General features: G+C 41.9%; 1 protein-coding gene across 6 annotated transcripts; it reads left to right on the forward strand.

The window, feature by feature from the left end:
• The first annotated feature begins 634 nt into the window (after positions 1-634).
• Positions 635-96,328, forward strand: mef2aa (myocyte enhancer factor 2aa). 6 transcript variants are annotated; one of them, XM_082957230.1, is made up of 12 exons: positions 3,954-4,139; positions 6,748-6,887; positions 35,302-35,444; positions 40,062-40,259; positions 51,752-51,955; positions 72,237-72,371; positions 74,356-74,581; positions 83,481-83,665; positions 87,245-87,268; positions 90,777-90,900; positions 91,060-91,183; positions 91,384-96,328. In XM_082957230.1, the coding sequence occupies exons 4-12, from the start codon at positions 40,206-40,208 to the stop codon at positions 91,730-91,732; spliced, it is 1,425 nt and encodes a 474-aa protein (XP_082813356.1). In that variant the 5' UTR covers positions 3,954-4,139; positions 6,748-6,887; positions 35,302-35,444; positions 40,062-40,205; the 3' UTR covers positions 91,733-96,328. The 6 variants fall into 6 exon arrangements, with proteins under 6 accessions (XP_013979586.1, XP_082813356.1, XP_013979587.1 ...); XM_014124111.3 differs by lacking the exons at positions 3,954-4,139; positions 35,302-35,444 and adding an exon at positions 635-873; XM_014124112.3 differs by lacking the exons at positions 35,302-35,444; positions 72,237-72,371 and adding an exon at positions 72,035-72,169.
• The last annotated feature ends 15,409 nt before the right edge of the window (positions 96,329-111,737 follow it).

Here is a 111,737-nt window from a genome sequence, read left to right on the forward strand (position 1 = left end):
GACTAGAAGGTGTCAAAGGCGTTCCACAGGGATGCTGGCCCATGTTTACTCAAATGCTTCCCACAGTTGTGTCGAGTTGGCTGGATGTCCTATGGGTGGTGGTCCATTATTGATACACACGGGAAAGCGTTGAGGGTGAAAAATCCAGCAGGGTTGCAGGTCTTTACACACACAAACTGGTGTGCCTGCACGTACTACTGTACCATACCCAGTTCAAAGGCACTTAAATCATTTGTCTTGCCCATTCACCCTCTGAATGGCACATACACAATCCATGTCTCAACTGTCTCAAGTCTTAAAGATCCTTCTTTATCCTGTCTCCTCCCCTTCATCTACACTGATTGAAGTGGATTTAACAGGTGACATCAATAAGGGATCATAGCTTTCACCTGGATTCACCTGGCCAGTCTATGCCATTTAAAGAGCAATATTTTGTACACTCAGTGTATATGAATCACAATAACACAATAAGGAAAACCTCCTAACACCTTCAGTGCCCATGACTGACAGCTGCGGCTGGTCCAGAGAGCCCCTGAGCCAATCCCTGTCACACAACGCATGCCTGGCATGTCTGCGTCCATCTGGGGTCCTACCCTTCAAACTGCTGTTGCCCCACTCCCTCCCGGCAGAAAGACCAAGGGACAGGAGGAGGCAGAGGGTGTGAAGTCAGGCCTCTCAGGGGCAAGAAGGAAAGCATCCAAAGCCAGCTGGTCTGGCTTTGAAGTACAAGAGAGAGAACGAGTGATTCAAAGAAGAGAGACCGAAAGATAAAGAGAGGAAACAAGAGATATAGAAAGTGAATCCTTGCAGGAAAAAACCTGAAGACCCTTTACAGCAGGTTCTGTGAAGGCATTTGTGCAACAACTCAAACAGGTGAGACACACAGTGACATAGGCCTTTGTGTTACACAAAGGGTGTGGGGTGTCATGAGTGGCATCTCGGTCTTGACTTATGGAAGAGGAAGGTTGGATATGAGAAGTGTTACCCAGCAAGGAGCATTGATGTGGACGCAACAGTACTATTTCGTAGGTGATGAAAGCAATGATGGGTGAGCAACAGCTCTTTCTACTGAGAGGTCCTTCCCCTGAAACTCTTTAACTCACAAACAAACATGGTGATCATAAGATAGTTATATTTATTGTTATGCCTCAATCATGTGTTGAAATGCTGAACTGTGACTTCACACAATGATGTAAATCTTAGTTGATGTGTTAAGGATTTATAACCTGGTTGATGATATTTATAGAATCAAAGAAAAAACTATTTGAAATTGGTGATATGCGTAGTTAAATCAATTGTTATAACATGTTATTGCATGAACACACTGTGAAAGTCTATAGCATGTTATAGCATTAACACACTCTTATAGAGTACATACAAAAATATACAAATTCACTTACACAAACTTCGTTTTCTAATAACTTTGAGGTCAACAAAACTTTTAGTAAATTATGCTGAACAAAAATATGAACACAACATGCAACACTTTCAACGATTGTACAGAGTTACAGTTCATATAATGAAATCAGTCAATTGAAATAAATTAATCAGGCCCTAATCTATGGATTTCACATTACTGGGCAGGGGCGCAGGCATGGGTGGGCCTGGGAGGCCATAGGCCCACCCACTTGGAAGCCATGCCCACCCACTGGAAGCCAGGCCCAGCCAATCAGAATTTGTTTTTCTCCACTAAAAGGCTTTATTACAGACAGAAATACTCCTCAGTTTCATCAGCTGTCTGGGTGGCTGGTCTCAGACAATTCCACAGATGAAGAAGATGGATGTGGAGGTCCTGGGCTGGTCCTGGTCTGCGGTTGTGAGGCTGGTTGGAAGTACTGCCAAATTCTCGAAAATGACGTTGGAGGCGGCTTATGGTAGAGAAATGAACAAAAATGATCTGCCAACTGTTCTATATGCTTTCTTATCAAGCTGGGGCCGTGGAGGAATACACTTTTTCTCCATTAATATCACCAGTAACTGTGTATATGGTGAGGTTTTCAGGGGTACATGGGAAGATTTTCAGGGGTACATGGGGATGTTGACAGGGGTACATGGGAAGGTTGACAGGGTACATGGGAAAATTTTCAGGGGTACATGGGGAGGTTGACAGGGGTATATAGGTAGGTTTTCAGGGGTACCGTATATGGGGAGGTTTTCTGGTATGGGGAGATTTTCATGGTTATATGGGATGGTTGTCAGGGGTACATGGGGAGGTTTTCAGGATTATAAGGGAAGGTTGTCAAGGGTACATGGGGAGGTTTTCAGGGGAACATGGTGAGGTTTTCAGTGGACTGGGGCTAACAAGTGTTTGTGAAACAGATCTACAGAATATGCCTCGCCTTGGCAGGACTATTTTTGCAGATGACTTGTGCTTTGTCAGGACCAAAGAGGAGCTACGGAAAGGGATTAATAAACCCACTAAAATCAATGATAGTACAGCCATAGGAACAATCTAATGCGGGATTAAGGAGAGCTTAATTTGAAGGATTCATTACTGTGACACAGTTGCTGGATTTTGGAGATCGAACATGCCTGGGATGTAACTCTGTGTCTGTAAAGGCAGGTCTACTGTGTAGTGTACACACCCTGTTTCCATGCAGTCACTTGGTGCTGCTCACTTGTGCTCCTAACACACACACTAGTCTGACAGAAGGCCAGTATTTTCCTGATTCCTGTATACAGTCATTTTATAGAAAAGCAAGAATTTTATACCCCAAATACATTGAGGGTTGTTCATCTAATGAGTGATGGCAATGGACATCCAAATGTTATTATTTATTTATTTTTTAACCTCATGGGTTAAACTTTATAACATTCATGAATAGTCTTCAATAAACTATACTAAATCTATAAACTATGAATAACCTAACTTACTAATAAATAAGAACTTAATTATTTGTAACATGTAATCGTGTATAAAGGTTTTATAAACATTGAATAATTCATAATGGCTTATGAAACTGAGGATAGTGTTAACCAGCTCATAACAGTGTGTGCAGACTGTGCAAATAGAAATAGTGCCAGATCATTTATTTATTTTATAGGTGTTTCCTAAACCCATTCTGGTAAGGTGCAAATTCAAAATCTCATCAAAAATGGTCAAATTACAGAAGTGTTACTTTATTTCCACATGCACCTGTTCCTTTAAATCCTGGTAAAAACAATGTGAGCCACGCACCACTCCTCTTCCTCAGATCCTGCACTTACACGTGACTTTGCCACATGCCAGCTATTCAGAGCCCACCTCCCTTCTGTAATTGGTTACTGACCAGCCGCTGAGTATTTCAATTGGATCAGCAACATGTCCTTTCAAAATCAATGTTCCTGAGTTGCTGTTGTCTTTGAGAGATATGACGTCAATCGTAGGGAGTGAAGTGAATCAAGCCAACAATCATAATTAGCAGAAAAAAGTATTTTTATTTTATTGCTGAGATTTCAATTTATATCGTCATTTGAATGAATTTGAGTGTAGTTGCTGCCACATTTACACTATGTCAATCACTTACAATGTAAGATAGCCTACATTGTTGTATTACACTTCCTATGTCTCGCTAACTTACTTGCCTGTTGCTCAGACACAGATGTAGCAGAGTTAAAACTTGACAATGGAATACAAGGGCAGGGGTGCTATGTTGACACCAAGACTTCCAAGCATCATGTAGCAAGAATGCAATTACTATGTTATTATCATTGTAAATTGGATACAAACCATATAAAGTTTACCAAACTGTAAATAGCATACATAGGCTCGGCCTATACGAGTAACGTAGAGCACAAACATGTCATCAGGTAGCCTATATCATGCCTTCGCCCACTGTCATTTTGACATTCTATTTCATTGTAAAAGTCACATTTATCGAGGTATATAGGTAGCCTACGATGAAAGTTAAACAAGTTTGGGTATAGTTTTTGGAAGATAGACATGAGCGGGAGGAGGCGATTTCTAACTCGTCTGGTGTTCGTCAGATAAGGGGAGGAGTCTCGCTGACAAGAAACGAGCTCTACTGAGTTTGGCTGCTCCCTAAAATAGCAGTTGTGTGTAAATGTGACTGAAATTACGTTAATGTCACACGCACACGGTATCCATTGGAGGCTCTGATATAGAGTATCTATATACAGCGAGGGACTTGAGAGACAAGGTGAGTAATAAAAATAGCAACAATATTGCACTCGTGTGAGAGAGAAAGCGCAAGAGGGAGACGTAGAGTGAAAAGCCATCCCATACTGTAGCGCTATTATATTATGTCAGTTTCTGTGTCTATGCTGGATAAAAACATTTTTATTTGTATGCCTATGAAAAGGCTACAGTTATTTAATATTCATATTGATCGTATGAACGTGCGTCTTTGTGCTTATTGACCCAATAGACTAAGTGAAGAGTTCCGCTATCTTTATCTTCTTTAATTTGATAGTTTACGGTTAATTTCATAAACTTTTTCGGAGTCTGTCATTTTAAGGATATTTCTTAGAATAATAGCTTTTATCAATCGTCTTGAATTACTAATGGCTATGACTTTACTGGAACTTATTTACAGTGGCTACAATAAGCTATCATAGAGCGGCGCAATATCAGTTGACAGTGTCGGGGACTTCTCAGACAACGGGAGGCATACCTTTGCTAATACAATTTAACTTTGTTTTGTATTACCGACATTAAACATTTATTTTACATTCACATAAATGCCATCACATCATCACCATAGTCTACATGCAATCAAATGACTGTTTGGCTTTTGAATACATGGATTGCTCTGAAATCCATTCTAAATTTCTGTGCATTCTATAATTGCATGACGTACACTATAATGGCCAGTTGATTTAGATGTCTCAACCACTAAAGATTGTGCGATTAGAAGTAGGGATATTGCCTATACTGTAAACTCGAATGCATTTTCTTGGTTGTGGACCTGTAGATTTTCTTATTTTAATAGGTGACACAATACCAACTAGTAGCCTAAGCATGCAATGACATTGTTATAATCAAAGAGTATCATCCTACGTTGCAAGTGTCAGTTTGTTAGTAATATGCTTTGTATTGAAGTCCTGAAAGGGTTCTGGTCAGCTAATGGTTACTCTGCATTTACACCTCTGCTGTGGAGAAATGTGTGTTTTCCACCATTGTCTCTCTACTCTCCTGATATTGATTGCACAATTAAGGTGAAAATCTATGTTGTGTAGGACAGGCCTATACACGTAATCTGAATGTAGGTTTTGTCTCTCACTCCTGGCTGAATTAAGCTTCCTCTGAGTGAAGAATCAACTAAATTATACAGCAACACTCCACAATGGAATAAGTCCCTGCACCTGTTTGTAGGTTTTCATATCTAATTACAAGCTTGATGGGAGGCAGTCAGGTCATGGTGAATAGTTAGGAGAAGGACCTCAACATGTGTGTCTGCTCTACTGACAGATTTATAGCAGGTAGGAAGGAGGCATTTATTTGTCTTGATAATTTATCTGCCATTGAAAATGACCATAAATAGTTACCAGTAAGTGAACGTTCAACATTATAATAAATTACACTCTGCTCATTTAACATATTTGTTAAGTCCACACGCCATATTGTACCTGTCAGTGTAAATTGAGATTTCTTTGTTTTTACGAATTGTACATTTTGAACTTGTTAATGAAACATAGTGTTTTGTAAACTCACAAACTGAGAAAGTAAAATAATAAACCTGTCCTTGGTATAGTAGATAATTAACTGTCTCAGTCAGTTTAAGGACAAACGTTTATGGCGTCTTCACTTAACCCCATTGTTTATAAATCCAGATGAAGGTAAAGAGTGTGTTTGGCTGAGACTGACTGATAAATGTCTAACGTTCTCTATGGTTTCCCCAACCATGAGCTATTCCTGGCTTGGCACTAAATGAAAATAGCAAAGTTTTTCAGGGACAGCCGTCTTGGCAGCAATATAAAGGCATATCTGTGTGTATTTTTATTGAGTATCTATTTTGGTCCCCTCTGGAGGAGTCCCCCCCATTGCATTTACATTACTTCCCCAGCAGACCGATAGTGACTATTAATGCAGAGCAAAGTACCCTCCAATCCGCCAACGTTAGGTTCTGAGACGCCCAAGGCTTAACCAATAATGAGGCCCTGTTGCTCCTGATGCACTTCATGTGACCTCTTATGTCTAGGGTGTGGATGAGTTGCATATAGCAAGTCAGACAGCTTCGCCCTATCTTACAGAAAAGTGTTGTGTTGAAGTAGAGTAAACTTATTTAAGAACATGCAATATGCTACTGCAATCACTCATAGGATATACTTGTCTGTAATCGTCTACTGCAACATAAGCTGCATTTTTACGCTCTAGTGTTATATCAGGGTGCAGTAGAGCAAGTTATCAAATGAATTTGACCTTTATCAGGTCAAATGAATTGTACTTTTACCATATTATATCATGGGTGTGTTTAGGCCTAAATGTCTCTCTATAAATCGATAGATGTGTAAATACAGTCTTTGGTTTGAGTGGAGAAAGTTGACCCAGGTAAAAGGGATAAGTTCTGAGGTGGTGATTAGTGCGAGAAGTGTGGGTCTGGAGGGTCTCCCACAACACTCCTCTTCATAGCACTAGAATATCACAGTCTGGTCTCAGCTCCTTCCAGGAGACACACAGGAGAAATGTGGAGTGTGTGGGCGAGTCTGATCTGCAATTAACGCTGGTTGTCAGAAAAAGAATGCTGCCGTTTACACCATGCCTCTGAATCACTGAGCGAAACACTTTCTCTCCTCTCCCCCTCCCAGGACATTTTTCCCAAGGAGGAGAAATCTGCAGGAAGCTTAACGCGAGTGAGGGAAGCATTGAAGGCTAAAAGAAGAGACAGACAGACAGGAGCTGGATATTCTTGGTCCGATAAAGAGGTTATCACTGCTTTGATAGTTGGGTGAGCCACATGTTCTATTCCCCCTCTTTCTTGTTTACCTGTTTATTTACTCTGCTGTTTATTTATGTTTGATATACTTACTTTTGATTGTAATTGCCATGTATCTCCATTCATGTTTTATGTTTTATTTGGTCCTTTTGGTTAATCTCTTTATATAAATTGGGGGGAAATCATTAAGACCATCTGGTTACATGAGAGTTTTAGCTGTACATGGATTTTGTAGTGTTCACCATGTTACATCAGTGCACTGTAGGCACAGCACTTCCCCTACAGTACACTGGAGAGTTGAACTGTGTCAACTGCAGCTGGCTCACAGGCACAGATTTATAGCAAATGGCATGGCCTTTGTTTGAGAGTTCTACAAGACAAACTAATTGTTTGTTAAAAAGAACCAGTGGCTAACATGATGAACTATTTTCATCTTCTTTAGATAGATTGATAAAATAACAAAGAAGACAAGCAAAGAAGAAAGGTTGTGTATTACACAACCTCGAGACAAAAAAAAAAGTATCTGCAAAGGTCATGATATAAACTTTTTTCATCAAAGTATGTGTGTATATTAGTAGTTGTTTCACTGTTTCTCTCATTATTCCCTAGAGTGATTTTGACCTTATGTAGCAAGTCCTCTCTTCTTCTCAATGTTAGGTGTGAGGGCACTTTGGCTATTACGTTAAAGATATTTCTCAGTTCAACAACAGGGAGAAACTACGCTTGTTCTCTATGTCCACTTTGCTTCGTTGTTTTTGTTACAAAGCTCTTTGCGCATGCTCTCTGCAACATGATTCATTGTTTTTTGGAGCTCCATCATCGAACTGGAGATTCCAGCATTCTCCCGTGAGACCTGGAGGCAGGATGCAGAATCTTGAGCCCTGCAGATAATGTTTTAGGCCATATTTTGCTTGTGTACTCACTAGACTCTCAGTTCTAAAGGAACGCTTCCTAAGTACCTTTAATAAATAAAAGGGTATAAATGAAGTTCTTCTATCCCAGAATGACCAAACCATGAATAGCTGTGTAACCCAGAGGAATGCACAGTGTCCTAGCGGGGTTACCCAACCCCACAATCCGACCCAACAGAGAGCTGAGCTCCAAACCCAGAAACCCCTGGCTGCCTCCTGTCTCACCACCAGGCCACAGAGCCTCACCTTTGATGCTAAATGCGTTAGTTACCCCAGGATACCAGCCAGTGACATGTTTGACAAACACACAAAATCATCATTTAAAATGTGTATCAAAATATTTGCTCCTTGTTAGTTTTTTTCTCTCCTTCAATCTCACAAAACTGAGTCTGTGTTATTGTGCAAATATGTTTCTGTGGAGTGTGCCAAATCAAACCGTCTATCATGTTTTAATGCAGCACAGTTGTAACTTTATTAGGCAGGCCCTTAACGTGCTATAATGATGACTTCCAAACCTTTAGCCTGGGGATCAGGGACCAGCCCTGGCACAGGCTAGTATACCACATGTACACTTCTTAAATACGGCTTACTTTCCTACATGGCAGTGTGGTTTCCAAGTTAATGTAATTATAATATTTATCAAATCATATTCAAACACTTATTATGCAGAATTCATATATTTTTAAAGAAAAGGCTCATATATATATATATATATATATATATATATATATATATATATATATATATATATATACACACACACACACACACACACACACACACACACACACAGTACCAGTCAAACGTTTGGACACACCTACTCATTCAAGGGTTTTTCTTTATTTTTGCTAATTTTCTACATTGTAGAATAATAGTGAAGACATCAAAACATTAAGGAATACCTGGGATAGGATAAAGTAATCCTTCTAACCCACCCCCCAAAAAAGATGTTCTATTGTAAAATGGTTGTTCCACTGGATATCATAAGGTGAATGCACCAATTTGTAAGTCGCTCTGGATAAGAGCGTCTGCAAAATGACGTAAATAGGATAAAGTAATCCTTCTAACCCACCCCCCAAAAAAGATGTTCTATTGTAAAATGGTTGTTCCACTGGATATCATAAGGTGAATGCACCAATTTGTAAGTCGCTCTGGATAAGAGCGTCTGCAAAATGACTAAATGTAAATGTAAATGTATGAAATAACACATATGCAATCATGTAGTAACCAAAAAAGTGTTAAACAAATCAAAATATATTTGATATTCTTCAAAGTAGCCACCCTTTGCCTTGATGACAGCTTTGCACACTCTTGGAATTCTCTCAACCAACTTCACCTGAAATGCTTTTCCAACAGTCTTGAAGGAGGTCCCACATATGCTGAGCACTTGTTGGCTGCTTTTCCTTCACTCTGCGGTCCAACTCATCCCAAACCATCTCAATTGGGTTGAGGTCGGGTGATTGTGGAGGCCAGGTCATCTGATGCATCACTCCATCACTCTTCTTCTTTACCTGGCCTCCACAATCACCCGACCTGAACCCAATTGAGATGTTTTTTGTTGTTGTCTGGTACTGTATATATACTCATATATAAATATATAAATATACAGTTGAAGTCGGAAGTTTAAATACACTTAGGTTTGAGTCATTAAAACTCGTTTTTCAACCACTCCACAAATTTCTTGTTTAACAAACTATAGTTTTGGCAAGTCGGTTAGGACATCTACTCTGTGCATGACACAAGTAATTTTTCCAACAATTGTTTACAGACAGATTATTTCACTTATAATTCACTGTATCACAATTCTAGTGGGTCAGAAGTTTACATACACTGTTGACTGTGCCTTTAAACAGCTTGGAAAATTCCATAAAATGATATCCTGGCTTTAGAAGCTTCTGATAGGCTAATTGACATCTTTGAGTCAATTGGAGGTGTACCTATGGATGTATTTCAAGGCCTACCTTCCAACTCAGTGCCTCTTTGCTTGACATCATGGGAAAATCAAAAGATATCAGCCAAGACCTCAGAAAAAGAATTGTAGACCTCCACAAGTCTGGTTCATCCTTGGGAGCAATTTCCAAACACCTGAAGGTACCACGTTCATCTGTACAAACAATAGTATGCAAGTATAAACACCATGGGACCACGCAGCCGTCATACCGCTCAGGAAGGACACATGTTCTGTCTCCTAGAGATGAACGTACTTTGGTGCGAAAAGTGCAAATCAATCCCAGAACAACAGCAAAGGACCTTGTGAAGATGCTGGAGGAAACAGTACAAAAGCATCTATATCCACAGTAAAACAAGTCCTATATCGACATAACCTGAAAGGCCGCTCAGCAAGGAAGAAGCCACTGCTCCAAAACCGGCATAAAAAAAGCCAGACTACGGTTTGCAACTGCACATGGGGACAAAGATCGTACTTTTTGGAGAAATGTCCCCAGGTCTGATGAAACAAATATAGAACTGTTTGGTCATAATGACCATCGTTATGTTTGGAGGAGAACGGGGGAGGCTTGCAAGTTGAAGAACACCATCCCAACCGTGAAGCAGTGGCAGCATCATGTTGTGGAGGTGCTTTGCTGCAGGAGGGACTGGTGCACTTCACAAAATAGATGGCATCATGAGGCAGGAAAATTATGTGGATATATTGAAGCAACATCTGATGACATCAGTCAGGAATTTAAAGCTTGGTCGCAAATGGGTCTTCCAAATGGACAATGACCCCAAGCATACTTCCAAAGTTGTGGCAAAATGGCTTAAGGACAACAAAGTCAAGGTATTGGAGTGGCCATCACAAAGCCCTGACCTCAATCCTGTAGAACATTTGTGTGCAGAACTGAAAAAGCGTGTGCGAGCAAGGAGGCCTACAAACCTGACTCAGTTACACCAGCTTTGTCAGGAGGAATGGGCCAAAATTCACCCAACTTATTGTGGGAAGCTTGTGGAAAGCTACCCGAAATGTTTGACCCAAGTTCAACAATTGAAAGGCAATGCTGCCAAATACTAATTGAGTGTATGTAAACTTCTGACCCCCTGGGAATGTGATGAAAGAAATAAAAGCTGAAGTAAATCATTCTCTCTACTATTATTCTGACATTTCACATTCTTAAAATAAAGTGGTGATCCTAACTGACCTAAGACAGGGAATTGTTACTCGGATTAAATGTCAGGAATTGTGAAAAACTGAGTTTAAATGTATTTGGCTAAGTTGTATGTAAACTTCGGACTTCAACTGTATATACTAATAATGTACAGTGGTGCGACCCAGGATTAATGTATACTTGGAAAAGCAAACGGAAAAAACACCATTATTTCCTATAGGCCTATATTTTATTATCACATCTGCCTGTTATGTCACTGTAGTATATCAGCAAAGCAACTCTGTTGACAATTAGCCCCCTATCATTCTGACCTAGATATCAATATCCTGAACTAAAGTGCCTTATAAACCTCTGATGGCCTGAAACGCTGTTTCTAACACAGAAGCACTAATGAACCATTCACTAACGCACTGTTTGTCTAAGGGAGCAGCTAACAGTGACCTTTCAACTGTCCTGCCCTTGGCTGTGACCTCTGGTAGTAAGCAGCCCCATACGGCCCACTCAGCACATGTGCTGTTGAGCAGGGCAGAGCGGCTTAAGGATCGACAGCCTCTTCCTGTCTTCTTTGCCCTTCCCCTGCGAGCCCTCAGTCAGACGGAGGTGTCCTTACCCCCTCAGCTTTCTCTGGCCATACTGGAGAATCAGCAGTAAGATCCTAAACCAAAGTGGCAGCCTCAATCTGCAGTTAATCCTCTTTCACAACTATCCTCCCTGTCTCTTTCTCCCAATCCCCTGTCTAAGTGGCCCACACAGGGTTAAGAGTGCAAGTCAACTTTGAATGTATATTTGTATTTTTTAAGTAAACACTAGAGAAAGTTTGCATAGTGTAAGTTGAGTTAAGGATTTATAATAACCTTACCCTTTTAAAGCTATTAATCATAACAATGATATATTTTAGAGTTGTAAGTACATTCTGATCCATGTGTCTCTCTATAATGTATATATTTGGACTGTTGCCATTTGAGGTCTCCTGTAGGCTGGTTTTTCAAAGAATTCTATTCTGATGACAGAAAACCCCACCTCTGATAAGACCGCTCATATTAGCTTAATTTCATAATTTTCCATCAGTTTGCCCTTTTAAAGTCTTAGCAGTAGCAGAAATAACTTCTTCTCCAAAGCCAAATTGACACAGGCCCTATTTTGATTCACCATGTACAGTAAAGCTACGAGCTTCGCTTCTACAAAGCATTGTGTTGGAATGGCTTATGTGAAATGGCCTATGTGAAATTGACTAGAGCTGTTTTCGTGTTGAGTCATGTTGGATCAACAGTGCACTCCTATCTTTAGACGTATTTATTTATGAGTGGTTTTTTTGACAGGCTCTCTAAAGATGAATAGAAAGCCAATGCAGTGCCACTGTGGTACACATGATAAACAAACCAGAGGGCTAAACTGACATTGTGTCATAGCAAGAAATGACTGGCCATGTATCATGTGACACACTTAACTTTCAGGTGTACTACTATTACATTTACGTCATTTAGCAGACGCTCTTATCCAGAGCGACTTACAAATTGGTGCATTCACCTTATGATATCCAGTGGAACAACCACTTTACAATAGTACATATTTTTGGGGGGGGTGGGTTAGAAGGATTACTTTATCCTATCCCAGGTATTCCTTAAAGAGGTGGGGTTTCAGGTGTCTCCGGAAGGTGGTAACTATGTTACTTAATTGGAGTAGGACAAGAACCACACAAGAACCACACAATTAAGTTTAATCTATTCACCACTCCCAAGTCAAGTGAAGTGACTTGAGTTATACTGAGGACTGACAGCAGATGTAAAGTGAAAAGACAGAAGTTGCAGATGCATGCTACTCCAGCTCCAGTGTGGCTTCTGAGATGAATCTGCGAAAGCTTCTGCTATGTGGTGGAGTAGAGATGATGGCTTTGACCAGAGTCACACTGCACCTGTGAGACGTCTGGTCTCTCATTCTATAATATTTGTGTCACTATTGATATGTTATCAAAACTTAGGGTTATTTGCGTAACCCAAGTTAAATTAGAACAGTGGTTCCCAAACGTTTTATTGTCCTGTACCCCTTCAAACATTCAACCTCCAGCTGCGTACCCCCTCTAGCACCAGGGTCAGTGCACTTTCAAATTATGTTTTTTGCCATCATTTTAAGCCTGCCACACACACACAATACGATACATTTATTAAACATAAGAATGAGTGTCAGTTTTTGTCACAACCCGGCTCATGAAATTATGTCATAGCTTTAGAAGCTTCTGATAGGCTAATTGACATCATTTGAGTCAATTGGAGGTGTACCTGTGGATGTATTTCAAGGCCTACCTTCAAACTCAGTGCCTCTTTGCTTGACATCATGGGAAAATCAAAAGATATCAGCCAAGACCTCTGAAAAAAATTGTAGACCTCCACATGTCTAGTTCATCATTGGGAGCAATTTCCTAACGCCTGAAGGTACCACATTCATCTGTACAAACAATAGTATGCAAGTTTAAACAACCATGGGATCACGCAGCCTTCATACCGCTCAGGAAGGCGACGTGTTCTGTCTCCTAGAGATGAACGTGCAAATCAATCCCAAATCAATCCCAGAACAACAGCAAAGGACCTTGTGAAGATGCTGGAGGAAACAGGTACAAAAGCATCTATATCCACAGTAAAATGAGTCCTATATTGACATAACCTGAAAGGCCACTCAGGAAGGAAGGAGCCACTGCTCCAAAACCGCCATAAAAAAGCCAGACTACGGTTTGCAACTGCATGTGGGGACAAAGATCGTACTTTTTGGAGAAATGTCCTCTGGTCTGATGAAACAAAAATAGAACTGTTAGGCCATAATGACCAATGTTATGTTTGGAGGAGAAAGGGGGAGGCTTGCAAGTCGAAGAACACCATCCCAACCGTGAAGCACGGGGGTGGCAGCATCATGTTGTGGGGGTGCTTTGCTGCAGGAGGGACTGGTGCACTTCACAAAATAGATGGCATCATGAGGAGGGAATATTATGTGGATATATTGAAGCAACATCTCAAGACATCAGTCAGGAAGTTAAAGCTTGGTCGCAAATGGGTCTTCCAAATGGACAATGACCCCAAACATACTTCCAAAGTTGTGACAAAATGGCTTAAGGACAACCAAGTCAAGGTATTGGAGTGGCCATCACAAAGCTTGAATAAATCATTCTCTCTACTATTATTCTGACATTTCACATTCCTAAAATAAAGTGGTGATCCTAACTGACCTAAGACAGGGATTTTTTACTCAGATTAGATGTCAGGAATTGTGAAAAACTGAGTTTAAATGTATTTGGCTAAGGTGTATGTAAACTTCCAACTTCAACTGTAGGTGCGTGGTTGCAAAGGGCGTCAGTGTCTTAACAGCGCGATTTGCAAAGGCAGGATACTCTGAGCACAGCCCAATCCAGAACTCTGTCAGTGGCTTCTGATTTAATTCAATTTTCACAGAACCGCTTCTTGCAATTTCGATGAGGCTCTCTTGTCCAGATATCGGTAAGTGGACTGGAGGCAGGGCATGAAAGGGATAACGAATCCAGTTGTTTGTGTCATCTGTTTCGGGAAAGTACCTGCGTAATTGCGCACCCAGCTCACTCAGGTGCTTCGCTATATCACATTTGTCATTGTCCGTAAGCATGAGTTCTTTTGCACACAAAAAAATCATACAATGATGGAAAGACCTGTGTGTTGTCCTTGTTAATGCAGACAGAGAAGAGCTCCAACATCTTAATCATAGCCTCAATTTTATCCCGCACATTGAATATAGTTGCGGAGAGTCCCTGTAATCCTAGATTCAGAAAACGTCACCCAGATAGGCCAGTCGTGTGAGAAACTCGTCATGCAAGCGGTCAGACAAGTGAAAATTATTGTCAGTAAAGAAAACTTTAAGCTCGTTTCTCAATTTAAAAAACGTGTCAATACTTATGCCCCTTGATAACCAGCGCACTTCTGCATGTTTTAAAAGCGTTATATGGCCGCTGCCCATATCATTGCATATTGCAGAAAATACACGAGAGTTCAGGGGCACGGCAAGCGGTACCGGAGCGCCAAGTCTAGGGCCAAAAGGCTCCTCAACAGCTTCTACCCCCAAGCCATAAGACTGCTGAACAATTAATAAAATTGCCACCGGACTAATTACATTGACCCCCCCCCCCCCCCCTCCATTTTTTTCACTGCTGCTCCTCGCTGTTTAGTATCTATGCATAGTCACTTCACCCCACCTACATATACAAATTACCTCAACTAACCTGTACCCCCGCACACTGACTTGGTACCGGTACCCCTGTATATAGCCTTGTTATTGTTATTGTTATTTACTTTTTATCATAATTTTTTTACTTTAGTTTATTTGGTAAATATTTTCTTAACTCTTTTTGATCTGCACTGTTGGTTAAGGGCTTGTAAATAAGCATTTCACGGTAAGGTATACACTTGTTGTATTCGGCGCATGTGACTAATAAAGTTTGATTTGATGAAGCTGGTCGAGAGAATGCCAAGAGTGTGCAAAGCTGTCATCAAGGCAAAGGGTGGCTACTTTGAAGAATCTCAAATATAAAATATATTTTGATTTAACACTTTTTTGGTTACTACAGTACATGATTCCATATGTGTTATTTCACAGTTTTGATGTCTCCAAAAAATAAAGAAAAACCCTTTAATGAGAAGGTGTGTCCAAACTTTCTACTGGTACTGTATGTGTAACTGATAGATGCACACACACGCACTACATGTTAATGTTTTTATATTTATGTACATTATAAAATCTCAGGATCTCTGTATTTCTGTACATTGAAATTGCCATTGATAAAATGCAATTGTGTTCATTGTCCGTAGCTTATGCCTGCCCATACCATAACTCCACCGCCAAGCTGGGGCACTCTGTTCACAACGTTGACATCAGCAAACCACCCGCCCACACAATTCACAGTTACATATAACTAACTATCACTGGCTAACATATATTAACAATGATGGACATTATGTTTCTGTGGTTTTATTTATATTTGTCAGTATGGGATTTTGTTAAGGGGCTTGAAGTATCCACCAAGACTTGGTTAACCAATGCTGCAAGGCTTTAGCTAACTAGGTTAGCCAACGCTTCAAGGCTTTAGCAAATTTGGCTAGCTAGCTGGAAAGCAAGCTAACTACACCAGCATTACACAGTTCAAAAATATGAGCGCAACATGTAAAGTGTTGGTCCCACGTTTCATGAGCTGAAATAAAAGATCCCAGAAATGTTCCATACGCACAAAAAGCTTATTTCTCTCAAATGTTGTGCACAATTTTTTTACATCCCTGTTAGTGAGCATTTATCCTTTGCCAAGATAATCCATCCACCTGACAGGTATGGCATTTCAAGAAGCTGATTAAACAGCATGATCATTACGCAGGTGCACCTTGTGCTTGGGACAATAAAAGGCCACTTTAAAATGTGCAGTTTTGTCACACAACACAATGCCACAGATGTCTCAAGTTTTGTAGGAGCGTGCAATTGGCATGCTGACTGCAGGAATGTCCACTAAAGCTGTTGCCATAGAAATGAATGTTATTTTCTCTACCATAAGCCGCCTCCAACGTCGTTTTAGAGAATTTGGCAGTACTTCCAACCGGCCTCACAACCGCAGACCACGTGTAACCACAGCATCCCAGGACCTCCACATCCGGCTTCTTCACCTGCGGGATCGTCTGAGACCAGCCACCCAGACAGCTGATGAAACTGGGGATTTGCATAACCTAAGAATTTCTGCACAAACTGTCAGAAACCGTCTCAGGGAAGCTCATCTGCGTGCTCATTGTCCTCACCAGGGTTTTAACCTGACTGCAGTTTGGCTTCCTAACTGAATTCAGTGGGCAAATGCTTACCTTCGATTGCCACTGGCATGCTGGAGAAGTGTGCTCTTCACCGATGAATCCCGATTTCAAATGTACCAGGCAGATGGCAGACAGAGTGTATGACGTTGTGTGGGCGAGCGGTTTGCTGATGTCAACGTTGGGAACAGAGTGCCCCATGGTGGCGGTGGGGTTATGGTATGGGCAGGTGTAAGCTACGGAATGCACAGATATACCGTGACAAGATCCTGAGGCCCATTATTGTGCCATTCATCTGCAACCATCACCTCATGTTACAGCATGATAATCCATGGCCCCATGTCGCAAGGATCTGTACGCAATTCCTGGAAGCAGAAAATGTCCCAGTTCTTCTATGGCCTGCATACTCACGAGACATGTCACCCATTGAGCATGTTTGGGATGCTCTGGATTGACGTGTACGACAGCGTGTTCCAGTCCTCACCAATATCCAGAAACTTCGCACAGCTATTGAAGAGGAGTGGGATAACATGCCACAGGCCACAATCAACAGCCTGATCAACTCTATGCAAAGGAGATGTGTTGGCTGCATGAGGCAGATGGTGGTCACATCAGATACTAACTGGTTTTCTGATCCACGCCCGTACCTTTTTTTGGAGGTGTCTCATGTGAAATCCATAGATTAGGGCCTCATACATTTATTTCAATTGACTGATTTCCTTATATGAACTGTAAGTCAGTAACATCTTTGACATTTGTGCATGTTGTGTTTGTATCTTTGTTCAGTGGTTGACATAGGTAAAGTTTTCAGAGCAAAGACGTTTAGGGACCGGGGAGAAAAAAAACGGGAAAGATTATCTATGCAAAATTTCTAAATCAGTTTTACCAGTTTGAAGGTAATAGAAAGCTGTGAAAACGACCCAAAATGTTTCTGATAAGATTTCAGTTTGGCTTGGATGTGAATGTGACTCGTTTCAGGAAACCTGGCATATGTTGCGGGCCACTACTTCACAGGAGAGCCATTTGAACGTAAACCTTTTTTTATTTTTATCAAATGCGTTTTTTGGAAGAAATGCCTTCTGGAACATGTGAACTTTCATGTGCCTTAACAACAAATGTGTATGGCATCTGTAAATACGAATACAATTGTTAAATTAAGCACCTAGTTGATTTAGCCACAGAAAAAGACAGCAATCTTCCCGCTGGCCATGATTGGCTGACATAATGAGTGGGCTGGACATGCCGAGAGATGAGTTCGGATTGGTCTGCCACGTAGAACGCTTCTGTCTATTTGAGCTGGTCAGTATGTGTAGGGAATCCTGTCTTAACACAGCTTTTGTAAAATATATATTGTGTATTAGAACTACATAAGTGTTGCTCTCTACTTTCTGGAGGACCGAGTTTTGAAATCAGTGGAATTAGAGTAGGATAGCTAAGGAGATGGAGAAAACACCTGTCTCCAGATTACGTCTTCAATCAAACTGAGGGCAAACATGGCATCCGTGAAAGGGAGAAGCGTCCATCCATGATCTAGCTAGCTACATTTTCAGATATCACACGTCTCTAATTTTGACAGAAAGTCGTTGTCATTTCAAGTTAAAGTGTACTGTTCGCTAGCTTGCTAAAGTTAGCTAGCTAACATTACGTGTATGATCTGTTTAGTAATATTATTTGTATCTCAGAGCCATTTGCTTTGCTAGTTATAGGCTAATGTTAGCTAGCTAACATTGAATCTGTTTGGTTAGCTACCTGCAGATTCATGCAGGGTAGTAACGTCATGAGTTGGAATTATGGTTCATTGTTTACCTAGCTAGCTACATGTTAACAAAATACTCCACTATGCAAGTAACCATTTCAATAGAATGTCACTGTGACAACTGTTGATAGACGTAGCTGTTAAATTCACTCTGACTATATACTCAGAGCACTCTCGTCTGAGTGTGCCAGAGCGCAAAATAACTGATGAATTTACGAACGCTCAACACCTGTTGAATATGGCTGGTGTCAGTAAACGTTGGCAAAAAAGCGTAAATTGTTGCCAGCAGCACAGTTGCATTCATCAACGCTCTGGATAACATAAAAACAGCCTAACCAGCTCTGCTAGGGTGAGTAAACTGGTCAGTGAGCTGTTATCTCATTTGTGTCTGAAAGTAGCTAGCAAGCTAGCCAATGTTAGCCAGTTAGCTCAGGTGCTTGACTGCTGTTGTCAGGACAGAACGCTCAGATCAACCTTTAAAGAGATGGTGGGGCTAAAGCTTAAGAGCGTATGAACAATGCTGAATAGGTGTAGACAAAGAAGAGCTCTCCCGTAGGTACCAAAACATTCAAAGGCCATTTTCTCAAAAGTGAGGTTTCAAGTTTATCAAATTTCAAAGCAGAATTATTTCCCCATTGTTCCTCATCTGTAGTGTATGATCTACCATTTTCTAGCTCTGAGTCTACTTTTATCCAATGTAAAAAACACAATTTCAAATTTTGCTACATAAGACTGAATCTTGCCGGTCGGTCACCTATTTTATGTGGTTGAAATAGCCTACTATCAGCTTTTATGATGCTGATAAAGATAGCACTTAGAGGTTATATAACTGCACATTCACATTCTCTCAAGATGCTGAAATAAATCATATTTCTCCACTCCACATGTTTCTGATAAATTGTTTTACCTCCATTTGGTATATCATTTTACTGCAAGAAATGCTTACGTTAATTCTGCATGAGTTAACATTAAGGCTATGAGAGGTTATAGAACTACAGTCAGTGTCCAGATTTCAGTTTCCATTTAACCCATCTGAACAGTAGGCTACAGTTCCCTTGACGTGCCTTAGGCCTATTTGACGTCTGTCTTGTGATTGTTGAATTGCTATAGCTGTAATGAATACTCAGTGAGAAAAAGGTGTAGATTCACACGCAGAGTGCAGCAGATGTTTATTACGCCTTCACCGAAGGCAGGAATCGTGGTTGCAGGCAATGGTCAAACACAGGTAGGCAGTCAAAACAATACCTCACAACCATACAAACAGAAAGAACTGAACTAAATAGGGAGCTGATGAGAAACGAACACAGGCGAAATCAATGAACAAAAATGAAAGACAGGGCTATGTTCCAGAACACAAAGAAACATGGCTACGTTCAAGAACACAAGAAAAGAAAAAGAACACAAGTTTGACTAAGAAAAGAAAAGCAGAACCAATCAATAGCGCCTCACAATCATCACACATAGCATAACCGGCATTGCTATCATCCTCTTTTACCACTTCTCCAAATCTTTCCCAAACATTACATTTCACGCCCTCCATTCTTTTTATTTTAAACTCCATTTAGCAGCTTTTCTCTTTTTGAATTAAACGCCGACGCTGTCCTTTTTGCCTCCATGTGTCACGTTCGTTGTAGGAAGGAGACAAAGGCGCAGCGTGCGTATCGTTCCACGTCTTTATTAATTTGTGAAACTAAGCAAGACAGACAATAAACAAAACAACAAACCGTGACGACAGAGGTGCAACATGCACTAACTCAAAATAATCACCCACAAACACAGGTGGGGAAAACAACTACTTAAATATGATCCCCAATTAGAGACAACGATGACCAGCTGCCTCTAATTGGGGATCATCCAAAAACCCAACATAGAAAAACAGAAACTAGAACCAAACAACATAGAAAGAAAGAAACTAGATAACCCCCCCCCCCCCCCCCCCAGTCACGCCCTGACCTACTCTACCATAGAAATAAGAGGTCTCTATGGTCAGGACGTGACACCATGGATAGACATGAACTTTTTCTGTCCCTTCCCAAAAGCATTTTGCGATTGGCTTGTAGGCTATTTGGCGTGTGTACAGTTAGGCCCTAAAGCTTAGGCTTACGCACTAATGCCAGATAGCCTAAAATAATGAAAGAAAAACTTAAATGTTGCCTATCGATTATAAATTGCACAAGAAGGTTACTACTACTACATTTATGGATTTTTTTAGGTATTGTTTTCGATTTATTTAACCTGCCCGCCACCCACCTGCCATTCATCCACACAATATTTCATTACCCTTAACCCGCACTCCCTGCGGATATAATCGTGGGTACTGCGGGTTATGAGTCAAACTGCGCTTGCAAACTGCGAGTCAAATCACTTGCCCACAAACACATAATATGCGCACACATGCATACTTACGCCACACACACACTCTTTTTTATCTTTATCTTTAACTCTGCATTGTTGGAAATGGACCCGTAAGTAAGCATTTCACTGTTAGTCTACACCTGTTGTTTACAAAGCACGTGACAAATAGAATTTGATTTGAATACCTACAGTATCATAGATCAAAATTGTTGTATACATTTTCTCTTGAAGTACATCACTTTGCTGAGTTGCACTTTGACTGAATTTCAATGAGACTTTGAAAAAGCATATACACTATCAAAGGAATACATTATAATCTAATTTGCCAGATCAAAAGATTTGTTGTGATCGCTAATATGCTCCCCTGTATCACATTTAAGACGCAACCGCTTAATCTTAACATAAAACGTCTGGAGTCCCCATGGCGACCTGATTTTTCTTGCTGGGTTTATGTATTTTGAGAATACTATATATTTACAGTATGCATAGACAAGCAGCTTATAAAGCCTAAAACATTTCCCTCAATCTGAATAGTATCCTGTCTTGCACTTTAAGCTCCAGGCATGTTATACAGGCAATACAAAAGCAAGGCTACTCTGTGTGTGAACATTTTGTTTCTAATCACTGTCATTGATAAACATAGTGTATGCTGCTTCTGTTGAGAAGGCCATCTGATAATGAGTTCCACAGCTGCACCACTGAGAGCATCTTGACTGGCTGCATCACCGCTTGGTATGACAACTGCTTGGCATCCGACCGCAAGGCGCTACAGAGGGTAGTGCGTAAGGCCCAGTGCATCACTGGGGCCAAGCTCCCTGCCATTTAGGACCTCTATACCAGGTGTTGTCAGAGGAAGGCCCTACAAATTGTCAAAGCCTCCAGCCACCCAAGTCATAAACTGTTCTCTCTGCTACTGCACGGCAAGCGGTACCGATGCACAAAGTCTGGAACCAACAGGACCCTGAACAGCTTCTACCCCAAGCCATAAGACTACTAAATAATTAGTTAAATAGTTAACCAAATAGATATCCGGACTGCGTAGACCCTTTTTGCACAAACTTTTTTGACTCATCACATATGCTGATGCTACTGTTTAGTATCTATCCTGTTGCCTAGTCACTTTATTCCTAGTTATATGTACATATCTACCTCAATTACATTGTACCCCTGCACATCGACTCGGTACTGGTACCCTGTCTATATAGCCATGTTATCATTACTCATTGTGTATTTATTATTACTTGTATTATTATTATATTTATATTATTTCTATATTGTCTGTCTTTCTGCATTGTTGGGAAGGGCCAGTAAGTAAGCATTTCCCTGTTAGTCTACACCTGTGGTTTACGAAAGTATGTGACAAATAGAAATGTGATGTTAGAAGATCACCAGGATCATACGGTGGAATCTATGGGCTATTCTTATAGGCACTAGCCATGGTCACTGGGTTGTGTAAGATATCCCAAAGCATTTGGTAGAAAACTATGGTATTTGCTCAGACAAAAATAATATACAACAATATAGAATTGAATCCCACCAGGGGTCTTCTGAATAATAAACAGATTTGCAGGTGTTTGGGTTATGTTTGGGGATCTGGAAGTCATAGTCCCTAGTGTGACCCCGTGCAGTCAGTAAGTACAGTAGCTGGTGGTGGGAACAGTCAGGCCTCCTGCAGCTGGAGCGATTCAGGCAATGTGGGCTGGAGGAAGAGCCTGGGGCCTGACTGTATCCTTGTTTTTCTCCCTGTCTGTGAAGCCCTCTGAACCTGGACAGCTGGAGGGATGTTGTAATTCCCATTATCCTGCAGCACACAACATGTCTATTACCAGTGAAGGGAAGTGACTTAATACACTCTTCTGGTCTGAAAGTGGGTCGGGTCCACCTAAGGACTCAGACTAGAGTTCAAGTCCCACCATCTCTCTGCTGTGAGGGCAGTGTTTGAGCAGGATGTCTTTACTCACCTTTGCTTTGACACTGTGAAATTATCTAAGCTAGGGTTGGGCGGTATACTGTATGCACCGTATACCGGGGTATTTGGAAATACCCACGGGATGGTTTTCATATACCGTCAATATCGTTGAAACTATTTATTTGAAGTATTTGTAGCTACTTGTTAAGTACTCAGAACAAAAATATAAACGCAACATGCAACAATTTTAAAGATTTTACTGAGTTACAGTTCATATAAGGAAATCAGTCAATTGAAATAAATTCATTAGGTCCTAATCTATGGATTTCACATGACTGGGAATACAGACATGCATCTGTTGGTCACAGATGCCTTAAAAAAACACAGTCAGTATCTGGTGTGACCACCATTTGCCTCATGCAGTGCAACACGCTCCTTCGCATGGAGTTGATCAGGCTAATCATTGTGACCTGTGGAATGTTGTCCCACTCCTTTTCGATGGCTGTGCGAAGTTGCTGGATATTGGCGAGAACTGGAACACGCTGTCGTACACATCGATCCAGAGCTTCCCAAACATGCTCAATGGGTGACATGGCTGGTGAGTATGCAGGCCATGGAAGAACTGGGACATTTTCAGCTTCCAGGAATTGTGTACAGATCCTTGCGACATGGGGCCGTGCATTATCATGCTGAAACACGAGGTGATGGCGGTGGATGAATGGCACCACAATGGGTCTCAGGATCTCATCACAGTATCTCTGTGCATTCCATAGCTCATGCCTTTACCATAAACCCACCGCCACCATGGGGCAATCTGTTCACAACATTGACATCAGCAAACTGCTCGTCCACACGACGCCATACATGCTGTCTGCCATCTGCCTGGTACATTTGAAACCGGGATTCATCACTGAAAAGCACACTTATCTAGTATGCCAGTGGCCATCGAAGATGAGCATTTGCCACTGAAGTCAGTTACGACGCCAAATTGCAGTCAGGTCAAGACCCTGGTGAGGACAACGAGCACGCAGATGAGCTTCCCTGTGACCGTTTCTGGCAGTTTGCACCGAAATTCTCAGATGATCCCGCAGGTGAAGAAGCCAGATGTGGAGGTCCTGGGCTGGCATGGTTGCACGTGGTCTGCAGTTGTGAGGTCGGGACATACTGCCAAATTATCTAAAACGACGTTGGAGGCGGCTTATGGTAGAGAAATTCAAATTAAATTCTCTGGCAACAGCTTTGGTGGACATTCCAGCAGTCAGTATGGATATTGCACACTCCTTCATAACTTGAGACATCTGTGGCATTGTGTCGTGAAACAACACAATGCACATTTTAGAGTGGTCTTTTATTGTCCCAAGCACAAGGTGCACCTGTGTAAAGATCATGCTGTTTAATCAGCTTTTTGATATTTCACATCTGTCAGGTGGATGAATTTTCTTGGTAAAGGAGAAATGCTCACTAACAGGGATGTAAACACGTGTGCACAACATTTGAGAGAAATAAGCTTTTTGTGCATATGGAACATTTCTGGGATCTTTTTTTTCAGCTCATGAAACATGGGACCAACACTTTACATGTTGTGTTTTTATTCTTCAGTATAAATACCAGCAGTCAACTTGTGCAATAAGATAAAGCAGATCGCATTCTTTGTTTCGCTTGTCACATTATATTTAATTAAGAAGTCTACCGTAGTTCCCCTGAACATCAGCCAGTCACATGTTTGTTGTAAAGAGCACAACAGGAGAAAGCGGGACCTGATATGTCCATAGTGTTCTATTGGTGAGTCTCTCTCTGTTGTACGGATGACATGAGGTCATGAAGTTACATGGGTATGCTATCCGAGCACACCAAAACAGTTGTGATGAGGGCACGACTAAACCTATTCCCCCTCAGGAGATTGAAAAGATTTGGCATGGGTCCTCAGATCCTCAAAAGCTTTTACAGTTGCACCATCGAGAGCATCCTGCTGGGTTGCATCACTGCCTGATTGTGACAGTGGAGCCCAGCTTGCACTGCAGGGTCCAGAAATGGCATCGGTGAAGCTGGAAGACTGCACTCAAACACTGGAGCTGAATGTCAACATTAAAGATGAAGAAGAGGAGGAGAAGATTGGGAAATCTGTTAATTGACCGCAAGGTACTACAGGGGGTACTGCGTACGGCCCAGTACATCACCGAAGCTGGATTTGTCTTTACAATTACTTTGTTGGTTTGTGCTTGTTAGCATTCAGGTAAAAGTTTCCTTCCTTTTGTGCAATTTTTTTAAGCATTCTGGTAAATAGATGCCCAATGCGCTTTTTTAAAAGTTTTTAATGCCCCCTTGTGTGCTATGCCAGTAATACTGTGAATCCTGGGAAGGACAGTATGACGGTACGAAAAACTGGATACCACCCAAGCCTAATCTAAGCAGTAGGTACAGCCAATATTTCTCCCCATCAATTTCCCCTACGATGTTCCTACGCTAGTGTAAGGAAAGAGACTTGACCCCTGCCTTATTAGGAGAAGTGGAAGCTGGGACGGGGACGTATCACTTTTACTGGGCTGGGCATGACATCATCCCTCTGCCTTTACAGCCCTGGCAGCATCCAACCAGGGAAAACATTACACCACTCCTGTATGAAAACATGTAGTCGCACAATCTCACTGGGAGCAGTAATACAGTACAGGTTATAGCCTGGAATGTAAAACCAAAGTTTTATATTAAGGCACTCATTTTCTTTCTTCATCCCAAAAATATATATTTAATTCCTGTCCTGGCTGCAGTAGTTGTACCCTAATTTCAGTCTCCAGAGCCTGGCTCTCTTAAGCCTCTGTGTGAGAGTTTGTTGAGTCTGCCAGCTGTCTCTGCCCTCCCTCTCTCCTTCTCTCTCCCAGTCCAGTCTGTCTCTGCCTGGGACCAGACTGTGTGCCATGTGTGGCGCATGTGCGCTGCTGATCCAGGTGAAATAGTAGACTGACTGATCCCACTGGTGTATCAGCTGTTCTCTGGATGTACTCGGCCAGTGTCACACACTCTGCTCCCCAGCTTGTTCCTAGTTCCCTCCCTCCCCTCGGCCCCCCTGTCACTGACCAAGCTGCCAACAGTGTTCAGACCATGCATGGGGGTAGAGGCATCCGTCACCAGCAACTGGGACTCAGTCAGGGCCACAGGCTATCACAAAACAGTCGGGTTGGAAAGATTCCTGGAGAGGCAGGCAGCAGGGCCAGTGGGTTTCTCTGTGTGTGTGTGTGTGTGTGTGTGTAGCACACTATGTATGTATGGATGGGAGGATATGTTTGTATAATGATCTGTCAAACAACTTCATTTTGTGTTTGATCCATCTGTCCTATTGACTTTGAAAAGAATGGGTTTCATTTAGTATAATATCGACTCAGAGGACATTTAGGAAATTCCAAAAGGCAGAGCTGTGCTTAAATCCCAAAGTACAAAACAAAACATGCAAATTGTGGTAAAGATAGATTGTATCAGCTTTACATTCTCACCCATACATAATTCCTTGTTGTTCTCTAGCACTGCTTCTTTATGGAGTTACTGAAACATTATGCAAACTAAGCCAATTCTTTCTGGAATGCCTGGAAATATTCATAATATCGTTTATTTGATGTTGAGCCCGTGGCATAAAAAATACATTCCTGGATAATTTACAATACATTATTCTTGATCTTGGGACATATTTGCTCGAGGAAAGTTCTTATGTTTGGTTCAGATGTGGTGTTCTGAGCAACAAACAAAAAGTATTGATAGAGTAGATACTTTAGAATGACACATTTTCTGTTCTTTTTGTCCTGTACAAGCATAACGTTTCCAAGGATATGCCCCCATTCAAACGCTGGTTGCATAAGCGCCAGTCATCCACCAGGCAGACAACGTTTATATAAGAGCACATCTATATTTCAAAGTTAAAGTTGTTACTCAGCTTTGGCTTGGTATTGAAGTAAAGCAGTTTTGCATCCACTGGGCATTCTCTCTGGTGCCTATATGATGTGGTTGTTTAATGTTATCGCTACCGTACATCTTTCCTCTTTTCCCTGTCGTTCTTGACAAGCACTCATTTACAATAAACGGAAGAGTTTTATCAGCCCAAAAAACACTAAACAAGAAATTGAAACCAGTGAACAGAAAAATGAATTGTCGAAAATCAGGGCTTATGTTGCAATGGAAATAAGTGGTTTCACCTTGCCAAAGTGACATGGATTTATTGGCTGTATATTGATTACAATTCTGTTATTTAGCATTATATAATCTTCCAACCGCTGTACCCTTTCCTTATGGGATTAGTGTTATATGTTGTGATTTCCACGATCATCTATGTAGGTATGTGTTGAGTCATCCATTTTCTTTGTTAAAAAATCAAATCAATGTTGAACCTTTCACAGTTTTCATGAGTCATAATGGTCCATGCTGCTTGGGTTGCATAAACCTTTTATGTAATGGAACACTGAGAAACAGAGGGATGGAGAGCAAGAGAAAAATGGAAAGAGAAAATCTAATATTTATTCTAAGCCATTTTTTGAAGAACAAAAAAATCCATTAAAAGAAGCACCAGTGCTCTGTTGGACAAGACAGGAATGAACACACTAACAACCAACATAAACGGTGTGTACATGATGTGTAACACAACATGGTAAACTCCGAGTAGTTTCATTTGTTTATATAGTTAAATCTGCCTGCTGTTGATCAAACAACATATTTGAAGAAGAATGACATATCTAAACTGTATCAGAATGTTTCATCTGGATATTCAGTACATTTAGTGGGGATGAGAGCTGGTAAATGTAGTGCTGCCGAGACACATTAATGCAATGCGTCCCTAATATCCTTACACAGCATATTCCCCCAGGAAGAAGATCTTGATTCATCTGTGCTGTTTACCATTTTGGATTTGCGGTCTGTGGAACATCAAAAGGCTGCCATGCCGCTTAACACAGTTTGTAGGGTGCCTTGGGGGCTGAGGGTAGGGGGGTGTCACACCCCTCTGTGTTGGTGTGATTATCCCTCCCTGGTGAGAAGTCCCTGAGATGATGGACAACCATGCAAATGGACACATACCACCAAATCACACAGTCAACAGGTCCACAGTCCAACAAGGCTGACATGCTAACATTTAGGATGCAGGAATTTGGGTGTGGGTGCATGTATGTTTACAGGAGACTCTGAAATTGGGCTTTTCCTGATATCCCTGAAAAATGTAGATTATGAAGGATGAAGAAAGTGTACAGAAATGTTAGGAAAACTTTCAGGAATGTTCAGCTTGTGCATTTCTTTTAGACCTGTGTCATCTGTGAGTCTATCAGATTGATTTAGAAAAGGAGAACTTGGGTGCGCTGTGACACTTGAAGTGCTCATCCATAGAGAATGTCAGATTCTGATGCTGATTCGTGTCAGGAAATTCACTGGTAAAATTGACATACTGTCATAAGGGATGTTGGTGATTAAATGTTTTTGGAGAGAGGTTTTGGCTCAGAGACAGTGATGTTGAGTGACTGTGTTTGGCCGTTACTCCTAATTTGATGTGAGTGCTTAGACACTTAGTCAGTTTCATTTTGGCAGTAGAATATGACATTTTGGTTGATTAGAAGTGATTTGTGACTGTCACATAACACGGTAATACGTTTTGGGATTCATCCAAAAAACAGCAAGATGCTCAAATTAAAATAGTTGCATATCATTTGCATTTAGCTTGTGGGTTGTTCACCATTGCAAATCGGAGCAGGTTTCTTTTTTTTCAGATCTGAATAACCGGCAGTATAATTCCTCAACCAGACCTTTTTAATGAAGAAAAAATCATTACTCAAAGCTTGCATCCTTTTCATGCTAAAGCGCTGTACTACAATTAGCATCAGGAGACGAACCTTGAGAAGGAGAGTGGCCTCTGTACATGAAATGGATACACCAGTTAGGATAGGGTCATCTCTTTATCCTTGAGAAACTGAGAATCCATTCATCGGCTCGACTCGAAAACCTGACGGACGCAAATGGATCATTGGGAATAGAGGCGCCCCAGCAGTAATTATGTTACAACGCTGCGTCTACCGCACACGGCAAGAAAGCTGGGGCTGGGGATGGGGGTGGGGGAAACTCTTCCATCTCAAGGTTTTATTCCTGTTTCCTCTCTATTCCCTTTTAAGTTCACACACAAACACACGTGCGCTCACATACTCACAGTCATACACCAGCTCCAGCACAACAACATCTGTTTGGACTATGACGTTTATCAAGCTCTGTTGTCTGAACTTCAATGCAGTGTTCCACGCCTGTAGAAGATACATGAGCAGTCAGTGTAACTGACTGTCTGCTAGGCCAGTTAGGGTGTACATGTTGGCAGTGATTACAGTACACTGTGTCTCCTGCTTGTTGCAGGTGACTTACTGGCCTCAGATTCTTCTTACTGTGCCTTCAGGCCAAAGGGAATATGTGTTAATTCCCTCTTAGTGTCATCATACAAGCTTTTAGGATTTAGGATGGTGATAAGTGAGAAAAATATGCCACAGTCAAGTCAATGGCTTTCTGTCATGGACCCCAGGCATTTAGTCAAAGTCACCTTGCATAGTCCTCTCATCCCCTGACATTACTGTGTGACTGAGAGTGAGGGTGTCTGTCTGCTAGCGCTCAGTTTCACTGTCAGCATCTCATGTTGTGTTTTTCTGTCCTTCTGGATATGTAGCCTATTATCCAGACCTTACCATACCTTGAAACTTGCTGATTTCAGCCTGCAATAGGAATACATTCAAAAGTAACAATAATATACCTGTCTTGATTGGCAAGGCTGTAAAGGTGTATGTTCTGTTATTGACCTCTCTCCTAAAGAGATTCGTTTTTTGCAGTCATCTATTTCTCCCAGGTTATTGATGGATGTTATATGATGTGGTGGTCTAAAACTATTTTCACCAAGAGAAGTACCACTTAGTCCGCTGGGGTTTTCCTGATGATGTCATTGTGGAGGTGATAAGTAGCTTAGTCCCTGTCTGCAACTCCATCTTCCCAGCCAGAGTTAGGTGCTAGCAGGATGGATGATTGTTTGAACTTGCATTGATCCAACGTGGGATTACAGCTGGGTCAGTGGAGAGTTGGAGTGAGGTAGCAGTCATCATTGGGAGAGATGAACCACTCACAGCCTGGCCTGCTCTGGTCTGCCTCCTCAACACAACCACTCTGTAGTCTGTGAATACTGCATCATTGTCCCCTACACTTCATACTCTCATACATGTCAATGGGAGAAAAAAAAAGATAAACTTGAGCAAGGTAGGTCAACAACTTCAGTCTTCAACTTTCGGTCCGATTAAGATGCGCGCTAAAATAGTTATACAAGTGATGAAGCTTTGTCATGTCCCAGTAGCCGTAAACTCAATTAACCATTATTATTTACTATGCACGCTATGCAGAACATGCTTTGGAATGTTTATGTGAGTCACTGTCTAACCCTTGTTGTACTCTAACTTGAATTGCCAATGTACTTCAGGGCCGGATCCACTCAAATCATATCAATGTACGTCAGGGCCCGATCCACTCAAATCATATCAATGTACGTCAGGGCCCGATCCACTCAAATCATATCAATGTACGTCAGGGCCCGATCCACTCAAATCATATCAATGTACTTCAGGGCCCGATCCACTCAAATCATATCAATGTACTTCAGGGCCGGATCCACTCAAATCATATCAATGTACGTCAGGGCCCGATCCACTCAAATCATATCAATGTACGTCAGGGCCGGATCCACTCAAATCATATCAATGTACGTCAGGGCCCGATCCACTCAAATCATATCAATGTACGTCTGTGCTGGATCCACTCAAATCATATCAATGTACGTCAGGGCCGGATCCACTCAAATCATATCAATGTACGTCAGGGCTGGATCCACTCAAATCATATCAATGTACGTCAGGGCTCGATCCACTCAAATCATATCAATGTACGTCAGGGCCGGATCCACTCAAATCATATCAATGTACGTCAGGGCCGGATCCACTCAAATCATATCAATGTACGTCAGGGCCCGATCCACTCAAATCATATCAATGTACGTCAGGGCTCGATCCACTCAAATCAAGGTGTATGTCACGTGTGCTCCCTCTCCGGCCTCTAGGTCACCCGGCTCCTCGTTAAGGCGCACACCTGTCACCATTGTTACACGCTTCTGCACGTCGTCAGACTCACCTGGACTCCATCACTTCCTTTATTACGTGCCCTATATATGTCACTCCTTTTGGTTCCTTCCCCAGGCGTCATTGTTTCTGTTTCATGTCTGTGCGTTGTTTGAGGTTCTTGTTTTGTATTATGTTTATTTTATTAAAACACTCCTTGAACTTGCTTCCTGACTCTCAGCGCACATCGTTACAGCATACTTGAGTATAACTACTGTATTATGTGAAATAAAGGAGGAAGACACTTTCTGTTGTAATCTCAATATCATAAAAAAAACTAATTTAACATCCCTTCTATCAATAACATAAAGCACTTACTCAATGTAAAATGTTCATTATGAGATTTTTCACTTGGCTTGTAGTGGTTCAAAGTACCCCAGCTATTTCTAAGGGTGTGGTTTATCATGGTGCTAATATAGTAATCGTCTTAACTTCTCATAAATGTTTTTGAAGTCATTGTCTAGGAAGATAATGTCACCCCAAGCAATGATCTACAAAGAAAGTTAACAAGCTGTAGAAAGTCCAATATGCACACACATTTAAAGGGGTTTCTTTAGCTCACTAGGCAAGCAGCTCTCTCTCTTTCTCAAGGCTTCTTTCTCACTCATTTCTGTTCACACACCCCTTTGGTAGATCTTATTAATTATATCTCATTAGTTGCCTTGGAAACAGAGGTGAGGGAATGTACAGAGTGAGAGTGAGAGAGAAAGAGAGAGACTGAGGGGTAGGAGGGAGAGGTGGAGGGAGAGAGGGAGAAAGAGAGGAATGGAGAAAGAGAGAGATGGAAAGCGGGAGAGAGGAATGGAGGAAGTGGTTGTTGCAGGATCAGCCGTGTGTCAGATTAGCATCAGGAGACATTAACACTAGTGATGCTGCTTCTGGGGCCACAATCCTACCTCTCCCTGCTGGAGTGGGAGATAAGGGTGCTCTCACAAAGGGAAGTGTAGGAGCGGGAGAGAGAGAGGCTGGCTCTCCTCCACTCCCCCCCAGGCCAACAGCCCCATTTCCAGGTACAGCAGAGCCTGATGATAGGAAGAACAAAGAGTTGGGGTGTTCATTTCTTAATGCACTTATGTCAGGGTCTCATTGAAACGAAGCAGCAGAACCATGAGGGTTTACTTTGCTCCATGTCCCCACACCGCTTAAAGCCTAACAAACTGGAACTGAGCCATTTCCTTCCACTTTCAAGTTTTGGGATTATATTGCTACCATTTTGCGCTGCTGTTTTCTTGTTAAGTATGAACTCTGTTTAATCAGTATTTTACTGCTCATTAGTTTAGTGTGTGATGGCGTAGTTATTCATCATTATGTAACTCAGGAAATGTTTCAAGTCATTATCCGTCCTGACCAAAACAAGGAAAGGCCTGACATCTAACTGAATAGAAAGTGGTGGAGTGCTTGGTGTGGCAGCATGTGCCTGTCCAGCCTGTCTAATGGCCCTGTACTGTAAACATAATAAACACACAGAGAGAATGAACAGGAGGTGGAGTCCTGTTGTTGTTTAGTCTCAGATTTACAGTCAGGAAGGCAACACGTGGAGGAGATCAGAGAGTAAGGGTGTCCCCAAGGCACACTCCCTCCCTTTTTTCTATCCCTCCCCTGCAGTGGGCATTTAGAAGTGGTCCTGAAAAACAGGAAGTGGAGAGGCAGGAAGTTGAGTCTTGTCTGCCCACTCCGTGGCCTGGCCCTGTGGTAGGATAGTCAAACTGAGCTCTTCACACACAGGAAGCACAACTGTCATGGCTATGCTCAGGACTTTGGCTCCTGTCCATGACAGTCAGAGTAATAAGGGAAATGGGTTAGGCTTTCCTCACATTAAACACTCACTTAGACAGTACAGTACACACATTTGAATGTATAGAGTCTTTGAAGCAAGTAAGAGCTGAACATTCAAAGCATTCAATGTTTTTCTTGGCTTTAAGATATATCATTCTAACCACATCATGCTCTGAATGTAGTATGGCCAATAACAGGGTCAATAATAGATGATCTGGTCTCATCCTTTAAATGAAATGAACCATATAGGATGTCGTCTTTTGTGTTGGACAGCAGTGTAAGATGTAATATGAGGTTAAGTAATACTAGGCCTACAGCTCTGTGACTACGTGCAGAGCTTATTCAGGCTTACTGACTGAGAGGGAGTGAGGGAGTGAGGCGGATGTGCTGTGTTCAGTAATTACATGGGAGTGGAGCATGTTTTATTGAGTGTGAAAGGGCCGACCCCGTCACCAACCCTCCCCATCTCCCAGAGGCCTGTCTCACGGGAGGGAGGAAGGGACAGAGAGCGGCTGCTACTGGGCCTGTCTCCGTGGCCAGACATCACTCTTTATTAGATTCATTCCAAGAATCAAAGAGGACTTTTTAAGCTAAACAACAATGCTCAAAACGTCCCACTGTATTTACACTCTTGGTTCGTATGGTTGTAAATGAGGCTTGGTTTCGTCTACACATTCTGTGTGTCATGTAGCTGGTATTGATTTTGATGTCAGCCTGATGTAGTCTCTCCTATAGAGACATATTCACTGTGCATTGATCTCTATGGTGCAAATGTTTGGTAAGCACCTTTAAGAAGTGCTGGACTGGTTTAAATGAAAGACTAAGTGGTGCAGGTGTACATTATCAAGGTCTTCTAAAGAGTACATGGTGAGATGTATACATTTTCATTCTTACAAGCAAGGTGAAATGGACAGAATAATCCTATCAAGCGTGATTAACATAGAGTAAAGCTTTAAATGCATAGTTCAGCTAACTTCATCTTTAAAACACCATAGTTGTATGGACCTGGAGAGTCAGTGGCAGTTTAATCATCATTTCATAGAAACTCTTATCCAGAGCAATTAGGGTTAAGTGCCTTACTCAAGGGCCCATTTGACAGATTTTTCATCTAGTCGACTTGGGGATTCGAACCAGTGACAATTCAGTTCACGGCCCAACCCTCTGAACCACTAGGCTACCTGCCGGCCAATTGACTTCAGTTATGTTACTTAGCTGCAGTTTAGCATTGGCATCATTGAGCGCTAAACAATGGGAGTGGTATGACTCATGGTAGCATGCTCTAGTTAGCGAGCCTTGTGGAGGGTTACGTTCATCCACCTGTACAGAGGCGTGCCGTGCCGAGGCTGTGAGTGGTGACACACTGCAGTGCTGGCCCGTCTCCACGTGCTGCAGTAATCCACCAGGATTTAGTGTAACTCTGCATCCCCTCTGCTGCCCCGGCCCTGCCCTGCTCTGCTCTGTCACCCAACGAGATTAGGACACAACTCACAGCCAGGATTACAACTCTGCTCTCTACCTACAGTACATACAGTGGAAGTCGTAAGTTTCCATTCAGCTTAGCCAAATACATTTAAACTCAGTTTTTCACAATTCCTGACATTTAATCCTAGTAAAAATTCCCTGTCTTAGGTCAGTTAAGATCACCACTTTATTTAAAAAATGTGAAATGTCAGAATAATAGTAGAGAGAATTATTTATTTCAGCTTTTATTTATTTCATCACATTCCCAGTGGGTCAGAAGTTTACATACACTCAATTAGTACTTGGTAGCATTGCCTTTAAATTGTTGAACTTGGGTCAAACGTTATCGGGTAGCCTTCCACAAGCTTCCCACAATAAATTGGGTGAATTTTGGCCCACTCCTCCTGACAGAGCTGGTGTAATTGAGTCAGGTTTGTAGGCCTCCTTGCTCGCACACGCTTTTTCAGTTCTGCCCACAAATTTTCTACAGGATTGAGGTCAGTGCTTTGTGATGGCCACTCCAATACCTTGACTTTGTTGTCCTTAAGCTATTTTGCCACAACTTTGGAAGTATGCTTGGGGTCATTGTCCATTTGGAAGACCCATTTGCGACCAAGCTTTAACTTCCTGACTGATGTCGTGAGATGTTGCTTCAATATATCCACATCTTTTTCCTGCCTCATGATGCCATCTATTTTGTGAAGTGCACCAGTCCCTCCTGCAGCAAAGCACCCCCACACCATGATGCTGCCACCCCCGTGCTTCACGGTTGGGATGGTGTTCTTCGGCTTGCAAGCCTCCCCTTTCTCCTCCAAACATAACAATGGTCACTATGGCCAAACAGTTCTATTTTTGTTTCATCAGACCAGAGGACATTTCTCCAAAAAGTACAATCTTTGTCCCCATGTGCAGTTGCAAACCGTAGTCTGGTTTTTTTATGGCGGTTTTGGAGCAGTGGCTTCTTCCTTGCTGAGTGGCCTTTCAGGTTATGTCAATATAGGACTCGTTTTACTGTGGATATAGATGCTTTTGTACCTGTTTCCTCCAGCATCTTCACAAGGTCCTTTGCTGTTGTTCTGGGATTGATTTGCACTTTTCACACCAAAGTACGTTCATCTCTAGGAGCCAGAACGCGTCTCCTTCCTGAGCGTTATGACGGCTGCGTGGTCCCATGGTGTTTATACTTGCGTACTATTGTTTCTACAGATGAACGTGGTACCTTCAGGCATTCGGAAATTGCTCCCAAGGATGAACCAGACTTGTGGAGGTCTACAATTTTTTTTCTGAGGTCTTGGCTGATTTCTTTCGATTTTCCCATGATGTCAAGCAAAGAGGCACTGAGTTTGAAGGTAGGCCTTGAAATACATCCACAGGTACACCTCCAATTGACTGAAATGAAGTCAATTAGCCTATCAGAAGCTTCTAAAGCCATGACATAATTTTCTGGAATTTTCCAAGCTGTTTAAAGGCACAGTCAACTTAGTGTATGTAAACTTCTGACCCACTGGAATTGTGATACAGTGAATTATAAGTGAAATAATCTGTCTGGAAAAATTACTTGTGTCATGCACAAAGTAGATGTCCTAACCGACTTGCCAAAACTATAGTTTGTTTACAAGAAATTTGTGGAGTGGTTGAAAAATGAGTTTTAATGACTCCAACCTAAGTGTATGTAAACTTCTGACTTCACCTGTAACTCTTACACCTGTGAACAAGTTGACTTCACATTCATCAAGCAGTTAACCCACAAGCATTTATTTTAGTTCAGTTATGGATTACTTTTTACTTAGACTTTTTTTTATGTTTAGGCAGCTATGTGAAAAGGTTTAGTAATCGACACATGCTACAGATGTACTGATACATAATGCATCAGTGAAGAAGAAAATAAAAACAGTACAGGTGTTGATTGTCTGTCTCCCATCTGGTGTCTCTTTTGAGAACTGTGCTTTAACATTCACCAGTTGTTATGCATTGATTTATAACACCTTTTATTATGCTAAAACTGATCTGAATTTTTGTAATGGCAAACAAACTTTTACTGTGTTAAATATTATTCCTCCCCAGCAACAATGATCGAAGTACACCCTGTATATAGCCTGTATATAGCCTCATTATAGTTATTTTATTGTGTTTAGAGAAATATATAATAATTGATTTAGTAAATATTTTCTTAACTCTCATTTTTCTTAAAACTGCATTTTTGGATAAGGGCTTATAAGTAAGCATTTCACGATAAGGTCTACCCGTTGTATTCGGCACATGTGACAAATTGTAACGGGTGTCGTAATGATCAGACCAAAACGCAGCGGGAACGTGTATACTCATCTTCTTTTTAATGTGAAGAAGAAAAAACAAACAAAATCACGTATACAAAAACAAAACGACTCTAACAGTCCTATCAGGTGCTCAGACACTAAACAGGAGACAACTACCCACAAATACCATAGAACAAACACCCCTCTTAAATAAGACCTTCAATTAGAAGCAACGAGGAGCAGCTGCTTCCAATTGAAGGTCAACCCCATTAACTAAACATAGACATAGAACGACTAGAACTAACATAGAAATAAACTAACAAGAACATAGCCCAAAAACCCCGGAACACTCTAAACAAACACCCCTCTTACAAAATAACATAACCCAACAAACACCAAACCACATAAAACAAACACCCCCTGCCACATCCTGACCAAACTACAATAACAAATAACCCCTTTACTGGTCAGAACGTGACACAAATAAAATGTGATTTTTTATTTGATTTACAGATAGAATAAGGAAATCTATTTCTGTGTTTTCTTCAGATAGTAGCTGTACCAAGCAGAGTGCAGTAGCAAACCTGGTGTCTGAGGGACCTCAGCTTGTCATCTCATATTTACGTAACAGAAATGTCATGACACAAGGCATTATGCCACAAGAACCTGCACTAGAGTAGACTGCTATGACAGATCCTCTCACAGTTCAGAGACGAGGTGGAATGTGTGTGTTTCACTGTATTCAAATGTAGATCTACGATTGTACAGTAGTGTCAAGAGAAGCAAGTCAACTGCTCTTCAAAGCGAGAGAGACGGACAGAAATACACACTCATACAGACACACCAGTAGAAAAAGTGTCAGTAGGAGTATTTGGAAACAGTGAATGAAAAAGAACACTGTCGTTCTCACTGACTTGTTGTGATGTGGTTTAGGGAAATTCTTCATGGGGCTTTGCGTAGTTAGTTTCCTTACTGTGGACAGCCGTGCGTGGGTTGGGGATTGTTGGCTAGGTGATCTCATGTTGAGTTTGCCTAACAGTGGTTAGATTCAGACAGCCAGACACTATAATGCCAGTGTCTCAAAGCCTAAAATTACTGTGTGCCGCTGGAACTGGCCATTTCTGGTCCCATGATGTTAGTCAGCTCTCACTGCTTTTTGGTCTATGGTAACCACACAATAGTCTATAGTGCTAACTGTATCTCTGCTGGACCGAGGCTGTATACTACAATGTTAGCCTTGCCCAGAGGTTCTGTTCTAAGGGAAATATAAGCATTTTTCCATTTGCTTGTAAATTATGTCCATGTGTCAATGATGAATGCTCATTCAGGGAGAGATCTATCTCTCATTGAGCAGAGATCAAAGTTCACCGGGCCTGCTGGAGTCTGAACCAGTGACCAGGTTGGCAGGTTACAGAGTACCTCACGTGGGAACTACCTCATCCACCTCAGAGGATTTAAACTTGACTGGGTGTACTCTTAATCATCTGAAGAGCAAAGCTGGCAGCGGCCTGGATCAGATGAGGAATTTAAAAAAATATGTTTTATTTATTTAACCTTTATTTAACTAGGCAAGTCAGTTAAGAACACATTCTTATTTACAACGACTGCCTACCAAAAGGCAAAAGGCCTCCTGCGGGGACAGGGGCTGGGATTAAAAATAAATAAAATAAAAATATAGGACAAAACACATCACGACAAGAGAGACAACACAACACTACATAAATAGATACCTAAGACAACAACATAGCATGGCAGCAACACATGACAACACATGGTACAAACATGATTGGGCACAGACAACAGTACAAAGGGCAAGAAGGTAGAGACAAAAATACATCACGCAAAGCAGCCACAACAGTCAGTAAGAGTTTCCATGATTGAGTTTTTGAATGAAGAGATTGAGATAAAACTGTCCAGTTTGAGTGTTTGTTGCAGCTCGTTCCAGTTGCTAGCTACAGCAAATTGAAAATACGAGTGACTTAGGGATGTGTGTGCTTTGGGGACCTTTAACAGAATGTGACTGGCAGAACGTGTGTTGTATGTGGAGGATGAGGGCTGCAGTATATATCTCAGATAGGTGGGAGTGAGGCCTAAGGGTTTTCTAAATAAGCATCAACCAATGGGTCTTGCGACGGGTATACAGAGATGACCAATTTACAGAGGAGTATAGAGTGCAGTAATGTGGCCTATAAGGAGCATTGGTGGCAAATCTGATGGCTGAATGGTAAAGAACATCTAGCCGTTAGAGAGCACCCTTACCTGCCGACCTATAAATTACGTCTCCGTAATCTAACATGGGTAGGATGGTCATCTGAATTAGGGTTAGTTTGGCAGCTGGGGTGAAAGTGGAGTGATTACGATAGAGGAAACCAAGTCTTGATTTAACTTTAGCCTGCAGCTTTGATATGTGCTGAGAGAAGGACAGTGTACCGTCTAGCCATACTCCCAAGTACTTGTATGAGGTGACTACTTCAAGCTCTAAACCCTCAGAGGTAGTAATCACACCTGTGGGAAGAGGGGCATTCTTCTTACCAAACCACATGACCTTTGTTTTGGAGGTGTTCAGAACAAGGTTAAGGGCAGAGAAAGCTTGTTGGACACTAAGAAAGCGTTGATGTAGAACGTTTAACACAAAATCCAGAGAGGGGCCAGCTGAATATAAGACTGTATCATCTGCATATAAATGGATGAGAGAGCTTTCTACTGCCTGAGCTATGTTCTTGATGTAAATTGAGAAGAGCGTGGGGCCTAGGATCGAGCCTTGGGGTACACCCTTGGGGAAAGGCAGTGTCTGAGACAGCAGATGTTCTGACTTTAAACACTGCACTCTGAGAGAGGTAGTTAGCAAACCAAGCCAAAGACCCCTCAGAGACACCAATACTCCTTAGCCGGCCTACAAGAATGGAATGGTCTACCGTGTCAAAAGCTTTGGCCAAGGAAGAGTGAAGCTCTGTGCTCGGTCTTCACAGGCATCTTAGGAATACTTTTGACTGACTACTGGTGTATATATGAGAGTAAGACAGACACAGAGAGGGAGAGAGAATAGGATACATTTTTTGTTGTTAAAGCTCTGTGATTCTGTCATCCTGCTACTGGTTGTTAAGCTTAAAGATCAAAGCCAGATATACCCAGTAGACATTGACTTGGTTGGGAGTCAACACCAGCTCCACATGGCAACTTGTACTTCAGTAAGAGCTTAATGCAGTCATTTCTCACATAAAATGGAAAAGATAATTTCACACTTATGTATGAAAAGCTCTTGAAAGGCACTTTTATCATTGGTTCTGAATCAGGCCTATTCAACACTAAAGAGCAGATGAACTTATAAATTGCATTTAGCATTTTCCGAACGGTTTCTCCTTTAAGTCTGAAGTGTTCTGACAGTGGCTCCAGCTGCTGTGGAAGTGCAGGTGAGGAGATAAGGTGCCATCATGTTCTCCAGTCTGTCTCATAACCTCTCTGTATGTGTCAGGGAATGGAACACAGAGCCATTGGCTGCTTTGTTGTGCCTGAGAAGAGATCACTGGGTGTTATGTTAACTCTGTTCTCTCTCTCTCTCTCTCTCTCTCTCTCTCTCTCTCTCTCTCTCTCTCTCTCTCTCGCTCTCTCTCTCTCTCTCTCTCTCTCTCTCTCTCTCTCTCTCTCTCTCTCTCTCTCTCTCTCTCTCTCTCTCTCTCTCTCTCTCTCTCTCTCTCTCTCTCCCCCCTGCAGATTGTGGTGTGGTCACGAAAACGACAGAGCCAGAGAGAGAGAAGAGAGAGTGTTGTACAATGTGCTAGGAGATAAGGAAAAAGACGAGCTCGGTAGTTTTTCTGATATTCTTGAGGTGTCAGAGAGACCGAACAGAACGCAGAGATGGGACGGAAGAAGATACAGATCACCAGGATCATGGATGAGAGGAACAGGCAGGTCAGTGTCACCCCTCTCCCCTGCCCTTCACTCAGCATAAAGATGCCTCTCTCTCCACACACAAGCCAATGGCAGCAGGCTACTCCCACTTGTCTACCTGAGGCCTACAGTGTTGTTCCGCATGGAGTTGAAAACAGGAGTTGTCTTCTCACCGCTTACCACCTGTGGTGAATTCTTGACAGGGACTCAAAGTGCCCACTGACTTCACAGGACTGTATGTTTTCATATAGCAACCATTTCTATTTGAGGTAGCACTTTTCTCTAAAGTGAATTGGTGACTCAAGTATTTTCAATCCAATAAACACCATTTATTGTTTGTAATAAATGAACATTATCCAGTCCTTTAAGAGAAAGTATATCTCTCCAGTTTAGGGGTTGGAGTAAAATGCCATTTCTATATTGGGTAATATTTTGGATAGGATACCTGTTCTATGGAACTGAAGCTGGGCTGCTGTCAGTGACAATATGAATCTGAACAGAAAGTCCCCAGCCGGATAAACAAGAACCATGACATTTTTTTGTCAGTGCAGCCTTATTTACAGACATGATTCCCCCGCTACCCTGCAATTTCAGCAGGAGAAGTTGATGAGGCAGCAGCAGTAGTATAGCAGGCTGCAGCGGGGGCTGCTTGGCGTAGGAGTGAACCCAGAACACTGAGCAGTGAGCGGGGCAAAGTGGGGCGACTGCGGCCTCTCCACACTGGAGGGCTTGTCCCTTGGCCTGGCAGGGCCCCTCGCTGGGCTCCGCGCGGCTCCATGCGGTTGCAGCTGCTTGGTAGTAATTAGGAGCAGCCACTGCACCACACCACCCTCTCATTAGTAGGGTGGGTCAGTTAGCCGGACACAGAGCACCCTTCTCTCCCTCAACTCTAACTGCCATGGCTCTGGTACTGGCCAGCCACAGAGAGGAGAGGCCTGCCCTGGAATTCACTCTGTTTGCCTGCTCACGCTAAATATAACCCCCTTAAACAGTACAGTACCGTCCTGTCTGCTCAACCACTGTCTGAGGCCGACTGTATCTGTGGAGAACTGAAATCCCTAGAGTTTTCTTATCTCTGCATTACATATGCAGAATATGTAGATCTATGTAAGGTAGTAGGTGTTCCTGTGAACAGAAATGTGTTTGATATTTTGCATTACCCATGATAAAGTATGGAGACGTGGTCTTTGAGCCCGATCCAATAGGATTTATCCTATTCGCACCCTCTCAAAATATCATTTGCACTCTCTAGTGGGTGAAACAACTTTTATGCCATGCACACAGAAAGCGAATTGAGGTTTTGCTCACCCTCCTGAGGGTGATAACATGAGACCTCATGCCCCTTCTCAATGCTGCTCTGCTCCCGCTCCCCCCATGTCTCTGACAGTTACTGTGTGGGATGCAGCTCAGCCAAGTGAGAAACCAAAATCTACATGATGGGCCAATTATCAGCATAACACCTGCTTCTGGGTGGGATCCAAATAGCAGTCCAGGTGAGAGCAGGCTCCTGCCAGAGCATTATTATCTGCACCATCTGCACTGACCTGTGACATCAGCAAAAAAGGAAAAGGAAGTAAGCGACAACATCAGTTCAGGTTGTTTCTGATTGCTAAATTGGCTGTGAACCCTCAGGATTATCAGTCTAGCTAACCAACGCGATATCTCAGATACCATTGGCTCGATTTTGATGAAACTTGCGTGAATGATCAAATCAAATCAAAGTTAATTTGTCATGTGCGCCGAATACGACAGGTGACATGCTTACAGTGACATGCTTACTTACAGGCTCTAACCAACAGGGCAAAAAAGGTATTAGGTGAACAATAGGTAAGTAAAGAAATAAAAACAACAGTAAAAAGACGGTGAAAAATAACAGTAGTGAGGCTATATACAGTAGCGAGGCTGTATATAGGGTGCCTGGATGGCAGGCACCCTAGCCCCAGTGATGTACTGGGTCGTACGCACTACCGTCCGAGCAATTGCCGTACCAGGCAGTGATGTAACCAGTCAGGATGCTCTCGATGTTGCAGCTGTAGAACCTTTTGAGGATCTGAGGACCCATGCCAAATCTTTTTAGTTTCCTGAGGGGGAATAGGCTTTGTTGTGCCCTCTTCATGACTGTCTTGGTGTGTTTGGATCATTCTAGTTTGTTGATGATGTGGACACCAAGGAACTTGAAGCTCTCAACCTGCTACACTACAGCCCCATCGATGAGAATGGGGGCATGCTCGGTCCTCCTTTTCCTGTAGTCCACAATCATCTCCTTAGTCTTGGTTACGTTGAGGGATAGGTTGTCATTCTGGCACCACCCGGCCAGGTCTCTGACCTCCTCCCTATAGGCTGTCTCGTCGTTGTCGGTGATCAGGCCTACGTGTCGTCTGCAAACTTAATGATGGTGTTGGAGTTGTGCCTGGCCATGCAGTCGTGGGTGAACAGGGAGTACAGGAGGGGACTGAGCACGCACCCCTGGGGGGCTCCAGTGTTGAGGATCAGCGTGGCATATGTGTTGCTACCTACCCTCACCACCTGGGGGCGGCCTGTCAGGAAGTCCAGGATCCAGTTGCAGAGGGAGGTGTTTAGTCCCAGGATCCTTAGCTTAGTGATGAGCTTTGAGGGTACTATGGTGTTGTACGCTGAGCTGTAGTCAATGAATAGCATTCTCACATGATGCGACTTACCATAGAGATCCATCATTTACAAAATCACACTGATTGGCCTAAGGGGGGCGCTGCATCATTCGTGGGAGACGGCATGTTTACCGTTGCCTTGTTTTTTTGCCCAATACGATTTTGAAATGTCACACTTCTTCATCTCCCAGAATGGTTATCAGAAGAGCCCAGGCGCTGCCATTACTCTTCTATGAGAATAGGGCACACTGTGAAAACACTGGGAGTGCTGCTACAATAAAACTTCCCCATGATAATGTGATGTGTGTGTATCTTCTCTTTATGGACCATGAAACTCACAGTCCCCTTTCCCTGGGGTGTGCTCCTAACCAAGGGGGAACGGCCATTAGCATTCAGGCTCATTATCAGAAGACAGTTAGAATCTTTATTCGCATGGCTTCACCGCCAGCAATCCGTATTCATAGCATTAATGGTGAATAACGGCATATTTCTAAAATGTGACTATGTTCCTAAACCCCTCTGATTTGTTGTAGGACTGTCTGTCAAAGTGTGCACCTCTCTCACTCAGCTAGAGCTAGAGCTAGAGCTAGGTCACAGGGTACACAGCCCCCCACTCATTACAGCGCAAATATGCAGAAAATGTAAACGTTTTGTCACAGCGAAAAAATACTAAATTCAGGAAGTCCAGTCGATTGTGAGATATGGCATATACATTTTATATGATCAATTTGGGTCGTGGGTTCACATTTTTACATTTTCTGAGATCTCTGCCAAGCAAGGAGGAAACAGCAGTCAGCTCATGCAACAACACACGCAGGAGGGGACTCCTCATAAACACAACACACCGGCAGTTTTCAAAATAGCCTACAGACTTTAGCACATCACCCAACACAACACACCTTTACTATATTGTCAGAAGCATCATCAGACCTTGGTAGTAGTCTATTTCATTCGTTTTTCAATGCACTGGAAACCAAGCAGAAAATGTTGCGCTCTAAAGATGGCATTGTAACCACACAAATACATTAGAAGGTCATTGTCGGCCTCCCGAGTGGCAAAGTGGTCTAAGACACTGCTTCGCAGTCGCAAGTGAGAGTCTGGGTTCGAGTCCTGGCTCTGTCGCAGCCGGCCGCGACTGGAAGACCCATGGGGCGGTGCACTATTGGCCCATCGTTGTCTGGGTTAGGGGAGGATTTGGCCGGCAGGGATGTCCTTGTGCACTAGCAACTCCTGCGGTGGGCCGAGTGCAGTGCACGCTGACACAGTCACCAGGTGTATGGTGTTTCCTCCAACACATTGGTGTGGCTGGCTTCTGGATTAAGTGGGCATTGTGTCATGAAGCAGTGCGGCTTGGTTGGGTTGTGTTTCAGAGGACTTACGGCTCTTGACCTTCGCCTCTCCTGAGTCCGTATATGAGTTGCAGCGATGGGATAAGACCTTAACTACCAATTGGGGAGAAAAAAATAAGATCATTGTCAATCTGATCATAAACACTGTGCTCACAACCTTAATCGCCTAATTGATGTCATGTATTTGGTTTGGATTTTGGAATATATTGCATAATACACTATAACGTTGTTGACAGGTGAAATTATTTCCAATGGGGTCGCAAGGTAAAAGTGGGAGATAGGATTAGGTCGGCTCCTGTCCTCCTTGCTTGGCAGAGGTCTCAGAAAAGGTCAAATTGTGAACCCGTGACCCAAGTTTATCACATAAAATGTATATGCCATATCTCACAATCAATTGGACTTCCAGAATTTAGTAATTTCTGTGACAGGATGTTTATATTTTTCGTAGATTTGCATTATTCCACAAAGTTCTATCTAGCGCTGCAGTGAGAGTGGGGGGCTGCATAACCTGGTGACGTAGCTTTCGCTCTAGCGCTACCTCGCTCTACCTCGCTCTAGCTCTACCTCACTCTACCTCGCTCTAACTCTACTTCGCTCTAGCTCTACCTCGCTCTACCTCGCTCTAGCTCTACCTCGCTCTACCTTGCTCTAGCTCTACCTCGCTCTAGCTCTACCTCGCTCTACCTCGCTCTAGCTCTACCTCGCTCTAGCGCTACCTCGCTCTACCTCGCTCTAGCTCTACCTCACTCTAGCTCTACCTCACCCTAGCTCTACCTCACTCTAGCTCTACCTCGCTCTAGCTCTACCTCGCTCTACCTCGCTCTAGCTCTACCTCCCTCTAGCTCTACCTCGCTCTACCTCACTCTAGCTCTACCTCACTCTAGCTCTACCTCGCTCTAGCTCTACCTCGCTCTAGCTCTACCTCGCTCTCCCACTTAGACAGACAGTCCAATAATGCATCAGAGGGGTTTAGGAGCATAGAAACATTTTTGAAATTTTCCGTAATTCCTAATAAAATCGTGTGGTAATACAGGACGCTGCACGGGGACAGCAGCAGGGGTGTTCTCCTAACATCAACACTGGAAGTGCTCTGGAAGGGTTATTGACCTTTCACGCTTTATGGCAGAAAGATTAGCCTCAAGAGCCCACGCAGAGCTCAGGCAGAGCTCAGGCAGAGCTCAGGCAGAGCCCATGCAGAGATCAGGCAGAGCATGTAAACTATGTCATTTCTAGGATGTTTCTTTGCTTTCCTTTGGATTGACTCATCTTTCAATTCTCTAAAATGTATTAATAACCAAATCACTTTTTCATGAATAGATTTCATGACCCTAGAATAATTTTATGATGCTCACCCTAGGTCCCCCCCTTGGTTCTACTGCCTTCCTTCTCTTCATACTCTAGGTGTTTGAAAGATGGCGGCTGAGGTCCTGTCAGGTAGAAACCTCAGCTCAGCCACTCTCACTGAGCAGAACAGCCTGCCTGACATACTAATTGCAAACCTGTGTAAACGATGAATTCTATAATGGAGCTCGACAACAGAATCACTATGGATGGATCAATCCTCAGCTCAGCCCAGCCAGTGAAAGGCCTGATTTACCCAAGTGCACCACCCTACAATTACTACTCCTAATGATAACACACACCTGTCTCATTTAGAGAATCTGGCTGAATAATTCAAGAGTAGGGGAATGTTCTGAGATGATTCCCTGAGGGGGATCTGGTTTAATAATATAATTTGCCTCACATGACCTGATGAGAAGTGCCTTTCAAACAGAGAAACTCTCTGTTGTGGCCTGATTCTGTTGTGATTGTTATGTTGTTCTAGGAGACAAAGACTATGTGAGAGTCCATGGAGGAGACGATGGGGCTTTTTAGTAGCAGCATGTGCTGGGGTCTCCCTCCCAGTGAAAGGACATTGGAAGGTACAGAGTGACCTTGTTTTGTGGTGGCTCAGTTGGTAGAGCACAGCGCTTGCAAAGGCGGTGTTGTGGGTTCGATTCCCACGGGGGACCAGTTACGATAAAGCATGAAAATAAATGTCACTACTGTAAGAAACAAATATTTAAAAAAATAAAGTGTGACTGGCTGTGTCTGGCCCAGGGAACGCTACGTAGTTAGCTCCTCGTGTCTAATGACGTCCTCTGGATGCCATTAAGCAGGCTCACTGGGGGTAATTGCCCAAGTCATTAAAAGTTTGATGATTTTTCTGCTGGGTGGAGGGTTGCCTGCCCTTGCTGTGGGCACCGTGCTGCTCTCTCTTTCCCTCTCCCTATCTCTCTCTCCCTCTCCCTCTCCCTCTCCCTCTCTCACCAGGGAGCAGCAGAGCACATCTCTATTTTTCATCTCTTTCTCTCCCCACTCTGAAACTCTGAAAGCTCCAGGGCCAACTCCATTATTTATTTAACAGGTAAAAACCTTGTTGGTAGAGAATGGAGAGAATAAAGGAAGGTGAAGTGGTGGAAAACAGGGGAGGCTAGGTGGAGTGCGTCTATGACGCATGTTTGAAAAAATATAATGTTTAACTGCCTTACAAATGAGAGGGTAGCAGCTATATGTGAAACAGGGAAAATTATGTTTTGTTTTCCAATGGTGAAGTATTAGCAAGAGGTTAGTGAGGGAAGTATAATGGTCTGCTCCTGTTGTCAGATTGAAAAGCAGAGCCAATGAGATTATTCAACCTTTTCTACCCATCAGGACAGACAGACCGTTATGAATTTAATGATTCAAATTACGTCCAATAATGAATGATAATGACATTATTTTCTAGCACCAGTCCTCTCACCGGCTCAGCCGAGTAAACTCTATACATCCAGTTTCAATGTAGACATAGCAGAGGAGGTCGGAGCGGTGGGCTCATTTCTTGTGGTCTAATGGGAAGGATTGTCCACTTAGGTTCCAAGGTCAAGCCCAGCTGGTGGGCCAGGCCTCTTGATCCTGCGGTGGTCCATTGGCACAGGGGTCCTGGAGCTGTCCATCCTCCCTGTGAGAGCTGATCCAGCCAGACAGGACAGGAGGGAAGGCCTTGTGCCTAGTACTGTACACTAGTACTGCACAGCCAAGGAGCCAGGGGGCCCGGGTCACTCTCACAGCTGGTGTCAGGGCGCACATGCTCTGCAGCCAACCAAGCCTACCCATCCTTCCACACCCCTGTCTGCCATGGAGACCATTAGAGTGGACATGGAGTTCCATCTCCCTTTTCCCTCAATGACTCGGCATCACCTCAATCACCCCAAAGCCAGCCCTGATGGCATGTTGACTCCTGGAAATTGATAGCTCCTCCTGGAAACCCGATGAGTGACAGGTCCCTCCATCATTGTCATTCTCTGGAGACAGGATCATGTAGGTATACAGTTCATATCATGGCAGAGCAAGATGACCATGCACTCAGCTTGATCTCTGGCAACAAATGCTATACAGTATAGTAGTTCAACACATAAAACCACTTGACCAAGCTAAACATTCTATTGAATATTCTCTTCGTTCATCTTCCCACATTTAATTACTAACTACAGTTGTCAATTGAGAATTTCGGAAGCACGAGGCCTGAGGCATGCAGTTCATAGATAGGATGAGGGGTGGAGACCTGAAGGAAAAGTAGTTGGAGAAAGTTTTCTATGAGAGCAGAATTAGCACCCCCAGCTCGTCACTAGCAGTGAGAGAGAATCTGAAAAGGTCAAGGTTTTCAGCCAGGCACACAATCAGGTGAGAAATGCTAATATAATTACTGTCTGTCTGCTAGGCATTGTGTGGGTTATTATAATGACCTTATCAAAGGCTGCAGAAAGTTGGAGAAATGGATCCATTTTACATTTAGAGTTTAAAATAGTTGAGTCATTAGATTTTTTTCTATATTTGCAGTTGATTGCTTCCAGGGGATAATAGTAGCACACTAGTAACTTGTGGTACCCTAAAGTAGTTTGTTCCACATGATTTACATTGGATACTCCTTTCGCTGTCACTGTCATTGCACGAATTAGATGGTACATTAACTAAACATAATCATTACACTTGAAGCACCATCCAAATTCTTCAGGAACCCATAGAATGGTGTCTATGTGTGTGGGTGTCTTTGACGCGGTGAGCAATAGAAAACCCTGCCTACAGAATAGCCCACGTGACCTCAAGGATGTCTGTGGTTTTCCACTGTCTCACCAGGTAGTCACCCCATAGAGGACAGGGGGTGGGGGGTGTCAACCCAAAGGCCCACGCCTCAGCAAGGACTCGACTCTGCGGTGTAGGCTACTGATAGTTATGACACAAAGGGCATTGTCTCGCTGCATCTAAGAGCTTTTTTATGATGAAGATATACCTTGTTGTACATTAGTATGAAGCACAGTATGTGGACATATTGTTTGCCCTATCTGTATTCTCTTCTTTGATCAGGGCATACAGTACAGAAACCATGTCAGACATGTTTCCTACAGTATGTCCAGTCAGTGCAAGGATACAGACAATACAATAGAATAGGGAACACTCCTCTTTAAGAGTAAGCAGCTGGCTCTGCAGGGGCGATGCGGAACGAAGCAGGGTCTCTGTGCTCCTCTGGGTGAAATGAAGCAGGAGCCTGGGTCAGCACAGCGCTGTGGCCCTGCTCTTCCACTCAGCACACCGAGAGCCAGCCCAGCCAGGTGGAACAAAGTCCCAGCTCACCAGTTCAGTTCATTCACCCAGGGTTAGCTTCCTGCTTCCTGCTGAAAGGTAATGCTCCCTCCCTCCATGGCTTAGCTTAGCAGACACACTCATCTGCTAAAATGCAGTCCATTTGTTAATCATTTCCCCACATGACAGTCGGTGCTTTCCAGCCGATTAAACAAACAAGTAAGCAAGCAAGCAGCTCTGAGAAGGAGTGTGAGTCAAGGGAGGTCAGTGTCAGGTGATTTGACCTGTCACACACAGGTCCATTAACCTGCACCAGGAGCTACTGTAGCCTACTGTACTGTGTTATAGTCAGGTCTGATGAGAACGGAGTGGGGAATGGTCCTCTGTGGACCAAGGATACAGAGACGGCACATACCCTTGTCTGCCCTCATGGAGCGTATTGCCTCCACAGCACAAATAAGCACTATGACATGCACAAAACCAATATAGAGAGGAGTTGCTCTCCAGCAGGACTCGTATACATCCATATGTCAAACTTACTGTGAATGCAGACGTTTTTACATCAATATCAAATCATTTCTGGGTAACAATTAATAGGCAATTACAAACATTTTCTACATCATTTTCATTATCTCCAGTACATTACCAGTGTTTACATATGTGAAAATGGCGCACTACGTTTTGTAGAAAAAAATCTAAAGTAAGAAAGTTCAACCTGATGACATCATCAAAATCCAAAGCATGGATTTTGAAACACTGTGAGATTCACAGTGACGTGGGGAGCAAAACAATACATTCCGTTTGGCTGGAAACTCGTTGCAGGTTTAGAAAATGATTTTCTTACATTTAGTCCTACCCTGTCACGTACAAGCATTGTTTAGGACCGTTCTTATCTATTTAACCACAGATCATAGAAACATACAGTTTTCACATATGTAGACACTGGTATGGTGCTGGAGATAATGTATTTGAGGTTGAAAAGTGGTGGAACTCTCTTTATTGGTGAATTAACTAATTTACAAGCCGAAACTCCACGCATGCAAAACCTGCTTATTAGGGCCTCCCTAGTGGTGCAGCGTTCTAAGGCACTGCATCACAGTGCTAGCTGCGTTACTGCATTTTCTGGTTTGATACCGGACTGTGTCTCAGCTGGCCGCGACCGGGAGACCCTTGAGGCGACTCACAATTGGCCCAGCGTCGTCCAGGTTAGGGGAGGGTTTGGCCGGTCGGGATGTCCTTGTCTCTTCGTGCTCTAGCGACTCCTGTGGCGGGCCGGGAGCAGAGCACGCTGACACGGTCGCCAGGTGTACAGTGTTTCATCTGACACATTGGTGCGGCTGGCTTCTGAGCAGTGTGTCAAGAAGCAGTGCAGCTTGGCAGGGTCGTGTTTCGGAGGACGCACGGCTCTCGACCTTCGCCTCTCCCGAGTCCGTACAGGAGTTGCAGCGATGGGACAAGACTGTAACTAACAATTGGGGAGAAAAAGGGGGTAAAAATAAACAACCTGCTCATTAGAAGGTGCTGTGTAGATTGTATTTTCAACCAGCAACTGTCAGGAAATAACACTGATCAGACTTTTTCACACTTACAGTGTTAGTTTCATCAGCTGTTGTACAATATGATACGAAACACAGGAAAAACAGAATTTCGACGGCACTCGGCCTTTAACATGTTCTAATACTTGCAACTCATACTATTAAAACGTGTCATTTTAGGGAATGTCATTCTGGTATTTGGTTTTGTCATCATGTCCACACCTGACATGGGAGCAGTGACTGTCAAATTACATGTGGAATGGGTCTGTGTGTCTCCCAGAGTTATAATGGACCTGTGTAATTACCTGTAGTGTGGAACATTTGAAATTCATTTTTCACAGTTGGAGTGACCCCACTGTCTGAGTGGAGACAGATAAGCTATGCAACTCATAGGACTATATTGCATTATGCCATTTTAAATGAGGGTAGCCGCAAGCTGTGACCAATTAAAGTTGAACAAAGCCAGCTCATCTGCTCAGCTCCTCTTAGTAGGTCAGTGAAATTGGCAGAAGTGAATACAGACACATTCACTCTCCTTTGGCCTGAAGCACAGCTTTCACTGGCATATCCATAGCATAGCTCTCATTGTACTGTAACTGAATGCACTTTACATGATGCACACTGTGAGGATGATAAGCTTGCATAAATGCTATTGAGGAGGTGTTTCACATAAACAACATTACAGAACAGCTTGTACGTTCTCCTTGTTTCCCTGGATCAGGTTTTACAATGAAAGAGGGTCATAGCATACAGTACTGCAAAGGCAATAACGCAGTGTTACATAATGACATGTGTATCAGCTACAGGAAACCACAGAGACAGAGATGGAGAGATGCAGGACAGAAAGTCTGCAGAGAGGGTTAGGTGTCGGTACCACTGGAGTGATGCATAACTTGCAGTCCTGTCTGTGGGCTCGTGTTACAGGCAGAGTGATGCAGGGGCAGGGAGGGACTGCTGTCCGTACCGTACATGGAGTCAGGAGCTAATCTAATGTATGGATCCCTGTTCCCAACGCCCTGATTCAGCTTACTGAACCGCTACATGACTTTACACTGCCTGACCTCTGGCCTGCTAACCAGTCACACCAGCCTCATATCCTCACTGTAGTTTTCCTAAAGGGATACACTTATGACTTGTGTATTATGAGAGATGGAGATAGGAAAGTGTCTTATTTTTAGTTCTGAAACTTTGCAGCTGCAGCCTGACCCCTTATCGAAGCAGTAAAAACACCCTCAGGCTGCTGTTCAACATCATTTCCAATTCTGTTTAAGCACCGTCTTTTATACATGCATACTAAATGATGTGTGGATTTATTTATGCATATTTTCTGGATTTGAATAGTAATTTTTGAATCTGATTTTGTTCCATGGTGTAACTGAGGATGTTGGTCTGTGTCTCCTCAGGTTACCTTCACGAAGAGGAAGTTTGGGCTAATGAAGAAGGCCTATGAGCTCAGCGTTCTATGTGACTGTGAGATAGCCCTGATCATATTCAATAGCTCAAACAAACTCTTTCAGTATGCGAGCACAGACATGGACAAGGTCCTGCTCAAATACACTGAGTACAACGAGCCCCACGAGAGCAGAACTAACTCTGACATTGTCGAGGTGAGTGGCTTCACATTTTCACTGTGCCATGGCAGGAAAACCATGTATATGCTTATGTTGGAAAAATGCACTGTTTGGTAAATGGAAACTGAAGGGCCGGTAACAGTTTCCTTTTAGTTAACAGTCAGGCAGAGGACGTCTGCAGCCTCTGATAAGTTCAGCTATGAGAGATGAGTTCAGCACAGGCCTATACTCAGTAGCTGTCCAAACAGCATGGAAACCCTGTTTCCTCCAGATACAGGACTGTAGATACATGCATGGATGAATGGCAGAATTATTATACCACCATTTAAGACAAAAATTATTTAAATGTTAGGTTTAATTACATAGCATTGTGTAGTGAACATACTTTAGAGATTCATATTGGCTCTAAGAGTGTTGGAGAGAATTCCAGCAGCACTTGGTCTTCCTGGCAGCTAGTAACCGTCTACATGCCCAAACACTCACAGAAGAAGAAGAACCCACTTGTTATGCCAGCCTACCTAATCTGTCGGCCAAGAGCACCACTGAAAAGAAAATGGGGGTGATTATGTGATCCTTCGGGATACAAATACCTCTTACTGACGTACTTGTGGTTTTTCAACCTATTCAGAACCTGTTTTCTGAAGCTAGTGTCTTAATTCTTCACTAAAGGCCTTTGCAGACTAAGATTTTAGATGTTTTATGCCACGATTTTGTGCCAGGTGTGTAAAGCTCTTAGAGACTTACCCAGAAAGACTCACAGCTGTAATCGCTGCCAAAGGTGATTCTAACATGTATTGACTTTGGGGGTTGAATACTTATCTAATCAAGATATATTTAAGCAATAAGGCCGAAAGGGGTGTGGTATTTGGCCAATATACCATGGCAAAGGGCTGTTCTTCTGCACGACGCAACGCGGATTGCCTGGACACAGCCCTTAGCCGTGGTATATTGGCCATATATCACAAACCCCGAGGTGCCTCATTGCTATTATAAACTGGTTACTAACGTAGTTAGAGCAGTAAAAATACATGTTTTGTCATACCCGTGGTATACGATCTGAGATACCACAGCTGTCAGCCAATCAGCATTCAGGGCTCGAACCACCTAGTTTATAATAGTGTTTAAATTAATTAATAGAAACAATTTATATTTTTTCTTCCACTTTGACATTACAGAGTAATTCTTATAGATCGTCGACAAAAATAACAATTAAATCAATTTTCATCCCACTTTATAATACAACAAAATGTGAAAAAATGCAAGATGTGTGAATACTTTCTGAAGGCACTGTACCTTATTATTACTCTGTCCGACAAAGAAACATCAGGAGCTTAACCTCTTACTGTGGTGGGCTAAATCAGGGTTTCTTGATAGTCTTAAACAAATCTATTTTGAAAAAATGTATATACCTCACACACATGGTTATGGACTCAAAAAACAGAAAGACACCTGTACCATGTCAGATATAGAGTGGAAATGTACTACGTTTTGAGTTTGTATCCCAATATTACACTTGATATACATCACAGAAGAAATATAACAAAAACGTTTGACATAGAAACACCTAATTATCTGCGTGTATTATGAAATTATGAAAAATATGAATAACATTCCACCCATGAGGCCACTAGTCATTTGACTGCAGGAAAGGGATACAGAGTATGATACATAAATTCCAAGAATCCCATGTTTTTAAAAGTCTTTCACTTAGCATCCAATAGCATGAAAGGAGTCAGATGTGCCTGGTATATTTTATTCATGGTACTGCTGCTAGTAAATTACCTGCTTGGCAGAGCTGCAAAACAGTGCTCTGGCATCCAGCAGCCTCAGTCCTCCACCAGGGGCCCTGAGCTTTCTCCCTCTGAGCTAAGCAGAGTCTCACCTGCATTAAAAATACATGGACACACTCCAAAATTATGTAAAAGTGACCCCATGATTGTTTTCTGGCGTGACTCGGGAGTCCTTCTTGGATTCATCAGGACCTAAGCACAACAACTAAAACTGTTTCTCACAGATGGAAGAGGATTCATCATTTGCTATTTGCTCTTAGTAAATAGGCTTTTCCTTTTTGTAGAGATTCCCGTACAGATTCTACAGTACAGTAGTGTATGTCTTTTGCAATTGTAGTTTATTGATGTATATGTTAGCTGTATCTTGTAATTGGCATTTACTGTACTCTGCAGGGCAGTGTCATCTCTAGGGGGCACTGCCACTAACTGAAGTGTAGTACAAGCTGGTGGCGATCTGTTCATGTCCCTCATAGCCCCTCTAGCCACTCGCAAGGATACTGCCCTGCTCTTGCTGCGTGATCGAAAGGGGAGAACAATGCAGCGTTGTCCCTGCTCACTCGGCCAGCATCTGTGCAGATATGTGCAAATCCCTCTAGCCCTGCTGGCTATGTGACCAAGGTTCAGAAGTGAAGAAGCAGAGCAGAAGTAACCAGGCCTGTCCAGGCTCCAATTCTGAGCATTTCCACACTACCCACCATTCACTGTTCCAAAAAGTGCTGCGGCACAAGAGCAAATGTCAGAGCCGTTAGATAGAGCTCAGTGTCTGCTGTGGGCTTATCTGATCTAGCCCAGGCTGTTGGCTGCATCCTGTTGTGAAGTGTTTATATAGAGAAAGCCAGGTGGCGTCTTCAATAAAAGACAAATTAAATGTTCAGAATGTCATTTCATTCTTACAGAACACAGAGATGGCCAATAGATGTGATCTTTATCATTAAAACATGGACTATCCTTTTGAAAAGACAAAAGCACAAATTGTATTTTATGCATTGATCTGAATGTCTATCTGTCTGGTTGGCTGTCTGTCTGCTGCTTCCCTATCTGGGTGTAGTCAGTGTCATTGGGATATAGGATGACTGCATGCCTAATGAAGCAATAGTTCCCTTCTTAGTGTAAATGGGTGAGAGAAGCACAGAATGGGTCTATAATGGATAGATATATCTCACTCCCTCATCCCCTCTCTCGTCTCTCTCTCTCTGTCTCTCTCTCTGTGTCTTTCACTTTCTCCCTCTCTCTCTCTCTCGTCTCTCTCTCTCTCTCTCTCTCTCTCTCTCTCTGTCTCTCTCTCTGTGTGTCTTTCACTTTCTCCCTCTCTCTCTCTCTCTCTCTCTCGCTCCCTCTCTCTGTCACAGGAGGTTGGTGGCACCTTAATTGGGGAGGACGGACTCGTGGTAATGGCTGGAGTGGAATAAGTGGAATGGTTTCCATGTGTTTGATGCCATTCCATTTACTCTGTTCCAGACATTATTATGAGCCGTCCTCCCCTCAGCAGCCTGGTCTCTGTAGTAATGTATCTCACACGGAGACACTCACCCTGACACTCCTCTAAATGTAGAAATTGCATTAAACTGATAATTGCCACACAGTCATTTGCTCACCTGCCTCGCTTGAGAGACCAAGCAAATCCTTTCTGAGTTTTCATTGGGCAGCATACGTTCCAATTCCATGTGCGAAGCCAAATCAAAGGTCACATTCCTGCTCAGTAGTACCATCTGTAGATAAAGGCTGGGCCTTGCAGTGTGGGAGAGCAATTGCCATGTTTTCCTCAGATGGAGACATGCCTGGGGCACAGTTTGATAACCCAGTGGAGGGCTATGGATTTTGTCTCAAACTTGGCTCGCTGTGGAGACCAGAGCAGCAGGTTCAGATCGCTGTGCCTGAGCATAAATGTGTGTGCGGGTGTGTGTGTGTGTGTGTGTGTGTGGTGGTCTGAACTGCAGCAACACTCCGGGCGACAGGTGAACTGTTGCATGAAATCTCCCTTTGTGGATCACGTCCACTTCTCCGTCTGATTAGAAGTCTCCCTGTTCCCATCTGATCTCATCTGCGTCTCGCCTTTCAAAGACCCAGCTCTCAGAGCAACCTTTTATTTACTGAGTAGCTATGCTGGATGGATTGATGTACTGTTTCTTTTCCTCAGAGGTTAGGGCAAGCCTGTCTGGGTCTCTAAGGACTTTATAGAACATATATTGCCAGAGAAAACGCCATTCCTTGCCATGCCGTTTTCCTGTGCTGAGTGAACACAGGGGCAAGTAGAGAAGAAAAGCTTGCTTTTACAGGATCATTTTAGTTTTTGGTACCCTTTCTTTACTGTGAACCTTTTATCTGAGAATCTGTATTAAGACTGATGTACAGAGGATAGATCAAATGCATTTCAACTGGATCAATATCACTGTGATAAAGAAACAGACAGACCAGCTTGCATACGTCATACTACCCTGTATAGTAGACCACTGCTGTTCATGTCTGGATTTGGGTGCTGTGGAGAAAGTCCTACAGTGTTGTTGTGTATATTATTGAATTCTATTTGTACCTCAAATGAAAATGCTGCTGTAGGTAATTAAAATAATCAAATCATCCCTTCTCCTCTTCCTCCCCAACTAATGAAATCTTCCTTTAGCTATTCTATAACCTTCTACTGTAACTCTGAATACAGACTCCTCACTGTCTAGCTGAGATTCCCTGAAATCAACTTCACAGGAACGTCCATCTGTGCTTTTCTTTAGAGCATTTCAACACAATTACGGTTTGCAGCAATGCTTGGATTAATCAAGTTTGCATTTAAACGAAATTGACATTGACTGAACACATTTAAAGTAATCTCATAAAATAGGAGATGTGGATATAATTGCATGGGATTATACAGCTGTACTAGTTTAAACACAACTGGTAGGCTACACTTTAGTCCAGGCTAGTAATAATGTCCTTAATCAAATTTGGAACTGCAGTTTTACTCAAATACCATGCCTGGGCTTGTAAAGAGTTGGACTACACTTTTTTTGTTTGTATTTTTACATGCCCGTGTTGTGGAGTAAGATCAGTCATATGCAAATGCACCATTATCTCCCAGCGACATTAGAGGCCATCTTTGTTAAATGTGCTTTTGGAAATAAATAATTTGTCATTGGTGAGTTTTCTAAAGTTAAACAACTCATTCAGTTAAAGAAAATGAGCGTAAAAATTACTCGAGATTTATCAGTATTGTTACTTTCAATGATCATCTATTATGATGAATGGCACTCGCCATTCAGAATGATAATCCAAAGAGATATGCACATCCTGACCATTTTATAATGTCAGGTCTACTGGGTCTGTTTTTCTCTCTTTACTCCACTACTTTCCATTTAAATCACTCCGCTCTTTCACCACTAAGCCTGCTTGTAGTAACCACATTGACCATTGGCAATGGATCATAAAACAAATGCCATTGCATATAGAAATGACTATTTAAAATACAGAAAAGAGCTATAAAAAGCAGTGGTTCGAGGATTTGAGACAGGGGCTGTTTATGTTGTCAATCACATCCAGTACAGTGATTAAGACTCATCTCTGTCTTAATGAATGCAAATTGGCACATCTGCTATGGTGGGCTAGCCGTCCAGACTGTTCAATTTGCCTGATTGATCAATTATCTTCCTCCCGGTGCTTCTGCGGAGAACGTGAATGTGAAGAAAATTGTCTGCACAGAAAGAGCGAGAGGAAGAGAGGGAAAGGAAAGCCTCTGTTTCAAACCCTTCACTCTACCCATCAAAATACAGATGCTTTATTTGATTAGGCAAAAATCATGATGGAAATTCTTTCATTTTATTATAGTGGAGCTATCAATTTAACGATGTAGTCCTCAAATAGACATATATGTTGCTGACTTTCACTCTTGGCACTTGACAAGATGTATTCCTTTCATTTATGGGGATGAGTCATGCTTCTCAGGCAGTGGACACCAGACACCATGCAACAGCATGACATGTTATGTATTTGTGCCCGACAACTGCACTTCAATGGCCCACATAATGCAGTAATGATATGATGGAAACATTTGTCCTTTCATTTTAGTTTATCTCTCCAATCAAAGTGACCACACCAAGGGTTCCCAGTTAGTACTTGTATACACACAACTGCTCCTGAAATACAGGAATCAATCGTGGAAATGAATAGTTGAAAAAGCGTTCTAGTGTGAGATGGTGGTAATCTTTGTTGAATATTATGACCATACTCTTGTTGACTTAGGCTTAGTGAGTAAAGCACATTGTAATAAACATCAAAGCCTAGTGGCTCCCTCTGTGGAGCATCAGAGACAGATTCAGGCTTGTGTATCTATAGTTGTGACATTCCAAGATAATGGGGACAGTCACATGAGGCTCTGGCTGGCACAGAGAGAAGCTGTCACCACTCCTGAATTCTCTCATACAAATCACTCCTCCAGAGGGGCTGGCTCTCTGGAACATATAATAACAGTAATAATAATAATATTAACAACAATCAACGCTATATACAGGTGTGGCCAGATCCGGAGGACACGAGAACAGAAATAGCAGAGGTCCTTGAAGGCTTTCCTGAACAGCACTGCCTTGAGCTGTGTCTTAAAGGAGGCCAGAGACTCACCCCTAATAGTGTCTGGAAGAGACTCAGCCCTAATAGTGTCTGGAAGAGACTCAGCCCTAATAGTGTCTGGAAGAGACTCACCCCTAATAGTGTCTGGAAGAGACTCAGCCCTAATAGTGTCTGGAAGAGACTCAGCCCTAATAGTGTCTGGAAGAGACTCAGCCCTAATAGTGTCTGGAAGTGCCGTGCAACTGAAAGCCTTGTCACCCATAGTGTTTAGTCTGCTGCGGGGCTGAGAAGGGGGACAGACATGGAGGAGTGAAGGGTGCGTGTGGGGCAGGAGGGTAGAATGAGGTCAGACAGGCACTTGGGTCCAGAGTTGTGGATAGCTTGGTAGGTGTGAACCAGGATTTTGTAGTCGATGTTCAGTAGAAAGTAGTGCATACAATGAAGTCTGCTGTAAACATGCACCAAACAGTATTTGTCTCAATAAAACAAGACAAAGGTGTAAAAAATACAAGCTTCAGTCTAAATTGAATACTTGGTTTAAATTTCAAAGACATTTTGTGTGAGTCATGAACAGTCAGTAATCACCATACTGTATCATATTATGACACAGTGTTGCGTCCCAGAAGAACATAGAGCTGCCGTGTAGTGAGGAGATTCCCCTGCCTTAAAGTTACTGGCATCACATGGATCATGGCACTTACAGATGTAGGATCTTCATTTGATCACTCTTTTGCTGCAGAGAATTTTCCCGCCCAGCAGGAAATTTAAACTTGTAGTGTATTTGAGTTTTTAAAAGGCTTCTAAAGTTTAAACTGTCAGACTTGATTTGCCCTGACGAAAATTGTATCAACCCCTACAAAAATGTCAAATTATTATAATCCACATAATAATGATAATTTTCTGTTGCTGCGGGATTTTTTCCTGCTGTAGCAAACTGGCTCAAATTAAGATCCCACATCTGTACCTCACGCTCCAGCGATGTCACTGACTCGCCCAATCCTGGATGATTAACCAAGTTTGGAAGATTAATCTAAAAGGGGTCAGGGGCCTAATTTATGTTTGATATGCACAGATGACAACACAAAAGACAATATTACATTTTAATTGGCAAGTGCTTAACGTAGCGACTTGACTTTGGGTTGGCCAGTGCCCAGAATCCCTCTGTGGTCCACTAAAGCCTTGTTTGACATTTGAGATGGCTGAAGGGTACGCTTAGTTAGCTGCACTGGCTCGTCTGCGTAAGGTCGCTTGGAGGGAGAATCTAAAAGCCCATTTCCCCTAATTAACACATGTTTTTACTAAACTTATTCTACATACAATGTCCACACTATACATCAGGGTTACACTGCCTGCAAAGTGATATAATCTGGCAAGATTTCAGAACGCGTTGGGCAGTACTCTCTTCCTCAGTTTAAGCATACAGTATATCTAACAAAGTAATTTAGACAGTCTGAGCAGCCTTTTTATCTTTATAGTGCCGTAATTTCATTTGATATGTTCCCATAAATTGTACTTCATCACATGTTGTGACTAGTTTACCTCATGGTCTAAATTCCTCATCTGTTTTCTTCAGCAGTACCTTCTCATCCTTACTGCTATGCAGCTATAGCTCTCTCTCTGAGCAGCCATGATATTAAAAATACACCTTAAGCTCAGTCAAATGTTAGTTCTATTGACATAGATGTATTAAAGTAGATTCAGGGCATTCTGATACACCAGACGATCCCAATTTTAATATTCCAGCAGCAAAACAAATATGTACTTTCGGGCTCTCAAGCTTTATTAAAATTACATTCATTTGCTTTCCCCTTCATTTTTATAACCTATGATACATTAAATCATTTCTACCTATGCCTGGTTTGTATAACTATATCCATAGAGGGGGTTTAGTAGAGTACTATGCATGGTGAGATATTCTAACTGTAATATTTAGCTGAGTATCTGATAAGCTGTATTGGCGACTTTATCTCAGAAGCCATCTCTGTATTGATATATTTGTCGCAACAGGATTCTCTATGGAATTGGTCTGTAGTGAGTAGGATATGAATAGAAGTGTCAATTTCTCCCCATACATTCATACTATAAAGACTGAGGCCGTCAGTGTCTGGGAATGTGCTCTGCAAATGTGACTTGAAATGGAAATGCAAGGGTCAGTCCTGAACATGTATGTTTAGGCTTATCTTTAATAATTTTGTTTTGATTTTGTTCTAATATTCATATTTAGGTAATGGATTTGATTTGAAAAACAAAGCAAAGAGCTATTTACCAATATCTCTGCTGTGTGTATCCAGTTCAGTGCAGGTGCTTGAGTGTTGCTGTGTATTCCAGGAAAGTCGTTTAAAGATGCAATCCAGGATCTTAAGCACTTACAAATTCGTAATATACTGTATTATACAAAATGCAAAAATACAGTGAGCTCCAAAAGTATTGGGACAGTGACAAATGTTTTGGCTCTGTACTCCAGCACTTTGAATTTGATACAATGACTAGGAGGTTAAAGTGCAGTACTTTTTGTACACAGTCCCCCCATTTTCGGGGAGCAAAAGTATTGGGTGAAATTCACTCATATGTTTATTAAAGTAGTCAAAAGTTTAGTATTTGGTCCCATATTCCTACATCAAGCTTGTGACTCTACCAACTTGTTGGATCCATTTTCTGTTTATTTTGGTTGTGTTTCAGATTGTTTTGTGCCCAATAGAAATGAATAGTAAATAATGTATTGTGTCATTTTGGAGTCACTTTTATTGTAAATAAGAATAGAATATGTTTCTGAACACTTCTACAGTAATGTGGATGCTACCATGATTACAGATTATCCTGAATGAATTTTGAATAATGATGAGTGAGAGTTACAGATGCACAAATATCATATCCCGAAGACATCCTAATAAAATACCAAATACCAATACATGCTAACCTCTCCCTATTACAATAACAGGGGAGGTTAGCATGTCTTTGGGGGGTATGCTATTTACGCCCCTGTAACTTAGTCACCAGTTTTGGCTCGTGAGCACTACTTTCAAAACTGCTGTCTGAAATGATACAAAACCTTTGAAGCATCACTTTAACCAGTACAATCAGTCCGCACCATCAAAACAAATTGTGGTTTTAGGAAATATGCTTGGCACTGCAATCCTCTTTCACCTGAGGCATTTCATCTGCCTCCACATGTGACTAGGGAGGGATACTAATACGTCCAGTCTGATTTACAGTAACACACACTGTACTTTATCACTACATGATGAAAGAATGACACAAACACTACTCCATTTTACTTCCAGTGTCAAGTTGTTGGTCAGGCTTTGTTGTACAAATGTTTTCTGTCGTTCTCTGAAAGAAGCTAAGCTCCTCTTGTCATATATTTTGATATTGTTTGATACATTTTTCAGATTTCTTCTTTGTAGTTCTAGATAACAGAACCGTTACCCTTTCACATGTACTGAGGTGCAGTACACATGTTGGTTGAAAAGCCTTCCTTTGCATCGCTGAGTGAAGGAGTGCTAATGGTTTTGTAGCCAGTCTCCTGCTGGGTTTCAAAGTGCACCTCTTTATAGGACAAGGACTCCTTTTCCTCTGGGCTTTCACTAGAAACAGGGTCACCGCTGTCTTAGGAGTTTTTTTCTTCCATGAAAAAAACAATAGTGATAATTTTTATGTAAGTCTTTCATAGAACATCCTATTTCAGTCCACATTTATGTAACAAACCGTGAATGGACTATGATTGTCTCTTCTCCCTCACGTTCACTGTGACTTGGTTGCTGTGGAAACCCATGTTAGTGTTTGAGAAAAACAGAGAACACGAACAGTGAAATCTTCCTTAGTTTATCACAACCAGTAGAGTCTCCAATGAAGTGTGAGAGTGTGTGCGTGTGTGTGTGTTAGCCATTTGCCCCTGTTCTTCGACAAAGCCTCTGCACTCTTCACTTTGATGCTTGTTACCAGGTTACAGCCAATCGTTTTTTGTTTTCGGGCACATGTCGTGCTTCATTGACGTCAGAGTTTTTTCCCCATCTTTCCCTCTCAAGTGTGATACGTATTTTTCATTTCAAAACTAGGTCTTCTTGGAGAGGGTGGAATAAAAGGAGAGAGAACAACAGCCATCGCGGTCCCCGGTAAACATTACTCTCCAATGACACTAATGAGCCATGCTCTAATCTCAAGTGCTGAAGCACTGCACTCGCAGCTTTGTACAAATAACACTCACGCTCATTCACAAAGGAAAAAAGAGAGATGATACATGAGTACATGTTTTTTAGACTGAATGACAAATTACACAGCATTCTGGTTCTTTTTTTTATATATAACATTTTCCTTCTGCTGCTCATCTGAGTAGGATTTGTATTATGTTGCTTCTTTCTCATGTACTGTGTCCGTAGCTTAGGGAAAGGCTCTGTATGAATGAAAGGTTTTACTCGTGTTTCAGTGGTTTATGTCCTCAGACATGTTTGTGATATAACCACTGATGTTTTTGTTGCTGTTAAACACTCCTGTGTTAGAACTGGTTGGTGTGGGTGCAGTTCACTTCTTGAACCCAGTCTTGGGGCAAGTTAGACAGATCCTAACCTGTCCCTAGGTTACCTATCTCCTGGCAAGGGGGCAGAGCCCGCTGGGCTGGATTACCTGCTTCATCATGGCCTGAGTCTGAGCAACAGCATGAGCAGCAGCATCTTACACAAGCAACAGTACACAGACCTGAATATAGAATATAGTATAATGATATAGTATAATATAGTATAGATTGCATTTTGATTGCTGTTACAGTGCTTTTTGGTTTGTTAATTGGATTCATACTGACTTTCTTTTTTCCTTTGTTCCTTTTTAAAACGTTTGAATTATTTGTGTACTTATTTGGCATTTTACTGCATTGTTAGGAGCTAGTAACATAAGCATTCCGCTTATAGCGTTCCGATATAACATCTGCTAAACTGTGTACGCGACCAATAAACTTTGATTTGATTTGAAAAATAAAGCAATCATTTGCACCTTATTACATGTAGAGCAACACTTCTTTTATGAATCCAGAAAGTGAGAAAGATTGAAAACTTCCTGGCAGGAAAAGGAAAAAGGCATAGGAAATGACAACATGAGTGTTCAACCTAATTCATTACACATACACTGGACAAAAATATAATTGCAACACACAACAATTTCAAAGATTTTACCGTCCATATAAAGAAATTAGTCAATTTAAATAAATAAATGAGGCCCTAATCTATGGATTTCACATGACTGGGCATCGGCGTAGCCACGGGTGGGCCTGGGAGAGAATAGACCTACCCACTTGGGAGCCAGGCCCAGCCAGTCAGAATTAACTTTTCCCAACAAAAGGTCTTTATTACAGACAGAAATACTCCTCAGATCCCGCAGGTGAAGAAGTCAGATGTTGAGGTCCTGGGGTGGCGTGGTTACACGTGGTCTGTGGTTGTGAGGCCGGTTGGACGTACGGCCAAATTCTCTAAAACAACGTTGGAGGCAGTTTATGGTAGAGAAAATAACATTCAATTCTCTGGCAACAACTCTGGCGGACATTCCTGCAGTCAGCATGCCATTTGCCTGCTCCCTCAAAACTTGAGACATCTGTGGCATTGTGTTGTGTGACAAAACTGCACATTACAGTGTCCTTTTATTGTTCCCAGTACAAGGTGCACATGTGTAATGATCATGCTGTTTAGTCAGCTTCTTGATATGCCACACCTGTCAGGTGGATGGATTATCTTGGCAAAGGAGAAATGCTCACTAACAGGGATGTAAACAAATCTGTGAGAGAAATAAGCTTTTTGTGTGTATAGAACATTTTGGGGATTTTCTTTTCAGCTCATGAAACATGGGATCAACAATTTACATGTTTCGTTTGTATTTTTGTTCAGTATAAAACAATGCATAATACTTTGCATTGCATTCAACAAGTCTCACCCCCAGCCTTTTGCTAATGCTAACACCAGAGCTCATCCCTAGGCATCAAACCGTGGCTAATGGAGGATTTCTGAGCCTATTGATTCAACTTGAGATCGTGAGGGAGAAAGCATCACCAACACTCAAATACATGATTGAATGTAATAACTGTAACACCAGGAATGAAGACCTTTACTAATACAATTCTTTGCTCTCTTACTCATTGTTCTGGCAAATGTTTTCATATCTCAACTGTGAATTGCATTTAGCTGACATCATCCCATAAACACTTGAATGATTTCAACATTGCCATGATATATGATTCCTTTGTGTTTTACTTTATTAAAATGTCTTAAGTGATGTATTCTTTAGTTTCTAGAGGCATATGGCACTGATTAACTGGCACAGGCCTACCATGGCGTATGGTAAAACTCTTTGTAAAGCAATGAGCAAACCACTTGTAATGAAAATAATTCATTACATGCAGCTCAGTGGCAACATGCAACACCATGTTCAGAGAATAACCACTTCATTATTCTTTCAGGTTCATATAGGAACAGCCAGACTGACAACCTTACCAGACACGTCATAAACGTCAGAATACGTAAAATAGGTCAGACATGAGCTGCCCTAATTTGGTTTGAACTAGTTTAATGACAGACATGCCACCATTAGAGCGCCTTGATGCCCGCTGTGTAGCGCAGAGCTGACATGAGAGACCACAGTGACCAGTATGGACAGAGGAACAACCACGAGCCCACCCCAATGGGTAGTGTGGGGTGCCCCACCCCCACCCCTCTGCCCAGGGGCGAGGGCAGAGCAGAGCTACTTGGAAGGAGGAGGAGGAGGGGGTTAGCTGGCATCATGCCGCCCTCCCTGCCTAGCCTGCCTTAGTGAGGAGGGGGTGTCAGGGAGGGAGGAAGGGCTGCTGATTGATGAGGCCAGGTCTGTGGTCTGGGTATAGAGTGTTGCAGAACAGACGTCCTGCTGGCACATCCTGCCCTTTCCCTTCGCTGCGCGCCCCCAGCCCTCCATGCCCACCCCAGCCCTCCACACCGCCTTATCGGAACTCCTAATTGTCCTTATGAATATTTTAGAAGTGAGCAGGAATGGGAGTTGAGGGCGGGGGTACGGTTTCAAGGGCTCTGACAGCTAATGATCCACTCTGTGGGTACAGGGAGGGAGAGATGGAGAGAGAGACAGAGAGAGAGAGACAGAGAGAGAGAGACAGAGAGAGACAGAGAGAGACAGGGAGAGATACAGGGAGAGAGACAGGGAGGGAGAGACAGGGAGAGAGACAGAGAGAGAGACAGGGAGAGAGACAGGGAGGGAGAGACGGAGAGAGAGACAGGGAGAGAGACAGGGAGCGAGACAGGGAGCGAGACAGGGAGAGCGACGGGGCGAGAGACAGGGAGAGAGGTAGGGGAAAGATGTGAACTTAGTGAATGGTTATTTACTTAAATTGTATACCTTTTTACACCTTTTTATGTTGAATGTAATTTATTTTAATCTAAAATATACCCACATGGTGCTCTATAGATGTCTAGAGCTAGTTGGATGTAATGGAACGTGTTCGTCTCATTTGTTCCCATTCTTTTAAAGATGTAGATAATGATGACTTTGAGATGCCTTTATCCTCAATTTGGACTTCAATTCCCAGTTGGCAAAATCTTCTGAAAATATCCAAGCCGCTGATTGAAAGTGTGTTCTCTTTGACTCTGGCAACTAATATCTTTGTCACGTCCATCAATCAACAGTCTCTGAGCAGCTGTCTCTCTGAGGGAAAAGTATTGCTCGCTGCAGTGCAATGGATTCTTATTCAATAATATAGCGGCTATATTTATCAAAGTGATAATGTAGCCGGTCAACCACAGTAATTATCTGCTTTATTGTATATTGAGCTGAGACGGAGGCTTTCTCTTCTCTGTCTGCCTCCTTTAGACACACGCAGACCACTGCTCAGTTAGGCTCACTCTACTTTTATACATCTGCACGTGTTAGTCTTTTTGGTATGTCAGCTTGGAGCTAACTGTAGTCTCACCATTGTCCTTTTTTTGGAGGGGATTGGATTACAGACTGTGTATTGTTTTCCAAACAGCTGCAGACAGATAATAATAACCAAACAAAATGCAGTCCGTCCCATCCAACTGAGACGGAGGCCCTGCTGCTGTATTTCCTGTGATTTGAGGAGTCAGACAATGGTCTGACAGAGAGGTCATATCCTGATATCACTTAGATCACTGATGATGTAGAATGGTCATGAGATTAAACCAGATATGTCTGGGAATCAAAACCACTTTCCTTATCTAGCCCTCCCTACTTCCCTACTCCCATACCAGTAACATGACCAGTACCAGGGAGTAGACAGCAAAAGCTTTTAGGGCCCATGGTAATGGCATACAATACATACAGCCACTAGATAGAGTGCCCACGAGAACAACCAACAGTTCCCTTTTCCCCCTCAAGTGAATTCTACAGCACCAAAGGAAAAATCTGAGCATACTCACACTGAAAGACTTGTCTCTTAAGATGTTATATAAGAGAAATATATTTGTGAGCAGATGAAAGCCTTGCTATCAGCCGCCTCCCCATGCTGATTCTCAACTGCCTTCACACTCAAAGAGGCCCTTTGATAAGCACATTAGATGGAACGGACCGGACACAATGGTGATGTCATGAGGATTAGCATGCTACCTTGCTTAGTGCGGCAACAGGCACAACAAGCTCATTCACAACAGTGCAGAATGAGCAGGGTGGGGATGAACGCTACAGAAGCAGAAATAGTTCAACTATACATACTTTATATAGACTATAATACAATAATAATGGCTTTTAAAGTAGGATCTTGGTGTATGTTCTGTGTAGCTACCTTTGCACACTGGAAGACACTGGCAGTTCAGCCTCTACCTGCCTTCTCTCCACTTTTGAGAAGTTTGGCTTTTATAGCGGCATTTACTGTCTACTTCCAACCTCCCTTTTATTCAGGTACAGTATGAATAAGTGAAATGTAAAAAGCTATTGACACAAGTGGGGGGCATTGGAGTGTAATGGTGTTCTATCCAAGGCAGACTGTTTCAGTGAAAGAGCTTCACAAGGAACAGGGAATGTAGGTGGCTTACGCAACAGCTTCGGCTCCACTTTATTTTTAACTCCTGAAATGATGGTGGCTTCAGTTTTGAATGTGTATTGGGCTATGATATAAACTCTGCCGTTGGTGTTAAACTCAGCCAATTGTAAAAAATACCCTGTCAGTCTTTTGAGTGTTACATGCATGTTTATTTTATGTGGCATAAATGCGGATCTTTATAGAACACTATACTCTATGGTGGGTGAAATGTAATATAATGTAATATAAAAAATATAAAGATTTTTAAAAAGTACAATTGACAGTACATTTGACACACTGCTCCAAAAACTCATACTCCTGTGTGTTTTTGTGAGTTTCAGCTAAATGAACAATTATTGGCACTATGGAGGAGATGAGTGATACAGGTACACTAGATGTTTTTGTCAGTATGTCGGTTTGGCATACAATACTAAGAATGAAGAGACACATTTCAAGGCCTGAAAAGCAGAAAGCCTGTTCTCTTATTGCTAAATTCACACACTCACTATGATGTCCTGCTGGTTTGATATCAGAATCCCAGACTAATATGTATGGTGTATAGAGCCACATTTCTATCAATCCAGGTCTGGATGGCTGTGAGAAAATAGCTGCTGGCCTGGTTCCCACTGAACTTTATGAGCCTCCACGGGCCTTGTGAACAGATTAAACAAGTTCACTCGTCACTACTCTCTGACTGCAGCCCCGTATACAGACAGACCCATCACCCCCACCCAACCTCCATTATAAATGTTGTTGTTGAAAATCTCTCTGTTCAACTGTATTCATACCCCTCCAACCACACAGCTTGACATGACTTTTGAAAATTTGTTTCAGAGCTAGAATTTGAAAAGCAATAGAAGGGATGCTTGTTTTATTTTGGATATTGTTTACCATACTTCCCACTGGGCAAAAACTGTTTGAATCAACGCTGTTTCCATTTCATTTCAAAAACCAAAAAGAATTGTGATGACATTGAATCAACATAAGATAATTTCATGTTTTTTTCCACCCAACTTTTCACCTAAATGCAGTGACATGGTGAAATGTTTTGTTGATTTCACGTTAGTTGACAACTCAACCAAATGTAAATCAAAACTATACATTGAAATGACATCTGTACCCAATGCGTTCAGAGTTGGTTGGTTTTGTTTTCTAGGTTTTGTGTAAGATTTGAATTGCTTTACCAATACTTTGATGTATTTATATTATGGAGTAAAATCCTTGGCTGGGGGAATGTTTGATGGCCTTCAGGGTTCCATGTGGCCCCTTCTAAGGCCATGTCGGTGTGAGACTGTTTGTGATTGGCTGGGCCGGGGAACCAGGGCCTGACAGGTGTTTGGTAGAGAGACACCTGTTTGGCCATGTGCTGATTTAGTGATCCATTTACTGGGAGCTGCGGGCAGCGTCTGTGGGACACCCGAAACATGCCAAGTCATTTAAGGAGGAATAACGGCCATGCTGTCCCAGACCTTCACTCTTTAGCATGCTCAGCTAGGAGCGCCTCGGAGGAAATATTCACTCTTTAGCATGCTCAGCTAGGAGCGCCTCGGAGGAAATATTCACTCTTTAGCATGCTCAGCTAGGAGCACCTCGGAGGAAATATTCACTCTTTAGCATGCTCAGCTAGGAGCGCCTCGGAGGAAATATTCACTCTTTAGCATGCTCAGCTAGGAGCGCCTCGGAGGAAATATTCACTCTTTAGCATGCTCAGCTAGGAGTGCCTTGGAGGAATTATTCACTCTTTAGCATGCTCAGCTAGGAGCACCTCGGAGGAAATATTCACTCTTTAGCATGCTCATCTAGGAGCACCTCAGAGGAAATATTCACTCTTTAGCATGCTCAGCTAGGAGCACCTCAGAGGAAATATTCACTCTTTAGCATGCTCAGCTAGGAGCACCTCAGAGGAAATATTCACTCTTTCTTAGGCGCGCATGATTATGTCCTCATTTTAAGTGATGTTGCATTTCAGGACATCTCTAATCAGAGTGATCAATATTTACTTATGAATCCATCTCTTATGGACAATGACCTAGATATGAGCACTCGTTGTTAGGCTTTGTGTTATTTAGTCTCAGTGCAACATGTTCCATGGTTTGTTCTGAATGCTGAGTGTCCCTGGCACTGGGTGTTTCCACTGGCCCCTCTCTGAGTGATCACGGCCAAGGGCCAGAGGGGTGCGGCTGGTTGGAGGCTTGTTGTGGAAGTGCTGCCTGCTGCCCTGCCCATCTCACACAGCCATGGCCGACCAGCCCAAACCAGCTATTCACATAATGAGCAGGTTGGGACTTTAATTTGCAGGTCCCGATCAGATCTGTGGCAGTCTGGTGGAGAAAGTGCATAGTTTCCGTAGTAAACACAGCCTTTACGGGAGCCTAACTAAAGAGCAGCCTTAGTAAACAGGAAATGAACCAGGAAGGTGTTTTTTTTTGTCGTTGTTGAGAAGAATGCCCCTGCTCTGTACCACACCAAACACAAGTGCATCTAACTGCACATTTACACATGTTGTGTATCATTCACAGGGCCGGCTCTAGGCATAAGCGACATAAGCGGTTGCTTAGGGCCCCCGGCCGATAGGGTAACTCAGTTGGGGTCTCAACTGTTGAGAGTTACAATAGTAGAATACACAAGGTGCAATTTCGACATTTGATCAGCGGTTTTTCTCATGTTATGTCAGTCATTGACAGTCACTCAATTAGTGCGTCAGCAATTTTTTTTAGATTGTTAAGTTAGTCTAGCCAGCTATCTAAACTTGTAGTAATCATGGTGAAATAATTGATCGGGCACGAAGGACACTTGCCCAAGGGCCCTGACCTACAGGGGGCCCCCAATGATTTTGTTAGTCAATCTCACTCAGATATCATATTAACATGGCATAAGTCATGGCAAAATGTGTAGAATTGCAGGAAATTAACTCTGAAACATATTTTTTTCCTATTCGCCATTCAAAACGGGGGCCACTAAAAAAATTGCCCAGGGCCCCCAAAAGGCTAGGGCAGGCTTTGATCATTCATTACTCATGAGACTTTCTCTCTCTCCTCAGCAGCACTGTCAGACAGATATGACTGATGAGATTTAGGTACTTTTCAGAGTTCTCCTGCTTAAGCTTTTATCTTATACACCATTTCATCATGTGCCTAAACTAGAGTAGAGGGTCGTTTGATTCAGTACTGGTCAATTTGCCGGGATCAACTGAGCCTTGGTAGACAGGTACATTGTAACCAAGTTATGTTTCACAACATTTCAAGCCTAGGAAATCCAACAGTAATGTGTCATACAGAGCTCATCAGCGTGTTGGTAGCTACTGTAAACAGGGTTGGGTAAGACACGTTGTTAGATAGAGATCAGCCGAGACACCACTGTACTGTCAGAGAGCTGTCAGCAGACGCCAGCTGCTGCCGCTGCAACGACCGTGAACACACACACACACACACACACACACACACACACACACACACACACACACACACACACACACACACACACACACACACACACACACACACACACACACACACACACACACACACACACACACACACACACATCAGCCTGTGCGTTACCTCCAGCACCTCCAGGGTGATGGAGACGGAGGCAGAGACTAAGGGCTCATTAGTGTCTTTGGGCCCAACTACACTCCCTCACACTGTGACCTCTCCATCCAGAGGAGTCAGTGGCCTTGCTGTAGACATCTGGCTCAGAGGCAGCCCAGAGACAGGGGAGGTCACAGCTCTGGACCTGCACCAGCCTGCTAGGGGAACCTGAACAACACACATATAAATAAAGCTTGATTTGCTCTGTCTGGCTTGATATCACATGCTGTCATCAGCTCATGTAAGCACCGTCATTCAGACTCTTAACGAAGCCAAGAGAACCACTCCTCTGATAGAAAGTTACCACAAACACAACACTGGTTTGATTTCCTTTGGTTTATAGTGTGGGATTCTTTTAAGATGTAAAACAAATCTCATTGGACTTCTATATCACAACACACCACACTGTGTGCTCGTTCCTCTTACAATAATCGCTCCATTTCATGCTCTAATAAGCGTCTTTGACCACATATAATAAACTATTTTATTTGCTACATTACTTAACATTGATAAGATCCTGCGAGTGGCAACCATGCAGAATTAAAGTCTGCAACGGTTTGAACTGCTGCTCTGTGGGATCCTCTTATGCCGGGGTGTCTTCCAGCTGGGTGGCTTATGATAACTGAAAGATAATGAAATATGTATTGAAACACACACATGCAGCGAGAGAGAGGGGGAAGATAGAGAGGGAGGGAGATAGAGAGGGAGGGAGATAGAGGAGAGAGAAAGGGAGGGGCGAGAGAGACAACGAGAGAGGGCAGAGAAAGGGTCAGAGACAGAGACAGATAAATATTTAGTTTCTCCTGTGCTGAAGGTCTCTAAATGATGAAAGGATAAGGAGTGATATTTCAATTTCTCTGTCATTGTCAACCATTGCATAGGAGTACAGTACTTGTATCGTTCCCAGCTCACACCAGCACACTGACAGGCCTGTTTTATTATTTATAAATGTACATGCTAGGGCAGGTTTATTATAATGGTTGCATTATGAATAATTCAATTATTCAATTAATTTGCGTCTTGACATGAATGATGTTTATGTGTTTATATCTTTGACAATGTTCATGTTTTGTTCTGGGAATAGGTTTGTAGGGGATGTATTATAACCTAGCTAGACAGAGAGTCATGTGGTAGTAGACTGAGTTTCCTGCAGTATACATTGTGTGTGAATTGTGCAATTTTATTTCAGAAATTAAGAAACAAAGGCCATAATGACCTGTGTGCCAGTCCTGATCCAGATGACTGTTTTGGGCACAGCCCCCTCATGGACGACCGTTTCGGCAAACTAAGCGAAGAGAGTGATTTAATGTACAAGCGCTGTGGTGTAAGTACTTCCTCCATCTCTTGCCATTTTTTGTTGATTCCTGTTTTTATGTTGATGTCCACTACAGGCGCTAAACAAGAAAGAACACAGAGGCTGTGATAGCCCGGACCCCGATGCCTCATATGTCCTCACCCCTCACACAGAAGAAAAATATAAAAAAATTAATGAGGAGTTTGATAATATGATGAGAAATCATAAAATCGTAAGTAAATGCAATGTTTTTGCTGCTTGGCTTTGTGGCACAAAGGATTTAGATCTTTTGGTTTTTATTTGTTTTTATTTGTTTATTATCCCACCCTGCAACCTCTGTCAACTACTATAAGTAAACATGGACTATTCAAGCATAACCTTTTTTCCGTTCATTGGAAGTGTAATTGTTTATTTTGTTTGTTTGTACTCCAACTTATATTTTGGCACAGCCTGATAAGATCACATTGTTGTTGATAGGTTCAACCTTTTCAAAGATCTTTTGGAATTATCACGTCTTCACATTATTTGAAACATTTGAAAACTATATGAAAAGGAAAGTGCTTTTTTTTATTCCAGAGGAGAAGCTTCTTTATTATCAATGTATATTTCCCCCTGGAAAAAAAAAATGATTCCCATTCTGGCTTAAATATTGACTGGTTCTCTAGCTTTGGTGATTGATGTGTTTTTTTCCCAAAACCCAATTTTCACCCCCAAGCAGATGTGAAAATTGAATCTCTTTTAGTCCCACAGTGGCCAGATCATGTGACTGGGGAAATAAAAAAATGTTTATCTCCCCTTTGCTCATTTTATGGTCTTTCCTGGTTCCCCATCTCCTAGTGGGGCATCCTCCATTCACCTGGGCAAATCATACACTCTTAGAAAAAAAGGTGTTATCTAGAACCTAAAATGTTCTTTGGCTGTCCCCAAAGGAGAACCCTTTGAAGAACCCTTTTGGGCTCCACGTAGAACACTCTGTGGAAAGGGTTCTTCATGGAACCCAAAAGGGTTCTACCTAGAACCAAAAAGGGTTCTTCAAAGGGTTCTCCTATGGGGGACAGTTGAATAACCATTTTAGGTTCTAGATGGCATCTTTTTTTCTAAGTGTATGATTTTCCGAAGTGAATGGAGGACGCCCCACTAGGATATGGGGAACTAGGAGAGACCATACATTGAGCAAAGGAGAGATTTTTTTTAAAGTGTACAGTCCAGTACAGCATCAGTGGACTATCACTGTGTATTTTCCAGTCCTTCATCACGCCACTACCATTACACAGAGCTTTACCTTGAGACAAGAGTGATCTTATTGCGGGTGGCAATCATAGAATCCTGCATAAAGTATAGTGCTTCAACTGTTGTTTTCTCTAATTCTGACATGGAGGGCACCACTGTTTGCAATTAACACACTAATAATATCACTAACTGACTGCCTCACTGGACTATGCTGAATGGAGTGGTCTCACTGTCAACAGTCACTCTCACACACTGTGGATAGTTAGCACTGCACAGACATGGAGTTGAGTAATATTAACGTCAAGTGATTATAACCCATCATTCTTACTATACGTTTTTATCCAAAATGCTTTCATATTGTTGGAAATTACACAATTACACTATCCTGATTAAAAGAGAAAACATTGTTTTGCAGTGCTGACTATTACAATGCAAGACTGAACACCTGGTACACAGCACTGCTAACGGGCATGTTTCTGAATATGTTTTCAGTGATGTGTAATGATTTTATATAGCAAAATTATTGTTTTGTGCATTTACAATAACATAGTGTTCATTTATACATTTTTTGCATTATTATTTATGAATATATTATACAAGCTTATGACAGCATCATATGTCGTACAGCAATTTTTCAAATTCCACTTTAAAGCATATTATTCAAGACAGTTATTGTTTAATCCCATTACAAGGGTATATTTATTTGTGGTCATTTCTTGGCCATTCAGACTAAATGCAATGTTAATAGAAGTCAATGTGTAAGAGTGTAAGATACACTTTTATAAGCAACCTGGATTAGGAACATGAACATCTTGCCAGCTGCAGTTTGTTTGCCATCAGTTAATAGGACTTCTCTGTTAACCATACCAATATGATTGATGTGGCACCATCACAGATGCCATCTCTGCCATCTCCTCCCCCCTATGACCCTCAGCCCAGTGCCAGGTCTTTGATTCTCCCCATGTCTGTGTGTTTCCCTCCTGTAGCCCACAGCGCTGCCCCAGCAGAACTTCTCCATGCATGTGGCAGTGCCAGTCTCCAACCAGAACACCATGTCCTACAACCCAGGAGGCTCCATGAGCAGCCAGGCCCTGGCCCAGGCCACAGCCTCTCTGAGCGACAGTGGGATGCTCTCTCCCAATCAGGCCTCCTTACACAGGAATGTGGGCTCCAGTGGGGGCCAGCAGAGGCCACCTAGTCAAGGCAATGCAGGTCAGTACTGTTACATTTCACCGTTTTTTTTCTCTCACTACAACTGACTCTACATCCATGGTGGTAAAGATTCAGATCTTTATCCACCAGTTTCCCTCTTGCTCTTCCAGATATAACTTTCTCCATATTTGCCCTATATGTATATGTTTGCATTGGGCCTATTTGCATCTAGTTTGTTATGGAAAAAAGTCCCACTTAATTGAAGGGATCTTTCATGACTCAAGCAAATGTCCAGTGGTGTCAATGAGCTCATGTTACCACTTGTTTACCGCTCTTGTTAATAGTAATGGCTGCATTATGACTCATGTTTGACACCTTTTTAAGACTTGTATTGCTCACAGGAAGTGGGATGAACTAGTAATGTTTTGACACTATAGCTACATCCTCTGTGTTGTGCGGAGTGGTCTGTGCATTCAGCCAGTCCATGCCTTAGCAGGATGCAGAGTTCTGTATGGTAAAAATAGCACTATGCTTGCAGTCCATCTGCATTGGAAATAAGTAATGTATGGCTTTTGTATTCATTTCAGTCACATGAAAAGTGGTAACCACAATTGCAGCACGACCACCTAGCTGGGTAAAATACAATTTCTCTATTCTCTGGGGAGCCACTGAAACAGCAGGGCAGTCTTTAGCCTTACTGCCATCTCATTCAAACAGTTTACAGCTGAATTCATGTGCACTGTGCCTGTAAAGTACCTACTGTACCCAAACACATACAGTGAGGTAAAAAAGTATTTGATCCCCTGCTGATTTTGTACGTTTGCCCACTGACAAAGAAATGATCAGTCTATAATTTTAATGGTAGGTTTATTTGAACAGTGAGAGACAGAATAACAACAAAAAAATCCAGAAAAACGCATGTCAAAAATGTTATAAAATGATTTGCATTTTAATGAGGGAAATAAGTATTTGACCCCTCTGCAAAACATAACTTAGTACTTGGTGGCAAAACCCTTGTTGGCAATCACAGAGGTCAGATGTTTCTTGTAGTTGGCCACCAGGTTTGCACACATCTCAGGAGGGATTTTGTCCCACTCCTCTTTGCAGATCTTCTCCAAGTCATTAAGGTTTCGAGGCTGACATTTGGCAACTTGAACCTTCAGCTCCCTTCACAGATTGTCTATGGGATTAAGGTGACTGGAGACTTGCTAGGCCACTCCAGGACCTTAATGTGCTTCTTCTTGAGCCACTCCTTTGTTGCCTTGGCCGTGTGTTTTGGGTCATTGTCATGCTGGAATACCCATCCACGACCCATTTTCCATCCACGACCCATTTTCAATGCCCTGGCTGAGGGAAGGAGGTTCTCACCCAAGATTTGACGGTACATGGCCCCGTCCATCGTCCCTTTGATGCGGTGAAGTTGGCAGAAAAACACCGCCAAAGCATAATGTTTCCACCTCCATGTTTGACGGTGGGGATAGTTTTCTTGGGGTCATAGGCAGCATTCCTCCTCCTCCAAACACGGCGAGTTGAGTTGATGCCAAATAACTCCATTTTGGTCTCATCTGACCACAACACTTTCACCCAGTTGTCCTCTGAATCATTCAGATGTTCATTGGCAAACTTCAGACGGGCATGTATATGTGCTTTCTTGAGCAGGGGGACCTTGCGGGCGCTGCAGGATTTCAGTCCTTCACGGCGTAGTGTGTTACCAATTGTTTTCTTGGTGACTATGGTCCAAGCTGCCTTGAGATCATTGACAAGATTCTCCCGTGTAGTTCTGGGCTGATTCCTCACCGTTTTCATGATCATTGCAACTCCACGAGGTGAGATCTTGCATGGAGCCCCAGGCCGAGGGAGATTGACAGTTCTTTTGTTTCTTCCATTTGCGAATAATCGCACCAACTGTTGTCACCTTCTCACCAAGCTGCTTGGCGATGGTCTTATAGCCCATTCCAGCCTTGTGTAGGTCTACAATCTTATCCCTGACATGCTTGGAGAGCTCTTTGGTCTTGGCCATGGTGGAGAGTTTGGAATCTGATTGATTGATTGCTTCTGTGGACAGGTGTCTTTTATACAGGTAACAAGCTGAGATTAGGAGCACTCCCTTTAAGTGTGTGCTCCTAATCTCAGCTTGTTACCTGTATAAAAGACACCTGGGAGCCAGAAATCTATCTGATTGAGAGGGGGTCAAATACTTAATTCCCTCATTAAAATGCAAATCAATTTATAACATTTTTGACATGCGTTTTTCTGGATTTTTGTTGTTGTTATTCTGTCTCTCACTGTTCAAATAAACCTACCATTAAAATTATAGACTGATCATTTATTTGTCAGTGGGCAAACGTACAAAATCAGCAGGGGATCAAATACTTTTTTCCCTCACTGTACAGTACTGCTGTATACCTATTCAGTGGGTAGATTCACAGGTAAATAATATTTTGTTGTTCAGTTCCTTGTACTAGGTTATTACCTTAATATGTATACAAAAGCAAGGCTACTGGCTGGTGGCGTTGTGGTCAGAGTACTAAAGTGTGGACCTGAACATGTCCCTTTACAAACTATGGAATTCTGGTATTGTTGCCTTAAAGAAAACACTTTGACTTAGGGCCAATCCCTGACAACTTTGACTTGGATGACTGCACAAAGTAAGGACAGGGCCAATGGCCCACTCGCCATAGAACCAGAGAGAATGCATTCCCTCTCACTGATAGCTCCCAGTAGTGGTAGAAGTGATGGAAGTTGTATGTTGTTAGATGTTGTTTCCATGTATTCCACTATTAAATCCTAAACATTTCCAGACACCTCATATTATGCTCTATGGCAGTGGATAACTGAGAGAATGACCCCAGCCTCTTTGGAGGGATTGAGTGCAGCTCTTCCCTGATCCCTGGCTCCCAGCTGAAGGATGCAGATGGTTAATAATATCATTTTGTGCATCTCATTAGGTGGCATGCAGGGTAGGACAGACCTGGCAGTGCCAGTGTGGCGTGAGCCCCAGCCCAGCGGCTACAGTAGGTCCTTCAGGAGGAACTCATTAGGTCTCTGTGACTCTGCCCAATAGGCCCTCACCTCACTGTCTGTGGCTCTGCCCAATAGGCCCTCACCTCACTGTCTGTAGCTCTGCCCAATAGGCCCTCACCTCACTGTCTGTGGCTCTGCCCAATTGGCCCTCACCTCACTGTCTGTGGCTCCGCCCAATAGGCCCTCACCTCACTGTCTGTATACATGTACATGTGCCTGCGACATGGTCATCGACAGCTTTTGTCAGATTCTTGGTCATTTATTGCATGCGAGGGGACTGTATTTGTTGTCTGTCTGTGAGTATTGGGAACATTGAAGGCAGTTAGTTAACATGGTCTTCATATCCATGTTAGAGTGATGGTACACTGTCCTTACTGTATAGCAAGACACCCAAGCTGACTGTCAGCATGTTCTGTTCTGTCCTCAGTACCCTGACAGAGATGCTGTATGTTCACTATATTATTCAGACTGCAGCTAGACAGGTTGGTGAAGTGATTACATCCAAAGCTCCAAGAGTCAGTCCAAAGGGACAGATCTTTTTTGCCAATGTGTTCCAAAGAAGAGGCGTAGATGGTTGAGTACAGTAACAGAGGAAAATGGCAGCAGCTGCTAATGTCTGGCCAACCGCTATGGTGACACACAATCAAACCACCAAGGACACCAGGAAGGTCACACGTCCATCTGTTCCTCCTGGATAGTAACAGATCAAGACTGCCTCTTGTTCTCAATCGGCTGCTCACTTTGTGTCGCTCCAAACATGTTTGTGGTACAAGTTTTGTTTGGGGTTTAGGGATGAAAACAGTCACTATATATTTTCTTAGGGCTATCCTTTCATTGTGAACTTGTTTGTTGCCTGAAAGGGTTAACATATTAAAAGGTAGGGTTCAGGCGGCAGATTCTCTTTGGAAGGTAAATAAACACAGTGTTTCCTTTAAGACTGACACCTCCATCCCACCCTCCCTCCTCTAGTTTCCTTCCCTCTATTGACAGGTGCATCTGTTTTTCCCAGTACTTATAAGGCTGGAGAGAGCCTGCAAGATGCCTAGGCCAGCAGAACCCTGGAGGTATTCCGGCCATGACATCCCTCTAAGTCCTCTGTACACAATGACCGGACAGCCTGTCATGGCTGCTATGTGCTGTGTGAGAGGCAGAGGCAGGTGGACGTTAACCCTCTGCCTACCAGACAGGCCACCGTGTCTCATATGATACAGTATTATGATAGTAGTGAAAATACATTATCCAATCAACAGAAGCTATATTTAAAGCTATAGATTATACTTTTAATTATGTCCTGCTTCGTGAGCCTAGATATGCTGGGTATAAGTTTGAGTCTGTGGTTGGTGAGGTGATTCGATGCTCTCAGTCTGGGCTGGGTGAAATACTTGGTCTGTCTGTATTTGGTCTTTGGCAGTGCTCGGAGCCCTGTCCCTGTGCTGGGTAAGCGGTAACGTTGTGGGGTGCTGTGCCGCCCCCATGCCAAGGGAGGGGTGTCAGCCGTTGGCACACTGGCAGGAGACTGCAGCTGTTGTTTGTACCAAACTGGGTAGAACAGCAGACACAGACTGCTTGGAAGAGAAACCTCTCTCTCTCCAGTGCTGCTGTCAGATGGCCATTCCTTACATAGCTCTGATTTTTCACAAGCAGCAGCTATTGGGAGAGGAGAGGCCTTTTGCACCAGTTCTGTCTTGTTGCTCGCTCTCTTTTCTCCTCCGGTGGTGTGGCTTGATATCACCACTAAGAGGGGCTTACAAGCACGGAGAGTGTCCTGGGAAATGCTCCGGATCACTGATTAAGCCTAGGGAATGGCGGCACTGATCCAAACCCTAATCTCATCTGATATGCCAGCACTTGTCCTCAGAAAGAAAACTCTTTCTTCATATTGATGTATACCGGCAAAGTGCAAATGAATCATTTTGTCCATGGACATGACATGGCATGTCATTGCAGCTTAGTTTTTCTCTCTTCCACATTGTGGAAGCATATGAACTGTAGCTTGAAAGCTTTTTGGAGCCGTTTTCATAGTTTCCTTTCTGCAGCAGTGTGAAGGAGGTCTTTACCACATGTGATATGAGTTGACTATATGTGTTCATTAAGAATGAACATGAGTCTGGTTTCAATCTGAGATCATAACAGGATTTGGCAGCTGACAAACTAACACATGAAAGTGTGTTTCTGTTAATACACCACATCTTACGTTGAGCAGAAATGAGAATTTCATACAGTCATTTCACTCCTAGAACATTACAGGCACCTCGGGTAAATGAGGCTCTGCAGAGGGGTGATGTTAATTTAGCACGAGTTGCATAAAAGCCAGTGTTTAAGATTAAATAAGGGGGAAGGGCTCCACCATTCTTCCTGCAGTCTTAGGAAAAAAAGGCACCTAAAAGAGTTATTTGGATGTGGAGAACCATTGGAGAACCCTTTGAAGAACCTTGTTGGTTCCAGGTAGAAAGACCCATTTCCTTCCAAGTAGCACCCTTTTTGGTTCCAGTCAGAACCCTTTTTGGTTCCATGTAGAGCCCTTTCTACAGAGGGTTATAAGGGTTCTCCTATGGGGATAGCCGAATAACCCTTTTGGAACCCTTTTTTCTAAGTGTGGAGAGGTCTCACAGTGGCTCAGTCCCAGTGCTCTGCAGACATGAATCATGATAAATAAGGAGAGTGGAGAGCAGTGGGCTCCACATGGTAGTCTGGGTCTAAGTGATCATGACATAAGCCTAGTGAGGGTCAGAATATTCACTCACAACATACAGTATTCTGCTTTTGCAGGCAAATTGTTGTAGCTGTATTTTAATTCTGTATTTTCAGAGAGCAGTTTTTGATAGCAATTATTTTTCAATTGTTCTGTCTAAAATGAGCCATCTGTTTTGGCTCTCGTTCAAATACCTAAACCTTGGCTCACGAGAAGGCTATGAACTTCTTATGCTTTGCTCAAACATAAATGATATGGATGTAATTAAAGCAACTCTGTGATATCATTTTTTACACCTAATTAGCAATCCAATGTGGAATTCTTTGTGTGATACAGTCACACTCCTCAATGCATTAGAGATGCTTTGCACACAGTTTCACTCTTTCCATGCTCTCTCTCACTCTGTTGAGCATTAAGAATGAGAGCTTGTCAGAATGTTAGGGGATGTGACTCTTCTCTCTCTTATGCAATATGCCTGCAAGCTGTGCAGATTCCTTCATTAATACTGGAGAGTTACAGGCTCTTAAAGAGCGATTGCAAGGGCTGTTTGTGTGTCAAAGAGAGTCTATCTGAACATATTATTCCTCTATTTCTTGAGAACCGTGGAAGCCGTTGTTCCCAGTGGATTACCACTTCCAGTGTGTGTTTTTTCCATTAAGAAAGCATTCTAAACTGTATTTGTTTTTATACTAAGGGGCCCTCCAAGTGGAATATGGATTTCTTGGAACAGCTAACTAGTGAGTGAGTGACTGCACTGCAGTCTCACAAACTGTGGCCCTGCTCTCTGCTTCCTGAGCCAAAACAATACCAGAGCACCCGCTAAAGAGTTTCTATCCAGGCTCATTAATGGACGCTATTATTAGAATTTGCTCTCTTTTCCACTTAATCTATTAGAGGCTCTTGATTCACATCCATTAATCTTTTCTCATTCATGTATGCATATTCTCTTCCCTCACTGAGACTCAAGTTCCTCTGGTGTTTGCCTAATGACAGTCAGGTCTGGTCAGTTCTGCATCACTTGCTCTTCAATGCATTCTAGTGAAAGCACAATTTAGTCAACATAGTTTATTTTGTCTTACGTTCAGATGAAAACTAAATGTTTGAGTGGTACATACAGCCTCTTATGTAATCCTGCTCCACGGTGGGCGGTGTTAATTATTTACAACAAAGAGTATATTTATTTACCCAAACACAGAAACTAAACATTCTACATGTTCTAGGTTCATTCACTGTTGATTTGATGGCAGAAGAACCATTCTGGTTCAGATAACACACAGAAAACAAATCTGCAAAGATGTTTCTGCCAAAAGGCTTGTGTGATCTGTGATCGCTGCATGTGATAATTGTCTTGTTTTAAAATGTACTGTAAGGTAAAAATAGTTGTTCTGTCTTGTAATGGTGCCCCATTTTAGTGACTGTTTTAAATGGGAACTGGCTTCAATTACATCTAAGTCTTTTGTTAATCAGCAATTTCAGGCATTATGCTCTGCACAAATGTACTTTACAATTCTGCATGTTGCTTTTGTGCACAACCGGCTGTAGGCTATGTACAACTAGCTTCAAGGAGCATGTTTTTTCTCCGTTACGCCATAGTTACTGCCTGAAATGCCGACACATTCACGTTTGTGAAACAACATATTTTCATTTTGAACTGATTCCCTGTGATGATACCATGGGCCTCTGATCATTATCAGAGCTGTGTTGCTGCACCTTTTACAGTCAGGACCCTCCCCCTCCTGAACACCAGCCCAGATATTGCCTCGCTTGATTTGCCCACCCACCCCCACAACTTTTTCTGAGTAGAGCCGAGAAGAGAAGAAACCTCTGTGTGGAAATACACAACCAGGGTTGTGTCTTATCAGAAAATAATACATCTTTCTCAGAAACAAAGAATTATAATTTAGACAGATTTATCACATTTTTGATAGTGAAGATACCTTCTTTGCAACTGTTGTTGACCCATGTGGTACTCGTCCTCCAATGAACCTATATTTATGTTAAAATATAGGATTTTTTGTTATAAGCAATAGCAGTGTCTCCTATTTGTAGGGTTTGGGTAATTTACATAGCTAATTATATGCGTGCACCTTAGTTTTTACTGCAGTATAAGATGAAAGCGAGTGCTGGGAGCGATAGTAGCTTGCTGTTGATTCAGCTGTGACATACCATTGTATGTCTCATAACTGTTTATTTGGCCGTGTATTGTGGGGGTTCTTATCTGTAGCTAGAGAGGTGATTGTTCCATTATGTCACTAGGTCCTGCTTATCCTGCAGCCTGCTTGTGTTTCACTGGGCTCTATACAACACAATGGAGTGCTCAGTTACTTGTTGAAGTGTGACACTGATCTGTTGATGAAATACTAGATAGCATTGATTCTTTCATCCCTCTGTTTCTCATTATTTTCCAGATTCTGATATCCATTTTTTCAATGTTCTGATTCATCAGAATGGTTATAGCTGAATAATGCATCAAAAAGAGATATAAACTGCTAGTGCATTTGCAAATACTCTCACATTGATTTCATAGCATAGCATGTCATTGATTTCATACCATATGTAGCTCAATTCAGCCCCAGTCCAGGCATTGTGCGACATGGACTGTACTGGTCCTTCTCCTGATCAGCTCTGAGATGGTGTCATTGCCCTGTGCCTGCTTTCACTTTGTTTTAGAACAGTTGCCACAGGAAGTGACTCTGGGTGGGGGGTAAACCAGCCTTATGACTCATTGTTCTGTAAATCTACCATTAGAGTAGAGAAGAAATGACAGTCCACACATACGTATATAGTACTACGAATACAGTACAATGAGTACATAGATAGTCTTGCATACTGTAGCAAGACATAGTATTCTCATATTGTCACACCAAAAAAGTACCATAGCAATCCTTAGCAAACAGTTTTACCCAACTGTAATGGCTTGCTTTTCCCACCTTAAACAGCAGTCACAGTACATTTGTTAAGGGAATTGCTCCTCATCCCAGGATACAAGGAGTTGACTTTGATATCGTCACTCACAGCAAGAATGAAAGGCTCATAAATTCTGAAATGGACGTTTTATTTTGGTAAATGTGCAGGATAATTATCTGAGACTATTAAAACTTCCCAGAGGGTTGGGAACACTTAACGTTGCGTGCCGTGGCAAGCTATGCAGCTTTGAAATGGTGCGTTGGAGATTTAGCAGATGACTGTTGTTGTAGTGTCTCACAGTCCCATGACGGCTTCTGTCTCTGTCTCTCTCTGCAGGGAACGGCTTTGTCAACCCTAGGGGCTCTCCGGGACTCCTGGGCGCAACCAGCGGGAACAGCCTGGGGAAAGTCATGCCCACCAAGTCTCCACCGCCCCCTGGAGGGAACATGGGAATGGGCAACCGCAAGCCAGACCTGAGAGTGCTGATCCCCCCGTCCAGCAAAGGCATGATGCCCCCACTGGTGAGTAGCCTACAGTCCCCACTCCTCACTGCACTTGAGCAGACTGGTAGAACACTGCGTGTATCTACCTCGGGGCTGCACCGATTTTGGCTTCTTTGTCCCTCACATGTGTGCAACAGAGGGAGTTTTATTTCCCCTCACAGGATTGTGATGGTATTATTGTGGTATAGTGTGCAATGTTGGAAATGTTTTGGAGCAGGAGAAATGGTCCTCCTCACTTGAGGATATCAGTGCTGTCTGAGGACCTCGTGCTTCATTCCTGGTGGGACAGGTTTACTTGCAGCCTAGATTCACTTATTACATCAACAGCAATCAGCGAGCGGCATTCGTTCTCATGCTGCATTTTTATTTGATCACCTACAGGAGCTAGACTCTGGACGGTGACAAGAACACAAACAGCACAGCTGCTAGCTAGGCTATACTGTACCTCTGAAGCCCAGGGGCCACATTTATAACCGTTGCGTACATTTTACAAAAATATTGTGATTTCTAAACTTGGCGCACGCCAAACATACACTCTTCCCGCTATACGGTAAATCAGACCTATCGTAAAACTGTGCAGGTGTGTTAGAGCATTATAACGCCGCCTAAAAATGACCATTATTAACCTGTTATGGTGACAATAACGCCCTTATTTGCTGCATACTTTGGAAGTATTGGAATTAGGCCAAGAGAGTATCTAAAAGAAATAGCAATGGCCAACGTGATCAAATGTTTTTGGAGGTGTTGGCAGAATGTTTTCTTTTGCAGTGACATTTGCTGTATCTGACCATTTCTGAAACAATTGAAAATTGTTGTGGACCTATAAACAGATCTTTTGAACTCAATACTGTTTTGCATTTACTTTTTCCCGAACCTAAATATGCGCTGCCCGTGAATTCTGAAACATTGTCTATTCGGGAAGAAATGTGAACTACAATAGGCCTACTTACAGTGGTAGTCTACACATTTCAACTGTCTGTTCACCTCTTCAATTCTACTGTAAGTTATAAACTGCGCTCCCTTTCAGATGCATAGAGTAAAAACGATTGAAATTATAATAGCCTATCTAATAGGCCCAATTATATGAGAGATGCGCATAGTCATTTGTTGTACGGCTACTTCGGTATTATGAACTCATCATGGCCAGAGAAAGTGAGGAATGTATGCTGCAATGGTTATGATGTATATAAATGAAATACTGTCTACTCAAGAAATTTCACATTACAGTATTCAGACATCAAACGTCAATGGAAAAGGTGAGCCGTCTGTTCTACCATTAAGTTAAACTGCGCTTCGGATTTTTGTTATGAATAAGAGTGTCATCATACAGTATATTCCCCATTTGCACAAGGCTACTATAGGGTAGTTTTGCCTTCTTGCAATGCAATACTTCAACCTCTAGAAACTGTGTAGTCCTACGCATGGTCTAAAGATTGCGGGATGATAAGCACATTCTCAAGTCAAGTTACGTTCTTCTAAATGCCAACTTTTGCGTGTTTTGGAGCATATTCTGTGCATACACAACGTTTATAAATGAGGCCCCAGGTGCCTTAACAGTTACTCAATTATAAATATTGAAATTAGAGGCCCTCTCTAATTCTGATAATGAATGTGCAGAGAGCTCTGACCACATTGAGCATATGAGGCTGCACTACACTGCCATGGCCATAAATCTAAATGGGAAGAAAAGCTTTCAGACATTACCCAGTCATTGACTCTTTCCAACCTACAGTACATGTTGCTGGAGCTCTCAGCAATGGGTGTTCCTCCTAGACACTGGTATGGTAAATATACCTGGGGTTACCATGGCGTGGGTACCCCTGATACATCTACCAGTCTGGAGCAACGGATCAACATGTGTGTGTTACCATGCCAACATCTGGAAGTGGTAGGGCTCCCAAACCAAACCAAACCTCAGAGCTTCCCATGTTGGGGAGTAGTGAACTACATATAGTTAAACTAGTCATTTAACTACATTTGCAGTAGCTTGGTGGTAGTTGAACTAAATTCAAATCTAGGTAGTGTTTTCAGTAGTTAATTACTGTTTTTACATGTAGCGGTGTAGCTAACTACTGGAACTACACACTACATTTTTAGTTAAACTTTTTTTCCGTAGGGGTGGCATTAGTGTAGCTTAACTTCTTTCAGTGTGAAGTAATTGGTAGCTTGGTAAACTATGTTCTCAGAGTAGCTTCCACAACACAGAGATTCACACATCACAAGGACAAACCAATTATGGCTGCGTTTAGACAGGCGGCCCAATTCTGATATTTTTTCCACTAATTGGTCTTTTGACCAATCACATCAGATCTTTTCACATCAGATCTTTTTCAGAGCTGATCTGATTGGTCAAAAGACCAATTAGTGAAATAAGGATCATATTTGGGCTGCCTGTCTAAATGCAGCCTTAGTGTTCGTTATTAGAACTATTGAGCAGGATTACAATGTTTCAGACAGAGAGATTCTAGAAGTCCTGAATGTGTCAGTAGTATTGAGACAAAAGGGAGGGCCTGCTCAGCTCTGCTCTGTCAGTGTAAACGCAGCGTTCCAGATGGGTTAAGGCAGCGTTGTGGGCTGGCAGGTCTTCAGACAGCCTGCCATTAGGCCATAATGGTATTAAATTAATCACATCTCAGTGTGACAGAGTGGGGATGAAGGCTTAATCAGGGGCCCAGAGTGTGAGCCAGATAATATCTTGTCGCCCTTGTCGTGTCTTCCTGCCGCTATTGATTGAGTGTGGGTATTATTAAGACAGTCCTGGCCAGGGCACAGTCAGTCCCTCAGCACAGGGAAGAAGGAAGAGGGGCTTCTAGTTAGCCTCTTGTCTAGCAGAACAGTAGGCCTCACATACAGAGACTCCTATAATCTCCTAGGTGAAACAAAAATGCACAGTATGCAGGTATCAATGAATTACATTGACTTGTACATCATTGACTACTCTACTTTATAGATAGCTACAAATATTTGATGACATTACAGTTTGCATTGAGTTGACCTAACTAGTCAGTTTTAGTTTCTTGAACTCAGTTTTATTTAAAGTAAGTGGAGAGCCTTCCAAATGAGTCAAGCTATAGCCTCAGGATTGATGATGTAATTAGATGGATGCATGAGAGGTTAAGCACTTATTCAATGTGAGTCCAAGTCATTAAGTGTGTTTGCTGACTTAAACCATTCTTGCTAGAGTGTCTTTAATAATTGACTCTAAAGTTGACCCATTTTGGTTTTACACCAGTAACCTTCTGAGTAGCAAATAGTTATGGGTCCAAAATGATAGGTCTTACTCTGAAATGGTCACAAACCCAAGCTAAAGTGTTATAACATGGTCATTTAGCAGGCACTTTTATCCAAAGCATTGTACAGTACTGCCTTTGACAAAGACATTGCATTTGACAAAGAAGGTTTTGCAAGGTAACCTGAATAGCAGAGGACAGAGTGAATATTTAAGTCTAGAGGGCAGGCACGTCTAGATGACTTTTACTCGTGGAATACAATCAGGCAATTAGGACTTTGGTTTTCAACATCAAAAGGGTGACTGTAGAAGCCATCCTGACCTTCTCTTGTAACCCTGCCTCTCTTCTTCTCTTCTGTTGAGAGCAGTCGGAGGAGGAGGAAATAGATTTGGTGAGTTTTGAGAAAAATGGCTGAATGAACACACTTTCAATTTCATCGTAACAACAACGAGGCAAATAGATAAGTAATAACATGTTCAGGAGTGAAGGCTGTTCTTGAACTGTAGATTTGAATACCTTGAACTGAGTTTATTGAATTTATTTGATTGAATGGATTTTCTTTTTATAAAGACTAAATTGAGAAATGAAGAGCAGCGTCAGTGTTTCACTGCATGTCATGAACCTGGCAAGATGCCTGAACCTGTCTAATGTGCTGAGCACCGCCACTCCCATGTGTTGTTCAGGGAATGCTTGAATGTTTCTGTTTGTTTGTGAGTGAGCACACGATGCACACATTCACTAGAACTATTAGACAGATCATTATCACTCCTGCGTCTTGTTACTTCAAGAAAGTAGTTTGGACACACATCGTTACATACAGGTGAAGTCGAAAGTTTAAATACACTTAGGTTGGAGTCATTAAAACTCACTTTTCAACCACTCCACAAATTTCTTGTTAACAAACTATAGTTTTGGCAAGTCGGTTAGGACATCTACTTTGTGCATGACACAAGTAATTTTTCTAACAATTGTTTACAGACAGATTATTTCACTTATAATTCACTGTATCCCAATTCCAGTGGGTCAGAAGTTTACATACACTAAGTTGACTGTGCCTTTAAACAGCATGGAAAATTGCCCAAAATGATGTCATGGCTTTAGAAGCTTCTGATAGGCTAATTGACATCATTTGAGTCAATTGGAGGTGTACCTGTGGATGTATTTCAAGGCCTACCTTCAAACTCGGTGCCTCTTTGCTTGACATCATGGGAAAATCAAAAGACATCAGCCAAGACCTCAGAAAAAGATTGTAGACCTCCAAAAGTCTGGTTCATCATTGGGAGCAATTTCCAAATGCCTGAAAGTACCATGTTCATCTATACAAACAATTGTACGGAAGTATAAACACCATGGGACCACGCAGCCGTCATACCGCTCAGGAAGGAGACACGCTCTCTCTCCTAGAGATGAACGTACTTTGGTGTGAAAAGTGCAAATCAATCCCAGAACAACAGCAAAGGACCTTGTGAAGATGCTGGAGGAAACACGTACAAAAGTATCTACCGTAAATTCCGGACTATAAGCCGCAACTTTTTTCCCAGGCTTTGAACCTCGCGGCTTAAACAATGACGCGGCTAATATATGGATTTTTCCCGCTTTCAATTTTTTTTTTTCAAAAAAAACACATTCTGTGACGTGCTCAGTTTTTTGGCGGCATGAAGCTTTCATTAGACCAATGAAATTGCCGAACGGGTTAAGGTCAAACAACTTTTTTGTTTACTGTTTAGATTAAATCGAGCGCTCTCAAACTTCCCATCATTCTGATTACGGTAGTCATTTTGTCACCCTCGTCATGGCAAAGACACGGAGAAATGCATATGATGCAGCTTTCAAGTTGAAGGCGATTGATCTGGCTGTTGGAAAAGGAAATAGAGCTGCTGCACGGGAGCTTGGTCTTATTAATGAGTCGATGATAAGACGTTGGAAACAGCAGCGTGAGGAATTGACTCAGTGCAAAAAGACAACTAAAGCTTACTGCTAATTTTTTGTTACAAGCCGTGTTTCGTTAAAGCCTATTTATTTTTGTTACAAGCCATGTTTCGTTAAAGCCTATTTATTTTTGTTACAAGCCATGTTTCGTTAAAGCCTGTGTAAAGTTAATTTGTTTCAATGTACCGGTAGGCACCTGCGGCTTATAGACATGTGCGGCTTATTTATGTTCAAAATAAAATAAAAAATGTAATTCAGTGGGTGCGGCTTATATTCAGGTGCGCTTAATAGTCCAGAAATTACGGTATATCCACAGTAAAACGAGTCCTATATCGACATAACCTGAAAGGCTGCTCAGCAAGGAAGAAGCCACTGCTTCAAAACCACCAGAAAAAAGTTAGACTACGGTTTGCAACTGCACATGGGGACAAAGATCGTACTTTTTGGAGAAACGTCCTCTGGTCTGATGAAACAAAAATAGAACTGTTTGGCCATAATGACCATCATTATGTTTGGAGGAAAAAGGGGGAGGCTTGCAAGCCAAAGAACACCATCCAAACCTAGGATTAAATATCAGGAATTGTGAAAATTGGAGTTTAAATGTATTGGGCTAAGGTGCATGTAAACTTCTGACTTCAACAGTATAATTGTTTCATTGTGGATTATGTAATTCTTAGAAGCTTGTTTTTGAACGATGTCATCTGGTTGGAGAGAGTAGGAGCAGCAGATATTTCCAAGGAAGTTATCAAACTGTCATGATGCAATATTTCCTCAAATGAAACCCTCAACTGCACTATATTACAAATTGCCACACCAGAGCTGCTCAGATCAGTAATCATATGATATGACATGCTGTATGTGTTTCCTAGATTGATGCAGTAAAAGGTGTCTCTTGATGTTATTCCCACCCAGATCACAAACAGTCCTGCAGCTCATGCTAACTCTGCCATTTTACCTCTGTTAGCTGCTAGCAAAATAGTCTCACTTTCACATCAGAACAAACAAGTGTAGCATTAAACGTTTATATTAGAGGGTACATAATGAACAGAATACTATATTCTCAGAAGATTTGACTAAATCATCCATAGATGGATAAATGAGCCAACATTTGACCAGTGAGTGTGTGGTCCTAATGAGTGCCTACCATGATTGGCATTCTGGGAGCTTGTGTGGTCCTGTTGCTGCTGCATGAAGGCACTGTGTTGTGTGACTGTGTGCTTGGGACAGCATGCAGCCACTGCACCCAGGATTGCGGTTTTTTAGGAGTTATGTAGTAGCTGCTATATGTTATAAAAAATTAAGGACCTGTCTCTCATTCTGGCAGTAGTAGTAAGACATCTGTTTTTTTTTTTTAGACATCTTTGGTAGTCATTGAATTAACCATTTTCTTTATTCACAGTCTATAAACAATTTGAGTGCTGAAGAGCATTTGCCTTAGCTTGTAAGGAAATCTGAATACAACAACGAGTGCATGTCAGCACAAATTCCCACTATTGTGTATGGTAAAACGGTATTCTATTTCAGAACTTTATTCCTGTTTCTGATGATCCATAATCTGTTTACAGATTTACCCACAAACAACATTCAATTTATCAATATTGGACAAAAACTGTTTTTAAGTCTTTATGGGATATAGTTTTTTTCTTATTACACATTTTGTCAAACAGCCATCATATAATACAAACACGGCTCAATACGTTATCTGGATTGTAGCTACATGTGACATGAAGCTACAGTGCTACTGCTTGGTGGGAAGTAGTATTGCAACACATTTTTCATTGCTAAGTTATTATAGTCTTATCATATTATGACTTTAAAAAAATGCTGTGCAGCTAATATATACATAACATAACATGTTTTTAGCTATATCAATTTACCATCTTGCACTTTGGGTTCACCACAGTAAGCCTTTACAGCACCCTACAGGGTTGTTTTGTTCATTAAACCTGTTTTCTTTGTACTGTTTACAGAACACCCACAGGATAAGCAGCTCCCAGTCCCAGCTACTGGCCACCCCAGTAGTGTCTGTCACCACCCCCAGTCTGCCCCCCCAAGGCCTGGTCTACTCAGGCATGCCCACCGGCTACAACACCGGTGAGTCTACCCCTCTGTCCCCTGCCACGGCTGCCTCGGCGCTGCCTGCCTGGCTCATACTGATTGGTCTGGTCTCCTGTGGTGAGAGGTGTTGCTGCAGTAGCAGTGGGAGGGGGAGTGTGTGTAACTCACTGTTCTCTGGTGCTGTTGTTGTTGCAGAGTACTCCCTGAGCAGTGCAGAGATCTCCTCCCTACAGGGCTTCGGCTCTCCAGGGCTCTCTTTGGGCTCCATGTCGGCATGGCAACAACATCAACTGGGCCAGGCAGCTCTCAGCTCTTTGGTGTGAGTAACACACTAGCAAACACACACACAAACACATAGACACCCACGCATTAATAGAATATTCAGTGCACACATTATATACACGTTCAAAGTACATAGGTTGGACTCTTTCAAATGTTCATTTTCCAAACACCACTCCAAGCACCTGATCTATGTTACTATCCAAATGGCCACTGACCCCGTGCTGTTCCTCTCTACAGGGGTGGTGGTCACCTACCTCAGGGCTCCAACCTCTCTATCAACACCAGCCAGAACATCAACATCAAGTCAGAGCCCATCTCCCCACCGCGGGAGCGCGTCACCTCCTCTGGCTTCCCCCAGCAGCAGCAGCAGCAGCAGCAGCAGGCGTCCAGCCGGCAGGACCTGGGCCGCTCGCCAGTGGACAGCCTCAGCTCCTCCTGCAGCTCGTACGATGGCAGCGACCGCGAAGACCACCGGCCGGACTTCCACTCCTCGTCCATGGGACTGGGCAGACCCCCAGCCGGCACCGAGGACAACAGGGAGAGCCCCTCTGTCAAGCGCATGCGCATGGACACCTGGGTGACATAGAGTCACTCAGTCAGGCCTCCAGTCACCAGCTAGTCAGATGGAGGGAGGGAGAGGGTAGACTTGGGGGAGAGATGGATGGGGTAGGAAAGGTCCTTATAATTATCATTATAATATTATTATTTAACTCCATTTCATTTTGTAAGAAGGAGAATGGCAAATAAATTAAATACGTCTCACATTAATAAGAAAAACATTCAAGTAGTTGGACTGAATTATGTACACAAACAGATGTTATCAGGTACTGGGTGCGAATTAGATGTTTGCAGGAGTCTGATGTTCAAAGGAAAAAAAAGAAGAAAAAAACGAATCTAGATTATTGTAGTCACTGGTCTAGTCTGGCACTTGTAGTTGCTGTTTTTGCTGTTGTGGTTGCAAATGACAAACAATCCAAAAAGTCAGTGTTGGCTGCTGGCTGAGGGCCCCTGCTTGTGGCGTCCACTGTTAGAGCTCATGTTTCACTACATGGTATAACCTCATACGACTTTAATCTCATACAACTTTGTCTCAATTTGTCTCTTCTATTAACTTATTAAATCAATAGATGTGAAATCAAATTTTAAAACAATTTCGACCTCAGAGACTAAAAAGAGTTGTTGTTTTTCATTTGAAAGAAGTTTCCCTTGTGTGGTTTGAGACAGGAAAAGCTATCCTGTATGGGAAGGACATGGCTCAGAGTCATGTGTTTAGTTCTAAAAGAAATAGGAAATAGTATATTGCAATAATAACATTCATTTTATAATCTGATATATGGGACATTAACATTATGGGAAATTGTCCAGTTGAACTGGTAACATGGTAATAGCAAGAAATCTTCTCATTGCTCCAACAATTCATTGGTAATGTAAGCCAAAGCTGTACTGTATGTTTCTTTCTGTTAATTTGTAGCTATGGTTTCCTAGCAATTCTCTCAAAAACAATTGTTCATTTTAGTTTTGTTTTTACTGTGCTTTGTTACAAACATTATAAAGACATGCAAGCCAGATCTTGAATCAATATCTCAAGCCATGAACACTTGCTGTTCTGTTTGTTAAATTAAACATTTGAGCCAAACACTTTCTTTTGTTATGTAAATAGCAACTTTAATATATATATATATATATCACCTTGGTGTAAGTACGTATGTATTGTACCATCACCAGATTCAAGAAAAAGGTATATTTTTGTGGATTACTGCCATGTTTACAGGGCGAGATCCTTATTAAGTAGATTATTCACTGGTTAATATTTACTATTTTGTTAATTATACTGTACTTTCTTCAAAATTGAATTACTACCGTTATAATCAAAGTGGTTTTCTTTCCAGAGAGTAGTTTTTTGGGTTGTTTTCCCTTTAATAGTGGTGAATGTCTGTCCTTAAGAAATTGTAATAACAGTGATGTAAGGTTAAAGTTCCACTATATCTTATGTTGTGAAGGATAATCTCAACGCTGAGGAAAATATGGTTTAGGGTTAGGCTATTTACCTGTAGCTGCTGAATACACTGCCAACTTTCAAACCCAAGGTCCCATCTCAGCATTGAAAAACCATCCATTGTGATTGTGCTTTGCTCGATTGAAAGACATGCCATTTCATGAACCATGCCAATAAACCTATTTGGGTCGCTCCACGAAAAGAGTGCCTTTTGCGTCACTTTGATATTTGAAGTAGAAATTGTGCACCAATATTGCATTTTAAAAGCCTGTTGTGTTAAATTAAGTGCACTTTAATATACACTGAGTGTACAAAACATTAAGAACACCTTCCTAATATTGAGTTGCACCCCCTCTCCCCTTTTGCCATCAGAACTGCCTCAATTTGTCGGTGCATGGACTCCAGAGGGATGCTGGCCCATGTTGATTCCAATGCTTCCCACATTTGTGTCAAGTTGGCTGGATGTCCTTTGGGTGGTGGACCATTCTTGATACACACAGAAAACTGTTGAGCGTGAAAAACCCAGCAGAGTTGCAGTTCTTGACACAAACCGGTGCGCCTAGCACCTACTACCATACCCCGTTTAAAGGCACTTAAATATTTTGTCTTACCCATTCACCCTCTGAATGGCAATGATACACAATCCATGTCTCAATTGTCTCAAGGCTTAAAAATCATTATTTAATAACATGTCTCCTCCCCTTCATCTACACTGATTGAAGTGGATTTAACAAGTGACATCAATAAGGGATCATATCTTTCACCTGTATTAAGCTGGTCAGTCTGTCATGGAAAGCGTTTTGTACACTAATATAATTTTTAATATGAATAAAAGCTTTCTAAAGTGCCCAAAATCTGCATTTTGACATGTCCCGTGTCACTTCAAGGAAGATTTTAACCCACTTAATTGCAAAATCTCTCCAAGTTTCACCATCATTGTAAAGCCGTAGTTATTTTGTTGCTTTGACAAAGTTATTTCTGGACATTATTTATTTCATGTGATAATGATTAGTTTACATCTGTCCCTCATTTTAAGGTGAAACCAGTTACTTGAACTGAACTCTCGTTTTAATATGGTGAAACTATTCCTTTTTAAATATATATTTTTTCAAAATAAATATTGAACATCTAATGGTCAAATCATACAGTAAAAGCAGGTGAGCTGGTTCTACTCTTTTTGGCAATTTTCTGGTGTTTTGTGGTGGAAAACTGAGTGAGTTGAACATTATACGTCAACCTTGTTACTCATAGATAGACAGGCTAGAATTTTTTACTTTTTAAAAAATGTGTGAAGCTTGCATTCAATTGCCACTTTCTGTTGCACACAACAAGCTTCCATTCCCCCTGTCAAAGGGGGATTTATGGCTGATTTGTTTTTTGTTTTATTCCGATTTTTCAGGGTTGCTGCAGCACCCTCAGCAGCCGTATTTCCCACACTTCATTTTTTTATTTAACCTCTTGAGATGAGAAAACTAGTTTATGAAGTTGAACATATGCTCGTTATGACAGAATGTAAAAGTAGGTGGAATCTAAAGTTTTTTTTACCAAGTTAATACTTCTCAAAAGGCACCGAATTGGTGGAACGACCCATTTATGGTTAATTAAACGATCCATTGATGGATCACTCTCTGGTGAAATTGTTCACACTTATGAGTAAATTAAGTTGCAAACATTGTAAATAGCATAGCCTAAATGTAATCCTCAGTCATGATTATGTATAAGATTAATCAGTTTTATAAATTGGCACAGCAAAATACCCTATGTTTGAGGCCCATCACTAGTAGGAAATGAACAACCCTGAAATCATGATCCCATAAGAAGGGTGTAGTACTGGTGAGTGGCAGCAGCCATTTTCTGTTTCACTGTTGTATATTTGCCTGTGTGTGCATATCAGACCATGCAAGCATGTATGTCATTGTCTGTTACATGTGGCCTTGGCTTGCATTATACCCCATCCCCACAGTGGTAAAGTGTCAGAGAATTCAGCAGCTAATACATAGTAGAGACAATGCAACAGAATAGACTTGATCTGACACTGCTGGATTGCACACATTTGTATGAGAAGTTTGCTGTACAAAAGGAGTATCTCTTTACATTTGCTATATTTTGCCTTGTGTGTTTCTCCTCCACGCCTGTCTCCACCCCTTCATTTGATCCATAGCAGTTGGCAATAAGCCAATAGTGATCTATGCAGTTTCCAACTCATACTCTGCCCAGATGCGGACCCTTAAAAAACGTCACTTAAAGGGTCCAATCTACTATGAAATGTTATTGCATGTCCCATATAGTCAGGGAGCTGGATAGCCAGTTGCACATAAAATTTTATCAATGTCTACCTTTTTGAACAAATTATTTTCCTCAGTCTTGATCAATTCAGAATTATTTTAGACATGCATAAGAAACACAGCATAACTTATTTAATATCCATTTGAACACATGTCAGGTTACAGAACAGCAATAATACCATTACACTATTCTAACAAGACTTTAGCAGTCTTTTTTTTCATAGCTTCATTACAAATGACATGCACACTTTAGCACTTGATAGGATATCAGGGAATTTTTCTAGCTTCACTCTTTATATGCACGGTTAGAAAATAGCCTTATCCCAAAGAATTACTCATGTTATAAATCAAGAAAAGCCTCACATAGCTCCAAACTAACGCCACTACAGCTAAAGAAGCTGACAAACATTACAGAACATAAGAGACTGGTTAGTCTTTTCCACTCTGCCCTCCCCTGAAATAAGATTCACACAAGGAATGTATAGAGAACGTAAAGTGATACACTTGCTCTTTTGGGCTATGTGCTGTGTAAAAACCTGCACAACTATTGAATGTGAAAGAACAGGATTATAGGAGACAACAGAACTTTGTTGCAAGAACTTTCTTCACTTTGCTGTGCAAGAGTACACTGCTTTGCTGTATGGCTTTTATAAACAGAACTATGTATTTGGTAATTGTTTGTAGTTAATAGTTCACTTCAAGAAGCTGTTTGCGGTTTGGATGCTCAAACCGTTTGGCGGCACAAGCTGGACTTTGTTGCCATGAATGAAACAAAATCAAGAGAGAATTTTAAGTTAATCTGCATTTTATTTCCCTTGAATGATAAAGATACCATGCTAGAGATTGTTGTAAAAATGTGTGTTCTACATTCACTAAAGTAAAACTATTGGCTTCTACTGTCTATTTTAGGTTCTCTCACTTATTCTGTAAATTAAGTGAACAACTTTCTTACCTAGATTTTGTCCACCTGTGATGTCCCAAACAATAGAGACTGTCAGCTTTATTAAACACCTCAATGTATGCTCAAACACTAACTCCATGTGCCTTCATAAGGGAGTGATGGAGAAGTGTCATAATTATTCACATGCATCATTTAATATAGATCAGCCCAAGTTGGATCTCATAATACATAAGTGCAGTAAGTGCATTTTGAAACTGAATAGTTCACATTGCTTTTACTGATTTAGTATAACTTTCACTGATATTTTGGGAAAACCATGATGTAGACAGGCAAGAATGTTGAACTAGTGTGGAAGAGTGCAGTACCAATACTTACCAGCAGGTGGTGTAAAAACAATCTATTCACATCCATATCTAACACTGGAAGTCCTGCATATCCTGACCATATTCATTCAATGTATTTACCTCCATGAATATGCTAACATTATTACTACCAGTAAATAGTGGACCCTACTGTCAGGGGTGTGTGAATCATAAGGAGTCAGATGGAATCAAGTGCAAAATGCTGTTTATTTACAGGTTTTGGGCTAGAAGGTGAGCTGGATCCATGAGTAGGCCTATTTACAAACTGTTCAGAACTCTGTCCTAGGATGTAGACTAAAATAACTGACAATAGGCCTAATCTACATAGCCAATAACTGAAGCTATGACTGGTTTCTGCAGATCGCCTCCAAACAGTGGTGGTGCATGGGTAAATATCAGTTGGGAAGCCAAGCCAAGTCAGTAAAAAAAGCCATATTACAACCTGTGGTGATAATTGTGTTGTTTGCTTTATAACCCATTTCTTCATACGCCACCGTGATATACAATAAGGCAGAGACAACAAAAACACTACAGTCACACAGTGGCGGAATAAATTCAACTACACATACGTTGGTTTCATCACAAAGTCCACAAAGTAAATATTGCATGTAACAAACAGTAATGACCTGCTACATGGTCAACTACTGATATAAAACCCAGGAGTTACCTCAATCAGCAGAAAGACAATAACACTGCCTCAACTACTGATTTAAAACCCAGGAGTTACCTCAATCAGCAGAAAGACAATAACACTGCCTCAACTACTGATATAAAACCCAGGAGTTACCTCAATCAGCAGAAAGACAACAGCACTGCCTCAACTACTGGTTTAAAACCCAGGAGTTACCTCAATCAGCAGAAAGACAATAACACTGCCTCAACTACTGATATAAAACCCAGGAGTTACCTCAATCAGCAGAAAGACAATAACACTGCCTCAACTACTGGTTTAAAACCCAGGAGTTACCTCAATCAGCAGAAAGACAACAGCACTGCCTCAACTACTGGTTTAAAACCCAGGAGTTACCTCAATCAGCAGAAAGACAACAGCACTGCCTCAACTACTGGTTTAAAACCCAGGTGATACCTCAATCAGCAGAAAGACAACAACACTGCCTCAACTACTGATTTAAAACCCAGGAGTTACCTCAATCAGCAGAAAGACAACAACACTGCCTCAACTACTGATTTAAAACCCAGGAGTTACCTCAATCAGCAGAAAGACAACAACACTGCCTCAACTACTGATTTAAAACCCAGGAGTTACCTCAATCAGCAGAAAGACAACAGCACTGCCTCAACTACTGATTTAAAACCCAGGAGTTACCTCAATCAGCAGAAAGACAACAACACTGCCTCAACTACTGATTTAAAACCCAGGAGTTACCTCAATCAGCAGAAAGACAACAGACACTGCCTCAACTACTGATTTAAAACCCAGGAGTTACCTCAATCAGCAGAAAGACAACAGACACTGCCTCAACTACTGATTTAAAACCCAGGAGTTACCTCAATCAGCAGAAAGACAACAACACTGCCTGAGCTATTCCAGCACCAGTTCAAGTTAAACATTTAAATCATCATATCAACAAGGCTACATGCTTTGTTTAATACCGTGAAAACAAACTTGAAGATACCTGAAACAATTTAGTCAAATCAATGTTGCTAAATATCATGCGACTGTCCACGGTATTGAATTCTCTCTCTCTCTGTGTGTGTGTGTGTGTGTGTGTGTGTGTGTGGTGTGTGTGTGTGTGTGTGTGTGTGTGTGTGTGTGTGTGTGTGTGTGTGTGTGTGTGTGTGTGTGTATAAAAATGATTTTGGGACTCAACCTACTTGTAGACTAGTTAGTTGAACCCCAATGCCGTCCTCCTCTCCTTCATGTTGGCAAAACAGTATATGGCTCTTTTTTAATTTGTTTATTTCACCTTTATTGAACCAGGTAGGCCAGTTGAGAACAAGTTCTCATTTACAACTGCATCCTGGCCAAGATAAAGCAAAGCAGTGAGACACAAACAACAACACAGAGTTACACATAAACAAACGTATGGTCAATAACACAACAGAAAGATCTATGTACAGTGTGTGCAAATGTAGAAGAGTAGGGAGGTAGGCAATACAGAGGCCATGGAGGCGAAATATTTACAATTTAGCATTAACACTGGAGTGATAGATGTGCAGATGATAATGTGCAGATGATGATGTGCAAGTAGAGATACTGGGGTGTCAGCTTTATTAAACACCTCAATGTATGCTCAAACACTAACTCCATGTGCCTTCATAAGGGAGTGATGGAGAAGTGTCATAATTATTCACATGCATCATTTTATATAGATCAGCCCAAGTTGGATCTCATAATACATAAGTGCAGTAAGTGCATTTTGAAACTGAATAGTTCACATTGCTTTTACTGATTTAGTATAACTTTCACTGATATTTTGGGAAAACCATGATGTAGACAGGCAAGAATGTTGAACTAGTGTGGAAGAGTGCAGTACCAATACTTACCAGCAGGCGGTGTAAAAACAATCTATTCACATCCATATCTAACACTGGAAGTCCTGCATAGCCTGACCATATTCATTCAATGTATTTACCTCCATGAATATGCTAACATTATTACTACCAGTAAATAGTGAACCCTACTGTCAGGGTAAAAGAGCAGTGCAAAAGAGCAAGAGGGTAAGTAATAATATGGGGATGAGGTAGTTGGGTGTGCTATTTACAGATTGGCTGTGTACAGGTACAGTGATTGGTAAACTGCTCTGACAGCTGATGCTTAAAGTTTGAGAGGGAGATATAAAACTCCAGCTTCATTGATTTTTGCAATTCGTTCCAGTCATTGGCAGCAGAGAACTGGAAGGAAAAGTGGCCAAATGAAGTGTTGGCTTTGGCTCTGTCATACAGTATTTCTTTTAGTTTTTGTTGTCATAGACTGAAATGCTTGCTAGCCTAACTTCCTCACATGGGCAACAATGAACCAGTTAAGTTAGCTAGCTACATTGAACAAACATATAAACGCAGCATGCAACAATTTCAAAGATTTCAGTAGACCAGAAACAGACACGTTTTTATGAGAATTACATTTTGCATTGGATGTGATTTGATTGGCTGGAAGCCAAATCCAAACTGGCCTACCCTTTGCGTGGGCATTTTGCTGTGCCAGGACAACCCACAGTTGAGCTCAGCTCAATACTGATTGACTCATTTTTTACTTTTTTTATCAAGGGAGGCCAAATGCTTTTTGGCATCAATCAATCAAATGCTACAGCGGCAACATGTCATGCTCTTTTGTTTCAGACAGCGTAAGATACATGTGCTACACTTACTGAGACAGAGGGGCGCTGTTTCCCTCATTCGGATGATTTCTCTGGTGAGATTCAGCCACTTGCAAATTAAAGGGAAATTATGAAAACACAGAGAAACGAAAGATACATTATTTTATCATTGACATTTTTTATTGGTCAAATATTTGGAGAAGCCTGGCTTCCCTTGGCATCCATGAATACACACCACTGACTCCAAACTAGGCATAGCGCCTAACTGAACAGGAATTTAATCTAGAATCATTATTTCTCAAAAGCTAATATACCAATAACAAATACATTATACATTTCACAATAACCGGTCATAGCCTAAAATCACATATATTCAATGGATAAAGATATTAGGAAAACAACCCTCAGCATAGAACACAGCGCGCACCTGCTGGATATCTATCGACGGTGACCAGCGTACTTTCCAAATCACTCTCAGTCCACAAACAATCTGCAGTAGTGAAAAACTTGAGTAGGCCGCAGGTTGTTGATACAATGTAACTTTAAACTGTTAATAAGCGACATTTCTTTGCGTCTCATTGTGTAATAACCGGGGGCATATCTATCAACAGGAATATATGCTGGTAACCGCAAACCCACTGCACTTCACTCATGTTTGCGCAGATCAAGTATGCATATATTTGCGCAGTCTTGCAAGAATTGGAAAATGTTCTTGCTGGCGCTCGCTTTGCCTTCCTTGTTGTTTTCCTTACAAATGATAACTTTAGACATGTGTGCGTTCCTATCAAAGTAAGTTCCTTATTTTCTGTATATTGTGTTGTCGTTTCTAGTGTAGGCACATAGAGTATGTATGCATGCATGTATGTATGTATGTATGTATGTATGTATGTAGCATAATGTATTTACAGTTTTCAAGTAGTTGTGCCAAATAAGGCATTCCGATTATTGCATCTATTGTAATGGACACCTATGATGTGTGTGTAACAGTGTAGGTTCCGTCCCTCTCTTCGCCCCAACCTGGGCTCGAACCAGGGACCCTTGCACACATCAACAACTGACACCCACCGAAGCATCATTACCCATCGCGCCACAAAAGCCACGGCCCTTGCAACGCCAGGGGAACAACCACTTCAGGTCTCAGAGCGAGTGAAATCGCTGATTGAAACGCTATTAGAGCACACCACCGCTAACTAACTAGCCATTTCACATCGGTTACATGTGTAAAATACTTTTGAAGGTTGTACTGATGATAATGATATTTGCCAGCTATGTGTGGTGCCATGTTTGATGACATTATACAATGCATTCTGGGTGTCACGTAATCTGTCAGACCAAAGATGTTTTAATGAGGTGAAGGAATGGTTCACTCATCTTTTGGGTAAACTTACGGAAGTGAATGAAGGGAAGTGGATGATCGTAGACGACACACCCCCTTAAACATGCATACAAGCTACCCATCCTCGGATTTCTTTTGATTTCTAGAAAGTGTTTTACTCAATTATTTCGATCAATGGTGAGCTCGCCCGTGATGTGATTAATTATATATAGTAATTGCTATTAGCTAATTCATATTGTAGTTTCTGTCAGCTGAGAATTATAAAAATATGACCGCTTGTGTTAGTCAATCTTTCCTCAGTTAGCGCTAGGACAAATGTAGCCTACATTTTCCGGGTTTGGATGATTGTGTTATGCTGTAGCTACTTCTGTGAATGTCTTTACATTCAAAAATAACCTGGTCACAGTCTGGATATAATTTTGTAAGGACTGTGTTTGTGCAAAATGTTTCTGTGAAAAAAAAGTGTGGCCAGCTCAAATGCTGATTGTTGTGTCAATCGAAAAATGGACGTTCTAAATAAGCGTTCTAATCAAGTGTTCTAATCACACCGGTTTGATCGTACACAACAGGGACCACTATAGAACGATCACACCCGTTTGTTGGTACTTTCACGATCCAAATATCTCTAATGGTCGCCCCAGCCTGAGTTGTTGTGTCCAAGTGATGTCAGAATGCACACACTGTTACAAAATGTGATTGTTACGCATCAGGACAGTTAGCCTACAGATAATTAGAAGGTTATGTTTCAACCTGTACATTTTGAATTATTTTCTAACAACTTTTATTTTCTAACAACAGTTTGAATTGAGGTGTGTTCCGCCTCCTCATTAATTCTCATAGAAGTAGCCCATTTCACTGTTGCAGACAATTTATGTTTGAGGCATTACTGAGTCGGACAAACTTGTCTCTTCAAGGAGAGCCTAAGCACTTTCCCAGTGTTTCCGTAGATCAAGTATGCAGACATTTCCGTAGTCTTGCACAAACGGTTTCCCCCGATACATTTTCTGGCTGGCGCTCGCATTGCCTTCATTGTTGTTTTCCTAACAAATAATAACAATGATAATGTGTGCATTCCTATCAAAGTACGTGCCTTATTTTCTGTATATCATGTTGTCGTTTCTACTGTAGCATACAGCATGTATTTAGAAATGTATTCACGTTTTCATTTAGTATGGTATGTTACGTTTCATATGTTATGTACTAATATGTGGATGTCCATCATTCATTTTGTATGATATGTTACAAATTACAATTCGTAAGATAAGTTACGAGTTTGCAAAATGCATTATATGTTACGAATTCCAATTAGTTGTGGCTAATGCTAACATTAGCTAGGCTAGGGGTTAAGGTTAGGAGTTAGGTTAAAGTGTTAAGGTTAGCTAACTAAGTAGTTGCAAAGTACCTACTGTTACAGGTAGTAAGTAGTTGCAAAGGTGCTAAAGTTGTCTATGATGAGATTTGAACACGCAACCTTTGGGTTGCTAGACATTCGGTTTATACAACCCTCCTTTTGTTTTTGCCTTAAGTAACCTTCTGTCTTAAGTAACCATACCAAACTTAACATATCATACTGATATGAGTGTCCCGGTTTCACGTTTACTATGTTACAACTAGTCTATGAGACAAGGCTGGCGAACTCAAAGGACCATCTATGAGACTTCCAGCAGGTTCTAGAATTCACCATGGCATAACAGTAGCAATAACTATGAAAGTGCAGCGGTAGCGTGCGCATACAGGCTATACAAATAACCATCTCTAAATGACTTATGTGTAACTGTATTGTATCAGTACTATGTTATCTTGCAGCTAAGGTTTGTGTATTTTAGATTGTGCATGTTGTTTATATTGTCTAAGTGCCAGCATTGCCTTAATTGCATGAGTATTTGCACAGTAGGTGTTATTGTTATTGTTATGTACTATTGTACTATGTTTGGGTCAGTAACCAAGCTGACAAGGTAAAAATCTGTCGTTCTGCCCCTGTTCCCTGGTAGGCCATCATTGTAAATCATTTGTTCTGTACTGACTTGCCTAGTTAGATAAAAAAATAAATAAGTACTATTAGTAACTAAGCATCGTTTAGCAGCATAAAAACCCCAACAGTTGGCCCCACAACCCACTTTCTATGTGCACGTACAATCTTCCTAATAAACACTTGGTTACCAGCCAATACTTGTCTTCTTTAGTTGACTAATGTCGCGTTTAAAACAACTGGAAACTTGGAAAATTACGAGGTCAAATCATGACGTCAGTGTTTTTCAGGTTGGGGAGCCGAGTTCGCGAGTTGGAATCCAAATCGATTTTTCCCAATCGAAGCTCGTTTTTTTTTCTCCAGATTTCCCAGTTTTTTTTAACACACTGAAGTCGGATGTCAGAGAGTTCGCAGTTCCCAATGGGTTTGAACGCGGCAATAAACACCAGTTTAGGGCGCAGGGACTAGTGGTTAGAGCATTGGACTAGTAACCGGAAGGTTGCAAGATCGAATCCCTGAGCTGACAAGGTAAAAATCTGTCGTTCTGCCCCTGGACATGGTGGTTCCTAGTCCGCCATTGTAAATAAGATTTTTTTTTAACTGACTTGCCTAGTTAAATAAAGGTTGAATAATAAAGGTTGCTTTTGGGAACACTGATTGGCTGAAACCAAAGCGCTGTGATGGACAGCTGAGATGGTGCGATATCACCATAACAGGACTGGGAGGAACTAGGGGGACTGTGAGGGAAAGTTAGGTTGAGTGGAAGGGAGCAGATTGGGCTTTTTTACAACATAGTTTAGTCTAAATAAATATCCTTAGATGATCATCATTCGGTGCGTGTATTTATGGGACGCCGCGCCCGCTTGCCAAAACAAGCAACACCAGTTACACCACTCCTGTCTCACTAGCATTTTCAAATACAAACCAAGGTAGGTCTGTCTACATTGAAACAAAGGTCAAGGTAGGGCCCGACCCAAGCTTAATACCGCCTAAGTAAAAAATACATTTTAGTTGATTTGATCTCTATACAGGCTAATACCCAACCCGTTATAATAAGGTTCCATTTGTAAGGGTTTAATTACGCTATTAACGATTATTTAATCATATGTAAATAAACGGTTATATCGCGTCAAAATAGTGCAATAACTGGTCAGTGTTTGCCAAAAACTGAGCCAATATTTACCTAGTTATTAACAATGTATAAATGCACGTACAAATGCTTTTAAGATGAACCCTTATGTATCATCATGCCACCTTAATTTCAATAGCTGCACACTGAAACAATAATTATTTTCACACTTTTAGGTGTGATGAATTGGTGCTCTGTCCCAGGAACAGGAAAGGTTGGTTTTCATGCGTCTTGATCCACCTTTAAAACCCTGGCCAAATGTACATCCGGAACATTATTCAGTCATCATTCCTAACATATTAACCCTTACCAGAGATTTTCAACACACTTACCACTTCTCTGTGACAGTCCAAAGTATGGTGAAGTCTCTGATGTGAAATTGTAACTGTAATACCTTTGGTTGGTGAAACAGTGGAGGAGGTATCCTCTCACAACGTTGAATGTTTTGGTCTTCATACACACCATTCGTCATTTTTTTTACGTTTGACATTTTATTAATTTAGCAGACACTCTCATGAATGTAGTGATACTGCCTATATGTATATCTAAGCTCTGAGTGAACTCTCAAATCATCTATAAATGATTTACCAACATGTAAACTGTTACAAGTATACCTTATTTTAAAGTGGCAGACCTATGAACATTTATAACTGCTACAATGATACCCTATTTTAAAGTGACAATCATCTGACCATTAACAAATGAGTTACCAACATTTATAACTGCTGAAAAATATACCTTAAAAAAGTGGAAACCTGCCTATATATTAACGAGTGGCAAACATTTATAGCACACACTCTCCTCAAACATGTAATACATAGTAAGAACAAAATGTAATTTAATAGAAAGATACATTGAGGAAACAATTTTAATCGCAGTGACTCAAATCTGTAGCCTATCATTGGTATAGTGAGTAGCCTAGCTAATTTAAATAAACAGGGGGACTTTTTCTACCCTTTTTAACTTTAACGTTACAAGTCAGAATATAAAATGTCAAAAGATTAACGATTTAAAATGAAACAGAGGGTCTCATGGTCTCCTTCTGTGTCTCCATCTTTTTCTTTCTTGTTAAGCATTTTCCCATCCTGGTGTCTGAGACCTTGTGGGAATCTGTCGGAGAGAAAAGGAATTTATGACAATTTAGCATAGACACTCCAGCTACACAACTCTAGTATCATCATTATCATGATTTATACCATTTAGGCTGAGCTAGTTATGTTATCCACTGCTAGCTAATAATAATAATAACAATAATAATAGCTAGCTATCGTTATTAGTGTTCAACATTACTTGCGAACACTAATAGCTAACACAGATTAAAGTGGTTTGCTAGTTATCACAATTTTGCTTATACACTAGCTATTTAGCAAGCTAGATAGATAGTACGTGATTCTTAAAAATGGATCCACTAGTTTGCTGACAAAGGTTGGTAACTAGCTAATTTGTCAGCTACCTAATTTGTCAGCTACCCGAGTTTAAAGGTTAGATAACTAGCTAGCTAGCATACTAATCCAAAAACGCTAGCTAAACAAATTGCATAGAAATTCTGTCATGTTGATGTTGGCTATCTAGCTAGCAAAGCTAACTAGCCATCAAACTAGCTAACTATATCATGCTAAATATTAACTAGTGCTAAATCGTCTAGCATAATTTCTATATTCAAAAATACATTTGAGGTTTTACCTCATGCTAGCTAGCTAATGTTTCCTAGTAGCTAGTTTGGAAGGGGGCCTAGCAAACGTTAGCTAGCTAGCAACTTAGCTATCTGAGCAGAGTGCTAAATCCTCCAGCAGAACTTCCGTGTCCAAAAGTGAAACAAATTGTATCGAGAATTTACCCTCTCGCCTCTGTCAACATTTGTACCTTGTGAACAACGAAATGCTTCAGTCTGGTTTTAGACCCCATCATAGCACTGAGACTGCACTTGTGAAGGTGGTAAATTACCTTTTAATGACGTCAGAACGAGGCTCTGCATCTGTCCTCGTGCTCCTAGATCTTAGTGCCGCTTTTGATACCATCGATCACCACATTCTTTTGGAGAGATTGGAAACCCAAATTGGTCTACATGGACAAGTTCTGGCCTGGTTTAGATCTTATCTGTCGGAAAGATATCAGTTTGTCTCTGTGAATGGTTTGTCCTCTGACAAATCAATTGTAAATTTCGGTGTTCCTCAAGGTTCCGTTTTAGGACCACTATTGTTTTCACTATATATTTGACCTCTTGGGGATGTCATTCGAAAACATAATGTTAAATTTCACTGCTATGCGGACGACACACAGCTGTACATTTCAATGAAACATGGTGAAGCCCCAAAATTGCCCTCACTAGAAGCCTGTGTTTCAGACATAAAGAAGTGGATGGCTGCAAACTTTCTACTTTTAAACTCGGACAAAACAGAGATGCTTGTTCTAGGTCCCAAGAAACAAAGAGATCTTCTGTTGAATCTGACAATTAATCTGGATGGTTGTACAGTCGTCTCAAATAAAACTGTGAAGGACCTCGGCGTTACTCTGGAGCCTGATCTCTCTTTTGAAGAACATATCAAGACTGTTTCAAGGACAGCTTTTTTCCATCTACGTAACATTGCAAAAATCAGAAACTTTCTGTCCAAAAATGACGCAGAAAAATTAATCCATGCTTTTGTTACTTCTAGGCTGGACTACTGCAATGCTCTACTTTCCGGCTACCCGGATAAAGCACTAAACAAACTTCAGCTAGTGCTAAATACGGCTGCTAGAATCCTGACTAGAACCAAAAAATGTGATCATATTACTCCAGTGCTAGCCTCCCTACAATGGCTTCCTGTTAAGGCAAGGGCTGATTTCAAGGTTTTACTGCTAACCTACAAAGCATTACATGGGCTTGCTCCTACCTATCTTTCCGATTTGGTCCTGCTGTACATACCTACACGTACGCTACGGTCACAAGACGCAGGCCTCCTAATTGTCCCTAGAATTTCTAAGCAAACGGCTGGAGGTATGGCTTTCTCCTATAGAGCTCCATTTTTATGGAATGGTCTGCCTACCAATGTGAGAGATGCAGACTCAGTCTCAACCTTTAAGTCTTTACTGAAGACTTATCTCTTCAGTAGGTCCTATGATTAAGTATAGTCTGGCCCAGGAGTGTGAAGGTGAACGGAAAGGCTGGAGCAACGAACCACCCTTGCTGTCTCTGCCTTGCCGGTTCCCCTCTTTCCACTGGGATTCTCTGCCTCTAACCCTTTTACAGGGGCTGAGTCACTGGCTTACTGGTGTTCTTCCATGCCGTCCATGGGAGGGGTGCGTCACTTGAGTGGGTTGAGTCACTGACGTGGTCTTCCTGTCTGGGTTGGCCCCCCCCCTTGGGTTGTGCCATGGCGGAGATCGTTGTGGGCTATACTCGGCCTTGTCTTAGGACGGTAAGTTGGTGGTTGGAGACATCCCTCTAGTGGTGTAGGGGCTGTGCTTTGGCAAAGTGGGTGGGGTTATATCCTGCCTGTTTGGCCCTGTCCGGGGGTATCATCGGATGGGGCCACAGTGTCTTCTGATCCCTCCTGTCTCAGCCTCCAGTATTTATGCTGCAGTAGTTTATGTGTTGGGGGCTAGGGTCAGTCTGTTACATCTGGAGTATTTATCTTGTCTTATCCGGTGTCCTGTGTGAATTTAAATATGCTCTCTCTAATTCTCTCTTTCTCTCTTTCTGTCTTTCTCTCGGAGGACCTGAGCCCTAGGACCATGCCTCAGGACTACCTGGTATGATGACTCCTTGCTGTCCCCAGTCCACCTGCTCCAGTTTCAACTGTTCTGCCTGCGGCTATGGAACCCTGACCTGTTCACCGGACGTGCTTGTTGCACCCTCGACAACTACTATGATTATTATTATTTGACCATGCTGGTCATTTATGAACATTTTAACATCTTGACCATGTTCTGTTATAATATCCACCCTGCACAGCCAGAAGAGGACTGGCCACCCCTCATAGCCTGGTTCCTCTCTAGGTTTCTTCCTAGGTTTTTGGCCTTTCTAGGGAGTTTTTCCTAGGGAGTTTTTCCTAGCCACCGTGCTTCTTTCACATGCATTGCTTGCTGTTTGGGGTTTTAGGCTGGGTTTCTGTACAGCACTTTGAGATATCAGCTGATGTACGAAGGGCTATATAAATAAATTTGATTTGATTTGATTTGATTTTGATTTAATTTCGCTCAGTCTCTTCTGTCTGGCGCTTGCACACTTTTTATAGCAATGTCAATCCTGATTCTTCACAACACACTGTCACATGATGTCAGTGTCTAACACAACATTCTGGGCATGTTCCAGGTCGTCTGTATTTCAAGCGCGTTTCACAGATGGGCAGATTTCACAAAATCGTGGAAATTTCTCAGAACCCAGCGAACCACACTAATAATATGGATTGAGTTCTTCAGACGAGTCCTTCATTCCTGGAATAAATCAGTGTACAAATGTTTCATCACTGTTTCAAACGTAAGACACATCATGGGAGTTTACCATTGGTCTGAAAACCAACCATTTCTGTGACAGAGCAACAATGCATCACACCCAAAAGTGAGAAAATAACAATTGTTTAACTGTGCAGCCATTGAAAATAAGGTTGCATGATGATACATAAGGGTTCAATATTATGCTCATTTGTAAGTGCATTTATAATGGTTAATTGCTGGAGGTAAATAGTGGCTCACTATTTGGCAAGCACTGACTGGCTATCACACTATATTGACCAATTTGTTATAACCCATTCATTAATGGTTTATAATGCATTTACAAATGATTAAATAACAGTTTGTTCTGAAACTATTCAAATGGAATACTGCCTGGGGTCTTGAATAATTTAGATTTAATCAGGACAACTGTGATCATCTTTTTTTATTTGATTAATGCCTCATTCCATCTCATGCATATGAGCAGTGTTATAGCCTGCACAAACAAGTAGTCGGCCTATCCTTGACCCTATGGATTTGCCAAGGTGGAACAAGAGCTTGCAGACACAAATATTAGGAGCAACTTCACTTTCCAATAGATCTATGGCAATGCAATGCAGAAAGAAACTCCAATGAGGGCATTTTATCTCCTTGAATGGACCAACGCCACTTGAAAGCATCGTGTTACTGTCTATCTTTCAGGGTTCTACATAGCCCAAGATGTACTCTTAAGGAGCCTAATGTTACTATACCCTTATTCCTTAAGGTACAAGGATATTATGTTATTTTCAGACGCGCTGTAACATGGAGATCTGGCCATGTGGGAACACTAACCGTAACCTCATAAAGGTGTGTATCAATTTAACATCTATTTTTATTTGTATGTTTCTTGCTGATAAAAGACAAGGTCCCTATGCTTCCAAAACCGTACCGCAAGTGATGCGTGTTATTGTTTAGACCGAGCGTCTGGCCTCTTAACAAAACTCCCCTGTACATAAGATGCCTTCGTTCAGTGACTCTTATGTGTAATGTAAGGGAACTGAGAGTCATGATCACAGGCTAGGGTCGACAAATCTCTGTCCTCTGACAGCTTTTGAGCTACAGATTTGTAACAGGCTAATGCGATTCTTCATTACCCGTTACAGGATAGGTACTTTTGGTGTAGCAGAGACCAACATTAACTTGCCGATATTATCTTTGTTCTCGATTCGGCCAGACATCTAAAATGTCCGTCTCCAGTTGCAAGTGGTTCTATTGAATTTAGAAAATGCTCTGTTATTAAAATAATGACATGTTTTTCTCCATTAAGTAATCCATCAATGTGTACACTGCCATCTTGGCTATTTAAACCCCCTAGAGTATATTCATGAACTGGTGTGTCAATCTAAGTAACATAATAAAAAAATCCCAATCAAAATACATCAGTTTAAGCTAGAGACATATTTTTTGCCATGGGCTGCGTCTCAATCCACAGCATCAGCCTATGGCAGCCTTTTGCATCTGCGGTGGAAGGTGGCCAAGCTACAGCAGTGTTTGTCAGACCATGAGACATCCCGAAAATTGGTCTTCTCAAAGAAAATGTCTGTACTGTCCAAACGGTATGGCCTACAAACCACTCTGTGGAAAAATGAACATGATGAACATGATGGTGGTCTCCTTTTTGCTCTACGACCCCCACAAGCCCCAGTGGTCTGAAGTTGGTACCGTCGATGTGCCAACTTCTGTTTGTAGCGTCCAAACCGTTTGGGCTACACTGTGGAATGGGGAGATTCTCCGTTTTGCTCTAGGACCGCCACAAGGACTCCTCTTGAGGTAACCGTAAAACAATTGTCGAAGTATGGAGATAGTTTTGTTCCAACCCCAAAAAGGGGTTATATATGTGTAAAAAAAAAAAAAAAGATTTCTTATTTTTCCTAGATATAAGACAGACACTTCAAAACCTTATTCCTTATGATAGGTTTTTTGACTGTCTTTTTTGCAGTTTGTGAATGTGTTATTCAATGTGTTTCTATGGGCTATAGTAGTAAAGGCCAAATTCAATATTTTATTATATATATTTTGTATTTACAAAAAATATACCTAAAGGGGTCCTAAAATTCAAAATCAAACAGCTAAATGATCCATTGTATGACCATCTTAAAACAATTTTAGATGTTTGGCCGAATCGAGAACGAAGATGTTGGCCGAAATTTCTCTGTGCCACGCAAAAAGTACCTATCCTGTAACGGGTAATGGAAAATTGCATTAGCCCGTTACAAATCTGTAGCCAACAGCTTGCATGTGCTTTGAGGACATGTTTTTGGTGTTCAGTATTATGGGCCAGCTGTGCATGGTGCTGGAATTAGTCCAGTGTGCATGTGTAAAGTAACCTTGCAGGGTTTTGGACTATTTGAGAAGGAGGGCGACATGCCACCTGCCACAGGGGCTTGCCCTCTCTGGGTCCCCACTCCTCCCTTTTAACTGGTTGCCAAGTTGGGGCTTCTTTCATGTGTGCCTGAGCTCTTTAAGACATTAGCAAATATTGAACAAGGCTTGGTCCAGACTCCCAACGCGTCTGTTGTCACAGAGTCACCTCTGTTCTGCATAGAAAATCAGTGTGTGAACATTGCTAGGCCTGTTGTATTAGCATCCATGTGTGGACAGAAAGCTATTGTTGATTCTCAGCAAACATAAATGCTCACTTTTGATGAGCTTAGGCTAAACCACGTCGCACTGTAAATAACTAGAGATTAATGAAAGAAACGTAGCCTGGCTATGTTCTCTACAGACAAGTGATGCAGTGATTGGATGTAAGAGCTGGAGATCAGTAATGAGTTAACACAGCCTACATTCTTTACTGTGCCTCAGACTCTATGACTCAGACTCCATGATCTGGGATTGTTTGACTAATAAAATAAATATGCACGTTGTTTCTTGTAATAC

This window comes from Salmo salar, chromosome 10 (genome assembly GCF_965601325.2).
Source record: "Salmo salar chromosome 10, fSalSal1, whole genome shotgun sequence".
In the NCBI taxonomy this organism is placed as follows: Eukaryota; Metazoa; Chordata; class Actinopteri; order Salmoniformes; family Salmonidae; genus Salmo; species Salmo salar.

Coding starts and splice junctions, on each gene's coding strand:
- mef2aa (XM_014124111.3), top strand. CDS start 40,206: ATGGGACGGAAGAAGATACAGATCACCAGGATCATGGATGAGAGGAAC. Junction 90,901..91,059: donor GCCCACCGGCTACAACACCG/GTGAGTCTACCC, acceptor TTGTTGTTGCAG/AGTACTCCCTGAGCAGTGCA. Junction 91,184..91,383: donor GCAGCTCTCAGCTCTTTGGT/GTGAGTAACACA, acceptor TCCTCTCTACAG/GGGTGGTGGTCACCTACCTC.